Source organism: Xenopus tropicalis, chromosome 4 (assembly GCF_000004195.4).
Source record: "Xenopus tropicalis strain Nigerian chromosome 4, UCB_Xtro_10.0, whole genome shotgun sequence".
NCBI classification, from domain to species: Eukaryota; Metazoa; Chordata; class Amphibia; order Anura; family Pipidae; genus Xenopus; species Xenopus tropicalis.
In genome coordinates this window covers 122,720,655-122,850,067 of record NC_030680.2, presented here as the reverse complement: position 1 = coordinate 122,850,067, position 129,413 = coordinate 122,720,655, and the positions used below count along the sequence as shown (strand labels likewise).

At 40.2% G+C, this 129,413-nt stretch overlaps 5 protein-coding genes across 5 annotated transcripts in view; 4 read left to right on the top strand and 1 right to left on the bottom strand.

Annotated features, from left to right (window-relative positions):
• Positions 1–7,663: 7,663 nt before the first annotated feature.
• Positions 7,664–14,664, bottom strand: lgals2 (lectin, galactoside binding soluble 2). The gene is made up of 4 exons (NM_001123441.1): positions 14,635–14,664; positions 10,592–10,674; positions 10,122–10,281; positions 7,664–7,853 (listed from the first exon to the last, which is right to left on the bottom strand). Exons 1-4 carry the CDS (start codon positions 14,638–14,640, stop codon positions 7,707–7,709), a joined length of 396 nt encoding a protein of 131 aa, NP_001116913.1. The 5' UTR covers positions 14,641–14,664; the 3' UTR covers positions 7,664–7,706.
• An 8,912-nt stretch (positions 14,665–23,576) lies between these two features.
• On the top strand, positions 23,577–41,382 carry gga1 (golgi-associated, gamma adaptin ear containing, ARF binding protein 1). Its single transcript, NM_001016968.2, is given in 17 exon segments — positions 23,577–23,638; positions 25,125–25,209; positions 27,804–27,879; positions 30,353–30,451; positions 31,956–32,079; positions 32,183–32,283; positions 32,991–33,071; positions 33,410–33,547; positions 33,865–33,946; positions 34,780–34,887; positions 34,985–35,146; positions 36,125–36,186; positions 36,976–37,130; positions 39,050–39,228; positions 39,529–39,698; positions 40,568–40,678; positions 40,889–41,382. Coding segments are annotated over 17 exon segments (1,875 nt in total). The 5' UTR covers positions 23,577–23,607; the 3' UTR covers positions 41,000–41,382.
• Positions 41,383–56,735: 15,353 nt separating this feature from the next.
• Positions 56,736–97,542, top strand: sh3bp1 (SH3-domain binding protein 1). Its single transcript, XM_031901089.1, has 18 exons — positions 56,736–57,949; positions 66,633–66,675; positions 71,955–72,059; positions 72,243–72,319; positions 73,400–73,511; positions 73,797–73,873; positions 76,211–76,334; positions 77,120–77,188; positions 77,340–77,430; positions 77,545–77,684; positions 80,176–80,287; positions 83,068–83,149; positions 83,233–83,313; positions 84,732–84,845; positions 94,584–94,681; positions 95,362–95,503; positions 95,762–95,889; positions 96,783–97,542. The coding sequence occupies exons 1-18, from the start codon at positions 57,894–57,896 to the stop codon at positions 97,040–97,042; spliced, it is 1,911 nt and encodes a 636-aa protein (XP_031756949.1). The 5' UTR covers positions 56,736–57,893; the 3' UTR covers positions 97,043–97,542.
• Positions 97,543–103,986: 6,444 nt separating this feature from the next.
• Positions 103,987–111,375, top strand: lgals1.4 (lectin, galactoside-binding, soluble, 1, gene 4). Its single transcript, XM_018093661.2, has 4 exons — positions 103,987–104,371; positions 106,726–106,814; positions 107,983–108,154; positions 110,861–111,375. Exons 1-4 carry the CDS (start codon positions 104,357–104,359, stop codon positions 111,011–111,013), a joined length of 429 nt encoding a protein of 142 aa, XP_017949150.2. The 5' UTR covers positions 103,987–104,356; the 3' UTR covers positions 111,014–111,375.
• Positions 111,376–119,419: 8,044 nt separating this feature from the next.
• The window catches only part of lgals1.3 (lectin, galactoside-binding, soluble, 1, gene 3), a 14,246-nt gene continuing 4,252 nt past the window's right edge, over positions 119,420–129,413 (top strand). The window contains 3 exon segments of the mRNA NM_001142237.1: positions 119,420–119,444; positions 125,028–125,107; positions 128,067–128,238. Of these exon segments, the coding sequence (NP_001135709.1) occupies positions 119,430–119,444; positions 125,028–125,107; positions 128,067–128,238 (267 nt within the window). The 5' untranslated portion in view covers positions 119,420–119,429.

Here is a 129,413-nt window from a genome sequence, read left to right as displayed (position 1 = left end):
ACAGGGGCTTTGTGCGAATTCCATATCTCTGCAAATGGACAGTCAGTTCAATAGGTTCATCAAACATTTCAATCAGGCCACCAACTCTCCCTCATTCCCTGTACAGGACTCTCACCCGCCACATGTTACAAATATAGTCCATACATTATTCCCTCTGTACCTGACATTCTACTGGTACAAATATAAGTGAGGAGACACAAATGCAACCTTGTACCCTCTAAATATAGACACAAATTACACTGACAGCCTACATGGCTAATTAGCAATTAATTTAGATGCACGCTGCTCTGTGTATGCATTTAAATTAAAAGCTGATTAGCCATTTAATACGTGTCTGGTTTTAAATAGGCGAGGCGGCAACCCTGGATGTAGAGCAGCAGTGACTGAGCAGGGGTACAAAGGCCAGCATACAACAGCCTAAAATATATGATTAGCTTGTAGTCAGATATAAAACATATACAATCAAATGGAACTTTAATTTGGTAAATTTTTTATGCCTGCTAAATCTCCGATTTCTATGTTGTACTCCGAATCTAGAAACATCACTGAAATATTTAGCAATATAGATTGTTGTGCAAAGGCAGTTAGGTAAATTGGAATTATATACTAAACCTGATTAGGAGAATCCCCTGAGAGAACCTACTAGGAAACCTGAGCAATCAATGCAACAAGATATAAAAAGTGATATAAAGATGCCATCTGGTGGGGATTTTGGTCTCTGCAGGACAGAGAGATCTAATGATCACCAGCAGTTCTTGAATACATAGCACATATAGGGGCCGATTCACTAAAGGTCAATAATGCTTATCGCATGCTTTTTTGCATTAAAATGCATTATTCACAAACACATATGAAGCGTTAAACTCGCTAAATATCGCATTAGTCTGTGCGAATATTAACACTTACTTGGGGTAGGCAGTATTTAAAGAAAATTGTGGTTTGTGAGCTTTTGGCAACACAACATGGACTTTGCAGTGGGATTTTTTCAAGTATGTGTTGGCCCTAGAGTGATGCAGCCTCCAGTTTTCAGGGAAATGGTAATTTCAAGAACAGTAGTTTTCCGAAAGTAATGGTTACGTGCGTAATATTGTGCGCTAATATAGCAAGCGGCGAAATATATTGTGTGCAGCGGGAATTAACGCAAGAAAAACACTCATCACAAGTTAAATAACGCAAAGAACATTGCGTCTTAATTATGATGCCTGTACTTTTAGTAAATCGAGCATTAAGTCGCAAAAAATAAGAAGCAATAAAATGTTTAATACATGCTATAAATAGCGCTCGTTTTATAGCCCTTTAATGAATCGGCCCCATAGTTGTTGCTGTGTAAGAAATGTTAGGTGGCAATATAAATAAAAATGGAGGAAAAAGCAATGGCCCTAGTTATTCTTTGTTTCTAACAGTGTATATTTATATAGATTGTAAGCTCTACGGGGCAGGGACCTCCTTCCTCTTGTGTCCTCGACTCTTAACTTATTGCAGCTGTATTTATCTGTATTTATTGTTATACTTTGTATTTATCTATTATCTTATTAACACCCTGTTTGTATTAATGTATTCTACTGTACAGCGCTGCGTACATAAGTACCACTTTATAAATAAAGATATACATACATACATATACATACATACCTGTCCCATAGAGCTTACAGTTTAAACCTACCTTTCCTATATTATTGCAAAAGTTAATGGGCAGTTTCAGTCCTTATATGTAGTTCTCCTTCTGAGCTGATATGCGGAACGGGAAACCTTCTGCTAACCCAGCACACAGAGGGAAGGAACACTTTCTCTCCACTTTGGCACAACTTCTGAAGTACCTTAGTGAGCAAGTATTATATAATAAAGTCAGGGATCTGCCAAGAACTTGATTCTCAGGGTTATGACTTCTCTCCGGCAAAAAATATTTTTGGCCCACCCCCATGCACACAGTTGCAAGTCACTTACACAGGATCCCCCGGTAGGCACCAATGCCTTTCTCTGTGTCCCTGGGCTCCTCTGGGGCCTACCTCTCCCTAGCAGGACTGCCGTTCCCTGTCTCTTCACTGCCATAAAGGCCGCCTCCTCTCTACTTCCTGTTCATTTTATTCTATTCCTGTAAAGAAATAAACACTAGCATTAACATGTAAACAAAACAGATTTTAAGTCTGTTATCTCCCACTGCACTTGCATTGTAATTTCCAAGAGGAATGGGCATAGGTCTCCCACTTCTTACAACCTAAACAATGGGGAATGCGCAGGGAATGACATCTTGAAATCTATATACTCGAGTATAAGCACATTCAGCACATTTTTGGTGCTGAAACTCGGCTTATACTCGAGTATATACGGTAATTAATTTTGAAAGAGAATTAGGACTGAAATAGTTGAAGGGAAAGAGGAAGGGGAAAACCAGTAAAAGATAGCCACATAAGATTTCACATAAGATTTCTCAAAGACATTCTGGAGAAATACTATCCATATGGCCATAGGTCTTTTGGTGTCACAAAGGAATTAGCGAAACTACATAAGATTACCTTAGAACTGCACATAAACACTGTCCTCCTGTTCGACCTAAGATCATCTAGTATGGTAAACAGAGGTTATATGTCCATGGCAAATAGGGGAATATTTATAGATATGTTGTCTAACCCAGTTTCATTATGCTATTCCCAATGGACTTGCAGTTTATGCCCCCTTTTGGTTTGCTGTATTGGGATTGTAACACAATAGAAGGTAAAAATAATAAATTCATGTCTGAATATTAATACAATTAAGGTGGCCCTCAGGTAAAATGCAGGGACCACACAATTCAAACTGGGTTGTCGGTTATTCCATGACCAGCAAATAGGCACAGAATGCAATCGTAAATTGCTTAAAATGTTGATGGACTTTTATAAGTGTGAATGGCATTGCTTGCCTGAAAATAAATATTTCCTTTAGTCATTTGGTTCCACTTTTTTCTGTAATATAGTATTTATCTTCTCTGATCCATCATTGATGGAGGAAACAAGGTGATTGCTGGGGTTTTCCCTGTTTATATTCAATGTGGGAAACTTAAAAAGGTGCAACACTTACCTTAAAGGGGAAGTATTAAAACTACTCCCTGGTTGCTATGGTAATTAACCCCTAGCAAGCAGATAAAAGTTCATGAACTGTTAGACATAAAAGGCCAAATGTTTGGGTGGGCTGGAGGATCCAATGACACATAGGCATACAAAGAGCTTCCCTGGTATCCTGATGGGCCAGTCTGACACTGTTCTTCCTACAATAAACCAACATTTTTAAAGGAGAAGGAAAGGTAAAATCAAAGAGCAAATAGTATTTTTGGTCGCTGGGGTCAGTGACCCCCAACATTTAGACAGCATTTAAAATTGCAAACCCCCACCCCCCCAAACATTTCATTTCTGGCTTCATTTTCTGCCAGATCTACTTAACACTTAAGATCTTGTGCATGGATTCTTTAAAGCAGAAGGAAAGCTACAATCACGGGGGGTACCAAAATGTTAGGCACCCCCCAGTGATTGTAATTGCTTACCTTATATCCTGGGCTGATGCTCCTGTTAGCAGAAAACTGCACCGGCCGAGGGTAGCTGCGAGCAAGATCGATCCTCTTCCACCTGTCTTCCGAATCCCAGGGCAGGCGTAAGCGCAGTAAAGTGAAAGTGCAGCACAGAGACAGAAGAAGGAAGAGGACTGATCGTTCCCAGCTTCAGTACCCCGGGGTTTCATGTAAGTAATTACAATCACTGGGGGTGCCTAACATTTTGGCATTAGGGAGCTGCTGAACAAAAAGCCAATAATTCAAAAACCACAACATATAAAAAATAAAGACCAATTTGTCTTTTGCATACTAAATGTTTATCTACACAGTGAACTACCATTTAGGCCCCTTATTTGTTTTCCTTGCACTTAGATAATCTAATTAAATAAAACAGAAAGATACGCAATTCACTGATTGTTTTTAAAGGACAATGAAAGGTTAATATAAATTAAAAGTAAGTCTAAAGGCATTCTTTTTAAGTACTTACTGCATATCTAAATTCCCAGATCCCTGCTTGCTTCTCTGAGATATGGTGCTGGCAGCCTACAGCAGTGTGAAGCCTACAGTGACATCACTGAAATCTCTCTCCCCTTCCTGTAGGTGCCAGCGGCAGCCTTCCTATTCTCTGAGCATGTGTGTAACTTGATCCTGTCTCCTGTTCTGAGCTACACATGCCCACCAGCCAATCAGAAGCGGATCTGGCAGGGGGGGGGAGGGAATGAAACACATGTGCAGTATGAAGCAAGGAGGGAAAGGAAGGGAGAATAACTTTTAGAGATGGCTGCCTGTTCTAGAAAAAGTGAAGTAAATGTGACTGAGTAAATATTTGATTAGGGGAGCCAAAAGTGTGGCGTTTTTACTAAACATTAGAAGGACTATTGGGCAGTATGCTTTTTTACATTTTGACTTGCATTCTCCTTTAAGGGAAATTACAGCTGTGTTTTGGCAGTTTAGGGTTTGGAGTTCTTGAACAGGTTATGCCAGAGACAGGGTAATAGAGAGGCCACAGAGTAACATTCCTCTTATAGGCTGTGGGGTTGTTATTTTATTTAACTGTTATAGATTAGCAGGTCATGCTGGTAGTTAGGCAGCCTGCTCAAGAGATACTGGAATGTCAGGAAGGCAAGGCCCTGCGTCTATTTCCAAGGATAGATATTGTACTGCTCAGGTTATGCCTCACTGTTAGATATTCAAATACTAACAGAGTAAGGAATATAAGTAGGAATGGAGTCATTTTGGTGTATGTGTACTAGTCCATAAATAGCTATTGCACTAATTGCTATGGAAGCTGTTTCTTTTATACATAAGGAACCATCATTTAAGTTCAATCAATCCAGCCTTTTTTTGCTAACTAACTACAGGTATGGAATCTATTATCCGGAATGCTCGGGCCCTGGGCTTCTAAAAACATTAAATAAACCCAAAAGGGATTGTTGTGCCTCCAACAAGGATTCATTATATCTTAGCTGGGATCAAGTACAAGGTACTGTTTTATTATTACAGAGAAAAGGGAAATATTTTATTAAAAAGTGAATTATTTGCTTAAAATTGAGTCTCTAGGAGATGGCCTTCCCTTAATTCAGAGCTTTCTGGATAACAGGTTTCCAGATAACCGATCCTATACCTGTATATTGAAAACATTTTTTTATTTTGCATAGCCTATATCTATTTACCCAGTTTTTTACACTGACCAAGGGTTCTTTCCGTAATTTGGATCTCAATACCTTAAGTCTACTAAAAAAACAATAAAACATTAATAAAGCCCAATAGGATTGTTTTGCCCCAATAAGGACTAATTATATCTTAGTTGGGATCAATTACAAGGTACTGTTTTATTACTACAGAGAAAAAGGAAATCAGGTTTAAAATTCTGAATTATTTGATTAAAATGGAGTCTATTGGCTTTCTGTAATTCAGAGCTTTCTGAATAACGGGTTTCCTAGTAAGGGATCCCATACCTGTATTATAAATATTATATATTATTATTATTATTAACATTGATTTATAAAGCGCCAACATATTCCGCAGCGCTGTACAATAAGTGGGTTTCAAATATTGGGCATACAAAGTAACATATAAAGCAACCAATAACCAGTACAAGAGGTGAAGTGGGCCCTTCCCAAAAGAGCTTACAATCGACATATTATAAATATACATAGTATATATAGTATTTATACATAGAAAAAAACAGCAAAATTTAATATGTTGGCTGAGTATTATTTTGGCATAGTGAGCAGATAATTTGGGGACAACACAGAAGGCATATACTGGGGTAACAACCATTCCAGTGTGCCATTAGCCACATGCTTCCTACTGACCATAACAAAAAGAAATCAACTTCAGTTCCATGTTGGATTTTCTTAAAAGCCCAAAGAAAATGGCAGTAATTAAACTCCCCATTTATCTTTGCCAGGGCCAGAAGAGGCACGTGTCTAGGGTGCCACAAAAGGGGGACACAAAAGGCGTGTACCTTTTCCCTATCCCTAGTTCAGGCCCTTATCTCCCCACCTCGTGCATGTCCCCCCCCCACTGCCTGCATGGCCATATTACCTCCCTCCCCCATCTTCAGTGCGGGCACAGCATGCACACATGTGCAGGGAGGCCGGCTGAACTTTGCCCACTGGGTTGCTACTATACAATGGAAAAACTAACACCTTTTGAAAACCTTCATCAAGCAAAATAGTTTATAGATTAATGAGGTCATAAATGGTACTCATGTTTGTGCTACTGTATGGAGACTTCCTATTATGCGGCTTACTGAGTAACCATATTGTTAAACTTATGGATTTTTCATTATTTTTCTTCCATTATTCTTATCGGTTTAGTTACTTGTTACTTAGAGATCAATTATTTTCAACAAAAAATTCTGTAAAAGAAAATCATCTAAACTGATGAAACAAAGAGCTGGAAACAGATCAATGATAGAAATATTTAGGTTAATAGCACAAGGGGCAGACCAGGCATTTTGCCCTCAGCAGCTTTCTATAAGGGCTCATTTACTATGGATGGGTGTTTAAGTGCAAAGAGCACTAAGGTGTAAAAAACTATACCGCTTAAAGCCTATATACCAAACACATGTGCCCCTTCCCACAGCAATAGAGCCATCATGTATGCAGAGCCTGTTGGTGTTGCCTGCCCTGCACACACTTACAAGTGCAACCCTTTGTGTTCCATTTGCATCTGAGTATGTCAGCCACAACTTGGGAGTGGCAAGCTTCAATGTTGGCAAATTATGTGCTCCTTTACATCAGGTTTTGCACTTTGCACGTTGCACCCAAGTTAAATTGTGACTAAAAGTGGCTTAAAGGAACAGTAACACTAAAAAATAAAAATGTTTTAAAATAATTAACATATAATGTACTGTTGCCCTGCACTGGTAAAAGTTGCGTGTTTGCTTCAGAAAGACTACTCTAGTTAATAGAAATAGCTGCTGTGTAGCCATGGGGACAGCCATTTAAATTGAAAAAAGGAGAAAAGGCACAGGTTACATAAGAAGATACCAGATAAACTGTGTAGAATACAATGGGAATCTGCTACTTATCTGTTATCTGCTTAGTAACCTGTGCCTTTTCTCCTTTTTTCAATTTAAATGGCTGCCCCCATGGCTACACAGCAGGGTATTTATATAAACTGCAGTAGTGTTTATGAAGAAAACACACAACTTTTACCAGTGCAGAGCAATAGTACATAATATATTAATTATTTTTATACACTTTCATTTTTTGGTGTTACTGTTCCTTTAAAGTGGCTTTTGTATACCATAGGCCTCAGATGGCCTCCACAGGATTATAATCCATCATACGCTCTTGATCTCCTTTGTAATAGCCATTGCTTCTAGAACTTATTTTTGAACAACCTCATGCCACTTTTAAATGTATTATATTTCTAAGATGACATATTATATTCACTTTACTTTCATACACATGCATTTACTATTCTATACCAGGAGAGAGTCATGACCTGATAGACTGCACAATGGAAACACAAATGAAGTATCTGTGGTAAATATCTGTACTGCATAAAATAAATATGGGTGTTTTTATCTTCTAAAATGATCTTTCATCTGACTTGTGTATGATTCATGAGCTTTATCTCACTTTACTATAAAGTTATGGTGTGCAAGAAGACAACATAACATTAAAGTGGTGTTGATAATATTATTTTATTATTGGAGGTTTGGGACCTTTTACTCATATTTAAATGATTTGACTTTGAAGTCGCCTTTCACAGAGAGATAAGTCATTTTGTCATAGCCGTGGCGGTTTGGGAAAGTGATTTCATGTCCATCTGGGAGCTTCACTTCAAAATTATCTCCATTGAACTTGATGGATATCTGAAAAAAAGAAATTTTATCAGTTTTGATGGCAGACTGGGTAGTGAATGAAAGAGAAGAGCAAAATATATACATGTGGAAATCTGGATGTTCAGAAATATGGAGCTTGTAAAGGATTAAAAGGAAAACTATCTCCAAACCTCCAAACAATGTAGGTCTCTATAAAAATATATTGCATGAAACATATGTAAAACCCTGCTACATCTAAATAAACCTTCACGAATCTTCATGAATATATACTTTTTCTTATTATGTACCATTGGGTACGTCTAAATAGAAAATTGTTAATTTTAAGTACTAAAGGCCGCCCCTGGGATCATAGGATTCACTGTGTGTACAAACAAACCAAGGAAAGACACACATACATGTTAATTTACATCAGCCAATTAATGGATAAAGTTCTGCCATTTACTCCCACACTACAGCCCATCACAAAATGGTGGCTCAAGGGAAAAGATGTAAAAGGGCAACATTTACCAATATATATTATTCCAGTTTGGCAAGATTCTTTAATAGGCCAAATTAACTATGTAAAGAATAGGCCTCTTAATAGGATATTAACTACCTGTTGGTTAAGTATTCATTCTGGGTGTAAAGTTTTCCTTTAATTAAAATAATATAACAAACTAAGCAATAAATGCAATGTTATAGGAACAATAGCTCAAAAAAAAATAAAAGTCTATAAAAGTAATTCATATATTATGAACTATTTTCATTTGAAGCAGCACAGGTGGCAGTGAGGTTGTGGAATGCCCTTCTGAGTGATAGCAGGTTGTGTTAGTGCCTATAAGAGGGGCATGGATGAGTTCTTGAACAAGCATAGTATCCAAGGCTATTGTGATACTAAAATCTACAGTTAGTATTGATGTTGTATGGTTTATGTATGTGAGTGTATAGATAGGTCAGTATGGGTCTGTATGTGAGTGTATAGATAGGTCAGTATGGGTCTGTATGTGAGTGGACAGATAGGTCAGTATGGGTCTGTATGTGAGTGGATAGATAGGTCAGTGTGGGTCTGTATGTGAGTGGATAGATAGGTCAGTATGGGTCTGTATGTGAGTGGATAGATAGGTCAGTATGGGTCTGTATGTGAGTGTATAGATAGGTCAGTATGGGTCTGTATGTGAGTGGATAGATAGGTCAGTATGGGTCTGTATGTGAGTGGATAGATAGGTCAGTATGGGTCTGTATGTGAGTGTATAGATAGGTCAGTGTGGGTCTGTATGTGAGTGGATAGATAGGTCAGTGTGGGTCTGTATGTGAGTGGATAGATAGGTCAGTGTGGGTCTGTATGTGAGTGGATAGATAGGTCAGTATGGGTCTGTATGTGAGTGGACAGATAGGTCAGTATGGGTCTGTATGTGAGTGTATAGGTACGTCAGTATGGGTCTGTATGTGAGTGGATAGATAGGTCAGTATGGGTCTGTATGTGAGTGTATAGATAGGTCAGTATGGGTCTGTATGTGAGTGGATAGATAGGTCAGTATGGGTCTGTATGTGAGTGTATAGATAGGTCAGTATGGGTCTGTATGTGAGTGGATAGATAGGTCAGTATGCGTCTGTATGTGAGTGGATAGATAGGTCAGTGTGGGTCTGTATGTGAGTGTATAGATAGGTCAGTGTGGGTCAGTATGTGAGTGGATAGGTAGGTCAGTATGGGTCTGTATGTGAGTGGATAGATAGGTCAGTATGGGTCTGTATGCGAGTGGATAGATAGGTCAGTATGGGTCTGTATGTGAGTGTATAGATAGGTCAGTATGGGTCTGTATGTGAGTGGATAGATAGGTCAGTATGGGTCTGTATGTGAGTGGATAGATAGGTCAGTATGGGTCTGTATGTGAGTGTATAGATAGGTCAGTATGGGTCTGTATGTGAGTGGATAGATAGGTCAGTATAGGTTTGTGTGTGTTGGGTTCACTTGGAAGGGTTTAACTAAATGGACTTTGGTCTTTTTCGGGCCCAACTTAACTATGTAACTATTGCCGTGCACTCATAAATAGATTCCCATTGTATTCTACAGCGCATTTGTTATCTGCTATGTAACTTGTGCCTTTTCTCCAAATTGAAGGTCCACTAGCATTATTTCGACTGTACTAGCTTGGTAAATAGGGATTTAAATCATGGGACACATGCCCCACACCTTATGCACAGAGCCTTGGGTCTAATTATCTACCTGAAATTAAAATTTGTGTTGAGGTTTCCTGGGAGAACCCTACCTTACAAATATTAATACTAAATCACTGATGGTTTAATCCCTTTGGAACTCACCTTGGCCTCTGCTCCAGGTGTAAAGCACATGTGCCCTGACCTCTGTTCTGACTCCCAGTTGTTGCTGCGTTTGGAGTTGCACACAATTGTATTCTCATGTAGACGAGGGTTGAAATGTAACCCAATATCTGTTGCGCTCTTGCCTAAGTTGAAGGAGAAGCTGCAGGAAGTAAAAAAGTTGGGGCATAGTTAACAAACAAGCAAAATCTCAAAGTTACAAGTTCTGTTCCTGAATGTGTTTTTTTTCTTTATGAATAAACCATAGATGCTTTTTGTGTACTTAGTAGCAAACTTTTTGTGCCGAGTTTGTGATCCAGTAGGTAATGTGGAAACCCCTTGTTTTGTCATTACCACATAGGGCTCACATCTTACTGGATGAGCATACACACTGAGTTGTCCATCAGGACTCCGAAGGTAGTTTTATAAAAAGTTAAATGTGATATTATTACTATGATATGAAATAGACTCACTTCTTAGCATTGCCTGAGAGGGCTCCCTTAATCTTCAAAGACTCTCCACGCTTCAGTTCTAGGTTTACAAGCTCAAATTGCTCCTGTATGGATACAAAAGGTAAAAGAACTTTTTAAAAACAAAGGCTTTACCTGTACATTTGGCTGAAAATTCAGAATTTAATAAACAATTTCCTTATTCTTTGTAATAATAAAACAGAACCTTGTACTTGATCCCAACTAAGATATAATGAATCCTTATTGGAGGCAAAACAATCTTACTGGGTTTAATGAATGTTTTATTGATTTTTTTTAGTAGACTTAAAGTATGGAGATCCAAATTACAGAAAGATCCCTTATCCAGAATACCCTTGGTCCCAATCATTCTGGATAACAGGTCCCCTACTGTAGTTCCTTTTTTTTTACTCAAAAACATTGGTTACTGACATCTAAAAGGAGGGTCAACCTACTGGGGTCTGAGTTCTCCACTACAGCAGATCACAGTTACTGAATATTAAGCTCATTTACACAGAGAGAGATGAAAAGTTTACTAAGTAATTTTAGCGAAGAAAAGATGAATTCTTTCTCTTCCATTTTTGCCACCTCCTCCCTACCAGTATGTGTGCAAATAATGGAGAACAATTTGACAAGGAGTGACATAAAAACAATTGTTCTCAAGAAGGGAGCATGAAGATAATTATGTACTGAATGTATCCCACGTGCTCTCTGAGGCATGAAAGAATAGAGGGAGGCCATCATCTGCCAGCACAACCCTGCCACAGCCAGAGAGAGAAAAAGACTCAAGAACAAAAGAGAAACTACAAAGTCATATACTGTATGAGCAAGAACGTGTGGAGAATGTGTAGAAAGGGCCATAAAAGGTGTGGGGACAGGAGAGGGAATGAAGTGGGTCACTGTGTGTTCAGCACAAGTGGCTGAGAATGACATTGATGGGTACAGTTGTAGACTCACTAGCTGCCAGTCCCAGCAGATTATGTCAAGATTCATGTCAGAGATGGAGTTTTACCATTCTCTAAAAAGGTCACTCATTTACTGGAGTCTCTTTCTCTTAACAATGGCCATACTATAAATAAGGTTATCTGTAGGTTTCATTTTTGGTTTTGGGTGAATACAGAACCCTGATTAGCAGATTCAAATTTGAGGAGAGAATTCCGTGATTAAGAATCACGTGAATCTGAATCCTGCTGAATCCCAAGCCAAACTCTGGGTTTGGTGCCTCTGTACCAAAAAAAATAAAATAAGAGTAAGTCCTAAATGGAAAATTAATTGTTGTGTATAAAAATAATTTGAGATAATTTTTTTTGTATGTATGTATAACTTTATTTATAAAGTGCTACAAGGGTATGCAGCGCTGTACAATCTTACAATATACAAATTTACACACAGGGAGAGTGTTATAATAAATACAATAAATAAATACACAGTAAGTGCCATGTGGTATGAAACACAGTAGGAAGGAGGTCCCTGGCCGTAGAGCTTACAATCTAAGTAAGTAACTAAGACTCCTCCTGCTGTTTAATGTAAGGCTATAACAAGCCACTAATGATTTTCCTGAAGTTTTGATTTGAAAAAAAAAAAAAAATTTAGGGGCAGATTTATAAAAATGTGAGTTTAGGGCTTGATAACTAAAACTCACCCATGATGTATTCATTCCTATGGGATTTTCAGAAGCGTATTTATTAAATGGTGAGTTCTGATATTCAGCCATTGATAAATACGCTTCTAAAAATCCCATAGGAATGAATAGCAGGCAGGTAAGTTTTTATTTATTAAGCTCTAAATTCACATTTTGGAAAATCTTCCCCTAAATGTGTGACATTATTGTATGTTGATATTGCCACATGCTGCTTTATAGGGGCAATTTATGTTCTACATAGGTACAATAATTAGTAATTGTGTTGGAAATAATCCTGCCAGCTGTCCTTATTTAAACCATAGCTATAGCACAGAATAGTGAAACTAAACAGATAATTATTTTAATCTTGATCCCAGCTCCTCTGTTCTTCGGAGCTATTGTGGCAGGAGAATTAGGTATTGTATTGAGATTCTCCTTCCTGCACAACCAACTCCTTATCTGTAAGGCTGAGACACACGGAGCAATTATATGAAGGGAGGGATTCATTAAACAGGGCTCTTTATCAGTCTTTGAACTCTGCTGATTATGGGTTGGGGGGTTAATAAGAACAAATACAATGATGAATTAACCCAAGCCCATTTTTTATGGCTCAGTTGTATATTGATCTTTTAAAACTTAATTCAGCTGTATGATTAGTTTAAAGGGATTCTGTCATGATTTTTATGGTATATTTTTATAACTGAATTACATAGTGTACATTGCAAATAATATATTCTACCATTTAAAATTTTATTTTTGAACCAATAAATGTAAAATTTACATTTAATGTAATATTTTTTTAGCTGTAATATTGTTATGCTGTCAGCCATCTCAGTGCATTGTTCCTGATTCTGAGCTTTGAGAAAGAGCCGCCACTGGACTATGCAACTGCTTTCAGATAAGCTATTGTTTCTCATACTCTATGTAACTGGAGGAGTCATGGCCAGACTTGGGTGTTTTACTATTGAGTGATATTCTCATATCTACCACTAGGTGGGGCATGGGAGCATTTTGAGCAATGTAGGTGCCAGGGAGTTGTTATCTCCCCATTATTCTGCTGATCGGCAGATGGGAGCGGGGTGATATCACTCCAACTTACAGCACAGGAGTAAAGAGAGACTTAAGTCTTTCAGAGCACAAGTCACATGGCTGAGAGCACCCAGAAAACTAGCCCCACGTCAAATTTCAAAATTAATTATAAATAAAATCTGTTTGCTCTTTTGAAAAATAGATTTCAGTGCAGGATTGTGCTGAAGAAGTGCTATTAAAGGATGCATTATGTAACAAACATCCATTACAGATTCCCTTTAAAGGCAATGACACACAGATTGTACAAAATGTCTGATTATTCTGACTCTGTCTTGCTCAGAATCACATGGAATCCGTGATAAATAAACTTCTTCTACCCCAAACTTCCATAACAGAGCTCACTAGAAAATGAAACATTGTTGCATGAAAGCACTGTATTGCATTGAAATGAACAACACCATCCAGTTTAAAAGTCAGAAGAGCAAATGGAGATATATGGACAATATTAGGCTGCTCTAATTACATGGTTGGCAGTTTTAGACCTAGTGGTAAATCTTGATATGCCCCCTGACATACAGTATCTACTGTAGCAGAAATCTATACTGTTAAAATGTAAAAAGATGTCTACTTTCCATATAAAGGAACTGTATATGTGGATTAAACTTTCTGTGAAAAAGATAATTGTATGATTTGCGTAGACAAAAATAACATTTTGCAACTTGACATAGTAAACTATAAAATAACTTGGCAAACCTAAAAGGAATAACAAATAATGGAGGACACTCCCTTTAAACAAAATTAGTAAAGGGTGCAAGAGTAAAGGCTCTTATCCAAATAGAGCAAGAAAATAATGTAGAATAATAACTACAAAAGGTCATTCTGCACACCACATCATTCATACACACACTTAAGGTATGCAAAAATGTGATTTAATAAAGCATATTATTTCAACAATGTTTAATCACAAAATCATTAAAACATATCATTTAAAACATACCAATCACAGTGTCCCAGAAAAACCAGCAGCACTCAGGCTTACAAGGCAGATAAGTTGGTGGGTGGGAGAATACTTTTCTGGGACACTGTGTTTGGTAAGTACTAAATTATATGTTTTAATGATTTTGTAATTATATATTGTTGAAATGATATCCTTTATTAAATCACCTTTTTTACATGCCTTAGGGCTCTGGCACACGGGGAGATTAGTCGCCCGCAACAAATCTCCCTTGTCACGGGCGACTAATCTCCCCGAACTACCATCCCACCGGCGAAAATGTAAGTAGCCGGTGGGATGGCACACGCTGCGCAGGCGATTTCGGCAAATCTATAAGTGTCTGTATTAATGATGTGGTGTGCAGAGAAACATAAAACGAATAGCCATCAGCCATAAATTACTTACAGACATGGTGAAGAGTAGGTAGAAGCAGCCCCAGGATAAATGCTGTACAAATTACCACTACTGGTATATATATATATAGATAAATACCCCCACCTATGCATAACTTCCACATTATCTAAGTTACACATTAACTGCTATGGATCCTGGATGCTGTAAAACTCAGGACTTTGCACTGGTGATATCACCTGTCATTCTATGCAAATAGTATTTCCCCATAATGGGGATACTGTACCAGGACTGCACAGTGGATTATCAGACTACAATTGGTATGACTGGGTGTGGTTATTGCTATGGAATTGCACATACACTGCTAAGATGGCACTGTATATCTGAGCGCATTTGTGACAAAATGCTAAAACTGGTGCAAAACTGTGTACAAATTGACATTTACAAATGTACTTGCACTCATAAATGCTTCTAATAACTTGAGCAGTGCCAGCGCACTCACCCAGCCAGTTGTGATGAATTACACACAACTACATGTATTGACACAAGGGAACCCTGGAATTACCACCAGTTTGGTTGTATCAGTAATTCCTGGGTTCCATTAGCCAGTTGCATTAATATGTAATATTGACTTGTGCTAAGTAAATTAGTTGCTTGTGTCATTATTAACGCCACACACCAGAAGTGGTGCTATTCTATTAAAAATCTTGTGGAAATTGCCTTCCAATCAATATCAAGTTGTCGTTAGTCAAAGGGACATCCATGTTCATCCATATTGGTGCAACGTTTAGGTATTGATTGTTCAACATTAAAATCTGAGTTTTTTCCAGGCTTCCAGAGCTTGAACGTTTTGCATTTATTACAGGGATGATTTACTTTGATGTTAACTTTTAGTATGTTATAGAATGGCTAATTCTAAGCAACTTTTAAATTGGTCTTCATTTTTTCTTTTTAATCATTTTTGAATAATTTGTTTTCCTTGTTTGACTCTTTACAGCTGTCAAAAGGTAGCCAAAAAACTATTGTGATTTGAGGCTACAAATTCATTGTTATTGTTACATATTATTACTTATCTTACTATTCAGACCCACTCCTATTAGTATTCAAGTTTCACATTCAAACCACTGCCTGGTTGCTAGGGTAATTTGAACCCTGGCAACCACATAGCTGCTAAAATTCCAACCTGAAGAGTTGCTAAATAAAAAGCTACATAATTAAAAAAACAAAACCCTAATAATAGAAAATGAAGACAAATTGCAAATTGTTTTAGAATGGCGCTCTCTACAACATACTAGAAATTCTCTACTTAATATGAGACTAATTACATTATTAGCAAAGGAAACTTGCTTAATTTGTTACACTTTCATTTATCCAACTAATCAGGGATTCTGGCCCATTAGTTCTTCTATAGCACAGTGTTTATTCCAAAGTAAATTAAATCCCACTTCCCAAAGGTTGTCAGAACAACTTTACTATCTTTGCGACAGGGAGAGCAGTACTGTATGTAAATCAGCTTGTCATTACACAAGCTGCCTACCTATGTATGTAACGAAAGCACCGACTGCAGCAACCGCCAAGGAAAACGGTTGTGCCCAAAGCACCAAATAACTGCATAAAAATTTCAAACAATGAATGAAAAACAAGCAATTTTGACCAAGCCATATATTTGTCAATTTGGATTATGTCCCCTTTATCTAGGGCAGTTTAAAGATCACTGGCTGATCTTATCTTAACACTGCCTGGTACTCCCATGTACAACTGCGCGGGAAATACCTGGAGTGAAGGCACTGTGCCAAGTCCTGTAAAACAGCCTGCAATGCGTTGCCCTCTACACTTTCTATTTTGAGGCAATGCTTTAACAGACGCACGCGGGCTTATATATTTTTCCTGCTTATAAAGGCGTTAATAATATTTCATCTGGTTTTGATTAATGATGCAGAAAAAGCCCCCAAAACAATGCACTGTGATGGTAGTATTAGATGTTGGTAATATATCATATAGGATAGTCTTTTTTGTTTTAACTTCTAGGAGCATTCAGCAACTCTTGCCTATTAACACTATTAGCAATATTTTTAACTAACCTTGTGTGAAAGGGTAGGCCTAGTTCTAAACAGCTACAACAACTGTACCGACTGGGGAATAGGATGGGGTGTTAGTTACTGCGCCACACAACAAAGTTAAAGCTCCCTAAAGCATCCCTTGCCCTCCAAGCCATCTATTATATACAAATCCAGTGGGCTGTAAAATAAAAACATCAGATGAAGGAGAAGTGGTTAATCAGTGCCAAATCAGTAATCACCAGAGCTGCGTACAACAGAATAATGCATTTCACACTTTCTTACACTTAAGGCCCCCATACACGGGCCGATATCGGTCCCTTGGACCGACTCGGTAGCTTATCTGCCCGTGTAGGGGCAGAAACGAGCGGACAAATCGCCGAAAAAGCCTCGCGAGGCAGGTGATGTTAACTCGGAGAGGTTAGTCGCCCGCAAACAGGGAGTTTTGTCGCGGGCGACTAATCTCCCCGTGTGCCAGAGCCCTAAATGCCCTTGTTCCTTTGTCCGCATGACAAAGAGATATGTACAAAGTCAGAGGTTAAATACTAAAAAACAAAAATGTAAGAAAGAAAAAAAGATAAACATACTGTACAATGAACCAACAATATAACAGCTTTATACTGAGCCAAAAGGAGTAAAGCTGGCCATACACGCACCGATACCTCGTTTCGTACGATATTCGGTGCGTGTATGGCAAGTCGGCGAGTTGACCAATATCGCAGGAGGCTGCTATCAGTCGACTCGCCGATCGGCCAGGTTAAACGATTTTGAACGGGCTCCATAGGAGGCGCCTGAGCAAAATCTGCCGTCAGGGCTGAATCGGCAGAAGGAGGTAGAAATCCTATTGTTTCTACCTCCTTATCTGCCGTTTCAGCCCTGAAGGTTAGTGGCGGATTGTACGATCTTTCGTGCATGTCCCAACACAGACTAGAATTTTATATGGGGCCTTTGTTGGTTGGACTGGACAATATTACATCTTTCTTTCCATCAGGCAAACATATTTGGGTATATATGCCTCAAAGACTGTAAATAACATTTATTTTCTCTTTGTGATATGCCTTGAGCAGTTAAAATGATATTTACCTTCATATTAACATTTAGCTGTTATAGATTAGCCTATTTTAAGCAGAGTCAGGCCAAGTAGTATAGCTGCTCTAGGCATAAATACCTGTCTCAGTGCTCTGCCTGCCTAAACCATCGGATTGGTCAAACCACCCCTAAGCAAATAACAATACCCATGCCCTTGCAGTTACTCACTCCTTTACTATCTTCATTATTTACTTTTCGCCATATTTTCTTTTCAGCCTAAAAATGCTATCTGTTTTTTGGGGTCACTGACCCTGGCATCAAAGAAACAAATGGCTGTGCAGGTTCTGTCATGATTTTTATGATGTACTTTTTATTTCTAAATTACACTGTTTACATAGCAAATAATTCACTCTATCATTTAAAATTTTATTCTTGAACCAACAAATACATTTTTTTTTAGCTGTAATATTGGTGCGTAGGCGCCATCTCAGTGCATTGTGCCTGAGTCTGAGCTTTCAGAAAGAACCAGCATTACACATTAGAACTGCTTTCAGGTAACCTATTGTTTCTCGTGCATGTGCTGTAACTGGAGGAGTCCCAAGCCGGACTTGGAATTTTACTATTGAGTGCCATTTTTATATCTACCACTTTTAGCAAAACAGGTGTCAGCTATCCTGTTAACTTCCCAGGTTATGGAATGTGCTTTAAAAAAGTAGTGTTTTCTAAAAAAAAAAAAAAAAACACTATCCATCTGTTCCACTTCCTGTTGCCTCCTTTCCCAGGCTGTGCAGGGGAGTCAGCGGCACTCAGCACACTGCCCTGTAGGACAGGAACCAATCAGCATCTAGGCTGACCTGATAGGGAACTGAAGCCTGTCTTTGCTTGTGTGGCTGCAGGGCTGTGAATAGCTATCTCCCTTCTACTATGCTTCTAGGAGGGACTGTTAGGACACACCCACCCCCATTTGAAGCTCAGACAGGGACCACAGCAGATCTATAATTGCCTACAAGATTAGAGGGTTTTTTTTTTATTTATCCTACGTGTCTCTTGATGCGTTTCCCATAACTGTATTGCTTTAAATACTTATCTAACTTTTCAAGCGGTGTCCTATTGATCTTCTGTTTTGACTTCTGCTTGGTTGCTAGGGTAATTAAGCCACAAAAAAATAAGACCAATTATTTTTTTGTTGACTTGTTTTGAAATTCTGCTGTCTACATCTAAAGCTAATGGCCCAGGGGCAGTTAAATCTCATCTACCACGGGTGACTAATCTCCCGGAAATGCCTTCTCACCATGGGCCCCATGGGCCATTGCCCTAATTAACACTAAATTTTTAGGTAAACTACCCCTTTAGCCCATCTTTATTGGCCAGCCTCTTTTATCTTTTCCGGTGCCAAATACAGATAAAGGTGCAATTAACAGCAATTGCTGTTTGCAATGGGAGGGTTCCTAGGACAGCTGTTGTTTAAAATGATACTGGGAGGATAGTGAGGTGAGATAGCAGATAATAAAGTTCAGATGTTGAGTAGTTCATGAGTCCCTTTGCTTTTGTTCTTCCTTTCCTACTAATGCAGGCACCTGAAATTTCTGTTCTTCATGTGCTAAGTTAACAGTATTACAAGAATAAGCTTTGCTCCACAAAACTTTTTCACACCAGCTCAGCTTCAGCACCTACGTTGGAAAGCATCAGTTCCCATATTACAGAAAAAGAAACTGGGGTAGTGTAGCTGGAATATAAAGTTAGATAATGTTTTGTACAAAATAAACTGGGCATTATCGTAGTGCATCTATTGGAACCCATTGTGCATTAAGCAGTAATCAAACGAGCAACTCTAGTAAAAGGTGTTTGCGCACCTGATTGTCACACACACTGGGAGAAAACATAATCTATGGTCCGTATGCAACACAATTTTCCAACCTTCTTGGCTTTACACACAGGCAAATAGGCTGCCAATTTAGGGTGGACAAGTTGCCAATCACCATCAGCCTGTGTACAACACCAAAAAAAATGAATAGTCCTGCAGTCACCATCTATTTATCAACCTAGCAACTATACCTTTGCAGGAAATTCAAGGTGACTATTGTGTGAAAGAATACTGCAAGCATATGAATAGGGAATGTTATGAAGTATAGATTTGTCCTTCCATAACAGGTTCTTCAGATTTCTGAGCTTGGTTTGTAATCTTTAGAGAAAAGATGTCTTAAGAGGCTGATAAGGACCTGTATGCTGATTGGTTGGTAATGGCCCTTTTGCTCTGAAATCTAAAGGTCCCCATACACGGGCCGATTCTAGCTGCCGATATCGGTCCCTTAGACCAATTTGGCAGCTAATTGGCCCAAATGGGAGTATATTTCACACTAGAATACAATCCTACATTTAGATACACCATACTAAGTAAACATAGTAAAACTAAGCATGCGGACTAGTTCTGCATTGCACAAGAGGGTGATTTCTGAAAATGTGTTTTGCAATATTTACAAATATAGGTATTTGCACTTGAAAGGCAGGAGACAAGGGAGGGTGTAGAAACAAGTTTTATCAAAATGCATCAGTTAATAGAGCTTTTCCAGCAGAATCCTGTATTGAAATCCATTTTTCAAAAGCACAAACAAATATTTTTAGATTTAACTTTGAAATTTCACATGGGGCTAGCCATAGTCTTCATTTCCCAGGGTGCCACAGCCATGTGACCTGTGATACCCCCCCCCCCCTTTCCCCTCCCAACAGCCGATCAGCAGAACAATGGAGAGGGAGCAAGGAAGCAGCTCTCAGTAGGTATCAGAATAGCACTCAATAGTAAGAAATCCAAGTCCGGCTTGGGACTCCTACATTTACATGGGAGTAGAAGAAACAATAGGTTAGCTGAAAGCAGTTCTAATGTGTAGCGCTGGCTCCTTCTGAAAGCTCAGACTCAGGCACAATGCACTGAGATGGCGCCTACACACCAATGTTACAACAAAAAAAATACATTTGTTGGTTCAAGAATTTTAATGGTAGAGTGAATTATTTGATGTAAACAGTGTAGTTTACAAATAAAAAGTATACCATAAAAAATAATAAGAATCCATTTAACTAAAACAGGACTATAAGAGGCAACATGGATATAAAAGGGTTTCCAAAGTTAGAAGCATTTACACCCGATTAAAGCACTCACATTTACACTGCATATAGGAAGGCTTTGTTTACAACGGTAAGTAAAATGACACCATTAACCCCTCTTGTTTCCCAGTGATGGCTCAGTAAGTCAGACTGCGGCCTCTCTAAACTGTTACAAATTGGTACATTAATTTTGCATGAGTCAGCTAAATCCCCAGTGCCCTGCCAAACCTAAACTGAACTAGTAATTGAAATTGTAGATCACGTAAAAAACATTTTTAGTAGTATTTAGTGGGCAGCAGTAGTCTAATAAAAAATGCAGTTCTTCATTTGCATTTTTTTAAATTAAATTACTTGTTCTGCAACTTAAAAATGTAACAAAAAACTAGTCTTTTCTGTTGCAGGCTGGAAACAGTAAAGGAACATTACTGATTCACAAACGGTGTCAAATAAATTATAAAGACCAATCTAACATTTTGTTATACCCATCGCCACTTCTTTTTCCCCCCCAGCATACTGGAGCTTTTGAGTGTGGCTGTCAAGCCATCCATCTTTGTAGTTTCATCCCAGTATAGAAGATTGTCCCCACCAGGCCACTGTATATATTTGTTCCCTCTTTATATGTTTCTGTGTGCAGACTACAAAGTGGGCCACGAAGAAGTAAAAACTACTACAATCCTTTCACATAAAACTTTGAAGTTGGCACTTGAATAATGTTATGTGGGCATTAAAGGAACAGTAACACCAAAAAAATTTAAAGAGCTTTAAAGTAATAAAAATATAATGCACTGCTGCCCTGCACTGGTAAAACTGGTGTGTTTGCTACAGTAACACTACTATAATTTATATAATAAGCTGCTGTGTAGCCACGGGGGCAGCCATTCAAGCTGGAAAAAAGGCACAGGTTACATAGCAGATAACAGATAAGTTCTGTAGAATACAAAAGTGTTTTATCTGTTATCTGCTATGTGCCTGTGCCTTTTCTCCTTTGAATGGCTGCCCCCATGGCTACATAGCAGCTTATTTATATAATTTATAGTAGACTTTCTGAAGTAAACACACAACTTTTACCAGTGTAGGGCAGCAGCACATTATATTTTAGTTACTTTTATACACTTTCATTTTTTGGTGTTACTGTTCCTTTAAATGTGACTTCAGCGCTGCATTTATATGTTGCTGTGTGTATTTGTTAAACATCGATTGATACTTTTTCCTGCTTATTGCGCCAATGATAGATGCCACATTATCTTAACTGTGGTAGATCTCATGGAGGTGGCAAGAGTAGATCACAGGGTGACAAAGTCTGGGCACCCCTGCTCTAAACGTTCAAATAAAAGTAAACATTTCCTTTAATGCAATGTGCCTTTAAGAGACATTACACATTAAGGGTGAAGAGCTACTTAGTAGCAGCTACTTGTCATGGCTATGTAACCCTATTTTGGCTACGGTTGTACTTTTAACACGCAATCACCTGCGTGTGGCGCTACAGGAGCCCTGAGCCCCCGCTTATTATGGGGGACAGGTGTAATATAAATGAATGGCGTGCCTCCACCCAGGGTAGGTATAGGTAGAACTATATGTCTCCTCCCTGGGAAAACTCTATGAGGTCCTCCTTGGACCCGGACTCCCAGCAACTCCCGGTACCTTGCCCCTCCCTTGGGGTAGCTGCTTACCAGGCAGTAGAGGATCCTCAGTATATGAACCACCAAGACACTGGTTAAAATGGTGAACCAGATGAACTTGTTTATTGATGCAGGCAGAACACTTCAGAGGATGTCACACAGACGGCTCAAGTCACACTCTCTCTTTGGGCTACCCCCGGTACTCCCGCCGGATGCTTCCACCTAGGAACTCACCCCGGTCCACGCGTAGGGCCCCTTCACTGGGAACACTCCCAGGTGCTGACTTGGCTCCTCTTACTACACACTACAGGCCCTTAACTCCAGCCATGAGTGCTGGGGGGTCTTAACCCCTCTCTCTCCTGTCGGGGCTATCACTGCCCGTTCTCTCTAGCCTGCCTGTCACTCCTAGAGTGACCTGTTACAGTACCTCCTGTACTAGAACACAAGCCTGTTATACGCTTCTTTACAAGAAGCAGTCCCAGGACGAAGACCTGCTGAAACTGGGAGTCATTCCCTTTTATACTTTTAGCACAGCGACATCTAGTGGTGGCTGTTAACTTGCAGGGAAACTCCCTTTTCACACATAAACACCCAGGACCACCTTTAGGTGTCCAAATCTCATAAGGCCACCCTCATGGTGCCTGTCTAAAGGGGAACTAATCCTGGAGGGGCCCAATTCTTTGGGGTCCCTACAGCTACTAAACACCAGAAAATCCCCTGCCATAGACAATACTGAGAACTGCCTCTGCTAAAACACATGTAGAGACAATTATCAGTAAATGATCAGCATTGTCTATTTTAGTAGCCACAACAAGTAGCTGCTACTAGTAGCTCCGTGTGTCTTCACCCTTACGCGATGATTTTCCTTCTGGCAGTGCCTTTCTATTCTATGAGTGTTTGGCCACTTATGCACACACGGTCAAAGTCAAGAGTTCTAGAGTAACAACAGGTCTCGATTACACGTTGTACATTTCGAACCGCTCTCTTTCCCCAGCCCTTCCAGCAGCTCAGCCGCAATCAGATAATAAGCGCTAATCACAGCCAGTCTGGACGTTCCCTACAGCCCTGTATCTTTAGACTGCGGGCGCGGCTATTACCCGGGGGGCGTGGAAAGATAACGCAAGGTGCCATTCTGGCGGAAGTGAAGTACCAGCAGAATTCGAACCTGGCGGAAGTAGCGTTCAGAGAGCCGGAAGTAGTGGGTGCTCTTGTCAGTTCGGAGGATGGAGGAAGAGAGTCTGGAGGTCCGGATTAGTGAGTGTCGGGTCCATGGAAAAGAGAACGGGCTTTCGGGGGGTGTTAGTGCCTGTCAGCCGTGCGGTGCCGCTTGGCCGGCTCCTAAACCTACTTCCGCATCGCATGAGTGACGTCAAAAAGTCCTCTTCCTTTATATCGATAGTATTGACGTCACTTGTGTTGTCTAACTTAATGCGTTATCTTTTTTTTCTTGGCATGTGACAATTTTACCTCATGTTGGTGTGTATATACATTTGTCCTGGTCATAGCACCCGTTTGTTTTTGTAGGTTACATTTTGTGCCGTGTCACCGTAACTTCGCCTTTAAATCTACTTTGCCAGTTACTGATTATGTTCCCTCCAGCTTGTCACAGAACTTGCAGTGGAACCTGCTTCCTTCAGCACTCTGTGTAATGGCTGTCACATGGGCTCACATGACTTCTTGTGTTGAGCTTTTGTTGTCAGTAAAAAGATATAACTCTCCCTTTTTACAGAATTTATTAAGAAATACTCAGAGTAGAGGGTGGGGGCCCAGTCTGAAGGCAGTGAGGGTAAGATTTAGGAGAATGCCTATATGCTCCCCTGCTTCGCACTGGAAACCTGACATAAAGGTTAATTATGGTAAAATGTGAGGTGAACACATTTTAACCCCAGAAATACCGGGAAATGGAAAGGTTCTGATATTTTCTTATATCTGTCACATTGCTATAAGCCAGGGGGCGCCCTGACAAAATGTTGCACCTCAAGGTGGGACTTGAAAATAAAAAGGTCTGACATCATATACAGACCTAAGGTATAGGTGGGCAAGTTCTGAGTGATTGGTAGCACTAAGATCTGTCACTGACATGTTATGCCAAGAGTATGACCCGAAAATGCATTTGTTATTATGCATTGAATGTATTTAACATCACTAAACATGCACACTTAAAATGTATTTTTCCATAGTCAATCTAAATGCAGCTACTGTTCCTATATATGTTGCCTTTATTGCCAGCGTAATGCACTAAAAGGACAGCAAAAAGGAAAAAAAATAACAGGTTATTAAAAAACGTGATGCAGTTTGTTAGTGAATGCCAGAGTACATTATGGGTTTTAATGTATGGTCTGTTTACATTTCTGTGCTGCACCTCAAAGGCAAATAGAATGTACAGGAAGGCCTATGTGCACATAGGTATGAACAGAATGTCTACACACTTAAAGTCAGAAAGGCCTTCCAGTTGCATTTGACCTGCAACACCAAATATCCAGTGACAATTAGACTGCTGGACTGGTTTGTATTGTTGTTCAGGAACAGCCGGAGGACTACATGCTGGGCATGGTGCCTTGTGCATAATCTAACTTTACAACACTTTTTAGTTTTCTGCTGCCTCCTGTTACTACATATCAGTGCTCTAAATTGTGATTTCTAGAGGCCAGCCGGTGCTGTGTCCCCAGCATGTGATTTTCTTCCTGTTTCAGTGACTGACAGTGTCCTGGTGGTTTGACTGTGCTTCCTTCTCTTACAGACCGGGCCACAAACCCTCTTAATAAGGAACAGGATTGGGAAGGTGTTCAGGCCTTTTGTGATCAGCTGAACCAAGAGCTTGAAGGGTAAGAAAGTAGGAATAGTGCAGGCTGTTGTTAAATACACTTCAACATATTTTGTTGTTGAACAAATTAAGAACTTTATTTATATTCAAATGATCTCAAATTTATACATCACCTTGCTTTACGATTTCTATAATATCCGTTTAGATACATGCTGCAGACTTCTGTTTCTGTGCAGAATTTATTGACTAATCCGCTTCATAGAATATTTATTTTATATGTGTCCAGTGATGAAGGAATTGTATTTTCTCCGAAAAAGTACATCTTGCTATCCCACTCTAGTAAAAGTGGTAGCTCATATATTGCACCATAATAAGTACTGTCCAAATAAAATCGTTCACAACTATGTGGCTCACAGCAGTGCAACTCAGTTTTTCTAAACCAAAGTTCTATTGAGTTGTATACACACAGTCCCTCTAAAATGTATTCACCTCCTTGGAAATTGCCATGTTTTATTGCTATAGAACATTGAATTGGTAGATTGTTTTTACACTGATTAGCAGAAATAGACTCTTTAATGACAAAGTGAAAACAGATCTCTACATAGAGATTAAAACACAAAAGAACTGGTTATTGTTATTTGGCCCCAATTACAGTCATGAGTCTGTGTGGATATGTTTCTCTGCATATCTGGACACTGCTATTTTTTTCCCATTCCTCTTGCAAACCAAGCTGTTCAGTAAGGATGGTGTGATTTTGACGATGTTTAGTGTTTGGCTTATTCCAAACATGGCATTTAGTCTGATGGCCAAATATCTCTGTTTTGTCTTTTTACAACTGTCTCTTTTTACAGGAGTGCCATATTCTTTCCATTTCTTAATGACTGATTTAACTGTACCCTAAGTAGTATTCATTGACTTGGAAATGTTGTTGTACCCAAGAACTCAAATAACATGTAGTTGCTTGGGGTGTGCTTTTCGTCATCTTGTAGGTCAGTGCTGTCCAACTGGCGGCCCACAACCCCACTCTATGTGGCCCCCCACCTGTCTGGCTGCTTTGATGGCTTACCTTTGTGTAAGATTTAAATGGTCTCAGTACTGAGTTTAACTGGCCCCCTGCATGGTTCACCACCTCAGATTCAGGCTGTAATCCCCCTGTATTAAAAATGTAATCCCCTGTGTTGTTCACACCTTTTAATCCCTACATTGTTCACACCTTATGCTCAGACTGTAATCACCCACATTGTTCACCTGTTCACACCTCAAACAGACTGTAGGAACAGTAGAAACCCACAAATAAACCCTGCACACTATAAAAAGAACATATACTGAGGTGGTACTGCAATTAAAAAGTTTTTTTTAATATATAGTAATTTTGCAGACTATAAGAGAAGTCCCAGCATTGTGTCTGTGTGCCATACTCTGCCTGCCCTATGCTGCCTGTGTGTGCCATACACACAGGCAGGGTATGGCACACACAGGCAGGGTATGGCACACACAGGCAGGGTATGGCACACACAGGCAGGGTATGGCACACACAGGCAGGGTATGGCACACACAGGCAGGGTATGGCACACACAGGCAGGGTATGGCACACACAGGCAGAGTATGGGAAGGCAGAGTATGGGAAGGCAGAGTATGGGAAGGCAGAGTATGGGAAGGCAGAGTATGGGAAGGCAGAGTATGGGAAGGCAGAGTATGGGAAGGCAGAGTATGGGAAGGCAGAGTATGGGAAGGCAGAGTATGGGAAGGCAGAGTATGGGAAGGCAGAGTATGGGAGGATTTTGCTGTACTACCACCATTAATATGGGTACGGTCATGTTATAAGACAGGTGTGGTTTCAAGTAGGCTTAGTCCAAAAAAAGGGGAGTGGTTAACTGATTTCCATTATTGGCCCTCCATCATGCAGGCTGGCAAAATTCCGGCCCTTGGTACCACAGACTTTGGAGAGCACTTTTGTAGGTTATGCCATGATACTGACTCGCCAGAAGTTGGACCTTCCTAATATAGTCATATTTATACAGAATTGGCTGCACCAGCAATGATGAAGTTGTGTTCTTCTAAAAGGGGGATGCATACTTATGCAGTCAGTTATTTTGTGTTTTTTTTCATTGCAATTAATTTAAATCACTTTGGAAGAGATCTGTTTTCGTAGTTTAGTTTTGTTTTTTGATACTGATCAATAGAAATAATTTTATTAAATCCACTGTTATTCAATATGACAATAAAACATGAACGTCCAAGTTCTTTTTATTGGCACTGTACAACTAATTACTGCTAAACTAATCTAATTACAGCTAATTAGAATATTGATATGATTCGACTATATCACCAATTTTATGATACATTTTTGTCACACTGTAATCTGCTCTGCTCTGACTGGTCAAAAACACTGATAAGCTTACCCAGACTAGTCATTAAATCTTGAGGAAAGAAAAACATTCTCTTTCTATGTTTCATGCCCATTATGCTTGGCTGTTGATATGCTTCCTGCAGAAAATAATCATGCAACAATATATTTTGTAAATTCAGCAGCCATTTCTATGTTTGACCTTATTTTTAGGACTCATGGACTGTCTTGGTTCTTGCTTGCATTTCATCAGACATTTAAAATATTAGCCCTTCTGGCATAATTTCTTATCTTGACTTTTCCATCAGGCCACAGCTCGCTACTAGACTTTTAGCACACAAGATTCAGTCACCGCAAGAATGGGAGGCAATGCAAGCACTTACGGTAATCTGTCATTATGTAATCCTAGTGCCTCTCTGGTACCATTTTTTTCTGTACTTACAATGTGGGATTAACTGTACAAATATTATCTGTACTCTACCTCTGCAATCTCTCTATTCTTATATAAGTATCGTTTTTATGTCCATTTTGTTTATTTGTGTAATTGTTTGCCATGGCTGTGGTTTTAAATAAACTTTCCCTGTTTAGACTAATGACACATTGGTCGTTTTCTCCACTCTTTGTGTTCGCTGACAGGGTGATCCCGTACCTGTCTTAGCGCACACATACGAGGTATGGAAGGCAGTGGACCTGTAAGCCATTAGCTTTAGAGAAGATCCACAGATACACAGGCTACAGAGAACGTATTGTGTTTAAAGCAGTGATTTGCTTATGTCTGAATTTACCAGACTAGTTCAGACTAAGGCTTAGTAGGCAACCTTTATTCTCTGTGGGGCCCAGCTCCCATTTATACATTATAGCTGCAGTCAAGCTGTCATTGTGGAACCCTGCTGTTGCATTTCTGACTTTTATTGATTATAAGAGTAGTGCTAAGTGAGGCAGGACTTCCATGTGGCAGCTTTCACTATCAGAGCTGCTGCTCACCAGGGCCGTTATTAGAAATAAATGATGTAATGCACAACACCGATTTATTCATTGATTTCCCTGGTTGCAGCTGTGCTGCTAGGAAGACAGCATCTAAATTAAGACAGTGACTTATGTTCTACTAGCAAAGTCAATGCAGACAGGAATACAACTGCAGAGTCACTTTGTAAAATGATATAAAAAGAATCAGTGGCCTAAGAAGAACTTAAAGTGCACCCTATGCTTTATGCAAAATATATGAAATTGTTTACCCTGCTGCGTACAATCGGAACACTTAAATTCATGCTAAGTGCTTAATATTGCTCAGGTCAAGATTTTACATCACATTATACGAATGCATAAAACATTCATCTGATCAACAAAACACAAGTTTCTTGCTATAACATTAGCAAATTGTTATACTTTCCACATAAAACTCTATTCGAGGGGCTTGTGTTCTAATAATTCTATTTAGACCCCAGTGGGCAAGCACTTAAGTACACATTAAAATAAATAGAATAGCAGTGTTTTAAGACATCTTGGGACTGCAAAAACCTACAGTCCTATCTCTTAAGTTGCGTAAGCAATTAGCAAAATTTGCCATAGGGCTCTGGCACACGGGGAGATTAGTCGCCCGCGACAAATCTCCCCGAACTACCATCCCACGCTGCGCAGGCAATTTCGACAAATCGCCGAAAATGCCTCGCGAGGCAGTGTGTGCCATCCCACCGGCAACTTACATTTTCGCCGGTGGGATGGTAGTTCGGGGAGATTAGTCGCCCGTGACAAGGGAGATTTGTTGCGGGCGAATAATCTCCCCGTGTGCCAGAGCCCATATAGTTGAGGAAAAGCCTCTTGAACTGAGGCAAAATAACACAAAGTTAAGCTGGCCACACACAAGCCAGTAAAATCTACCACCTTAGCACCTCCTGACTAAGTCAGCAGCTTTTTTCCAATCGGCATGTGCAGACCAGGGAAGTGGATCCACTAGAAAAACCATTTTGGTTGGGGAAAGACATCCTGTTCTGTATGCAAAACAAAAGGAATCTGAAGGAAGTCCACGGTCACTTCTAAAGTTTCCATTTACATTAAATACCCTTAAGACTGAACCTCACCTACTGGATTTTAATGCACAACCAGGGCAGTATGTTAATTGAATTGCCAAGTGTAGACCATAATAATAAAAAAAAACACAAATACAAGAGTATTGTAAAAATGATACCTATATTGGCTAACAATAAAATTACATTGCAAGCTTTCTGAGCTCTAAGGTCTGATCAAGGGGCCTTAGAGCTCTGAAAACTTGCAATGTATTTTGATTGTTAGCCAATATAAGGGGCTCATCAGTACAATGCTGCGTTTTCGAATAAATATATAGATATATAGATAGATAGATAGATAGATAGATAGATAGATAGATAGATAGATAGAGCCAGGCAAGAGAATCCACTAGAAAAGCATTTTGGTTCTGTTTTGCATAAGAATAAGCATGCCTCTCCTCAACCAAAATGCTTTTCTAGTGAATCCACTTCCCTGGTGCTACATATGCTTATTACTAACCCTGCAATGCATTATTCCTGCATAATTCACCAAGCCAATGGTACATCATCCTGTCAGTTGGCACAGGAAGCATGTAGTAGAGCGAGTTGTCCACAGTCCAGTGTGAGTGACAGAACCTGTTCTTCATGCTCCAGTGTCAGGTGGATAAGTACCTTTGGGTGCTTTCCAGCCAGTTATAGGTATGTGTCAATTTCACGTTAGCGTATTTAAAGTTGTAAAAGTGGATTTTATGTTTCATAGGTGTTTTACCCATTTTTAGTGACCCATCACGCTTCTGGGGTAGTGTTCTGTATGCACTGTGCTAGACATTCCTCTTCTCTTTCATTTTACTCAGGTTCTGGAGGCATGTATGAAGAGCTGTGGCAAACGTTTTCACAGCGAGGTTGGAAAGTTCCGCTTTCTCAACGAGCTGATAAAAGTAGTTTCTCCTAAAGTAAGCTATAGAATGTAAAATCTCACTCTTTAAAACCATGTAGCTTCCTGTTGCATGTCTATGTACCACGCTTATTCATGAATAAAACATTTCTTCTTAACAATTCATATTAATATAAGATAGCTTTTCATTCTGTATGTGCAAAGAGAGTCACAAATTCCATTTTCACTCATATATATTATAAATACTAAAGCCAATTAGCATAGTAGCTTATTTATCTAAACTGTGAGTGAGCTTCTGAAGCATACACATATTGTTGCCAGGGCAAGGTAACAGTGCATTATATTTAAACATAAAGGCATATTTGCATATGTTATCATGCACTTATTTTTATAAGTCTTCAGAGTCCTGACTGAAGGAGCAAGTGTTGGGTCATAAACAAAATGTCAGACTCCTGTCTGTTTCAGTGGGGTCAGACAAGAATATGTAAAATGTGGCAAGAACAGCTGAACTGTGGTAACCTCTGTAATGTAGATGGGATTGGGTGATACACTACAGTATGTCAACAGCTTATTTAATGGAACTGGCAATGTAAGCCGCATCATCTTGCTGATACAGTGACATTCTTTACAATGCCACGCTATCCACATTTTGGGCGACCATTTAGGGAAGGTCATTTTCTGTTTTATTGTTATAAATAACCCCAAGCTCAAAGTAAGGCCCAGTAAAGTTCTTCCACTTCCATTGCTGAGATATTTGAGAAAGGAAAGAACTTGACTTGCCTGCATAGAGCCCTGACCCCCATGCCAGCTCGGCTCCTGTGTGATGCATTGGCATGCAGATGCTAGCTTTGCCTACTTAAGTGTATGAATGGAAGCAAATCCCACCAGCAGTGTTGAAACATCTAAAAAAAATCAGCATTTTTTGCAATATATATACTGCAGTTTTGTTTTCATATTCAGTGATGAGCATTTTTAAAGTGACATGGTGATTTTAGTACTTGATGAGCCACTCATTTTTTGGCCACTAAAACGATTAAATTGTCTAATATGTCCTTGGGAGGCCTGAGGACAGGTTTGAGAAGCTATGAATTAGTTAACTATGTTAAGTACTGATTTATTGTTCTGAGTCAGGATAAGAATTATGTTGCATCTTGGCCTGTATTCTGCAAGCTACAATAATGCCATTATCCCTTCTTTTTGCATAATACAATAGCCGATTAGGTTTGCGCCTAAGGAGTGCAGGTTTATTTTTTTTTTTTTCTAAATAAACAACATGTATCCCGGATCTATATTGCTGTTTTATCTGTAATGCTTGATGGTATTATATTATAGGTGTGTACATATGCAGTGCTTACAATTATTGTGTTGAGCATTGTTCCATTGTTATGCCCAATGTTTATAAACACATACATTCAAATTGATTGTTAAGTATACTTGTTTTTTTTTTAATTGGTCTTGTTGATTTAGGCCTACACATTGGTGCTGTTAGGTTCTCCCTATAAAGCCTAATTCATCCATACAGTTTCCAATAAATCCTTTCTTCTGCTTTTGTCCTTGAATAGTATCTAGGCAGTCGCTCACCAGAGAAAGTAAAGCTAAAGATTCTAGAGCTTCTATACAGCTGGACATTAGGACTTCCCGGTGAAGTTAAGATAGCTGAGGCTTATCAGATGTTGAAAAAGCAAGGTGAGCCAGTATAGTGTGGAAACAAAAGTATGCATTTGTTCTTGTTCTTCTGTGTTTAGAGAGGCCTTAAAGTTTGTTCTGTATCTAAATTGCTTTTTTGTAGGCATAATAAAGGAAGATCCAAAACTACCACCGGATGCTCTGATTCCACCACCCCCTCCACGGGCCAAGAATGCAATTTTTGACGATGATGAAAAATCAAAGGTGAAGCATGTTATAAGCAAATGTACTTGAATGACAGATTCAGCAGACCTGTATATGTTAAGGATAAACAATAACATATTCTGTATTACCTTGCTGTTTTCCCTTTATAAGATACATTTGGCCCGATTCACTAAAGTCCGAAATAAGGAGTGCTATTTATAGCGTAGTATATGCGTTAAAAATCTTATCACTTCTTATTTTTCGCTCGATTCACTAAAAGGACACTTGTCATAATTAAGAAGCGATGTTCTTGGCGTTATTTATCTTGCAACGACATATTTTCAAGCAATATATTACGCAGCGCACAACATATTACGCAGCACGCGATATTTTACGCAGAGCGCAAAATTTTCAGAACGGTAGTCTTCAGAAAGTAATGGTTACGTGGGTAATATATTGCGCTCTGTGTAAAATATCGCACGCTGCGTAATATGTTGTGCGCTGCGTAATATATTGCTTGAAAATATGTCGTCGCAAGATAAATAATGCCAAGAACATCGCTTCTTAATTATGACAAGTGTCCTTTTAGTGAATCGAGCGAAAAATAAGAAGTGATAAGATTTTTAACGCATGCTATAAATAGCACTCCTTATTTCGGACTTTAGTGAATCGGGCCCTTTGTCTTGCTATAATTATCAGAGTAACTTAACAAAAATGATATATTTTCTTGTTTATTTACTTCTGTATGCATTTCTCTGGAATCCTAGATGCTAGCTCGACTGTTAAAGAGTACTCACCCTGAAGACCTTCGAGCTGCTAACAAACTCATTAAGGAGATGGTCCAAGAGGTAAGAGATGGCATGGCTTTTTGGCAAGTTAGTTGAGAGGATGTCTGTGAAGAATTCATTATCAGCACCATCTGTGACATCTTAATGGGCAGTTGAAACCAAAAATATTCTGTTACCCTGTATTGGTAAAAACTGTATGTTGCCTTAAAAGGTTCTACTATAGCTGTAGATTCTATACACAGCTAGCTGGGAGATGGAGGTATTCAAAAGTTAATCCTCACATATTTGCATTATTCACAAGCCCTTCTTGACTTATTTCAACTTTGTTATCCTTCTTTCCCACTTTAACTTCCCCTTTTTTTGCTAGTCACTTACCCTTCTCATGACTTTTCTCAAAGGACCAGAAACGTATGGAGAAAATTTCCAAGCGTGTAAATGCCATAGAAGAAGTGAATAACAATGTGAGGCTCCTTGGTGACATGCTGAGCACATACAAAGCTGGGCAGACTTCAGAGGGAAGCGAGGACTTAATGAAGGTAAAAGTTAGACTGCAGCATCAGTGAAATTTGTTGGATGGAGCGAGGGTCATCTTTAGCACCGAGGAGTTGGTATTTGATTAACCTTTGGTGTGGAATCTCATGCTAAAGACCCTTGTTGAATTCATTGTGGCAACTGTTTGTGACCATTGGCATGTCACTTAATCTCCTGGTGCCCCTTTGTATTTAGTGCTCCTAATATGGCTTCTGTTATTTAAAGTATATCGAACTGGCAAAAAAGCTCTATATAAATAATTTTCCTTTTATCACTCTTTCTCTGTATTTAAATATGGAATTTTCCATTCTGGTCCCTACAGGAGCTGTATCAGCGATGTGAAAAAATGAGGCCCACTCTGTTCCGTCTTGCCAGTGACACGGAAGACAATGATGAAGCCTTAGGTACAGGAGGGGCCAAATGTTTCTATATATCAATAAAAACTTTTGCCTTCAGCTGCTCATGTTTCACCTTCAAGGTGTCACTTTGATGTGCGTAGGTGGTAGGGGGCTATCATGTTAGTGATGCAGTTTCAGACACTTTCAGTAATCGTTATAAGATATAAAGACATAAACTGCATGATCTAAGTGCGCTTAAATCAGAAACTTTGGAATGCTAATTTTATTTCTTAATGTACCAAGCTGTGGATTCAGTTGCATTTATATGATGAATTCATGCTTTAATGCTTTTTTTTTTTTTTTTTTTTAAGCTTTATGTTATGATAAAGTTTTAAACAAGATGGAAGTGATTTGTGATAAGGCTTGCAGTATTTTAAGCCTATGTATAGATACCCTAAGAATAGATTTAAACGCTGTTGATAAACTCTGTTGACAATTGTGTTCATAACCGTACCTATAAATAAAAGTAGCATCTTTAGCCATTTCTTTATATTTATTCGAAGGGCTACAAGTTTGCCGGAGAGAAGCATAATTGTAGAGTAATAAAACTTTATATATCTATATGTATACACACACATAACCTTCCTGTTATATTATTAGTGTTCTTGTACATTATTGATGGTTAAAATGATGTAACATACGTTGCTTCAAGTTATCTATATCTGGAACATGGAGGTTTTTTTCATATACTTACCAGAATGCACGGTCATGCAGTATATTATTATTGGTGCGTTGCCCCAGAAGCTGTTTCTTTTAATGTTTATTCCCCCCACCCTCCATGGTTGCTTCTGACCTGCCGTTTTGAACTAGCATAGAACATATTCTTTCCTCCCCTACAGCGGAAATCTTGCAGGCCAACGATAGTTTGACACAGGTCATCAACCAATACCGGCAGGTGGTAAAAGGAGAGGAGGTCAATGGTGAGGCTGCATCCTCCAGTTTGCCTGGTATGTAATGTCACCCACAACCCTGAAACTCTAAAACAGTTTGTATGTCTAATTTGTATCATGGATCATTTAATGTGATCTTTTTAATCCCATTTAGCCAGCTCATCGGCTTTGCTAGATCTCTCAGGGTTGGACATGATGGCGGCTGCAACGCCTTTGTACCCTTCAGCGCCAGCCCAGCCCTTGCAGTCCTCCTTTGGCCCTCCTGCACAGGCCACCAACTCCATGTCGCTGCTAGATGATGAACTTATGTCCCTGGGTGAGTGAATCGCCAGTCTGCATTATTGATGATATTTTATACATTAGTGTGCAGTAGTGACTTCTCATCTGCAAAGGCGCATTTATTCCAGAGTGTTAAATTATATAATCATAAGTGGGGCTTACATGTAGGCTTACAACTAGGAAAGGAGAAAGTAGTCTAGGAATGCTAATTTATAGAAGGACCCTGGGGTTAAAAGAACTGTGCCAGGAGCTGCAAGCTTAAAGGCGTTGCTTGAAATCTGTTATTGATTTCTCTGCCCATAGCTACAGCCACCCAATGGATATTTGGTAGACACAGTTTGCTGATAACAGTATAAGACATACTTGTAATTTACCATTTGTACAATGAGTGATTTGTTAGCTTTAAACTGGATACATTTGTTATATGCTAAAGTGGCATACTTTTTTTTTTTTTTGCAAAATTGTAAAAGGCACACATTGTGTAGTGCTTGAGTACAATGCATTGTGCCAAACTGCAGAGAAAGAAGATAACATACAACCGTAGGTAAATTGTTTCTGCCAGCTTTTTGACAAATACGGAATATCATATTGGTGCAATGCTTTTGAAAAGCAAATTGGCAACAATTAGGATGGTAATAGGATTCACACTTTTCTCACTCAACATAGGTGGTATAATAGCCATCTATTTGGGTACTGACATGTTTTGAAAAAACAGAACAAACATCATCCACAAAGGCCATTCCTTTTAAAAGGACAGTCATTAGAGTGGTTTAGTAGTGGCATCTTTCTATACATATTATTGCTATGCTATTCTATGTGGCTAACTCCCCCATTTTTCTCTTCTTGTCAAATTATCCCTTTTCTAGTGTTAAAGGTTTTTGCTTTCATATATATTTATAATTTTTGTTGGGACCAAAAAACATCAGTTTTGCTGTTAATGTTAAAGTACTATCCGGGAGGCTTATGCATAAGAAACAGAAGTTAGACTGATATCTGTCAACTGTTTTTCTTGCAGGTTTAAATGATCCAGTTGCCTCTGCACAGCCCTTAGAATCCTCTGCATGGAACAATTTCCAGGTCATTTACTTTCACTGGTGTCTTCAATACAAAGTTGCCATTAGAAATCATGGGGCCTCATAGAGCAAAATGATTCCCCTCCCCCCAAACACACAATATCACCAAAAACCTAATAGTAAAATAAAACATTGTTGACCTGGGGCCCTAACGGTTAAAAAAGGCACATTGGTGGCCAGGGCCCAAAAGGTTGAAAAACACACAGGGCCATAAATTGTTACAATTATTTTCAGTGGAAGTTACCTTTTAAAATTCAGCAGCAGCTTCTTCTTCAGTCCACAAAAATATTACGAGGTTGTGTCCTGTGCATACTGGCATCATACATACACATGGGAGGCAACCAGTAGGATGTGCACACTGGCAACCAATATATTTGACAGAATTTTAAGTCCGACTCTAGTATTTTACATTTAAAATTGAGCCTGAAGAAGAGACCATAATGATTTAGTAATATTTCTATATAAATAGTCATCAAAGGTATTATATTTATGCCATTCTACACAATGGCAAATTTACGTGTTTATTCTGTGGGTACATACTGACACCTGCTGGATGCCACTTATATTCCAATCGGACTGCTAGATTTAAACAAGTATTCTGGATACCTATACACTGATTTTTTTACATAATAGGCAGGAAGCAAATTGCACATACAAAAAGTAAATACAATTAATTCGACTTTCCATATCTTTGTAATGCAGTCACTTTCTAACTATGCAAGAAATTTTAACGTCATGTAAAATTTTCCTTTTTCTTCCCCCCCGCCAATTGGCTTTAACACCTACAATACAGTCCCCAGAAACCAACCCGCCTGTTTCAAATGAGAAAGTAGCTTCCTCCCACCCTCAGCCTGTCTCCCAGGGCAGCAAAGCCCTTGAAGACCTTGATCTCCTAGGAAAGACTCTTCTTCAGCAGTCTCTGCCACCCACTGCACAGCAAGTACGATGGTGAGGATTTTTTTTATTCTGGTCACTTGTCAACTGAAACCTCATTGCACCAAAATTTCAAATGGTCACCGTAATTAGTCACTGTAAAATACGTCATGAATAGTTCAGCCAACTTAAAATCCTTTTGCATTGGGGAGTGAAGTGCAAACTTCTTTTTTAACTGATGGTTCACTCATGGGTGTTTCCGTGCCCCTGCTTAACAAATGCAATATAGTTTGAGGATTATCTGGTCTGCTGTTGTATTATATTTTCCTTTTGATACTGTGGTGTAAACAATGGGATATATTCTTCTATTTATTTTCTGCCATTTATTACCCTTCATCAATATTACATTTGTCCATTTGCTTTTGTGACAGGAAGGAAACAATGACACATAAATGCCAGTTTTAATGAAACAGTGTACTATCATCATTTTAGGCTGAAGTAAGCTTTTTTTTAAATGCAAGCTGAACGTTTATATAGCAGAGTAGCAAGAGGTTGCTCTATTTAATGTTGGGCATGGGATAGCACATGAGCCTCTGCAGAATCAGTGTTTGCATGTAAGGCTGGCTCCTTCAGATTGGAACAGTGCTAGTTTGTCTGCCCCTCTTAAGGCTTGACCATGGGCCCATATCCAAACTCAAATGACCCTTCTGTTTCTTCGTAGTATTTGTTGATCAGTTCATGAATCTAGGCATTTAGGTCCATAAGCATATATTATTACACATGTGCTTTTCTGCACAGAGGGGCTTTGGTTCATTGTGGATGTGTCTATTCAGCAAACAGTTCTCAAACAGTTGTATTGTATGCCATGAACACTGCCACAGTGTAAATAGTAGTCTGGGCTATCACACATCGCTCAGTCCAGTGTGCCTGATGAATGTTAAGTCATGGTGACTGCACTTTCTCAGGACCACAGTGCACACATGAACTCATTTGTTAATCCATCTCATCCTGTATATTCATTTCTTAAATCTAGCTATATTAGAAAGGATAATTTAAAGGGGGGGTCCACATTTCATTTTAAAAATTAAAGAGATTTTACTTGATAATTGCAATTTGTTTTAATTAAAAAAAAAAAAAATCATAGCAGGGAGGACACTGATCTTTACTGTGCCGCCCCTTCATTGATTGAATTGAGTCGGCTAATCAGATGACAAATATGCAAATGAAGGGCGCATGTGCAGTAGTGATCAATGCCCGCGCTTCCTCCAGGCTGCTTGGAACATGAGAATGACGTAGGCAGGACCTTCGTCAGCCAGGGTGTCGCTGATTCCGCTGCTTTAGACAGAGATTATGCAGCGGGTAGATATTTTGAAAACAATCGATTTTTTTAATTGAACCAAATATAATGTGAGTGACTATCTCTTTATTTATTTTTTTTAAACCGTAATAAAGTTAAACCACCCCTTTAATCACTAACTCATTATGTTGTGTCATCAGTCCCAAAAATGCAAATATTTCTAGTATGAATGCACTTTGCTGGAGACATTTTTTTATATGCCAGTATTCTTGCCATCACATCTAGATACTAGATCTAGTTGCTAGGGAGAAAGAAGTTGGACATATTTCAAATGTGACCTGATTAATAGTGTTTGCCTACTGCGCTTAAAATACATTGTATTTGTTTGCATCTGCCAGTCGGCCAGAGAACCATCAGCTCTGCTCACTAGGGTGACATCCAGGCTGCAACCCCACAGTGTGCCATTGAGCTTTTGTATATGAATGAGGAACTTGTATATAGTGTTTTCTGTGTTTCTATTCCTTTGGTTTCTGCTTTTAGCTTCTACTTGATTTTTGCATTATTGATTATTACATTACATTTTAGTGCTAATAATTTCTACACTGATATTTTTGGATATTCTATGTTTTCACATTTTCACATTATGTGCAACTTACCTGTATGATCGTATGCATATTTTTTTTTTTTTTTTTTACAGGGAAAAACCCAATCAAAAGCCCACATTACGTGATCTCCAAACCAAAAACACCCATAGTTCACATGCCCCACAACCCATAGTTGGTCAGAGTGTTGGTGGGGAACAGCCGGCTCTGTCTCCTGAGAAAAAAGAAATCTCTCTTGCAAATATCAGTGTGCCCTTGGAGTCCATTAGACCAAGTGAGTGGGATATAATGAGTTGAGGAAGAGAGGGGAAAACAAAGTGCTCAGGAAAATGGCATAGCCATAATAACCACTAAGATGCCCAGAAGTATCTTTCACCTTCCCTGTCTGTTTTCACCTTACATAGTTACCTAGGGTTGAAAAAAGACCAGAGTCCATCAAGTTCAACCCTTTCAAGTGAACCCAGTACACAAAAATCTATACACCTTGTCTGTTTTCTTATTGTCTGTCTTGCATCTTTTGTAATAATCTCAAAGCATTACTTTTATATTATTGTGCTATGTTTCATCTTTGCAGGTTGTATCCTTCCTGTCATAGTGTACGACCAACGAAGTTTTCGGGTGTTGTTTCATTTCGCCAAAGATCCCCCTCCAGGGAGGCCGGATGTCCTTGTAGTTGTGATTTCAATGCTGAGTACTGCCCCCCTCCCTGTTACTGAAATCAGCTTCCAGGCTGCTGTGCCTAAGGTAACATCACTTCCCTTGCTGTTGTGATTCCCTGTTTATTTACAGGAGAAGGAAAGTTAGAATCACTAGGGGATGCAAAATATTAGGCATCCCCCAGTTAGTATAATCGCTGACCTGAGACCTCAGGATGGTGCTTCTGTTAGCTTATAACTGCATTAGCCCAGGGTACTTTTCTTCCCTGTAGCCCTCATGCCAGTGAAAAGCTGTCTTTTTTTCACTCTACTGCGCTTGTGCACCTGAACAGAGAGAAGATCTAGAAAGATGATGGCAGTGTCACGCTCCTGCAGTAGGACCCCAGGCCAATTGAGGTTTCAGCTAACAGGAGCACCAACCCAGGGTCTTAAATAAGTGGTTATAATCACTGGGGTGTGCTTCAGTGATTTTACCTTTCCTTCTCCTTTAAAAGTATTTACTGTTTGTCTGTATTACACACCATGCCACCTACCAGTTGAGGTTATAACTGGGATCTCTGCATTTGGTGTGGCTTTGATAGAAAAGTGAGCTGCAACTCCTAGCATGTCCTGATTGCTGAAGGTATTTGGGGAAAGCTGGGAGCTGTGCTTTGAATAAAAGCGGAAGAACTGGTATTACTGCTACAGGTCATTACATTTTAAAAAAATCATGATTTGTACATCATTGTCCCAACGTGTCCGGCTTCAGTTGCTTGGTGCTCAAAGCCTTAAATGTAATAGGCACAAAATAGTTTTAGAATGCATTTAAAGAAACAGAATACCAAATGTAGTGTATTGTTATAAATCTGTTAAAATAATACATTTGTAAAGCTAGTTGTGTCTGATCTGTAAATTTTTATGTTATGGTGCACTGTTTTTCTGGTATAATGCTTATGTTGTGTTTTTCACACCTTACAGACAATGAAAGTGAAGTTGCAGCCTGCATCAGGAAATGAGCTCCCTTCATTTAACCCCATCCTGCCTCCGTCTTCTGTCACTCAGGTGCTGCTGCTGGCCAACCCCACCCAGGTTAGATACTAAATAATAAGCAAGGCAATCCACAGAAATTGTGTAGGGAAAGTGGGATTCATGGGGCACAGGAACTAATACAGACTTATCTGCTACTTACTAAGGCATATATTGTGTTTTCATTTCCATTCTCTTACTTAGCACTCTGTTTCTTGCTTGGTCCTTCTCTCTTCTTATTTATTAATTTTCATCTTCGCCCCTCGCACACAGGAAAAGGTTCGCCTACGATACAAACTTACATATACCCAAGGGGACCAAACATTTGATGAAATGGGAGATGTCGAAGACTTCCCTCCTGTGGAGAAGTGGGGGGATCTCTAGGACATAAACAGAAGGCGGAATCAAAGTGGGGGCAAAAACTTACGGGTAAAGAGTGTGGTGACCTTTCTGCTATGTGGCAGCATTGTGGCAGAGGGGATGGCAATCAGAGGGCCTGGACTGCACTAGATACAAAATCCTAAATGCCGTGGCTGCTGTTTAGTGAGAGGTTTTAACCAAAGCCCCTTTACCCACTGCTGTATGGATCTTTCCGAAGGGTTAATGTGAGTTGGGCACCATTGTTATGGGAAGAGGACCCTTAAATCTCAGATGAGATTTTTATCCCTGTCTTTTTGTTTGTTTGTTTTTTCTAAAGCTCTGCTTAACTTTGTCTTTACTGAATGGGTCTAAATACATTGTGCTGAAGGAGGGGAGCATGAAGGTCATTTGTTCCTAGTGATTTTCTTTCACCCACTACAAAGAGATGCATATTTATGGGTTTGGTCAGAGGAAAATGGCTGCTTTTTTGCACATACATGTGATATTTTATTCTGTAGACTTTTTGGCTTCGAAACAGCACTTTCCCATAGTTACTAGATATATATAATGATAATTCTATAACATAATTGGCACAACCCACAGATGCACAGTTTCCCTCTCAGGCCAATCTGCTCAAGGTCACAGACAGTAGGCAGAATGTTCAATTCAGATACAAGGGACACACTCAGGATGCAGTTACTGTCATATGCTTACATTATACCCTTCCAAATATATCCAGAGCATGTGTAAAACTGGCACTTCTCAGTTCCATTTCCAGTAAACAAAAAAACTGTTTGGACGTGTTTAATTTTGAATTTTACGAATCTGAAGGTGCAAATGTCCATTTTTAATTATTCCTAACCATATTCATTTACTCCCACTAAGCAGACTGTCCTCCATTAATTACTGGGATATATATATATATATATATATATATATATATATATATATATATATATATACCCGCCACTAACCTTCAGGGCTGAAACGGCAGATAAGGAGGTAGAAACAATAGGATTTCTACCTTCTTCTGCCGATTCAGCCCTGATGGCAGATTTTGCTCAGGCGCCTTCTATGGTGCCCGATCAAAATCTTTTGACCTGGTCGATCAGCGAGTCGACCGTTATCAGCAGCTTCCTGCGATACCGGTTGACTCGCCGACTTGCCATACACGCACCAAATATCGTACGAAACGAGGTTTTGTACGATATTATCGGTGCGTGTATGGCCAGCTCTATTCCTATGTCTTTTGCAGTTGTGTGATAAGTATGAAATTTAGTGGTCACAGTAGCCTGCATTAAATGTTTCTTTTTTGCAGAAACACAAACCTATGCCTGGCAGGTTTCCCCACCACATACAACATCCTACACAAACCCAAGACCTGTCTGTATTGTGTTTGAAACCCATCATGCACTTATGTGCTGAGCACAGCTTCCGCCTATGCAAGCTTTACCCAGTACTAAAATAAGCCTTAACCCTACTGATGCCTGGGGGTATTAAACCTTACTTTCATTTTACACAACCAAATACACATCCTACTGAACTGTATGTAGATTTCATATGATACAAACAGCATCCTGTGTTAAACCCAACTTTCTTTAGCAATCCAGTAAAAAAACTGAAACCTGCTAAAAGATAATGACCACTTCCCTTTTCTCATAAGTCCTAGGTCTGCAGGCTCCTCCAGTATTTAGGAAACTCCATAGGCATTTTCACTGCTGTTCCTCCCTACTTGGCTGTGTCTGGCTATACCCAATGGCCTTAATCTGCATTAAAATAAATTAAGGGCCAATCATCTTAATATCTGATGATATTTTTTAATAAATTGGATTTGGCACAAACAAAAGAATGTGATTTTCTCCATGTTCTAATAATGGCCACCACTGTGAATATTCTATATAGAGATCGCGCCTCCTCTCTAGAATCATTAATGCCTGCTTATAAGGTAGGACTGCATTATTTTAAGGCTTGTGGAAGAAGTTTCACCTGCATTTAAAAGGAAAACTTTATGCTTGGTGTCTAGAATATATAAATTTGTTGATATTAGCCAGACTAATGTATTTAGTATTGAATTCTTGCCATTCTTATTGTAACTGCCAATAAAATGAAATGACGAAGGTTCAGAATGTGTAATTATGTATTGCACATTAGTGACATAACATGATCAGTAACGTGATTTCCCTGTTCCTGCAATAGACACGCAATGCCCTCCCTAAAGTGAAGGACTGGCTTAAAGTCTAGAAAAAAATAATAATTTGTAAGTTACAGTGATTGCTGACCTTAAAATCAACTCCTGTAGAGGTTGCAGTGGTCTTTGTTTTCATTTATAGGTGGTATTTAAACTATTTGCATTTTCAGTTGCTGGTTGGATACAGGCAAAATTGGGTATTTTTCAGATTAGCAACCCAGAAACTAGAAGGCATATTTGTTTTCCTTATTCCTATTAATGTTCTTATCATACGTCTTTTTAATCAGACTTCTCTGATTCACCTTGATGTCATGCAAAGCACTGTTTGGTTGCTATGGTAAGTGGGACCCTTACAACCAGATAGTTTAAATTCCAAACTGGGGAGCTTTAGAATAAATTGTTAATTAAAAAAAAAAAAAAAAAAAAGAAAACCTCTCCTGTTCACCGATCCTTATTATATTAAATGACGGCATCCTGTTGGGCATCTATGGAGTGGTGACAGGGGGACTCAGGTGAGCATTTTAGCTCTTAGGCTAGCCTGTCACGCCACTGTGTGGGTCCAATAGTCTACCACGTTACATATACTATAGTATCAGGAGCAGTGACAGGGGTCTGATTGTCTGAATGGCTTACATAATCCAGGTCAATAGAAAGTAATCAGACTTGTACACAAAATAAGGACATCTGTATCTAAGAAAAGTGCCACCTATTGACACACAGAGGAACAGAAAATTAAATAAGTGTAAATAGGAAATGATTTAGAATTCTTAGGCTTCAATAGGATGTGAGTGCCTTTTAACTTTTGTTACTATAGCAAAGCATTAGATTGTCTACGGAGCTTGGCCATCTATCAGAATAGCAGGACATTCAGAATGAACATTTTTGCAAAGCTTAATCCCAGCTCCAAAGGGACATCAGCAAAATATATGAAATGCACCAGTATTCATTCCACCACACTGAGTGACCCAAACACTTGCCAGATGCCTTACAGAAGTTGTATGAAAGTGCAGCATTTTGATTGGCTGTTGTCATTGAATACACTTAGGAGCTAATTTATTCATTATCATATATATTGTATATAGGTGTGTGTGTGTGTATATAGCTGGCCATACACGTGGCGATCTCACGATGTTTCGTACGACCGTCGGTCGCACGAAACATCGTCAGATCCGCCACACACCATTCAGGGCTGAATCGGCAGGTAAGGAGGTAGAAACAATAGGATTTCTACCTCCTTCTGCCGATTCAGCTCTGAAGGGAGAATTTTGGTCAGGCGCCTTCTATGGCGCCCGATCAAAATTTTCTAACTTGGCCGATCGGCGAGCCGACCGATTTCAGCAGCTTCCTGCGATATCGGTCGGCTCGCTGACATGCCATACACGCACCGATTATCGTACGAAACGAGGTTTCGTACGATAATATCGGTGCGTGTATGGCCACCTTTAGTGTATGTATGGGATTCGTTATCTTGAAAACTTTTAACCAGAAAGCTCCGAATTTTGGGAAGGCCATCTCACATAGACTTCATTATAATCAAATAATTCAATTTTTAATAATTGTTTTCCTTTTTCTCTGTAATAATAAAACAGTACCTTGTATTTGATCCCAACTAAGCTATAATTAATCCTTATTGGAGGCAGAACAATCCTATTGGGTTTATTTAATGTTTCAATTATTTTTTTTAAGTACAATTAAAGGACAAATCAACACAAAATATATTTTTTTGCATAATAAAAGAAAACAATATTTTATGCAACTTTGCAATATACATTCATTACAAATTTGTGTTATTTGTATGTACAGTATAATTGCTAATAAAAGCAGTGTTTGTCTGTTCTTTTCCCTGCCCTGGGGGCTCTGGTGTTTGAAACACTGTAACACAAGGCAGCAGACTGACAGACCTGACTTGCTGGAGGAGACTGACGTTTGCAACATTGTTTAAAAAGTAACAACCAGGAGTTCAGCAAGTGCTGCTTTCAATAGCAATTACATTTACAAATAACTTTTAAAGTACTAACATTATTAAATAAATTCATATTGGGAAGTTGCTTAAAATTATATTTTCTTTTATTAGGCAAAAAATTGTTTTTGGGGTTGACATGTCCTTTAAAATATGCTGTTCCAAATTACAGAAAGATCCACATGTGCGTGTGTATATGTATAAATACACATATATAAATATTTAATATACATTCACTGAGTTTTAACCAATTATCTGAGCTATACTGTCTAAATCAGTTATATAATAACAAATGAATATGTTCAAACATATTCGTTTATTATTTGACCAGCCTATAAAAATCACACATGGGCATTAGTCTGACATAGTGATGCAAACCTGAAAAACAACTGAACTGAACTGAATCCAGTTCCAGTTGATTTATGGTGTGTCTGTCAATTCTCTGCTAATACTGGGAGCGCTGCCGATACTGTGCTATGGGGCGCCTAATGGGCAAACCACGACATTTCCACTTTGCTTACCTCCCTAACCAAACTCTGCTATGGGAAACACCTGGCAACACAGATTGGGAAGTGTCCCTGTTAAAAGTGAAACTCTTCTGTTAACCCATAGTTAAAACTATGCCCTGCTGTTATGCTATTTATGTTCTTGGGCTCTGTAACATTAGGATGTAGGCAGTTTATTCAGCAGCCAAGGAAATCTTCCCTCGCCACCTCTGTCAATGAGCAAGAGTTTTAAAAAAAATGTTACAGCTTTTATCTTGCTTTTATTTCAAACTTAATTTAGGTGGTTGCTGGAACATAAGACAGATTTCTAAAAACAAATGATATATGCTTAGGATATATGCCGAAGTATCACTGTTGGCTTAAGATTTTTATCTATAGGGATACTGACAAGTGAACTTTCTGCTGTACCAAGAACCCAGAAGGCATTTCTGTTTCAGCAGTTGGAAATCCTAGACCTGCTTGCTACTCAAAACAGCATTTTTAATTTGATGACATCTATGAGGCAACAGCTAGACAGGGGTTAGTAGGTAATCTGGGCCATTCTAGCTAGGTGATCCATTTCTGAAATGTTGTTTGTAGTTTAAAGCTGGCTATACATGGGCTGATAAAAGGTGCCAACTCTGTTCCTCCTCCACCAGACTAGTATGTGGCTGACAATCATTCAGATGTCTATCAGACTGTCAGGCAAAGGCTACATTGACACGTTGATGCAGTCCTTCTCCAATTGTTTGGTGGCATGGCTGCATGAAATCACAGGTCACCTGGTGGCTTCCCCTGTGGGGGGGTTCCCCTTATGTGCTTACCACTCTTCAGCTGCAGTCTATCTAGATCTGCTGACAAGGAGGTTTTATGACTTAAGTTGTATATAGCCAGTGTGGTAGTGCTAAATGTCCCAAACTGTTGTGTTAGGGCTCTCGCATACGGGGAGATTAGTCGCCTGCGACAAATCTCCCTGTTCGCAGGCGACTAATCTCCCCGGATTGCCATCCCACCGGCGAAAATAAAGGTGGGATGGCAATCCGGGGAGATAAGTTGCCCGCGAACAGGGAGATTTGTCGCTGGCGACTAATCTCCCCATGTGCCAGAGCCCTTAGGAATGCAGACTTGGACCATGTATGATTTACAAAGCAGCCGACTTTAACAGTCGAATCATGTTAGTAGCTATTTCCTATGCTTCCCAGTTGATCAAAACTGCACCAATCCTAATCATACTGTTGTACCAGATCAAAGCTTTATCTTATCTGCTGTCAAAATACACACTTGTGCTTTTATTTTTATATTTAATAATCTTTAGTTAACATCTGTGTTTTAGAAGAACAATGAAATGGTCTTTCAACAGGAGAAATTTCATTATATTTTTCAAGGGTTTAATAAAGGTGTCCCCTTTTGCCTTCCTTCATTCTTTTCTTTTAATTCTACTCTTTTCTTTGTTCTACCAGCTATGTCAAAAAGCTGTTTTCCCCCTCTAACTCTTGTCTCTGATACAAATGTCATTTTGTGTGTGTGTGTCAGGTGCCGGGGCTGGTAGCACAATGAGTAGTGTAATTTAAGGAAAAATAAAAGCTTTATATCAGACTTTCATATGTGTGTAAATAATTTGCAATACTCCTTTTCCTAGGCTGGGACAGGAGGTAGGCTGCCCTGTCTCTTAATGGAGTCTCTCTAGTGCTTATTTGCATCACTCAGTATGGGGGGGGGGGCATTATTACATCACCTGATGATATTCTTGATGTTTGGACAATTCTGTCATCAAAACAATTTTTTTTCTTTTCTCTTTTTGTTTTCTTGCATTTTGTCCAGCCACTCTTGCACTCATGTTCTTTTACTGCAAGTTTTAGGGCCCCCTTTCCTGTCCAACACTACATATATATTCTTTCTTCCCTACCACATTTTCTTTTTACAAATGCATGTTCAAGAAGGTTGTGAATGACATGCTTTTAAGCCTATATTGATGGTTTGTTATTGTGACTAAAGCTTAACTAAAGAAGTAGGGCAGAAATGCTGGCCTAGCCAACCACAGCCCTCTAACAGGGAGGATCTGTGGCCCCCAAAATGGGTGGCTTACCTTTAACTTAACTTTTAGTATGTTATAGAATAGAACTCTGCAACATACAACCCCTTTAATGTAGTCTATCTGTGCTTGAATGGGATGATGTTAAGTTTACAAGTGCCTGAGAATGTGTATGGAAAGTCTTTATTAAAGGAGAACTATACCCCCGGGTGATAAAAGGCCCCTTAGCTATCACTGCCTTGGCCCCCCTCACCTCTCCCTTATCACATAGTTTCTAATTTTGAACACTGTCCCTATCTCTAACCCCAAGCTAAACCAGCAGAGTAGCGCAGCTCTGTACCTGGCCAATATCTTCTTTGCAACTGAACAGTCTTGGGGTATCTCCCCGATACGAACCCTGCTTGCACATGTGCAGTTGGAGGTAGCAGGAAATCTGCTTAAACTGTGCATGCCCAAGCAGGTTTGTATTGGCGGAGAGACCCAAAGACTGTTCAGTTGAAAAGAAGATGTCAGCCAGATACACAGCTGCGCTACTCTGCTGTTTTAGCTAGAGGTTAGCGATATGGACAGTGTTAAAACGTAGAAACTATGTGATAAGGGAGAGGTGAGGGGGGCCAAGGCAGTGATAGTTAAGGGGGCTTTTATAGCCCAGGGGTACAGTTCTCCTTTAAGAAGCTAGCTGCAACTCCTCTCACCTTTAATAAAAACCAACAATTGTCATGCATGCAGATCCAGGTGCTGCTGGAATAAGGAAATTACACTTCTCCCTCCAGAAACCGCTTTATTGCAACTTCTGCCAGAGGTGAAATGTGAGAGGATATGACCAGTAGTAAATGTGACAATATAGCAGTTGCCCAAAGAGATCACTTACAGATCGTCATTCTCTTATTCACACAACAAAAAGTTTGAAGCTTGGTTAAGGAATAAAGGAAAACTATACCCCCAAATAATGTAGGTCTCTATAAAAACATATTGCACAAACAAGCTCATATGTAAAACTCTGCTTCATCTAAATAAACCATTTTCATAAAATATACTTTTTTAGTAGTATGTGCTATTGGGTACTCCGAAATAGAAAATTGCCATTTTAAGAATTAAGGGCCGCCCCCTGGGATCATAGGATTCACAGTGCACACAAACAAGCCAAGGCACACACATACATGCTAGGCCCCATCAGCCAATTAATGGACAGAGGTTCTGCCTTTTACTCCCACACTTCATCCTGTTACAGTTAGAGCCGCATTATTTCCTGTCAGCTGATCTCTGAGGGAGCACCCAGCCCATCACTAAATGGTGGCTCAAGGGAAAGGATGTAAAAGGGCAATATTTACTGATATATACAGTGGTGTGAAAAACTATTTGCCCCTTTTGCATGTTTGTCACACTTAAATGTTTCTGCTCATCAAAAACCGTTAACTATTAGTCAAAGATAACATAATTGAACACAAAATGCAGTTTTTAAATGAAGGTTTACGTTATTAAGGGAGAAAAAAAACTCCAAATCTACATGGCCCTGTGTGAAAAAGTGATTGCCCCCCTTGTTAAAAAATAACTGTGGTTTATCACACCTGAGTTCAATTTCTGTAGTCACCCCCAGGCCTGATTACTGCCACACCTGTTTCAATCAAGAAATCACTTAAATAGGAGCTACCTGACACAGAGAAGTAGACCAAAAGCACCTCAAAAGCTAGACATCATGCCAAGATCCAAAGAAATTCAGGAACAAATGAGAACAAAAGTAATTGAGATCTATCAGTCTGGTAAAGGTTATAAAGCCATTTCTAAAGCTTTGGGACTCCAGCGAACCACAGTGAGAGCCATTATCCACAAATGGCAAAAGCATGGAACAGTGGTGAACCTTCCCAGGAGTGACCGGCCGACCAAAATTACCCCAAGAGCGCAGAGACAACTCATCCGAGAGGCCACAAAAGACCCCAGGACAACATCTAAAGAACTGCAGGCCTCACTTGCCTCAATTAAGGTCAGTGTTCACGACTCCACCATAAGAAAGAGACTGGGCAAAAACGGCCTGCATGGCAGATTTCCAAGGCGCAAACCACTTTTAAGCAAAAAGAACATTAAGGCTCGTCTCAATTTTGCTAAAAAACATCTCAATGATTGCCAAGACTTATGGGAAAATACCTTGTGGACCGACGAGACAAAAGTTGAACTTTTTGGAAGGTGCGTGTCCCGTTACATCTGGCGTAAAAGTAACACAGCATTTCAGAAAAAGAACATCATACCAACAGTAAAATATGGTGGTGGTAGTGTGATGGTCTGGGGTTGTTTTGCTGCTTCAGGACCTGGAAGGCTTGCTGTGATAGATGGAACCATGAATTCTACTGTCTACCAAAAAATCCTGAAGGAGAATGTCCGGCCATCTGTTCGTCAACTCAAGCTGAAGCGATCTTGGGTGCTGCAGCAGGACAATGACCCAAAACACACCAGCAAATCCACCTCTGAATGGCTGAAGAAAAACAAAATGAAGACTTTGGAGTGGCCTAGTCAAAGTCCTGACCTGAATCCTATTGAGATGTTGTGGCATGACCTTAAAAAGGCAGTTCATGCTAGAAAACCCTCAAATAAAGCTGAATTACAACAATTCTGCAAAGATGAGTGGGCCAAAATTCCTCCAGAGCGCTGTAAAAGACTCGTTGCAAGTTATCGCAAACGCTTGATTGCAGTTATTGCTGCTAAGGGTGGCCCAACCAGTTATTAGGTTCAGGGGGCAATTACTTTTTCAGACAGGGCCATGTAGGTTTGGATTTTTTTTCTCCCTGAATAATAAAAACCCTCATTTAAAAACTGCATTTTGTGTTTACTTGTGTTATCTTTGACTAATAGTTAAATGTGTTTGATGATCAGAAACATTTAAGTGTGACAAACATGCAAAAGAATAAGAAATCAGGAAGGGGGCAAATAGTTTTTCACACCACTGTATATTCCTGTTTGGCGAGATTCTTTAATAGATCACTTAACATAATAAAAACTATTTGTTGGTTAAGTATTCATTCTGGGGGTATAGTTTTCCTTTAAGTGGATGATACAAGTTAGTATAAAGTAGGCACAGGGCAATAGGAAAATAATCTACTGTGCATGAAGGAAACCATGGTCTGAATTACAACAAAAGAGCGAGTGACATTTGACTGCTTGAAATAGCATTGATTAAATATACTTTTATATTGCTGTTCCAGAGAGCACAGGAGGACTTTTGACTTTCAAGAACAGGGCAGATATTCCCCACAATTATCCTAGACATAGAGAGGGACTGAGAAGGAACACTTGCTATATTTGTTATTTTCCTCTCCCACAACTGATGATTAAACAGAAAAACAACACACAAGAGAGATTCAATACATATACATACTGCCTCTTGTTTATCAGCCTCCGCTGGAACGAAAGCCTTTACAAGCTCTTTCATTTATTACTGGTCCTATAATGGCCTGTGAGATTTTAAAGTACAGTTCTTTTTACCTGTGCCTCTAATTCATCATGTATCTAGCAATATCATCAGGAAAACTCAATTTAACCTATTAACTCAGCACAAGAAAACACCTGCAAAATGTTGGAAACTCCCAGTGCCTCCATAAGGTTCTGCATTCTTAACATGAAGTGAAAGTCTAGTTCTACTGGCTGCTCTTAAGGCCATACAATTTATAATTTGTATCCTTTAGGCACAAGCAGATTATAATATCATCCTAAATTGTGCTGATTTTTTCATTACAAGAGAATAAAATATAATTGTTATAATTAAGGTTGACATTAGCTAGCTTGTACGATATTCAACTGACTGACTGCCAAATGGTCATATGTTGTAGGTTTTGACTATCCATATGGATGACCAGATAGAATTGCTGTCTTAGTTTAGGAAGGCCAGATGGTCAGTCAGTATGGCTGAATTAGTCAAATTGCCCAACAGTATCTGGGCACGTATGGCTTGTTTTATGAGTCTGCCTCTCCCCTCCCCACCTCTTGGGAAATTAGACTTTGGAACAAAAATGCAGTATGTTGGTTCTAGTGTTGTTTCATTTCAGGGAGGAGTATAGTAGTTCTAAAGACCATTTTCATTTTACCTTTCTTTTCATATAATTTGCCACAAATGGCTCCTGCATGGCCATCCTGTGACAGCGCAATACCGTGCTTGTGTAAAGTGCAGATCTGTCATTTCCTTCCTGAATGCTGTGGTTGGAGAGTTCCTCGTGGCTCTGTAACCACAATGTTCCACTCTGCTCATTTTAGTCCTTTTACTGAATGCACGGTATGTATCAAGCTCAAAAAGCAACGCTCCTCGTTGTAAAAAAATAAATCCTAGATTTATTGTATTGATCGTAATAAAGTATCATAGGTGCAAGCTCAACTATGAGGACATACAGTGGCTTGCAAAAGTATTCGGCCCCCTTGAACTTTTCCACATTTTGTCACATTACAGCCACAAACATGAATCAATTTTATTGGAATTCCACGTGAAAGACCAATACAAAGTGGTGTACACGTGAGTATATACATGATTCCAAACATTTTTTACAAATAAATAACTGCAAAGTGGGGTGTGCGTAATTATTCAGCCCCCTGAGTCAATACTTTGTAGAACCACCTTTTGCTGCAATTACAGCTGCCAGTCTTTTAGGGTATGTCTCTACCAGCTTTGCACATCTAGAGACTGAAATCCTTGCCCATTCTTCTTTGCAAAACAGCTCCAGCTCAGTCAGATTAGATGGACAGCGTTTGTGAACAGCAGTTTTCAGATCTTGCCACAGATTCTCCATTGGATTTAGATCTGGACTTTGACTGGGCCATTCTAACACATGGATATGTTTTGTTTTAAACCATTCCATTGTTGCCCTGGCTTTATGTTTAGGGTCGTTGTCCTGCTGGAAGGTGAACCTCCGCCCCAGTCTCAAGTCTTTTGCAGACTCCAAGAGGTTTTCTTCCAAGATTGCCCTGTATTTGGCTCCATCCATCTTCCCATCAACTCTGACCAGCTTCCCTGTCCCTGCTGAAGAGAAGCACCCCCAGAGCATGATGCTGCCACCACCATATTTGACAGTGGGGATGGTGTGTTCAGAGTGATGTGCAGTGTTAGTTTTCCGCCACACATAGCGTTTTGCATTTTGGCCAAAAAGTTCCATTTTGGTCTCATCTGAGCAGAGCACCTTCTTCCACATGTTTGCTGTGTCCCCCACATGGCTTGTGGCAAACTGCAAACGGGACTTCTTATGGTTTTCTGTTAACAATGGCTTTCTTCTTGCCACTCTTCCATAAAGGCCAACTTTGTGCAGTGCACGACTAATAGTTGTCCTATGGACAGATTCCGCCACCTGAGCTGTAGATCTCTGCAGCTCCCCCAGAGTCACCATGGGCCTCTTGGCTGCATTTCTGATCAGCGCTCTCCTTGTTCGGCCTGTGAGTTTAGGGGGACGGCCTTGTCTTGGTAGGTTTACAGTTGTGCCATACTCCTTCCATTTCTGAATGATCGGTGGAACAGTGCTCCGTGGGATGTTCAAGGCTTTGGAAATCTTTTTGTAGCCTAAGCCTGCTTTAAATTTCTCAATAACTTTATCCCTGACCTGTCTGGTGTGTTCTTTGGACTTCATGGTGTTGTTGCTCCCAATATTCTCTTAGACAACCTCTGAGGCCGTCACAGAGCAGCTGTATTTGTACTGACATTAGATTACACACAGGGGCACTCTATTAAGTCATTGGCACTCATCAGGCAATGTCTATGGGCAACTGACTGCACTCAGACCAAAGGAGGCTGAATAATTACGCACACCCCACTTTGCAGTTATTTATTTGTAAAAAATGTTTGGAATCATGTATGATTTTCCTTCCACTTCTCACGTGTACACCACTTTGTATTGGTCTTTCACGTGGAATTCCAATAAAACTGATTCATGTTTGTGGCTGTAATGTGACAAAATGTGGAAAAGTTCAAGGGGGCCGAATACTTTTGCAAGCCACTGTAAGTGGAGACCCAAATTCACTGACATGTTTGACATCCGTAGTAAATTCAGCTACAGCTTATTTTGGCAGAAAAATACACAAGCGTGGGAAACTTTCTGCACTTGCAGGTCCACCTTAGGGACTACCGGGAAAGCCTGGTGAAATGGCAATGCTGTGCAGTTTTCCAGGTTTTCTTGCCCTTTAAAAGACTTGAGACTCATGGATTCCTTTACAGTGGAATAGGCTTGCTTTTTTAGTAAAATTATATTTTTCTAATAATGATCGAAGGTTGGCCTAAATCCAGTTGGTCTACCTATAAGTTGGCTGTGTTTCACCTAGGGGATTTAACCCCAGGCACAAATTTAACCCCAGGCCAAATATAAAGCAGAACCCCTCTCTGTTGGTGACCTGCTTCCACCATCCCCCTCTCCCTTTAGCTTATGTCTTTACATCAATAATATCCATGTAAGGAGCCCGCTTAATGGTCCAAATTCAATTACTATTTCTGTGAGCGAAATAGAAATCTCCATAGTCTCCAGGACTTTCACCTTTTCTTGTTCCTGTGTTGCACTTTATTACAACACACAGCACCTTCCTTTGTCATTTACTGGCCTGTAAATGACCAGTAATGGAAGCAATATTTACTGTGGTCTGAGACTATATAGAGTCCCTGGATTCTGTTTCATATTTAAAGCATTTAAGCACTTTACTTGCTTTGTAAGCTACGTCACCAATTTTATAACCTGGTCAATACATGTTCCAGTTATAAGGGTTGCGCCATAACAGACTAGTACAGCATAGAAAGCATGATCAGTAAGGGCTGAATATGTGGAATTAATGGACTACTTCACCTTTAAATTAATTTTAGTATGATGTAGACTGATATTCTGGGACAATTTGCACTTGATCTTTATTTTTTGAGTTTGCAGATTCAGTAGTGATTTGCTAGGGTCCAGTTTACCCTAGCAACTAGCCAGTGGTTTAAATTAGAGACCAGAATATGAATAGAAAGGGTCTAAATAGAAAGATAAGTAATAAAAAAAAAAAAAATTGTAGCTTCACAGAACAATAGTTGTTTGGCTGCCGGGATCAGTGACCCCCATTTGAAAGCAGAATCAAAGCAGAAGAAGAAGGCAAATACTTCAAAAACTATTATTAAAAAGAATAAAAAATAAAGACTGTATTGGGAAATTGTTAGGAAGTAGACTACGGCATTTCTAAAATACATTTTCATAAAATAGTAAAGGAAAAAAAATAGAGACCTTCCTCATCTGGTGAGTACTGTTTGAAGACGTAAAGCTTTCTAAAGATAAACTCCCCTGTTACACGAGCATTATGTTTATTTTGGCTTTCTTTCGTTTTTTTTGTTTTCTGGGATAAAACAACTTTTTCTGCCATTGTCTTGCATTGTGCCAAAAAAATAATGCAGCCCCTGAGCGTCTACAAAATAATGTGGTAAAATTTTGTAAAAGTGAAAGGTTAGCTTTGACTGAAAATGTGGAAAAAATAATAAGAGTCTTCAAAAAGTTCTTGGGCCGCATAAAGGAATAAGCAAGGTGAAGTTGTTGACTCAGTACAACACAAAAGAAAGTCTTTGGAGGGATGGAAACAAGCAATGCAACGTGTGCAGCCAGGCCATGCAAACGCAAGCTTATTATAACTGGGCCAGTTGCAGATATGAATAATTATATGATACACACAGCATGCTTGCTAGCCGGCTAGATAAAGGTTGTGATTATATTGCAACATTTTGATGTCTAAAAACAACGGAGACATAAGTGTTCATCCATTGGGATCTGTCAACATTTTGTTGTTTTACTGCTTGGAATTAAAATAGATTTCATTGGAATTTTATATCACTGAGATCATAACAAATCTCAGTCTACAATATCAAAGTGAAACAAAAATCTACATCATTTTTAAAATGATGTACAAATAAAATCCTTGGTTGCTTAAATTCTCTACCTCTTTGCTGTGAAATTCCAGAAGTCGCTGTGGTGCAACCAATTGCCCTTAAGTTAACTTTTAGTATGTTAAAGAATGACTGATTCTAAGCAATTTTGAAATTGGTATTAATTATTTATTTTTTCATTATTTTGTTGTTTTTGAATTACGTGCCTTCATACTTTTTACAGCTTTCAAAAGGGGGTCACTAACCCCCGGCAGCCAAAAACCTTGCTCTGTGAGGCTACAATCTTTATTGTTATTGTTAATTTTTATTATTTCTCTATTCAAGTCCTCTATTATAAATATATTAGTGTTTATATCACTCCCAGGTTGCTACGGTAATCTGAACCCTAGCAACCAGAAAAAAAAAGTGAAATAAAAAAACACAATAAAAAATGTAGACCAAATGCAAATTTTCTAAGAAAATTACTCTCTACATCAGGGATTCCCAAACTATGGCCTGCGGGCCAGATCCAGTCCCTCAAGGTAATTTACCCTGCCCTCGCTGCATCCTTACCCCTGGCTACTACCTGTCTGCAGATGCAGTGGGGAGCGAGTGAGCAGGGAGCCGGAGGGCGCAGCGGGGAACGAGTGAGCAGGGAGCCGGGGGGCGCAGCGGGGAGCGAGGGAGCCGGGGGGCGCAGCAGGGAGCGAGTGAGCAGGGAGCCGGGGGGCGCAGCAGGGAGCTAGTGAGCAGGGAGCCGGGGGGGCGCAGCGGGGAGAGAGGGAGCCGGGAGCCGGAGGGCGCAGCGGGGAACGAGTGAGCAGGGAGCCGGAGGGCGCAGCGGGGAGCGAGTGAGCAGGGAGCCGGGGGGCGCAGCGGGGAGCGAGTGAGCAGGGAGCCGGGGGGCGCAGCGGGGAGCGAGTGAGCAGGGAGCCGGAGGACAGAGCGGGGGAGCAGTAGTTTGAGGACGCAGGGGGGAGAGCTGCCTTGGGAAAACGTGTATTTTTCAAAACGTATCAGTTAATAGAGCTTCCACTGTATAGTAAGTTAGGAAAAAACGACATTCCCAGCATGCCATTCTCTCTGCAAGCTAATATATGTAGGGAGGGAGGGGGGTGCTTGGGGTTGTGGTTACGCAGCCGGTTTGGCATCACCAATCTGCCACTGTATAACAGCTTTTTAACCTGCAGATCTCAAGCTGGTGCTGCAGGCTGTTTACATAGTGATGTACATAAACAGTAGCTGGAGAACCAAGTTTTGTGTTTTCCAAATATTTGCAGTTGTCAGATTCTCTTTAGGCAATCTGTAGCTTCAACATTACAGGGAGGAACAGAACTTACAGAAGGTTTCACCAAAATGACATTCACAAGGCAGTGTCACTATGACTGGTGAGTTCCTGGTGCAGTACCAGCCGCCCATACTGGGCACCTACAGGAAGAGCAAGAGACTGCCTAGGGGAAACACTGCACAGCACTGGGGATCGGTCTGCATAAATCAAACGGGAAAAGAACCTGCTCTAAGTAAAAAGTTACAGACTGCACATTCCTATACAGACTTTTCTATGTTACATCTCAGAAAAATATAGACCGTATATTCCTAGACATTATTCTGTAAAAAAATACTAAAGGCGCAGCACTAAACTAAACAAGGGAAAGGTTTAACAATATAAAGAGCTTATGAGACTGCTCCACAGTGATATGGCACATACCTAAACAAGAGACTGCTTTAGACACATACGGGAACAGCACAGCCTGCAGAAGATTGAATAAGAGACTGCTCCAGAGTGATAAGGCACATAGCTAAACAAGAGACTGCTTTAGACACATACGGGAACAGCACAGCCTGCAGAAGATTGAATAAGAGACTGCTCCAGAGTGATAAGGCACATAGCTAAACAAGAGACTGCTTTAGACACATACGGGAACAGCACAGCCTGTAAAAGATTGAATAAGAGACTGCTCCAGAGTGATAAGGCACAGAGCTAAACTAGAGACTGATTTAAACACATACAGGAACAGCACAACCTGCATAACATTGAATGCTGACAGGCAAACATAAGGAAACTGCACAGGGCTGAAAAGGAAAGTTGCATAATTAGTGCTGCCAAAATCAGAATAAGATTTCATTCTGTGAAAGGAAAAGTAAACTGCAGCAAAAAGACTATAGAAATCTGCACCAAAGACTTCATAAAGCACCTGAAGTGAATAGAGACAGACAGCTTCAGTGTGAGTGACTGCTACACACACAAGCACCAAAATACATGCATGCCTAATAAAAGACATTGAGAAAACAGATTTCAAAAGAGACTGAGGAAAAGCAGTCCTTCCGCTGACCTGAGAGGAGGAGGAGACAGCCTCACCCACACGCAGAGAGTGTTCAGAGGAGAGGCAAAGAGCACAGGGAGACAAGCACCTGCAAAATGATTCAGAGACAGCTGCATAGAATGAGACAGCTGGCCAACCATGGCCCAGGCAGGTAAGAATGACACTCTCCGGGACAACAGTGATACTAACCAGCAGCCACCTGTCACTTGGTCAGCAAGTTGAATGTGACAGCCCTGCTGGACCACTGACTCTTGGATCTCTTGTGTTCAGTGAATGCTTTTACCTACGTTACCTGCCCTGCTGGTTTGCAGTTTCACCACCCAGTTTATAATTGGCACAGATATGATCTCATACAGTATTTACTCTATTGTGACCTTTGTGGTACAACTTATCTCTTTATTCATCTGTCCGTTGTGTGCACTAACGGTACAGCCCAACAGAACCCTGCTAGGACCCATGGGCTTCATAACATAACACTTGTTGCCCCATATCTCTCCTGTTTCTTTACATTTTATGGATTACTTTACATTTATGGATTACTGCCCATTCCCTAAAATTCTTCAAACCACTTTTGTTTTTCCTCATCGACTCTTCTCTGTTTCTTATTGCTAAATATTATTATTATACAGTTACTATGCCAAAGGTGGAAGACTATAGACTTTATCCCATATGTTTTATAAGGAACAAGAGAGCATATACTATTCCCACCAATATTGTACAGATCACTAACACATACCTATTACTAATAAATATTGTATTAACAAACAGCAGCTGACCCAGCTGGGGGCATAACTATAAATGGCCCAGTGGGGTTTTCACACATGACTATTCAATATACACCTGTGAAACATGTTTGCAAAGTTTTGATTGCTCTTAAAAAAATGTTTGCTCTCTAGCCCTGTAACTTGTTACGTCATTTAGATTGTAAGTTCTACGGGGCAGGGACCCACCATCCTCTTGTCTCTTTGGCACTTAACTCTGTGGAATCCTTGATGCAGCTGTACTTTGTATTTATCTGTATTTATTATCAGACTTTGAATGTATTTGTTTTTGCAATGGCCCCGTTTGTCATATTAATTTAGTGTTCTGCTGTACAGTGCTGCGTACATAGGTAGTGTTTTATAAATAAAAATATACATACATACATACATACATAAAAGTACAAAATGTTGTGAGATATTATGTAGCTACTGAAAGATCTGACTTCTCATCTAAAGGAAAAAGGAGGCGCATTGTAGTTTCTGCCTTGCATTACTGATACCCAGAGCCTCTGCTTATTAATCAGGACATTTCACAGTGGGCAAGAATACAGGGTTTGTGCATCCCAGCTAAGGAACGACAGGTGAACCCACTCCTTTTTCCATGTACAACCCTTAGGAATACTGGGGTTGTGCATCCCAGCTAAGGAATGACAGGTGAACACACTCCTTTTTCCATCTACAACCCTTAGCCATTTGTCAACAATTGTGCTGAAGGTCAAGGTACACAGATATCCACCTCTATTAGCCTAATGTGCATTCCTGACACACACGAACAAGCACTTGCTGACATATTTGCACTAACTTTGTGATTTACAAACAGATGAAGACATTTGCTTGAATGAACACAAACACACATATGTGTACATACTGACGCACACACGCTCATTTTTGTTTCCTTACAAGTAAAGAAACCAATAGTTTTAGCCACTGCAACACCTTCTTAAATGCTGCTCAAATATAGATATTTAATACAGTCTGGAAGGGCCATGGCAGACAGGGAGATTAGTCGCCGCGCAACAAATCTCCCTGATATTCCATCCCACCGGCTAGAATGTAAATCTCCGGTGGGATGGCATATGTGGCGCCGAAATCACCTCCTCTGAAGGCAACTTCGCCGATTTTGGCAAACCGCCGCACCGCGTATGCCATCCCACCGGCGATTTACATTCTAGCCGGTGGGATGGCATTTCGGGCAGATTAGTTGCCGCAACAAGGGAGATTTGTCGCGGGCGACTAATCTCCCCGTCTGTAACGGCCCTAAATGTTAACTGCCAAGGATGATAAGTGTTCCATTCATTATCAGTATTCTGCATCAGTCCATGAGAGGTCTTGGTTCCTATATAAGTTGTACACAGAGACATTCTGCTTGATTGGCGAGGAAGACAATTATCTGCTCCCCATGAAGCCTTTGCAAGGACATGCAGCATTGCACAACAGGGAGAGGGTTGTGTGCATGCCAAGTATGCTTGGGGTGTGTTATGAATGTGATTATGTTTGTTGGTATGGAAGTAAACTTTATTGGCACCAATCTCTTCCTAGCAAGATTTCATTTCCTTTCCAACCAGCAAAGCATGCATTAAACATTTAAAGGGGAACTCCAGCTTCCACACCAAAATTAAAGAACCCCATACAACGTAGAAATCCCTAATATTCATATTAGTTCCTTCAAAAAGTATAAATAAATACCATTTTTATATGCTGACATCCAGCTGCAAAACTGTTCTGATTTTTCTGCATCATTTGAATCCTGGCATGGGAGGAGGGACTTAAACACTGATGTAACAAATTGTAACAACTTTTTCACAGTTTACAGAAAGCATGCAGGAACTACATATCCCACAATGCATTGCACTGTGATGCTCCTTTCCTTAGTGACATCATCTGTGCAGGGAATTGTGGGATTTGGAGAAGGCAGGCAACTACTGTTTTTTTTTTTTGAGTCTCAAAGTAGCCAGTCAGATCAGCAGGGGAACAGGGGGCGGGGCTTAGGTAACTGTACCAAACCATAATAACCATAATATTACATTAAACATCATGAAAAAGCTGCCTGTTGAAATGATTACTTTTAAAAAAGTTTTAATTGTGTTTGGGTGGAATTCCCCATTAAAAAACACTGTAATTTTGGGTAACTAGTGATATTAGAGTTGCAGCCTCCCTGGCATCACGTTCAGGGGCCATGATTAGCTGCTGTCTTTTTCTGGATTTGATAATTGTGCTTTAACAGAAGCATTTTGTTCTCCATGTATATTCTTCTTGGAAAGGTCTATTCTGCAACCCATTAGTTTAAAGGTTCCCCAACAATAGGGCTGCCCCCACACCAAGAATCTTCATACTATGGATATAGGGGTCCAGCCAGAAGGGAGGAATGTAGAGCTGCCCTGGCCCCTCCATAAATGTAGCAGGCTCACTGTAATGATGTGTTTTCATGGAGGTATATCTGTAACCTTGTTATGTGTGGGTGGGATTGATAAAATAGTGCACTCAAATAGGATCTGAACCCAAAAAGTATAAAAACCCAGTGCCGAGACTACATAAATGTTCAGTGTTTCTATATTCTGTGTAGTAAAAGGTTAGGGTCCTAATGAGCCCAAACCAATGACTTTGGATAGAAATGTGGGTTAAAGAACAGAAAGGGACATAAAGTAGAGATCTCTGACACTCCAACAGAAAGGGGGAAGTAATACTAGGAATAGATACCTAAAAGAGTCAACAGATACTTGTAGAATATGTAACAGGGAACGATTCTGTGATGAGTGGATGGGCCTGACGTCAGGCTGCATAGAGTAGGAAGTTGTTGGAGAGATGCTTAGCGAGGCATTTGTAGACAATATGGTATGTTCAAACAGTTTAGAGTCAAAAAAAGAAGGACTTGAACAGAACTTGGAAGATGAGTAAATTGAAAAGAGAACAACAGAAATAAAAGGGTTTTTTTTAAAAAGATGGAAATGTGCACAATGTGGACAACTTGATATGGAAATAAAAGAAAAGAGTGAAGGAAACCACAGGGATAGGCTCAAATGAGCTGGACGTGGGGCTTGCACTAGTGACACGTGTACATGCTTTAATATTGCTGATAGCACTAATGTGTAATATAATGTTGTACCAGATGTTGTTATTATATTTCTTAAAGCAGCAGTATCCTGGGCAGTAAGAGCAGTCGTTAGGCAGTAAGTAGGTTTGCCACATTTTCTTTCTATATTTTTAAGCATTTCCCCTATTAATAACATAAGCATCACGTATCATATTTACCGGCCAGGCCAGTAAAATACCTGTCAGGTGGCAATATTAGCAGTAAGAGTAGTCATTAAAAGGTTAAAAATAGCAATCAAGAAATAGGGGCTAAATAAATGAGTCTGAGAGTTGATTATAGATGGTGTAGCAAGCTATAGCTTTGGTGTAGCATTATTTTCTGGTGTTAAAGTCAAGATCAAATTGTCTCGCCAGCCATTTGCGTAGAGCAAACCAGTATAATGACAGGGAAAGGTTGATGCAGTATGGATGGGACTTCTGTGAATGGGTAGTGGCTGGCAGTGAGCAAACTTTTCCCTTTTCACTTCACCCAAAAATTCTGAAACTGTGGAAAATTTGTAAAACCACAAAAAACTTTGCAAAACTGCAAACTTTTGCCAAAATGGGAAGGTTAACATTACAGCCAAGCCCCCATATGTAATAAAAGGCACTACATTTGCCCAGTAGCAGTAACCCATAGTAACAAATAAGATTTTTGCTTTTAAACAGATGGCCAGTTCTACCTGCTGATTGGTAGCTACAGGCTACTGTACCTTGTGCCTTTTAATACCCAACCCTAAAGGTGTTTTTGGTGGCCAATCCAGATGGTGTGCCAGGTTTAGCTCAGGCTTCCTGCTCCCTGTGACTGATACATGGCAGATGGCAACTAAGCGCTCACATTGGACATGCTAATCTTGACGCAGAGATGTGGCAGGCAAATCAATCTTGATACATTCTGTTTTTTTCTGGAGAAAAATGGGCACAGGATGAAATATTAGTGCCAGATTCGCTGCTGAAGAAGTTTCGCTACAGATCTTCACCAGACACAAAGTTTGTTCTTGCCTAGTAGTATAGATCAATCTATAGGGGTAGGTTGCAAGATAACTAGCTGTCATGGGAAAGTGCTAATTCCAGAGTATCTAGTGATTTTATACAGCCACCTTTTGCAGCAATAACAGGATTAGGTACTGTACTCTTACATGTATTTCTATTCTATCATCTTGCCCACTGTAAAGTGCCTGGGGCTCTTGGAATAGAGATTTGGTTCTTGGGAAGCCATTTCCCCTAAAGCTGCATCTCACTGGCTGTAGGAAGCTGCCTCTTCTAGTATATTATTAAGAAAGGATACATTTTGTGAAGGTGAATTATCCCTTCAAGAAAATGTTGTTGCTGCTATCTTGCTTTAAACAGAGTGGTACCTTGAGCTGCATGCCCAGTGGCATCGCTTGATTGTCTTCTTCACAATGTATAGAAATGTGTTTCATAGTCCCAAAGGCTTTCTTGGGTGTAGCAAATCAAAGCTGGTGCGGGCAACATTTGGAAAAGAGCAAAGTTTTCTTGCTACGGCAAGCTCAAAATATTGTCATGTCTACAAGAGGAGTCCTATGTAAGGGTATAAGAAGCACATAATGAGCAGGCACTCAATGAGCAGTCTATCAAGGCAGAAATGTAAAATACAAAGTAAGAAAAAGCAAAAAATGATTGGTACCAACAGCAGAGGCAGCCTTATGTGTTTTGTGTTATGACAGCACTTATTCACAGGCTGCCTATATGTGTGCAAGCGTCTTGAGACCTTGGTGAGTTGTGGACATGTTTTATATTTTGAATAAGGAGCCAGCCAGCCTGCCAATTAGACAAGAGGGCTCATTTAGGGCAGTGGCACACGGGGAGATTAGTCTCCGTCTTCGTTGTCACGGGCGACTAATCTTCCTGCAATGCAATCCCACCAGTTAGAATGTAAATCGCTGGTGGGATGGCATACGCATTGCTTTGGGCGACTTCGGGACATCGCAGAGATCCCACCGGCAATTTACATTCTAGCCAGTGGGATGGCATTGCAGGGAGATTAGGGCAACTTATCTCCCCATGTGCCACTGCCCTTACAGTTGTGACTGCAATTGCAGTCATGCAAAAGTGGCGTAGCCTTAATGTGAATTGACACCATTCCTTTAGCAAAGCCACTGCTTGTAATTCCTACATAGTTGTGCTCAAGGTCACAGCAATACTCCACAGTCCTCAGCAGAGCGCTCGTGTAGTGGCAGAAAATCACAATCTCGCTGCATAGATTGGCGCAAGGTCTGGACTGGGATACAAAATAGGCCCTGGCAATTCATCAACATTTATTTATATAGCACCAGCAAATTATGCTTTAGTTTAGACCAATCGAGATACATTGAAAATGTTTCCCTTAACAGATGGGTCTTTAGGGAGCATTTGGAAGGAAGGGTATAGTCTTGTGGGTCGAGGCATAAAGTTCCAGAGGCCGGCAGAAGCCCGGGAGAAGTCTTGCAGTCGGGAATGGGATGAAGTGCTAAGAGGAGAAGGGAGGAAAAGGGAGGCAAAGTCAGAAGAAAAGCATAGGTTGTGTGAAGGAGTGTATTTTGAGATCAGAGCTGAAATATAGGGAGGGGCTTCATTGATAAGGGGCTTTTATGTGAGTGATTTGACTCTAAAGGAGATTTGTAGCCAGTGAAGAGATATGCGTAGGGGAGCAGCTGATGTGGAACTGTGAGATAGGTGAATGAGTCTAGTAGCAGTGTTTAGTACAGATTGGAGTTGTGAAAGGCTATGTGTTGGAATGCCTGCAAGAAGTAAAGGTGGCCACACACGTGGCGATCTGACGATGTCGCACGAAAGATCGTCAGATCCGCCACTAACCTTCAGGGCTGAAACAGGCAGATAAGGAGGTAGAAACAATAGGAATTCTACCTCCTTCTGCTGATTCAGCTCTGAAGGCAGATTTTGGTCAGGCGCCTTCTATGGTGCCCAATCAAAATCTTTTAACTGGCCCGATCGGCGAGTCGACCGATATCAGCAGCTATCGGTCGACTCGCCGACTTGCCATACACGCACCGAATATCGTACGAAACGAGGTTTCGTACTATATTATCGGTGCGTGTATGGCCAGCTTAAGTTACAGTACTCAGGGCAGAAAATGATAAGACACTTACACAGAGGCCCAAACAGCCCCCACCAGCCCAATAAATAGTGACTATGGTACCTTACAGCAGCCCCTCTGGCATTTGCCAGAACCCATGGATTGCCAGTCTGTGTCTGCATCCAGGCCTGATTGACACATCAGAACACATAACCTTTGGCTTCTGTTAAAGCTAAACAATATACAACAAATGGAAGCTGGGGCACAAATTACAAAAAGCGGAGTTACCCGGAAATTGGTTAAAGTTAAAAACAAACATTTAGTCCAGTCTTATTTACTCAAATTCTGCATCAGTTTGTTATATAGAAAGGACAATTAATTGCAATTCTATTCCACCTCTTTATTGTCATGCGTCACAGTTGCAGGTGTGCAGGTTGCATGTAGAGCTGCAAGTCTATATAACTAATAGCAACCAACTTTGCTGCCATATTGCATCTTATATTTTCTTTGTGAGGCACACTGGGAGCTGTAGCTGGGAGTCCTTACTGTAGTTCTTGCTACCTGTGTCCTACTGAGACTAAGGTCTGACCCGCCTCCCCATTCTTTCCCCTCACTGCCCTTGGCTCCTTCATTATTTATCACTCCTGTTTCCGTATTGTTTTTACTTTTCTTTCACCCCTTCCCTCCCATCCCTTTGCTTGCTGTATTTTGACATTCTGCTCCTCCCTCTGGGTTTTTTTTTTTTCAAATACCTCTTTATTTAGCTTTTTTATTCTTCAGCACATCCTCAGACAATATTTCCTCATTCCCCACATTCTCTCTCCTATATACTGTAATACCCTCCATGTGCAGTTATACACACCATATCAATTGTGGCTAATTTGCACATTTCCAGTTAAACTACATCTCCCAGCATGCTGTGAGTAATTGTTTAGCAACTACTGGAATGTATCAGGTCGTCGGCATATCAGTAGTATTATAATTCCCAGCATCCTCTATTTCTCCATCCTTACAGGAAGTTTCCACTCTTTATCCTTTCTCATTTTCTGCTCTGTAATATAGTGCGCAGTGTATGCCTTACTGTCAGTGGCGTGTATATTATATATATTCCATGACCAAACAGGACTCAAGTCAACTGCATTAATATAGGACACAGAATTCCAAAGTAACGTAATATCCTATAACATATATTAGGTTTTCAGTAGTTGTTAAAATACATTATTTTTTATTTTGGAAACTATAAAAATAATAATACCTAGTCTAAGAATGTTGCCAGGCGGTAGCTCCAGGGTTCCCTCAGAGCCTGGTGTCAATAGATGCAGCACTCTTGTGGCTAAAGTGTTGGGCACAGACACCATTGGAACGTCAAACGCCAGAAATTATGCAGGAAGACTGGAAAAATATATGGTGCATCTGCGTCTGATTTGTAACAAAGCTCATGTGCAGTTGCATCCATTTTGATGCTGGGTGCGCCAGGTGCGGCACAGTTGCGCCCCCAATGGGAAAGAACAGTGCATTGTTGGGAAAATGTGACGATTGTGTCCAAAATTGCACGGTGCTTTCTTTGTCTTAGTAAGTCATTGTGGGAACACTGGGTGTGTTTGCACAGATAAAAAGGGTAATAAAAGGGTAATAACCACTTAATGTTAAAAGCCAAAGATATTTTTATTGCTTTGTTAACAAAGGGTCAGATTACAACACACACAGAGGATGTGGCCAAGAAATTTGACAAAAAAACATGGCTGCCTTTTAGAAAGATATGGCAAAACTTGATCTTGTTGCAAACATGGCCTAAAAGAAAAACTGCGGCCCCACATTTTTGGCTTCCGGAATATGGCAAAATATGTAATTATGTATTATATTAATATTATATAATAAAATATAATAATGTTCTCACAATGGCTCAGCAAATGTGTTTTTATCTTTTCCTTTACCTTATAAATTCCTCCTTTTTTCCCACCCACCAGATCTCAGGATGTTACAGATATACTGACGGAGGATTTGCTGCTGGTGAGATTTTTGATTTATTATTTTTTCTGGATCAGTAAGACAAACACCTGTATCTGTATGTCTTGCCATATGTTGTGTCAATGCTAGTGGATTTGTTAGTTGATCTTGTGCTTTTCTCTGCATTAGTACCCACCAAGGCAGAGATTAGGGGGGGGTCTATTCACTAAAGGTGGCTCGAGTCTGAGATAAATTTATAAATGTGGTCCTAATTCTGTTGTTGAAGTTGAAGTTGCTGAAGTGCTGAGCGAGCAGGGAGTCTCATTATGTGCAGGCACGCTACATAAAATTTTGGCACTCCCCCAGTGATTAGGCCTTTCCTTCTACTTTAATATCACATCTGTGTTAAAATGTATGGTATCACCAAAATTAAAAGTGAGTGATCAACAGAGACCCATATCAGCATTCTCCTCCTCATTGTCAGGGCCGGATTTCTCTTCGGTGCGCCCCGAGGCCGCCCCTGTGGGAGTCCCCCATGCGCATGCGCGAACGCGCACCCCAGTGCGCATGCGCGAACGCGCCCCCAGTGCGCATGCGCAAAGCGCCCCCAGTGCGCATGCGCAAAGCGCCAGCTCCCCATTGCGCATGCGCAAAGCGCCAGCGCATGCGCGAACGCTCTTTTTAACTCCCATACGGAGCAGTGGGGAGAGGTCCCGACTGCTCCGTATGGGAGCAAAATTAAAAAATGTTCTTGCGGCGGGGCGGCATGCCGCCCCTAAACTTCTGCCGCCCTAGGCCCGGGCCTTTGTGGCCTCTCCACAAATCCGGGCCTGCTCATTGTTTAACAAAACTTCATTTCACACCTCCATTAGTTGCATTTTTTAGTAGTAAAACTTTATTAACCCCTACTGCATGCTTTCAGGGCTAGAATGTAGGTGCTTGCTGGAGGCTATCACTGTCAATGTAGCAGGACAGGTTTATCTAGCCCAGTTTCCAGAAATCAGTGGGAACCAGAACATCTGCTGGGATTTCTCACATTAAAGTGGCAATTTGAAAAATGAAAAAATGTCAAGTTTTACTCAGTGTATAAGTAATTTGTTCTTGTTGATTTCCATGATATTTTACCTTTAATAATCAGGAAAGAGTCCCAGCTCCCATGCACTGGTTAGCACCATGGTAGGTTAAATAGTTACTCACAATATTTGGTTAATATCTAACCATTATGAGATCATTGCGAGAGGCAGTGGATTTGAATGACTTTCAAAATGTGATGGCGCAGATTCTGTACTAAGATTCAAAGCAATCTGTAACTATGTAATCACAAAATACAAGGAGGTTGCCACTCTGCAGTCACTGCCAAGGTACAGTTAAATATCCTTCATGGCTTCTGATAAATCACAGAGTGACAAGAATATTAAGGAAATTACAGAATATGTTCTTTTTAGTAAGATATGCATTGTAATAACATATATAATAGGAATGACCTTCTTGTATAAGGAACACCACACTTGGCTGCCCAAGGTTGAGAGTACTTGAGCTGTTATATACAGGTATGGGATCCCTTATCCGGAAACCCATTATCCAGAAAGCTCCGAATTATGGAAAGCCTGTCTCCCATAGACTCCATTTTAATCAAATAATTCAGAATTTTAAAACTGATTTCCTTTTTCTCTGTAATAATAAAACAGTACCTTGCACTTGATCCCAACTAAGATATAATTAATCCTTATTGGATGCAAAACAATCCTATTGGGTTTAATTCATTTTTTATCGATTTTTTAGTAGACTTAAGGTATGGAGATCCAAATTAAGGAAAGACCCCTTATCTGGAATACCCTTGGTCCCGAGCATTCTGGATAATGGGTCCTATACCTGTACAGATTCAGGTCTTTTTACAAGGGCTTATCTCTAGTTGATCCATACCTCCCAGAGAGACTGAAAGCGCAACCATAACTTATTACTAGTTGTTGAACTGCATTAAAGGGGTTAACTTTTAGTATGTTAGAGAATGGCCTATTCCTAGCAACTTTTCTATTAGTCTTCATTTTTTATTCTGTTTAGTTTTTTAATTATTTGCCTTTTTCTTCGGACTTTTAAACTGACAACAAAAAAAACTATCGCTATTGTTACTTTGTATTGCTTCTCTTTCTATTCAGGCCCTCTCCTATTCATATTCCAGTCTCTCATTCAAACCAAACTGGAGAGTTGAACAAGAAGCTAAATAATTTAAAAACCACAAATAATAAAAAACATGACAGACAATTGTAAATTACCAAGGAATCTCACTCTGTACAACATAGTAAAAGTTAATTTTAAGGTGTTAGTCCTGAATGCACCCTTTATCTAGTCTTGTATGTAAAAATCTATCCAAAGCAACATGTAATGCATGTGTCAATCAACGGGATAAACCCCAAAATATTGCAATTTAATGCCAAGAAATATTCCCTGCACAATTTGATAATTCAAAGGCTTATTCACTATTTTTGGCAGTTACTATCATCTTAGCTTATACTAGCACTGGGGTGAAGTAGAGACAGAAAAAGACTGGGGCAAATGTGTGTCCACATCATTATTGAAGACCTATTTTAAACTAAATAGTCAAGGCTCTAGATCAGAGTATGCGTTTGTATGTACTGTATCTTAGTTGTTTGCTGTGTCCCTCCTAATAACTTCTGTAAATGAGGATCTCCTAATATCTAATATATAAATACACCATGGGGCAGATTTATCAAAGTACGAGTTTGAATCCCGAAATGGGAAAAATTCGGATTAAATATGATAGTTTCTAATGATCGGAAATGTCACGAAAATGCTTAGTCACGATAATATCGTAATGGCGTTCTGAAAGTGACAACATTTTCGTATCCGAACAATTGTAAACGGCCCAAGGAAAGTCTCCCATAGGACTCAATGGCACTCTGCAGCTCCAACCCGGCCCAAGGAAAGTCTCCCATAGCGCTCAATGGCACTCTGCAGCTCCAACCTGGCCCAAGGAAAGTCTCCCATAGTGCTCAATGGCACTCTGCAGCTCCAACCCGGCCCAAGGAAAGTCTCCCATAGGGCTCAATGGCACTCTGCAGCTCCAACCTGGCCCAAGGAAAGTCTCCCATAGGGCTCAATGGCACTCTGCAGCTCCAACCCGGCCCAAGGAAAGTCTCCCATAGGGCTCAATGGCACTCTGCAGCTCCAACCCGGCCCAAGGAAAGTCTCCCATAGGGCTCAATGGCACTCTGCAGCTCCAACCTGGCCCAAGGAAAGTCTCCCATAGGGCTCAATGGCACTCTGCAGCTCCAACCCGGCCCAAGGAAAGTCTCCCATACAGGGCCGCCATCAGAAATCACGGGGCCCCTCACAAGAAAATTTTCTGGGCCCCCCTCCCACCAGTACAAAAGGACTCACAGCCAGCAGGGCCCCCCTAATACATGGTAGCCAGCAGTGCCCCCCCCAGTACATTGGTAGTCAGCAGGGCCCCCCCCCCGTACATTGGTAGCTAGCAGTGCCCCCTAGTACATTGGTAGCCAGCAGTGCCCCCCCTAGTACATTGGTAGCCAGCAATGCCCCCCCTAGTACATTGGTAGCCAGCAGTGCCCCCTAGTACATTGGTAGCTAGCAGTGCCCCCCCTAGTACATTGGTAGCCAGCAGTGCCCCCCCTAGTACATTGGTAGCCAGCAGTGCCCCCCCTAGTACATTGGTAGCCAGCAGTGCCCCCCCAGTACATTGGTAGCCAGCAGTGCCCCCCTAGTACATTGGTAGCTAGCAGTGCCCCCCCTAGTACATTGGTAGCCAGCAGTGCCCCCCCTAGTACATTGGTAGCCAGCAGTGCCCCCCCTAGTACATTGGTAGCCAGCAGTGCCCCCCTAGTACATTGGTAGCTAGCAGTGCCCCCCCTAGTACATTGGTAGCCAGCAGTGCCCCCCCAGTACATTGGTAGCCAGCAGTGCCCCCCTAGTACATTGGTAGCCAGCAGTGCCCCCCTAGTTCATTGGTAGCCAGCAGTGCCCCCCTAGTACATTGGTAGCCAGCAGTGCCCCCCCTAGTACATTGGTAGGTAGCAGTGCCCCCCTAGTACATTGGTAGCTAGCAGTGCCCCCCCATAGTACATTGGTAGCCAGCAGTGCCCCCCCCCAGTACATTGGTAGCCAGCAGTGCCCCCCCTAGTACATTGGTAGCCAGCAATGCCCCCCCCAGTACATTGGTAGCCAGCAGTGCCCCCCCTAGTACATTGGTAGCCAGCAGTGCCCCCCCTAGTACATTGGTAGCCAGCTGGGCCCCCCTATTACATTGGTAACCAGCAGTGCCCCCCCTAGTACATTGGTAGCCAGCAGGCCCCCCCCCCAGTACATTGGTAGCCAGCAGCCCCCCCCCCAGTACATTGGTAGCCAGCAGGGCCCCCCACCCCAGTACATTGGTAGCCAGCAGGGCCCCCACCCCAGTACATTGGTAGCCAGCAGGGCCCCCACCCCAGTACATTGGTAGCCAGCACAGCACGGAACAGCACAGCACGGAACAGCACAGCACAGCCCCCGGCCTCTTGCCGTCTTCAGCGGCAGCTTCCCGCTCCTCCGGCGAGGTAGTTCCTCGACGACGCCTCTGCACTTCTGAGTGCCGGCAGACGACAGGCCCTTTTATAAGGTTGCGCCCCGTGCGTACTGGCGTGCATGTACGCACGGGGCGCAACCAATAGGATCACCCGCTGACCACCAATGACAGGGCCCGGAATTGATTTAAGGGGGCCCGAGCTATTAAGAAAACTGTAGCACAGCCGGGCCCCCTTTTAAGGTTAAAATTGTCCGGGCCCGGGACGAATGTACCCCCTGTGCCCCCCTGATGGCGGCCCTGCTCCCATAGGGCTCAATGGCACTCTGCAGCTCCAACCTGGCCCAAGGAAAGTCTCCCATAGGACTCAATGGCACTCTGCAGCTCCAACCTGGCCCAAGGAAAGTCTCCCATAGGGCTCAGTGGCACTCTGCAGCTCCAACCTGGCCCAAGGAAAGTCTCCCATAGGGCTCAATGGCACTCTGCAGCTCCAACCCGGCCCAAGGAAAGTCTCCCATAGGGCTCAATGGCACTCTGCAGCTCCAATCTGGCCGAAGGAAAGTCACGATACCGAAGCTTGAATGAATCCGAAACTTTTATACTCGTTGTGACAAATAAGATTTTGGCGGACAAATTGTCGCAAAGTATGAAAAAGTTGCACAAATTAATGAAAAAGTTGCAAAAAATAAGCACAGTATGAAAACTTAGAAAAAATACAAATTTTTTGTATTCGTAAACAATCGTACTTTGATGTATGCACCCACTTGTTGTTGTGTTATGTGTTATTTCCCTTTGTCTCTTCCAGGCAGATCAGCAGGTAGAACCAGTAAAGAAGCTGGCTCACCTAGTTGGAAAACGTCTGGTCAGTTGTTTGCAGGCTCCTGCAGGCTCTGATAGGGAAAAGAAATTGGTGAGTATGGACCTTAGGCCATCCTTTATGCTTTATAAAATAGACATTTTCCATATTATTCTATATGGGATGACTTATAAATAAGGAGTACTGCCACTTTTATAGCTCTCACCCCATAGTGTGTTGGGCAGGTTACTTTACCCTGCTCTACAGGACTGATATCGACCAATAATATCTTTGCAGAAGAAGCTGGCTCTTTCATCACTTTCATGGACAATGGCAGAATGTCTCAAGGAAATTGACAGCGAATCAAGGATGAGGTGAGACACAGTATGTCAAGAGCTGTATCATACTTTTAGTATGTTATAGAATGGCCACTTCTTAGCAACTTTTTAATTCATTTTTTTTTTTTTTACTTTTTAAAAAGCTAAACAATTCAAAAACCACAAATAGTAAAAAATAAAGATCAACTGCAAATTTTTTTAGAATAGCACTCTCTACAACATTCTAAGTTAATCTAAAGAAAGGTGAAAAACCCCTTTAAAGGAGAAGGAAAGGCTAATAAAGAGGTAATCTCAAGCTGCAGGCATACCTTCAGTTGTCTTCAAGTCTCTCCATATTTCTCCTGTTCAGAAAATCAGAAGCCAAACGAAGAAAAAAATGCTGAGCTGTGTAAAGAAAGTTCCCATAATGCCTCACTCCTGCACAGTGTACATGCTCAGTTAGTTAGACTATGAGTCAGCTTCCTGCTGATTTGCTCAGATCCACATTCCTAAGGTGGTGGAGTGAGTTCTTAGCTTGAGGGAGGGGGGAGCAGGAGAGAGCAGAGAGCAGAGAGCTGTGTGTCTCTGGCACAGGAATTACAGACACAACTAATCATTTGACAGGGAACTCAGTGCAGCGTTTCTGTGAGTTCTTATGGCTGTATTTACATAGACCTTTCTGATAAAGCTTACTTAGTTTTTACCTTACTTTCTCTTTAATGAAAATATTGTACCTTTTAGCCATAAACAATGCATGAACAATACTGTTTAACCCAAAATTAACTCACTGGCCTAGTAACCCAGTACTTATGTCATTAGACCCATCTCATGAATCTAAAACACTGTTGCTTTGTGATTAACCCAATTATCATGGAAATCCTAGCAGGCATCCAATGAAAGGGTTATTTTTCTAAACTTCTAAACACTGCTGATGTGGGAATAAACGCTGATTTACTTGCAGAGAGCATGTGTAGGCCTGTACCTCTTTGTCTGGATTCTATGTCGTTACAAATGTTGTTACAAATCCCTGCCCTAACTGCACGGAAAGGATTCTAGAATAAGCTGAAAGGTGTCCTAGGTGAGTGTATGAGGATCCTGGAAAAAACCCAGAACTGTACCCTCTTTCTTTCTTCTCAGGAGGACCGTGGAGATGGGCTGCTGTGTAGAGGGAATTCTGTCACAAGACCTAGCAGATTTTGAAATCAGCCTTGAGAGGGACGTGTTACAGCCACTCGCCAAACTGAGTGAGGTAAGGCAGTCCTATTGGCCCATTCCCTTTATCAACTCGAACCTATCACATTGTCATCATCTTTCCGTCATTTACAGGGGTCTCATACAACCTGTCTTTACTATTTCCATATCTTTCGGCTATTGTTCCTTTCCAGAATATTGGTTACTATAATGAATATGTCTCTTGGTCTTTACACCAAGTATACTTATATAGCTTCTTAGTATTTGCACTAAATCTTCATTTTGCTCATTTTTACACAATTATTTTCCTCGGCAGTGTAAATGACTAAATATATCCCCACAGGAAGATCTGCCAACCATCCTGAAGCACAGAAAACAGCTCCAGAAACTGATTACAGACTGGAACACTGCCAAGAGCAGGTGAGATGTGCCTCAAGTTGGTGTTTCTGTAATATATTATCCATTATATCCATTATAATTGTTACTCTTCACTTCTATGGGTTACTCTCACCTCTATCACTCTCCTCCAAACCCTTACCTTTTTGGACCCATATATTAGCAGAGATTGTATATTGCAGTAGGGCAGTTTCCCTATAGAAACCAGTCTGCAGTAGTTTGGATCTGACTTTCACAAGTTAAAACATGAAAGCAATTTAACATTTTCCATTCCTACTCTTTGTATCTTAAATATGGCTCTCACTCTTTAAAGTATTATAACCTTGAACACCCTGCTTGTACAAGAGTACTCAGGAAAACTGCCAACACAAACTCCTTCCCTAGAAGGTTATATAACTTAGAGGCTTATTTATCAAAAAAGTTTTCCTTTTCAATTCAAACAAACTCGAAATTTCATCAAACTTGAATGTTTGCTTATTCTTAGAAATTTAAATCTGAAAAACTTGCAAAAAACTCAATTGCATCATAATTGTATTTTCCCCATTTTCAATGGGTATACAAACTTTTTCTCCTTTGAAAACTAGGAAAAAGTCAAATTAAAAAGAATCACTTACATTTGCCCTAGGGCAACTCCCATTGACTTCTACATAAACTCACAAGCTTCATTAGAGTTTTTCGGATTTTTTGTGCTTAATGAACATTCAAGTTTTGGAAGTCCTAATCTGTGAGTTTTAGCTCCAAATAATTTAAAACCAAATCAGCTCCTTACTGTTCTTGCAGTGAACAGTCCTTAATGTGAATATGACTTGAGTTCTTCTACATTGGTGGGAATAAATGAGACTAATGAGTCAAAAAGGAAACAAATTTATAAGCAAACATAGTGCAGCCTGTACATCAGGAACAGGGATATCAATACCGTGTCAAGAAGCAGGAAAACAAACACCCATGTGGGTGAGGTGGCTACTCACAAGACACAGTATGGGCTAACAGAAATATGATATCACTCCAACTTGCAGCTCAGCAGTAAAGTGTGACTGAAGTTTATCAGAGCACAGGTCACATGGCTGTGGCACCCTGGGAAATGAAGAATATGGCTAGCCCCATGTGAAATTTAAAAAAAAAACAGATTTCAATGCAGGATTCTGCTGGAAAAGCTCTATTAACTGATGCATTTTGAAAAAAAAATCACTTTTATATGATGTACAACAATCAAAAACTGAAAAAATACAGCATGCATTGTCCTAAATTGTGCATAGGACATTACAAAATTGTTTGCAGGACCAAGCAGGCAGCTATCACAGTTTTTCTCTCTTCAACTAGACAATATTGCTTGAAATGGTCGTTTTCGCTGATGGACAAATCATACTGTCAAGTGATCATTTCATGATATAAATGGTCATTGAATAAAATCTTTTACAAATCTGCACATGTAGATATGTCTGTACCTATTATACTGTAATTACTGTAACTATGCCTTTGGGATAAAGCGCGCTGCTGAAAATTTGGGCTTAGCCTATCAGGAGAGCCGGCTAATATCACTGGGCATGCACACAGGCCTCATGGGGAGTTGACAGCTCTGTTGTGATGTCTGTAGTCAAATAGCCCTGATATATGAAGTTTTCTCAACGTGTTATGCCAGTAAACTCCCACCTATTTGCAACTCCAGCAATTGAAAATGCCCTGGAATCCCTTGATAAGCAATACAGTACATGAACACTGCTCTAGAGACAGCGCTGCCTGACAGATGTACCCAAGCAAAACTTAAGGGTATGTAGTCTGTTGCTGGTGTACACTGGTATACTGGTTCCACACATATTATCAGTACACTCCCTGCCTTGTGTGTTTGGGTATAAACATGCACATTACTGCAAGATTTGTGCATTTGATGAGACCTTTTTCACATGTAAATGGCTTCATTTTGACAGTGTCACTATAATATTATGAATGTTTACACCACCCCCTCTTCATACCATCCTCTCTCTCTTAACGCCCAGATGATATCTTTTCTGCTATAGTTGTATATACACGGATATTTGCTCAATATATCATGCTGATATCATGTTATTTAGAGATATCACAGAGGCTGCGCCCATGGGGCTACATTTTAATTAAAAAAAATAAAAACCTACTCTATATTCTGTTACCGTATAGGCCTATGTATACTATACTATACACATTAGTATACAATTTACTCAGTGGTATACATGCTATATAGGGCATGGTATGGACACATAAATAATCTTGGCATAAAAACAATATAATTCATGTTCATTCATTCTGTGTTTGTTCTGAGTGATATATTCAGTGCATGGTAATAGAATCTAAGCTCATACTTCCAAACCTATTTCTGTTCCACAACAGGCTGTCTCAGATCCAGAAGAATATAAATGCCGGGCAAGGAGGGGGCAGCACAGGAACAGCAGCAAAACTGGAGAGTCTCAAGGAGGAGGAGGACGAGCTAAGGAGGAAACTAGAACAGAGCAAGGTGTGCACATGTAGCCATAACAGTCAGCCTTCCAGAAAATACTTCACCTTGAATTTAAATATTTCTATCTATCTCTTTCACCTTTCTCACTCCGTACTTGTGCCACCACTCTATCCACTTCCCTAGCAGGTATTCAAGTCTTTCCTGATCTTTATTTAACCATGCGCCAAGTGGTGACAAACTTTAGCATTAATATGTGCATTACCCCTTTATGTTGGAAATATGAATTCATGATTGGTATATGATACATTTCCCAAAGCATTGCTGTATGTGGAAAATGACAGTTACTGGTAGCAGAAATCATTGGCTATCCCTATACAATTAGTGGTATTTCCCATGAATGAATGAACTATACATCCAAAATGCAGAACTGCAAACTAAGGCCATTAGGAAATCTGTACATTTCTTATACACTGGTTTGTTCTATATAAGTTTTTTTATATACAGGTACAGTATTTGTTTATTAGTGGAACCCTCTTTATAATGTTTGTGTGCAGCATGTGTTTGTTTGCTAGTATGTGTAGAGCAGCCAGGCACACAGTGCAGAGTATCGCAATTTAGAGCATCATGCCTTAGCTTTTGCATTGGTTGTTGGGAAACCATTATGTTGTGGATAACCCTGTAATCAAACAACCTTGATCTAGAGGATATATTGGATCATTGGCTACTTTAGAAATGAATGGATGTACATTTTACAACAGACTGGTTATGTTGTTTTTGTCTGGTCATTTAATTGTTGTAGAAAAATGTAAAAAAAAAATTGAAATGCTGTTCTTTTGCTGTAGGATGAGTACATCGCTGATCTGTATAACTACACCACCAAGGAGAAAGAGTGTGAGAGATATTTTATTCAGGTAAGTTTCACACTGTTATCTATAGATGCACAATACACCGTTTGACTCAGAAACACAAAATATGTAGCAACATTTTATAAACACATCTTTGTGGCACATACACACAACAAGGCACATAACCTACTCACTAAAGTTTTTGTCTGTATTTTAGCTACTGGAATTACAGGCTGAATATCATAAGAAGTCGCTGAGTCACCTGACAGATGCCCTGGAGGAACTAAAAGACCTTCAGAAAGAAACAGGTTAGAAAAACAGTGAAACATTCTGAGCAGAGTTGAAAGAGACAGAACAACAACAGAAAGAACATCTGAAATATCCAAAGCTATAATGATCACATCTCCCTTTCTTTCCCGTAGTCCAGGATTCAATAGAGCAGGCATCTGCAGAGGTGTATGGAGTCCCCCTGGAGACCCATCTGGCCAAGTTTGAGTGTGAAATTGCTGTGCCCATATCTGCCTGTGTAAGGATGCTGCTTGCCCAAGGAATGCAGGAAGAGGTTCGTTTATAACATGAAAACACAGGTGTCGTCTCAGGCTTGTTTGGTAGATTTTTTTTGTGTGCTGCTGTTATGCAAGCTAGTAAACATACTGTATAGTGAAACATTGTGGCCACATACCTAAAATACTATAAGTAATACACTGGCTATAAGAAATTGCACAGCTTATTAGCAGCAATGATCCAAACTTGTCACGGGGGTCACCACCTTGGAAAGTGTCTGTGACACTCAGTGGGCTCTGAGCAGCTGCTGAGAAATTCAATTGTAGCAATTTATCAAGCAGAAAATGAGGTTTGTCTGTCATATAAGCTGATGCTACAGGGCTGATTATTAAAGTCTGATGCTGATTGCATTACTAATCAGCCCTATATTGTGACATTTATATTCTATACATACAGAATATTGTGAGTGGGTCCCTAAACTCAGTAAGTGACAGCAGCACAGAGCATGTGCAGGGAATCAGCAGATAAGAAGATTGGGGGCTACTGGGGGTATATTTGGGGGCACAGATCTTCCCTGCTAAAGGGCTGTGGTTGCCTTGGGCTGGTACAGAAGCCCAAAACATAATGTACAATATTTCTGCACTACCTTTTTAGTTAGGCTTCAGTTCTTCTTTAAGACTGTAAGTAACTAATGTAGTCTTCTTTGTACGTAGCAAGATAGTGTCCATCACAGTCAAGGGAATGCTTTGACCAGCAAGATTCTTCCATTCATAAGGTCATCAGTGCCAAGGATTCTAGATTCTGATGTGCTAGTGTACTATAAGTGTTCTTAGGATGATTGACTGGCAACCTAGCCCACATCTAGTAGGGCAGAAAATAGGATCATGTATATATAATAGCCATGTATATCCTGTAAATTATATCATTATAAAAAGGTGCTTAGTTATGCCATCCCGTATAATTGGTGCTTACATGACTGAAACGTGTGTATTATAATAAATAATGTACCCACTGTCACCTTAGAGTTCCATGCATACATACATGGAAATATAAACATATACATTCATACATGTCATACCTAAAGTCAGAAACACCAGCTACAGCAATATAAAAGAACTGTGCCACTGACCCTGCATGTAATGCCTTTGCCCTGCCACAAAAAGCCATCAGGTAAGAGCAACACTTGAGATTTTAAAAGAAGCAAAACAGAGCTTTACTCATTTAAAATACTGACTGGATACACAAAGATACACAAAGGGCCAAACAGCCCCCCCCCCCCCCCAGCCCAATAAATAAACTGTTTATGGCATCTTACAGCAGCCCCTCTAGCAGTTGTCAGAATCCACAGATTGCCAGTTCAGACCTGCTAGGAAGGGGAGTCACCCCAGGTGCGCTGCCTCGCTTATTTAACCCATAGCTTGCCATATACCATATACCCCGCCAAACACATCAGACTCACCAACATATAATAATCCACCCTCTCTCAGTTATATTACTGTTTATATGTGCATGTGCTTCTTTCTGCCTTGGGCATCACCTTATTTTGTCAACCATAATAGCTCTGATCAGTCTCATAGTCTGCATATTCCAACCTACCTCGAAATGAAATACAACCTCTGTCTCTTTTATCCCTTAATACATTCATCTGCACGTTACTCCCCAATTGACACATAACACATTACCAGGTACCAAATCACTTGAAAAATCAGCGACACTTCTAATGAATGCACAAGAATGTCTGCCTGCCTGATTGCAGAATGCATCTAAATGAAATACAATCAGCACAGCCCTTTTAGCTGTATTTTTTTATATGATCTGTTTTTCACCAATCTGCATCTGACACCAAATATTAGCACCACCAAATATTAGCAGCTGAAACACTTGCTTTACCTGGTAAAACTCACTCTTGTTTTGTCCAATTGCTACATCTGCCCATTTCCTGTAGCTCCCACAATACAGCCTGTCCTCCCCTTCCACCCCTCACAGCTTCTACCTTTCTCTCTCCCTCCCTCTCAGTACATTGCCCGATACATTACTATTATTACTGCCCATACATTTCAAAAATGTTGGGGAACTTACCATAACCCGCATTTTCCTTCCCGTGAAGCAGGTACTGCTGGCTGTCCTTTCCACAAAGTCACATATAATTACAAATTCAAAATGAAAGCACCACCAGCATTGGAACGCACTGTTGTGTCTTATTAAACATACTGTATCTATACCCATAATGAAAGTCAGCAATAGTATAGCAAATGCAACACTGTGCTATTTTTGTTTTGTGGTCAAGTATATATATATATATATATATATATATCATGAAGTCCCAGCTTTGCCAGTCAGTTTATAGTGTGCTTTACAAATAAAAGGCATGAACAGGTCTTATTTTCTTATTTAGCTGAAAGGTGTGTCCTATATATTAATACCTCAGTAATAATGCACACATTCATTGCACCCGCTTCTTCAACCAATAGGAAATATGTAATGGATCACAATATCTTTCTGTCGCTCCTTTCACAAAAGGTACATGCCAGTAAACCTGTACTCTATAGGGTCTCTTTCGATTGGCTGCTGGGGCCTCAGTACTGAAGAAGCTGAAGGCCTGTTTGAGAGCTGGAGCCAGTGACCTGAGCAACTTTATGTCTGAGCCACATGCAGTAGCAGGTACATTTCTATCTTCTGTTCTATAGTACTGAGTTTCTTTTTCTAATCTGCATGCTGTTTAAAAGGTTGGTTCACCTTTAAGTTATCTTTTAAGATGATATAGAATGGCCAATTTCTAGAAACTTTGCAAATGGCCTTTAATATTTATTTTTTATAGGTTTTTTTTTAATTACTTGCCTCCTCTTCTACATCTTTCCAGCTTTCAAATGGGGGTCACTAACCCCAGCAGCTAAAAAATTCTATTGCTCTGTGAGCTTATCATTTTATTTTTATTGTTACATTTTATTCCTTATCATTCTATTTTAGTCCCTTCCTATTCATATTCCAGTCTCTCATTCAAACCACTGCCTGGTTGATAAGGTAAACAAGACCCTAGCAACCAGATAGCTGCTTAAATTTCAAACAGAAAAACTACTGAACAAAGAGCTAAATAACTGAAAAACCACAAATGATGAAATAAAAACCATTTGCAAATTTTCCCAGAATATTAATGTATATCATGCTAAAAGATAATTTAAAGGAGAACTACCCATTTAAACCTTTCTATTCTCTAGCTTATAGTTGTAGCATATAAAGACAGTCCTATACTTACCTCCTGGTCAGTGCAGCTGTTAGATACAGGGCTCTTTTCCAAAACCCTTTTTCTCCTTGTTTGTACATTGCATTCAGTGCCACAGATCCATGAAGATATGTTTCACTCCTCCATTTTTCTCATGCTGCTCTAGCTGCTGGTTTTACTGATTCAATCACATGTGTCCTATGCTATACAATCATGGTTAGTTCTTCTCCTTTTACACCTATTCTCCTAAATGGTACTACGAAAAAATTGGTCATTGTAAAGTCACAGCTGTCTCAGTTTTTAGGATTGTTCTTCAGAACACTGTTTGTAGCCAAAGTAACCCCACCTAGACCAGGCTAAGACTAAAGGTCCCCATAAACTATAAGATCCGCTCGTTTGGCGATGTCGCCAAGCGAAGCGGATCTTCACCCGATATCCCCACCTACGGGTGGGCGATATCGGCGGGCCAAACGATCGAATTCTAAACGCGGCAATGGGGCAGTCGGTTAGGGGACCGCATCAACGATCCGACTGGATTTTCTAACCTGGCCGATCGATATCTGGCCAATTTCAGGCCAGATATCAGTTGGGCAGGCCCCTCGGTTCTGCCCCTACACGGGCAGATAAGCTGCCGAATTGGTCCAAGGGACGGATATCGCCAGCTATTATGTGCCCGTGTATGGGGACCTTAAGATTGAAAATAGGCCCTGGCATTTCAACTACACAGAGGCACAAAGAGCCCCCAGCAGCCCATTAAAATAGTGACTATGGCATTTTACAGCAGCCTCTCTGGCATTGGCCAGAATCTACAGATTGCCAGTCTGGGCCTGACCTGACTATGGGGGCAACATAGCAAAACATTGCTATCTGTTTGCAGCAGATAACAAACATATTGGCTTAAGGAGCTTACAAATAAATCATTACATTTAGTTACAATCCAGGAAGAAACAAATCATAACCACTATTTGTGGAACAGATTTATTGTACTTGTACTATAGTTTAATTGATTTATTTATTGTAATAAATGTTCCTTTTTTCAGGATACCAGACATGATAGCAACAGGCGAGTAGATAGCTAGTGAAGGTTATGAGTCCAGTAAACTTTAGGCAGCCCACAGCCTGCCATTTACAGCCCAATTACAACAGAAAGGCATGTTCTTTCTGGGTCCACAATCAATCAGCTATAGCACATACTGTGTGAAGGGTAGTTACTTCTGCAAAATGGTGACCTGTTTCCTTTTTCCTTCTGCTGAAAGTACTTCTGAAACAAAGATCCAAAGATCTACTTCCTTCCTAGATAGCGGTGTGCCATTGTTATCTTTAGTTCTTGTTCCCAGTATTTGGTTTCCACCAGAACACCTGCCGTTTGTTTCCCAAAAATGTTACTGGTTTAGTTCCACCCCATCATGCAACAGCTTTTCTAAGCACAGGCATACCCTATCAGTCTATCAGTCACAAATATTTATGGCATTATTTGTTATCCAGCAAAAAAACTACTGATATGTAAGCTGATTGCCTGTTTGCATAATACTAAATATTATGGCTGTGACTGTACTACCCTTAAAGGAGAACTAAACCCTAAACATGAATATGGATAGAAGTGCCATATTTTATATATATACTGACCTTATTGAACCAGCCTAAAGATTCAGCATCTCTATAGTCGTAATGAACCAGTTGTCATAGGGGGTCAACATACCGGAATATATTAGAAGTGTCAGTGACACTGCACATGCTCAGTGTACTCTAGGCAGTCATCGAGAAGCTACTCTTAGGGGTAGAAGCAAATTATCAGGCAGAAAATGAGGTCTGTCTGTCATAGAGGATGATGCCACAGGGCTGATTAATTTCTGATGCAAACTGCACTGGTTTCAGAGTTGCCATGTACTAATAATTTGTATTATTTACTAATCAGCCTTTTATTGTGACATTATATTCTATATATGCAGTATATTGTGTGTCAGTCCCCAAGCTAAGTTAAGTGAAGCAGCACAGCACATGTGCAGGGAATCAGCAGAAAAGAAGATGGGGGGGGCTACTGGGGCATCTTTGGGGGCACAGATCTTCCCTGCTAAAGTGCTGTGGTTGCCTTGGGTTGGTACAGAATCCCAAAATATTTCTAGCCTGCTTCTTTGCTAATGTTGCCTAGGTCTGGGTGGAACGAAACAGATAATGGTCCCATTTGCTTGTTACTAGCCATAATGCAGTGCTTCCATTCTAGGCGCTCTGAAATCATACCTTAGAGAACTTCCTGAACCTCTTATGACCTATGAACTGTTTGATGACTGGATGACTTGTGCCAGGTAAATCAGTCAGACATATGTTTATATTCTATCCTTGTGTTGTGTTAGTGCTGTAACTCCTCTCCTTTTGCATAAACTTTAAGCACCAAAGACCCAGAGAAACGTTTGGAATGTTATCGGGATGCGTGCAAGAAGCTTCCAGCAGCCAACTACAACAACCTCAGGTATGGATATTTTGTATTATGTCTTTACTGTTGTATCCTGCTCTGCCTGGAAAAGAGGAGAGTATAAGTAATTATTAACTAATAATTTATGTCATATGTCAAGTTTTCCGGAAAAGGGGTCATCCGGAAAAGGGGTCTTTCCGTAATTCGGATCTCCTACCTTAAGTCTGCTGATAAAATGATTTTGTTTTTAGCAGTAATTAAACCCAATAGGACTGTTTTGGGATAAAGTACAAGCTACTGTTTTATTATTAGAAAAAAGGAAACCATTTTTAAAAATGTGAATTATTTGATTAATATAGAGAGTCTATGGGAGATGGCCTTTCCATAATTCGTAACTTTCTGGAAAATGGGTTTCCAGATAAGGGGTCCCATACCTGTATACCTATACATTCTATTTTTCTCGTTCCATTTGTCTGATGAAAATATTAAGAGCTAAATGTTATTTTTACAATTGACTTCTGTCAGTGTTTTACTGGAACAGCATGTACTTTCAGCTTTGCCTAACTCTTCATTATTCTGAGGCTGGCTGGCTGCAGCCCTCCCTACAACCTGTCTTGGCCTTGCTGCAGTAGCAGTGGGTAAGGCTTAGCAGGCCAGAGAAAGCAGAACGTCATTGAGACAACAGCTTAAGATGACTGGTAAAGGAATACTCCAGGCATCGTACAGAGTGGGAGCAGAAACAACCCCCTGAATTTGCTCATAGCCTTTAACAAAAACACTTAAAAAAAAAACAAAAAAAAACCCCTTACTGCTTCTAAATGGTGTCAGACACCTTTTTTTTTTACCAATATATGCCCAGATTACATTATGTAACTTGATAAACTGTAAATCTATACTGGCTGTAGGGTGACAGCTTAAAAGCTTGCTAAGTTTTGTATTAAGGTCCCATTGCACTAAAAGCCTTTAAAGGGGTGGTTCACCTTTAAGTAAATAAGTATATATAAATGTAGTATGTTATAGAATGGTCAGTTCTTAGCATCTTTTAAATTGGTCTTCATTATTTTTTTAACGCTTTGCAGCTTTCAAATGGGAGTCACTGACCCCAGCAGCCAAAAACTGTTGCTCTGTGAGGCTACAATTCTATTGTTAGTGTTACTTTTATAACTTCGTTTTCTATTCAGGTCCTCTCCTTTGCATATACCAGCCTCTCATTCGAACCACTCCCTGGTTGCTAAGGTAATTTGGACCCTAGCAACCAGATAGCTGCTGAAACTAAAAACTGCTGAACAAATGTAAAATAACTAATAAAAAATGAAGACCAATTGAAAATTATCTCAGAATATTACTCTCTTCATCATACTTAAAGTTAATTCAAATGTGACCAACCTCTTTAAAACTAATGGCAGTCTATCAAAATGTATCAGTGTAAAGTTTGCTAAAACTGCTTCTATATTTCCTCCTATTCTGTCTTGAAGGTACCTCATTAAGTTTATGGCAAAGCTGGCAGAGCACCAAGAGGTGAACAAGATGACTCCCAGCAACATTGCCATTGTGCTTGGTCCCAACCTTCTGTGGGCTAAAAGTGATGGGTATGTATTTATTTGCACGTCTGAGACAGTCCATATACTGTATCATGCTAAACAGATTTTGTGTTGCTATAGTTACCAGGGAAGCACTCGTTTCATCATTTTTGGTTTAGTTTAAAACATTAACTTGTGCAATATATTTGCCTTAATACCAGCATAAATACTAAGAATTGAGATAATCAGTCATTTTGTTGATTGGACAGGTTAGAAAATTTCAGTCTGATAACGATAAAATCTGTATTGTGTATCAAGTCACTTTCGTACAATGGTGTCTGCTAATTATTTTATATTCAGAACTTCCTCCGATTTGTTATTTTTTGTACTTTGTCCTAAAATTTCAATGTGAATGTTACTTTTAAATCATTGCATTGAAACGTGCGATCAAGATCCGAACGTTTATCTGAGCATGGATAGGCAGCTTAAGAGGGTAGCGCTTAATAATTTGCCAGCAACAAAAGCTGAAAATTAGTGGGTAGTCATAAACCAGCTTCAGCATTATGCACAAAGCCAGAGAGACAGGTGTTATTTCTTGTTGCTTTTGTGTTTGTTGTCCCTGGTATTGCTTTTGCAGTACAACTCTGCACTAGTTACTCTACGTGGCTCAATGGATATGGTCTCCCAGGCATGCTGGGTAAAGCACCCGGACAGATAAATGTTTAGTATGTTACTAACAGACAGCACCGACAGGACAATATCTTCTTTAAAAGCCTTTATGGGAATATGGGTTCTGACCCAAATCATCCCAAGTCAGAAACCCTATTTCAATAAATGCTTTTTAAAGAAGATATTGTCCTGCCAGTGCTGTAACATATTGGATTTGCTGATGGATGTGGCCATCATGTGACTCACACTAAATCAAAGATTTGTGCTCTGAGTGCGCTGACAAGAGATCATTTGGATAAATGTTTAGTATGTAGCATGGCATTCTTTAAATGGAGCAATTTACACTCCACTCATAACCAAGTCCCTCTGCGTAGAGATGTATACTCCCCAACATTGTATTTGAATACATTTTAACATATACCTGCATTTTCAAACATACTTTTTAGGGTTCCACAAGGAAAGGCTGGGGAGGGTGTGATGTACAGACGCTTGGATCCCACTCATTGGTGGTGAGGTCTCTAGAGAAGCCAGGGAAGTGGTCTCTATAATGAAGACCAAGCAGTGCAGGATTAGATCCTAAGTTAAGATGTAACAGTACATGTTAGTCGGGGCTAGAAAACTGAGCAGCCTGTTGTATCAAGGAATGATATTGAAGTCAGTACCGCCAGTACAGCGTTACAAGATTTATATTTAGGGGTGAATGTTTTCAGGAGCACCCCCCACAGCCTGGCATTTTGACCTTGTGCTTAGGTTAGAACCCTGTTTCCAAAAAAGTGTAAAATATAATGAGAAACAGGATGAGATAATTTGCAAATCATTTAAACCCTATAATTGCAAAAGTACAATTACAACATATCAAATGTTGATAATTTATTGTTTTCTGAAAAATATATGTTTGTTTTGAATTTGATGCCTGCAACATGTTTAAAAAAAGACTGGAAAAGTTGTGTAATGCTAAAAACAACAGCCGGTGGAACATCTCACCAATTGGCAACAGGTCTGTAACATGATTGGTTATTGAAAGAGTTGATCCCAGAGAGGCTGGGTCTCTCACATTCGGGGATATTATCATCTACAGTAGATAATATCATTAAAAGATTCAGATAATCCATAAAAATCTCTATGCAAGGAAAAAGGCCAATAGCCAATAATGGATGACCATGATCTTTGGACCCTCAGGTGGCACTGCATTAACAGACACGATTCTATAGTAGAAATCACTGAATCAGGAATACTTCCCAAAACCATTGTCTGGGAACACAGTTCTTCACTGCACCCACAAATGCAAGTTAAAACTCTGTTGTGCAAAGAAGAAACCATATTTAAAGGTGATCCAGAAACACCGGCACCTTTGTGGAGCCCAAGTGAAGTGGAACATTGTCCTGTGATCTGACCAATTCATATTTGAAATTCTTTTTTGAAATTATGGTCTCTGCATCCTCCAGGCTAAAGAGGAAAAGGACCATTCACTTGTTATCAGCACACAGTACAAAAGCCAGTATCAGTGATGGTGTGGGGATACATTAGTGCACGTGGCATGGGGAGCTTGCACAGCTGGGAGGGCACCATCAATGCGAACAATATATAATGGGTTTGGAGCAAAATATAGCACCATCCAGATGACATCTTTTTCAGAGAACATTTGGTACAATATGACATCAAAAAAACAACAAAGGAGACCCCAGAAGTGTTGAGCCGCTGGAATTTTATATCAAGAAAAAATGGAACTGGATTTCACTTTCAAAACTCCAGAGTTAGAAGCGGTGATACATCACAGTGGGAAACCCCTATGGCCCTTGGCCACCTTTTTTGAAACATGTTGCTGGCATCAAATTAAAATAAGCACATATTTTTCAAAACATTTCTCAGTTTCAACATTTGATATGTTGTCTTTGTACTGCTTGCAATTAAGTACAGGTATGGGATCTGTTATTATTATTAAAAATCTTAAAAATAATTGCAAATATTGAAAAAGAATTTCCTTTTTCTCTGTAATAACAAAACAGTACCTGTATTTGACCCCAACTAAGGTATAATTATACTTATTGGTGGCAAAACAATCCTATTGGATTTATTTAATGATTTACATGATTTTTTTTATAGACTAAGGGGTCTATTCATTAACCCTTTTACTGCCAGCCATTTTGGTCAAAGCGGAACTTGTATTGCCAGACAGTTTTTGAACATTTTGCACTGTTTCACTTTAGGGGCCTTTCCTCGGGGGGACTTTTAGTTTACCAAGGAAAACAATATATCGTTTTTTTCAGAACAACCTAAGCTTTCAAAATATGGTAGAATTTTTGTGTAATTCCAATTCTGTAACAATATATAGGCTTCTAAATGTCTAAAAATGCAAAAAAAATCAAATTTTCCATAATATAATCACACATACTAGAAACAAAAATTATTTTATGCACGAATATACAACTGATTTGGAAAGTCCCATGTCTCCTGAACGTGCCAATACCAAATATATATAGTTTTATGGAGATTTCTCACTTGTATAGGTCAAAAACTCCCAGCAGTACACTACCAAATTCCCAAAGCACTGCTCCAAAAAAACTGCATACTTTGGATTTCAAGGCCAAAATTCCACTAACAGAAGGTTTATCCCAGAAAATTGTACATTTTTGGAAAGAACAGATTCTGGGGAATACAGAATAGGCACAACTGTCTGTCTACTCCAAACTATCAAGTCGCAATGCTTTCCTAAAGTTATTGGTTTTTATCAAAATTTGTGATTTTTTTTAAAAATCGCTTCAAAGCTTCTAGTCTATAGTATCTTATCTCCTACAGGTCATAAAGTAACCAAATAAAACACCCTAAATATGAATGCCTGGGGTCCACTGAACAGTTTGATGCCCAATATGTATAGGTTTACCTAAGTATGTGGCATGTAGGGGCCCCAATGTGAACATACCCCCATATGAACTGTCATTTCTGTCATTTCAGCTTCTGCAAAATCAACACATTTACATCATTATATGTGGGATGAAGCTAGTAAAAAGTACGCTCACCCCAGAAAGTCATATATTTTTGGAAAGTACACATTCCCCCGAATCTAAAATGGGTACCCATGTCTTTCTACTCCAAAGTACCAAGCCGCACAGCTTTTCTAAAGTTAGCAATTTTGATGACATTTCCAAAAATCCCCTCAAAGCTTCCACTTTGAAGCATCTTATCTCCCACATAGCATTAGGTACCAAGATAAAACACCCTGAATTTGAACGCCAGGGGTCCACTGAACAGTTTGATGCCCAATATGTATAGGTTTACCTAAGTATGTGGCATGTAGGGGCCCCAATGTGAACATACCCCCATATGAACTGTCATTTCTGTCATTTCAGCTCCTGCAAAATCAACACATTTACATTATTATATGTGGGATAAAGCTACAAAAAAGTACGCTCACCCCAGAAAGTCGTATATTTTTGGAAAGTACACATTCCCCCGAATCTAAAATGGGTACCCATGTCTTTCTACTCCAAAGTACCAAGCCGCACAGCTTTTCTAAAGTTAGCAATTTTGATGACATTTCCAAAAATCCCCTCAAAGCTTCCACTTTGAAGCATCTTATCTCCCACATAGCATTAGGTACCAAGATAAAACACCCTGAATTTGAACACCAGGGGTCCACTGAACAGTTTGATGCCCAATATGTATAGGTTTACCCAAGTATGTGGCATGTAGGGGCCCGAATGTGAACATACCCCCATATATACTGTCATTTCTGTCATTTCAGCTCCTGCAAAATCAACACATTTACATCATTATATGTGAGATAAAGCTACAAAAAAGTACGCTCACCCCAGAAAGCCATATATTTTTGGAAAGTACACATTCCCCCGAATCTAAAATGGGTACCCATGTCTTTCTACTCCAAAGTACCAAGCCGCACAGCTTTTCTAAAGTTAGCAATTTTGATGACATTTCCAAAAATCCCCTCAAAGCTTCCATTTTGAAGCATCTTATCTCCCACATAGCATTAGGTACCAAGATAAAACACCCTGAATTTGAACGCCAGGGGTCCACTGAACAGTTTGATGCCCAATATGTATAGGTTTACCTAAGTATGTGGCATGTAGGGGCCCCAATGTGAACATACCCCCATATATACTGTCATTTCTGTCATTTCAGCTCATGCAAAATCAACACATTTACATCATTATATGTGGGATAAAGCTACAAAAAAGTACGCTCACCCCAGAAAGTCATATATTTTTGGAAAGTACACATTCCCCCGAATCTAAAATGGGTACCCATGTCTTTCTACTCCAAAGTACCAAGCCGCACAGCTTTTCTAAAGTTAGCAATTTTGATGACATTTCCAAAAATCCCCTCAAAGCTTCCACTTTGCAGCATCTTATCTCCCACATAGTGTTAGGTACCAAGATAAAACACCCTAAATTTGAACGCCAGGGGTCCACTGAACAGTTTGATGCCCAATATGTATAGGTTTACCTAAGTATGTGGCATGTAGGGGCCCCAATGGGAACATACCCCCATATGATCTATCATTTCAGCTCCTGCAAAATCAACACATTTACATCCTTTATGTGGGATAATGCTACAAAAAAAGTACATTCACCCCAGAAAGCCATATATTTTTGTAAAATACACATCCCCCCGAATCTATAATGGGTAAATATTTCTTATTGCTACAAAGTACCAAGCTGTAAAGCTTTCCTAAGTTTGCAGATTTATATGACATTTTCGAAAATCGCATAAAAATGTTGCAATTTGCCGCATTTATCTCTCACAATTTCTTGATAAAGATCAGATAAAGACAAATCACCCCAAAAAGGAACACCAGAGGTCTACTGAACAGTTTGATGCCCAATATGCATAGATATACCAAAGTCTGCGGTATGTACTGAACCCAAAATGAAAATAGCGCATAAGGATTTCTCGCCTGCCAGCTCAGCTTTTGCACACAGAGCCCCCTGTCAGTGTATTATGTGCCAAAACTTCCCCTAACCATACAGTGACCCCCACAAAACCATATATTTTTGGAAAGTACACATTCTGACAAATCCAACAAGGGTAAAGAGTCCTTTCTACACCAAAGTACCAATCTGCAGAGCTTTCCTAAAGTTATTGGTTTTTATGACATTTCAGAAAATTGCCTAAAAATGTTGCAATTTGTCACATTTATCTCACACAATTTCTTGCGTACAAAGGCAAATCACCCCCAATAGGAACACCAGAGGCCTACTGAACAGTTTGATGCCCAATATGCATAGATATACCAAAGTCTGCGGTATGTACTGAACCCTAAATGAAAATAGCGCATAAGGATTTCTCGCCTGCCAGCTCAGCTTTTGCACACAGAGCCCCCTGTCAGTGTATTATGTGCCAAAACTTCCCCTAACTATACAGATCCCCCACAAAACCATATATTTTTGGAAAGTACACATTCTGACAAATCCAACAAGGGTAAAGAGTCCTTTCTACACCAAAGTACCAATCTGCAGAGCTTTCCTAAAGTTATTGGTTTTTATGACATTTCAGAAAATTGCCTAAAAATGTTGCAATTTGTCGCATTTATCTCACACAATTTCTTGCGTACAAAGTCAAGTCACCCCAAATAGGAACACCAGAGGCCTACTGAACAGTTTGATGCCCAATATGCATAGATATACCAAAGTCTGCGGTATGTACTGAACCCAAAATGAAAATAGCGCATAAGGATTTCTCGCCTGCCAGCTCAGCTTTTGCACACAGAGCCCCCTGTCAGTGTATTATGTGCAGTAACCCCCCCTAACTATACAGTGACCCCCACAAAACCATATATTTTTGGAAAGTACACATTCTGATGAATTCAAAATAGGTAAAGTTATTTTTGTACACCAAAGTTACACCTGGCAAAGCTACGCTAAAAACAGATCAGGAATACTTATATAGGGATAAAATGTGATAAAACCACAAAAATTGTGCAAATCAGTGAAACAACAAAATAAGTTACATGACAGTGTAATTAGTGGCCAGAATATCTGATCCAATAGTTACGCTGTCAAAATAAACAGTTTTTAGGTAAAAGAAAATAAAAACAAAGTGGTAAAATGAAAAAAAAAAAAAAAAAAAAGCAAAACAAAAAAAAACCAAAGTGTTTGTGTATACATGTGTGTACATGTGTAAAAGTTGTGTGATAGTGTGTAAGTGTGTATATGAGTGTAAATAAGTGTATAAAAGTGTGAAAAATGAAAAAAATAAATAAATAAATAAATAAAAAAATGCTAAAATGTGTGCTGTAAGTGTGTGTAAATGTATGTAAGTGTGTATAAATGTATGTAAATGTGTGTATAAGTGTGTAAAAGTGTGTAAATGCAATAAAAAAAAAAGTCCTTACCTGTTCCTGAAGACCGATCGCCTCCTTCGTCATTTGGGCCGGCGCTGGGGGAGAGGGAGGAAGCAGGAAGCAGCAGATGCGATGCGATCGCATCTGCTGCTTCCTGGAGGGTCCTGCGAGCGATCGGCTCGCAGGACCCTGATGACAGCCCCCCTGGCACATTGCCCAGGGGGGCTGTCATTGTTAGAAGCCCTCTGCAGCGGCGGCACATGCCGCCGCTGCAGAGGGCAGCGCTTAAACGCCAACGACGTATGAGACACGTCGTTGGCGTTTAAGCCCTTTTACTGCCAGCACGTATGCCATACGTGCTTGGCAGTAAAAGAGTTAAAGTACGAGTTTAAATCCCGAAATGGAAAAAATTTGGATTAACGATAATTTCTAATGATTGCAAATATCACGAAAATGCTTACGAAAAAATCGTATTAGTCATGATAATATCGTATTGGCGATCCGAAAGTCACAAAATTTTCGTATCTGAACAATCGTAAATGGCGGGAAAACCCAGGGAACCCCAGGCCTCGATCATTCTGGATAACAGGTCCTATACCTGTATATCTAAATGATTTGCAAATCTTCCTTTTCCCTTTTATTTACATTTTATACAGTGTCCCAACTTTTTTGGAAAAGGGGTTGCAGTAAAAGATGCAGATGTCATAACATGCACAACCAGCCCATGTACCAGTGCCCTAAGTATGTTGTACTGTTTGTACAGTCAATGTCCCAGACATCCATTAATCACACAAGTGAAACAAGCACAACATGGTTTCCTCCCTCGCGTGCAGTATTAGGTTCACCTCTGCTTCCTGTTTCTCCTGTCTCTGTGTAGGTTGGGTGCAAATTGAATCTGGTCAGTAAAATGCTGCAAAGGGCTGTGCTATTCAGGCCTGGAAATCCCTATGGGGCTTCATACTGAGTAGAGTATTTATACAGGAAGCCACTTTACCGCACCAGCTGTATGCAGATTTGAATGTGCGCAACAGAAAACCACAACAGTTACAATGTGAAATAAATATAGATAGCTCAGTATAACATATAAGCAATCGGCATGAACACTGCCTTGCAAATACTCACATCAAAATTCGTTTTTTAATGTGACATTATTTAAAGCTAGATGAAATCTTCACAAAAAGTTAACAAAAAAACTGAACTTTGTTTTTGCACAATTATTCAGATTTTAATATTCTGTAGAGTTTTTTTTCTAGCAATAACAGCATTGGGTCTTTTGGGGTAGGAATGTACCAAGTGCATTGTTCCAGATATATTTGCCCCTATTGCTCAGGTTAGTCAGATGGTGTTAAAATGTTATACTTGCGCAGCTCCACTGTTACTACTGCTTACCACCCATTCTTCTTTTTAACAAGATGCCCAGTCCTTGATGATGTAAAGCAGCCCAACAGCATGAAGCCTCCACCACCACACTTCCCTGTAGCTATGGCTCACATATTGCGTGACTGGCCCAATAGAATGATGTCTACTAAAAAAATATCTTGGGCAAACGTATATAAGAAGAACAGTAATACCAAACACTAGGCCACAAGCAACATTGGAGTGGTCAAAGGATAAAAAGGCAAATGACCTACAATAACTTAGGCAAAGCCCGGGGAACTTGATTTCTAGCATAGGGGCTACCTTTCTATTTCTAATAGCAACTAGTCAGGAATTAGCTTTAAACAGTCAGCTACAAGTTAAAAAATTAAGGCAAAGCTCCTGGGGTTAGTAAATGATCCCCCAGGAGTGCACCCTGCTTTCTTTTCCTATATATGTATTAACTGCACAACTGTCATGCAACTAACCCCAATCTACTTCAAAAGAATATTGCATACTTACCCTGTAATTGCTGTAAAAGTTGGCTCTGTGTGTGTGTGGGAGGATTATATATTTATACAACAAGCATAAATACTTACATTTTTTTGAGTTTCAGTACTTTGAAATTCACAGAGAACAAATACCAGTGTACAATATGCTGAAAAAAAGGCAGAAAGAATTGGTTATCAATGTAAAGGCTTTACAAGGCACTGTATGCTGTATGTACACCCCAATATTTGCAAATCTAACATGCTCAAATTTGTTTTTCCATATATAGTATTGTTTGTATTTATTTATATAGATATAGATATATATATACTGTATATACTCGAGTATAAGCCTAGTTTTTCAGCACCCAAAATGTGCTGAAAAAGTCACCCTCGGATTATACTCGAGTTGGGTGCCATGGGTCCCTCCAGACTAGCACCCTCTGTCCTTTGTGTGCAAATTTGGCCACCTGCAACCAGACCCTCCAGTGCCCTGGCCTAGGCTCCCACTAGCAATACTTCTTTCCCCTTACATCCCTCCGGGACAAGGTCTGCTGCCAGTTTGCCAGTGTGCAATGAGTGTGGGGTAGTACTCATATTGTTTTTGTTGACCCTCTTCTCCGCTTAAATAAATATTGAAAAACATATACCCCACTGATGCCTCAATTAATGTAATTTTATTGGTATTTATTTTGATTATTGAAACTGCAGTAGCTGCTGCATTTCCCACCCTATAGGCTTATACTCGAGTCAATAAGTTTTTCCAGTTTTCTTAGGTAAAATTAGGTAACTCGGCTTATACTCGAGTATATACGGGTATATATATATATATATATATTTTTTTTTTTTTCCCCTCAATTTATTTTATGTGGTGACACAGTTGGACTAGAATCAAATCTCCCAATATTGGCCTAGGAATGCATCCTGCATCCAAGCTACAGTATCTGATGCTACTGAAGCCATATGAAAACCACTGATTCTAATTTCTTCTTTCAGAGAGACATCCCTGTTGGACATGGCCTCAGCTTCCCCTATAATAGTAGTCAGTGTGGTTGAAGGATTACTAAACTGTGCTGCAAACATTTTCCCAGAAGGTGAGATTGTGCACCAGTCTATAAGACAACATGTGGGGCTATAGGGAAATATACTCTAGGCAAGTTTGTCTGAGAGCAAAGAAAAAAAAAACCTAGGTCTTATTTACAAACACTGTGATGTGCAATTTTTGGTTGCAATTCGCCATATTTTTTACTCAGTGAAGCGCTTTTCTCAGAATTCCAGTGTAAATTTCATAGTAGGCACCCGGCTCTTGCACTTTGCAGCAGATGTTTTTATTACTGCATTGTGTGTAAATGGTGTAATTTCTGGCAGTAAGGTTCAATTATGACGCTGGAAGTGCATTCACTTAGGAAAAAGGTATTTGTATCTATGGACGCAAGCCACTAAGAGCATTCTGGAATTACCAGCAGATCCAGTCTAGGGATAATTCCATGTCCATAACTAACTGATAATCTTCCAGGCAATCTACCATGTACCATTCACATTGATATCCTTTCAAGCCTTCCTTGAAAATATCAGCTGTATCTTCCATTACAGCCTCCTTCAGGGAGACATTCCAGTTACTTTCCCCTTGTAAAAACACTTAAAAGACTGTAGCTGAAACCTCCTTTATTCTGATTACAAGGTATTATGGGGAATAGAATTATGTTTAGGGACAGTAACATTAAGATTTTTTTATTATACCTCAGCATTACTAGAGATCATATTTATTTTGCAGATGTAGATTTTGGGGTTTCTGAGGCTTACCATGAAACGTCCTCTGTCCTGCCAGCACAATGCTCAGGAATTAAGAATCAGGAATGGCCAAAAGCAGAAGAGACTGCACTTCCACCATCCAATGTGTCTGAAAACACAGAAAGGTAAGAAGCAACCCAATAGGACCCTTTAATTACAGTCTGCTGTATGGCAGGAGGTAAAATCATGGCTACACTGTGCCCACCAACACTACATGTCTTGCCATTTTTTTTTGGTTTGAGGTGTGAAGCTCAGCCAGATCACAGATGCAAGTTCTTTTTAAATGACCACTCCATGTGGCCCTTAGTGCTCTTGTACTTGTATCTTTGTTGTCTATAGACCCTGTTCTAGCACATCCATGTACCTGTTTACTTGTCTTTCAGTGTCTCTGAAAGTTTGACTGAATGGGAAGAGCTGATAAAGTTCTCCACTTCAAAGGCACTTCCTCCTATTGAAGAGAGTTATTCCACAATCCAAAAATCAGAAGGAAGTCCCACCACTGTGCGTAAAGGTAAGAGTGCAAGGCAACACTAAAGATATATTGTCATATCCCTGCCTAGATGTCCTCTGGTAGCGAGCGACCCTATCTTGTGTACAGTAGTCTCTTGGTGATCATAGGCAAGAGTAGTGGGGCTGCAGTAGTCTGAAATCTTTCTAAGACTAAAGATGTGGAATAAACTGAACTATTTGCTTCTATAGTTTGTGGCACCAATACCAACCCCTCTTTGCAGGGCAATAGAATTTGCAGACTTTCCCAAAATGAGAAATATGTAGTCTGTGTGTGTAGAAAAATGAACATTCTGATGAAACTGGTAAATTAAGCTCCATAGTTGTGGGCATGGTCCTGCACCTGCAGTTGGATGTTCATGCATAAAAGGGAGATCTACAAGGGTGTTTTTGCCATAAGGACATGTAAGAAACTTGTTCCAGGCTCCCCTCTATCAGGGCGGCTCCTGCAGTTTGCAGTGCTGAAGAAAATAATGTTTTCATTGTGTATGGTGAGACTACTTACTGGTACAGGTGTGGGATCCTGTCTGGTTTCCTGTGTATCCAAAATGCATTGGGGGTCCACAACCTGCTTCCAAATCTGGAGAAACCTGTTCAAAAGCTATGATTTTGAAGAGTTGATTGTAGTCACCCTCTTACCTTCCATCTGATGTGGAAGTGATGGTAGGAGGATGCAGAGCTGGTGGGAATTTTAACCCTAAATATTCTACCTGACAGTCTACTAGATCAGTGGTACATTAAATTATATTTTGGTGCAGTGCTTGGGATTTTAATAGAACCCCTTTTCCAGCCAAATTTAAGATCCCACAGACTTTTTATTAGGGACCCCACACCTGTACACAAGTAAAAGCTAAAACTGAAGTAACTACATATGTTGGTATTTTTTTGCTGTTTCAGTGAAGAGACCAGCACCTCAGCGTCCCAACATCCCTCCTCCTGTTCAACCTCGGGCTAATCCGGAAACAGCAGAGAGTCATAGTAGCCCAAAACCAATCCCCCGCAGAAGTATGAGCGGCAGTCTAAAGGTCCCAAATAAGCCCCCACCACACCCACCTCAAATAACCAAAAGCTTGGGGGAAGGTGACATTGAACCACCAACAAAGAGTCCACCTCCAAGACCACTTCCAAGGAATCGAATTCAGTCGGCAGAAAACTAAAGCCTTTTACTTACAGACCTACTGTAGAAACTGCTTATGTCACATCATGCCCAGTTAATGTACAGTATATGCCAAGATGATACTGTTTTCTTGTGTTGCGTGTAAATGAAGCTACTTGTTGCCATATGGACGCAGAGGTTCATATAACAACTGAGGCCATCATTTTGAGTTTAGTTAAATATAGATTGCCCCATAAATTAATAGATAATTGTTCCAAACACTGTTGTCATATTTAGATTTGAACATAATCAGCACAACTGCATTCTGTGTGAACCAAAGTTTAACAACACCTGTATTGTCCAACACTTCCCATGGCAGGGATGCTGATACCAGGTTGTAGTGTTTTTAAAAAAAAGTAGGTCAGTGCCACCCCCAGGACCCTGAAAAAATTATATATTTTTTGTTTAAAACTTAGCATTTTTATGGCTATAAGCAAGTGCTTAAACGATTACTATAACCTATTGTTCAACATAAATGCAACGAATAGCACTTGTGCTGAACATACTTTTTGTCTATTGGTTTATTTAAAGGAGAAGGAAAGGCAAAGTCACTTGGGGGTGCCAAAATGTTAGGCACCCCCAAGTAACTTGAATCGCTTACCTTGTACCCCGGGCTGGTGCCCCTGTTAGGAGAAAACAGCACCAGCCCGGGGTACCTGTAGCTCTTCCTCCTTCTGGCTTCGTTTTGCAACGACTAAACGACAGGCGCATGCGCAGTATTTAACAGAGAAGTCGGCTTTTCACTCTACTGCGCATGCGCCTATTGTGTTAGTCTTAGCGAAACGAAGCCAGAAGGAGGAAGCGCATTGCTCCAGGTACCCCGGGCTGGTGCTGTTTTCTCCTAACAGGGGCACCAGCCCGGGGTACAAGGTAAGCGATTAAAGTCACTTGGGGGTGCCTAACATTTTAGCACCCCCCCAAGTGACTTAGCCTTTCCTTGCCCTTTAAGATTTTAGTTATTTCTTGAGTTACACAAGGGAACACAGGGAAACTAAAGCTGCTCCATGTTTGTTCCTTGTGAGGTAGAAAATTAGTATTTGTATACAGGTAATATAATTATGTTTAGCACAAGCCCTATTCATAGGGGATGTACTGCCTCTGTAAGGAGTACTTTAGGCTATATGAGATAAAGAACAGCAAGCTCACTTGAGGTTTTCCACCCTAGACAACGGACCTAGATGCGCCCTAGGTTGTGTCACACGTACGTGTGTGTGACATCATGTCCTCTGGGAACCAGCAATCTTTCAGAACCCTCATCCCTCCTAGCTCCGCTGCTGAATTTGGCCAGGTACATCTGGCACTGCTGGGGAGGGTTTCCAATTTTAAAAACTTTAAAAAGTTATCAATTATATAGGCACCCAAGAGCAACCCCCCTAATGCTGCCGCCCTAGGCACAGGCCTTTGGGTGCCCATAAATAAATATGGTCTTGACTGCTGGATGTAGATGTATAAACAAAAGACACCCCCGACTTTATCTAAGATCAACCCACAAAATCTGATCAAAATCTCTTATAGTTAAGCCCTAAAGCACTGTTGACTGCTTTGGCCCCAAAAATGCTCAGCCTTGAAAAGTGTCATCCATGGGATGTCAGGTTGTGGGGGTGGCATCGCTGCTTTATATTTAAAAAAACCACAAACTGATGACAGTATTACTTTATATATCCTATCATATCCTGTTTACAGCATCCGACTGGGCCCACCAGAAATCCTGACACTTGGAGATTCTCTGGTAGGTCAGTCTGACCCTGCCTGTGAATACTGGGGATTAAGCAAAGGAGTAGTTGGAGGTGTATTCCTAAAATTATTATTATTTAGTGCTGGGAGACCCTTAACTGTCATAGTAATGAAAGATAGATTAATTTTAGCAATGTTATTCGTTAAATCCCACAGTCATATATTCATTTGATAGAGCATAGAAACAGATGTCCATGTCATTATCCATGATCATACTGCTTGTTTGTGACTGGTGTGTCTTTGCTTGTCACTACTGAAATGTGTGAGGTAATACTGGGCAGCCATCTTGCCTAGGGGCAGCCACCTTGCCTAGGAGCAGCCACCTTGCCTAGGAGCAGCATGGGTGGCTGTGATATTGTCACGCATTACATAAGTAACATTGTATTTAAGTGTAATTAATCTCTAAACAAACATGGGACTGGTGCCTGTGTCAAGCACAGTTTACTTCTCACAGAATGGCTTTTAGAAATTATATGCCACACAGCTAACGGTACAGTAGGGATAACACATAATATATGAATATATGGAGCATTTAGAATGGGAGTCTTTTCCACTGACTGTGACATAGATATTTCAACTTGAGACACTAACCTATAATAGGATAGTGATGGGCTGTGACACGGAAGCTTTAATATCCCAGTACAATCAGGGAGAAGAAATGTTGCTATAAATAAAAACAAACACAGTAATATTAACTTATGTTATTTTACATAAGGCGGAAGAAAAAGCGCTTAAAAAAACTACACCGATTTTACGCCGGTTTTAACATGGTGAAGCCTGGCGATGTGTGGTAAATTTTCTTGCCGTTTGTTATACAGCGTAATAAATATGCCCCTAAGTGTTAAGAGACACAAAAGCAAGGAGGTCCCTGCTCCCAAACAACTTACCTTTATCTATTCAGGAATCTCTGACATTGGTGATTGTTATCTAACAGAGGAAAAAACACCTGCTAATGTGCATCATTCTTAGGCACAAGCAGCAGGACGTGCAGCCTGCAATGGGGCCCTGTACTTACGACTGAGCTGCGCTCTTCACTAAGCACCTGATTTTTATCCAATGCTCAGTGCAGATTGTAGGAAAGTGCTTAGGAAATTAGCTGTGCTACTCTTCCACTTCGCCTACCCAGGGGAATTAAATTACCCCTAATGCCACACTCAGTTTTTCTCTGCCGGCAGAGAAATTGCTTATTTGGCCCCCTACTATCTTGATATTATGTGCAGTGACCGGAATGTGCCTGTATATACACACACACCAGGATGGTCTAAGGCCAAAACTGCTGAGTGTGCTATAAGCCATAAGGTTATAAACTGCAGTAGGCGCTTATGATCCCTATATAGACTGCCCCCCCCCATAGCGTTGCCACCTTTCTGAAGAAAAACACCAGCCTTCCTATATTTTTATGGCTTTTCCCTATTACCTGTAATAACATTGGCACCAAGCAACATTCATACTGACCAGACCGGTAAAAACACCAGCCAGGTGACCGGTAAGCCTACCCTCTTATGACAGACACAAATACTGAGTGTGCAAGCATCTTCCTATATGCCTATATTCCTATATTAATTGTCCAGTAGTAATTAAATCTGTATAATCTAAATTGTAGAATATTTTCTATGTGAGTCTGTTAAGCTCATTCTCTGCTCCCTGCAGGCCTGTTGAGCAGTGAAAGGGTAAGACAAAGGTGTGCAAAGCCTTGTTTGTATACTTTTTGTATTTTTATTCACAATAAAACAAATTTGGATACAGAATATAACCATTGTCTGCTCTTTGGAAAAGATTGGTAATTAAAAGTCAGTACAGGTATGGGATCCCTTATCCGGAAACCCATTATCCAGAAAGCCCAGAATTACGGAAAGCCCGTCTCCCTTAGACTCCAAAAAGTTATGTGTAAATGTAATTGCTATAGAAAGCAGCATTCGCTGAACTCCTGGTTATTAATTTTTAAACAATGTTGCAATAGTCAGTCTCCTCCAGCGAGTCAGGTCTGTCAGGCTGCTGCCCTGTGTTACAGTGTTTCAACGGTCAGAGTCACCAGGGCAGGTAATAGAATAATACATTATACATTATTATACATTATTGCTAATTATATACACAAATAACTTAAAAACCATTACAAAATTGTAATGAATGTATATTGCAAAGTTGCTTAGAGTTATATTTTCTTTTCAGTTTGTTTTTCTAAATCGAATAAACCTCCATATCGAATGCCCGTTTATTTATTAATCCTATTAAACCTGTACGATTAAAAAAATTATCATACCTCAAATTTTCGAGTTTACAACCTCAAATAAAACTCAGAAACTTGAGAATCTCAAACTGAAAATAAGGCTTGCCAAACACAACTCCCATTGATTTCTATAGAAACTTGCAAGCTTTTAGATGGGGAGTTTTTGCATGTAAGTTTTGGGGATTTTTGCACTGATATTCAAGTTTTTGAACCATAACTTGAATTCAAGTTTTTTATTGCAAAAACTTTGAACTTTAAATAAATCTCCCTCTTAGGCTAATTTACAAGAGGGCAGAAAGTTCAAAGGGCAAAAAGAAGAGCCAGGCAACCAGTCCTTTACCCACAATTCACCTTGTTACACCAAAAGTAAAGGCAAACAGTTAAGCTTCTCTGTATGTGGAGCTGTCTGAGCTTGGCAGTGCTGCATGCAGGAGGGATGAGACATGGCTGGCACTGCACCCCACCTTTGTGCCCAGCTGTCTTCTTATATCTGCTTCTCCTCACATCCCCGTGACAGTAACATTCACAGAAACACAGGATAATGTACTAAAGGTTGCAAAATTGGTCCTGTAACCGAAAGCAACCAATCAGATATTTGCATTTGAACAGGTGCAAAACTATAAGTTCCATGCAGGATGCTGCCACTTTGCAGAGCAATTTGACTAAACTGGAAAACTGGGCAGCAAACTGGAAAATGAGGTTCAATGTTGATAAATGCAAAGTTATGCACTTTGGTAGAACTAATATAAATGTTAGTTGAATGAGTTATACACAAAAATGGTGTGTTGGGGGGATCCTTAACCTTAACTCATTTCGTGGCTACTAAAGCAAATAAAGTGCTGTCTTGTATAAAAAAGGGCATTGACTCAAGGGATGAGAACATAATTTTGCCCCTTTATAGGTCCCTGGTAAGGCCTCACCCTGAGTATGCAGTGCAGTTTTGGGCTCCAGTCCTTAAGAAGGATATTAATGAGCTGGAGAGAGTGCAGAGACTGCAACTAAACTGGTAAAGGGGATGGAAGATTTAAACTATGAGGTGAGACTGTCAGGGTTGGGGTTGTTTTCTCTGGAAAAAAGGCACTTGCGAGGGAACATGCAAAACCAATAGATATCTTTAGATTAATAAATAGCCATTATCTCTTTACAATAGAATCCCTATTGATTGGGCATATATTGTGTCTATTATCCCTTTTAAAGAGAAGTATAAAGGTGAAAAATAAATAGTAGTAAGCTGTTTACTATTAACTAGTCTAAAGCTAATCAAACACTAAACCCATAACAAACAGATATATGTAACTTTCTCAGCCAAGACAGCAGGAAGATTTGTATGTGTATTTGAGGTTTTTTGCTTGGTTTATTAAATTTGGTATCTGAAATATATTTCTGTAGGCTGGGAAAGTTACACAACTGATTTGTTCTGTGGAAGTAAGAATGGGAAATGTGCAAATATACACATTTTGGGTGCTTTATTTGCTATTCATGCCTAGTGTAACATTCAGGTGCTTAAAAATTGTTCATTATAGGGGGGGTTGTTTTGTGGGCTTTCAATAGCAGGTTTGCCCCACCTTCCCCATAGAAAAGCTAAGCCTAAATAAATGTATGTCTCTTCTCATAAAAATTCTTCCCTGTGGCCATTGCCACAGCCAAACAGTTAGGAAATGATCAGGACTATATTTATACTGTGCATAGGGACCCAAGGGCCTGTGCCTAGGCTGGCAGATTTTGGGGTGGCTATATAATAGATTTGCACAATATCAGTCCCTTCTCCTCTTTAGTGCCCCCTACCTATTCCCTCACAGCCATGAGGGATTGAATCTTCAAATGCCAGGTGGGCCAGAAACTTCCCTGTGCAATGGGTCAGTGCCACCACTAGGGAAGGCAGTAGCAGATAACAAATAGGAATCTATTCAATAAAGGCTGTTAAAGTTGTTTATGTTATTAAACACACATTAGGGTTGATTCACTAAAGTGCGATAAATTGTATTGCACGTTTTTTTGCGTTAAAAAAGACGCGACAGTTAGCACGCGATTCGCTACAGTATTACTGCGTGCGTTAAGTCGCATATCGCATGTGTTCATGCATATCGCATGCGTCGCATGCAAACGCATGATTCACAAACACTTAGGCGTGCCAAATATCGCATTAGGCTATGCAAAAAATAACACCTACTTGAGGCAGGCGATAATTATAGAAAAGTACAGTAAATGATTTTTTGCAATAAAATATGGACTTAGAAGTGTTATTTATTCAAGTCTGTGTTTCCCCTAGAGTGATGCAGCTGCCAGTTTGCAGGGAAATAGTCATTTTTAATACAGTAATTTTACTAAAGTATTGGCATGTATGGCTAACATGGCGTGCGTTTATTCGCACGACTATTTATATGCGGCTACAAGTGATGAAATGTTTCGGCAGGCATGGATTCGCGGCGAGTTTTTGAACGTGCAGTGAATTTTTCCGCAGCGAATTTTTTCATGTGTTTCACAATCTGCCAATGGCAAAACGTATGAAAATATTTGCAGCGGAAAAATTCGCCGCACGTCCAAAACTTGTCACAGGCGTCAAAAAATTATAGTCGCGGGCAACAATTTTTTTGGCTGCACGACATTTTTGCCATTTTGCGAACGGAACAGATTCGCTCATCACTAGCGGCTACTATTTATAAGCAGCTACTAATTATATGCTACTATTTATATGCTACCATTTATATGATACTAATTATATGCTACCATTTATATGCTACCATTTATATGTGACGACAATTCATATGCGGTGACTGCGTTAATTAGCGCATGTACCGTCAAATACCGAACGAAAATAGTCTTCGCGGGTTAAATAACGCATGCAATATCGCACGTAAATTAACGCAAGTATGTTTAAAGTGAATTGTGCATTAAGTCGCGAAAATTTAGACGCGATAAAAATTTTAATGCACGCTATAAATAGCGCACGTTTTACCGCACTTTGATTGCTATTTTACTCCAGATTTCACATGGTTTTCTTGATTATAAGTCTCTCCAATAAAATGCACTCCCCTGTTTCTAAAACCAATGTATGGATAATGCTTCCTCCACACTGTACACGACATGGAGAGTACCTTTGGGCATAAATGACAAATAAAGCACCCAAAATGTATATATTTACACATTCCCCAATCTTAGATCAGCAGAGCCAATCTTCATCAGATGTTTAACTTTCTCAGCCTAGAGAAATATATCTAAGATGCCAAATTTGGGCACACCTTTTTCCTGCAAATTTCCCCCTAATGAACGAAGGTGTGCCTCAGCAAGCAGATACTGTATAAAGTATGAAGTCAACACTACAGCCACAGAGAGGGGAAAGAGAACTTTGCAGAGATGGATAAGCAACCAGTAAGTCGCAAAGCCCTGCTGTAGTGGGTGAAGGGAGGGATAGTATTGGCTTATTCCCATGGTTTGCATGTTAGCGGGAAATGCTGTTTTTACTAAAGATGCCTATTTGAATGGTTATTTCAGTTGTTTTAACAGGTACTTTTGATACTCAACCATGTGTGCATAAAATGCCACTTATTGCACCTTCTTATATGAAACTAATATATACAGTATATATTTAATTTGTCAGATTTCCTGCATTTTGTTCATAGACACTTTTAATTAGGGATGTAGCGAACTTCAAAAAAAAAGTTTGCGAACCCGTTCGCAAACTTCCACCAAAAAGTGCAAAAGTTCGCAAACTTTGCGAACCCCATAGACTTCAATGGGAAGGCGAACTTTAAAACCTAGAAAAGCCATTTCTGGCCAGAAAACTGATTTTAAAGTTGTTTAAAGGGTGCCACGACCTGGACAGTGACATGCAGGAGGGGGATCAAGGGCAAAAATTTCTCTGAAAAATACGTTGTTGACACAGCGTTGCGTAAAAACGCAAGCTATTCCTATGTATACGCAAAGGCAGCTGGCAGACCTAGCGGAAATATTGCAGCGTTTTTTGCCATTTCGCACTATTAGCACCATGGAAACGGGATTTGCTTACGTCACCAGTACTAGGCTGAAAAATGCCATGTGTGGCTTGTGCAGCGTTTTTAGGCCGAGAAAAAACGCAGCGGAAAAACGCCACGTGTGGCAGCTTAAAGCGGACCTGTCACCCTAAGAAATAAGTCCAAATTATTTTCTATTTTGTTAGTTGAGCAAAATAAACTTAACTTACTCTATATAAATAATATAAATCTTGTTTCCTTCCGTCTTGGAATTACTCAATCAAAGCAAGCAGGCAGGCACCATTTTGTGGACACTGTTATTAAGGCAAGCTTTGTATCATGCCAAAATCTTGTTTATGTGATAGAATGGGGGGCCTGATGCCCATGCACTGGCTACATAATTAGATGAGGAGGAGGGAGGGGAGAAGTGAGATGTGCAGAGACATCCAGGAAGTGCTGAATGGAAAGCTAAAGTTATTGTCTGCCCCGCCTCTATGCCTAAGGCATAGAGGCGGGGCAAGCAATATATGATTGACAGCTGTGATTTTTAAATGCCTTTATAATGGGTTTAGATGTGTTAATATAAAAATGAATTTGGGTTTCATGTTTAATTTGAACAGGACTTTTATTATACAGATTTTCATGTCTGGGTGACAGGTCCACTTTAAGGCGAACCCAAATTGCGAACATGCGCGAAAAGTTTGCGAACTTGCGAACGCCCGAAGTTCGCGAACTTGCAAACGCCCGATGTTCGCGCAAATTAGTTTGCCGGCGAACAGTTTGCTACATCTCTACTTTTAATGTCTTTTTAATGTCATTTATCTTTTTATCTTCTGTACTGAAGGCTAGGCCCATATCATTTAAAAGGAACAGATAGAGGTATAGTAGGTGCTAGTGCCAGCAGGCAAATCGTTTTAGCCCTTGTGCTTCTTGCATGTACTTTGTTACTTCATTTCTACAGGGCATAAATATGGCAAACTGAGAATTTATGGTACAATTTGAATTATAGGTATGGGGTCCATTATCTGGAATGCTTGGGATCTGGGTGATTTCCAGATAAGGGGTCTTTCCATTGTTTGGATCTTCATACCTTAAGTCTGCTATATACATTTAAATAAGCCCAATGGGTTGTCTTCCACCAAAAAAAGGAAATCAACATCTTAACATAACAGATTTTTTTTAGTTATAACATCCGTATCTTTCTTAATATCAGATTTCTAACTAAGAGATCCCATAGCTGTATAAGCAATGTAATATAATATAATTTAATAAAATGTAATATAATTTAAAAAAAGTAAATATTGCTCCCATGACAAATACTTGATTGGACAATGGCTTATTTGTGGCTACATGAATAGACCAGAAGTAGAAAATCCTGAGAGGGTAGAATACACGTAATGGACTCCTACAAAACCTGCAGCTAGCACTATTGATAGGGCAAACTTCAGTCCCCATATGTAAAATATTTTATTATCTGTTATTTATATGGCACTGCCCAGCGGAGCTGACAATCTAAGGTCCGTGTCGCTCACTAGGGCCAGTTTTACTGGGAGCCAATAAACCTGCCTGTATGTTTTTGGAGTGCGGGAGAAAATATAGTCACAGGGAGCTCATACAGATTTGCAAATAGTAACTAAGCCAGTACTGAACTCAGAACCCCAATGCTGTGAGGCAGAAGTGCTACCCAATTAGCCACCATCCAGTAATGGTTGTCTTTCCTTTTCCCATTTTACTGTATCAGTTTCTTATCCCGCTTGCCTGTGTGTTTCTCAGCTTGCACAGAATGCAGTCATATACAAACTCAACATGACTAAGGGTTACACTCTAGAAGTTCGAGGTGTTATTGACCAAGGTGCTAATAGGTAAGTATAATCTAATCATTGCACAAACTGCCTCCTGAATATGTCAATACTGATTGGTCCAGTTTAAACTGCACTTCTGCATCAGGAAACTACTAATCAGTTCCTACCCCGATACAGATGCAGACAGATCTCTGTAACTCAGAAACTAGGAAGGAGGATTGTGCACCATACTCACATTTTAATGGGCCACAATGAGAGACGTGCATCTTTAAATCAATACTAAAAGATAGATAGGGAATGAGTATTAAGCTCACTAAGGTGCAAATTGGGCAGTCCTTATACAAGTCCGGATCCTTACACAGATTTAAAAATGTGGTTAAAATTATAAAAAGTTAGGGTCTATTGTCAAAGGAAGCCTGTTTGGCATGCTGGAGGGATGGTGCAATGAAACTGAGATCTTTGTGACTACCTGCTCTCTTTATTTTGAGATCTCTGTAACTGTAAGGGTTTCAGTCTTCTAATGATGGCCTTAAATGAGAAGGAAAGGTAAAAAACTGAGTAAGCTTTATCAGAAAGGTCTATGTAAATACAGCCATAAGCACTCACAGAAACGCTGCACTGAGCCCTCTATCAAAAGAAACACAGGATTTATCGTCTTCTTTTGTGTAAATATGTTCTTCTGTATCAGACTTCCTCTGTCATATAAATTCTTCATTCCAGGGGTCAGAGTCTGCACAGCTCTCTCCTTCCCCTGCTCCCCCCCTCCCATAAGACTTCATAAAAATTCACTCCCCCTCCCATCAGAATGTGTAATCTGAGCTATAACGGCTAGAGCTGCAGCAGGAAGCTACTGGGACCAAGCAAAAATGGCAGCTGCTATCTTAAACAAACAGAGGGAGCTACTAGGGCTGTTTAATCAGGTATGGTAAAGCTTTCTGCAGAATAAATATAGCATTGTAGGTGGCACTAATGTGTTGAATCTATTGGCAGTAAAATGCCAAAATGCCTTTTCTTCTCCTTTAATACCACTACTTTAAATAATATAAAATAACTTTAAAATACGTTCCACCCTGATGCAGCTGCCAGCCTTAGCTTGTATGTAACATGGGATAATGAGGCTAATATGTGGCATTTCCAACCATTTTATTTCAAGTTTGTGAGAAGATCCCTTCTGTTCTGTTTCTTGAGAAAATTCCAACTGTCTCTTTTATTTTTGTTTATTTTTCAGGTTTGCAATTGACATGGGAAAGGATGCCGACAATTTAGTCATCCATTTTAACCCTCGATTTGACTTCTCCGATGATAAAAATATTATAGTCTGCAATTCAACGCAGAACAACGTGTGGGGGAGTGAGCAGAGGGAGCCAGCGTTCCCCTTTCAGAAGGGCACAGAGACCATGGTGAGATGTAGGGGGGATCCAGAAAAAGCAACAGAATACAGTGATAAGTATCACTTGTGGTAACACAGGCATGGTGCAGGCCAATTGGGAGGATGTTTTATCTTGTGCTCTCACAGTTACTTTGTCTGCTATTATTAATAGTGATCCAACAGTACATGATTATGGGGATCAAAATGAATGGTAAGCCACACACCTTATAGGGGATCAAAACCATAAGAATGAATTGACATAAATTTACCTCTGAGCACTTTGTAGACAGCTAATATCTTAGTTGCAGACTGCTAATATCTTAGTTGCAGACGGCTAATATCTTAGTTGCAGACTGCTAATATCTTAGTTGCAGACGGCTAATACCTTAGTTGCAGACTGCTAATATCTTAGTTGCAGACTGCTAATATCTTAGTTGCAGACGGCTAATATCTTAGTTGCAGACTGCTAATATCTTAGTTGCAGACTGCTAATATCTTAGTTGCAGACTGCTAATATCTTAGTTGCAGACGGCTAATATCTTAGTTGCAGACTGCTAATATCTTAGTTGCAGACTGCTAATATCTTAGTTGCAGACGGCTAATATCTTAGTTGCAGACGGCTAATATCTTAGTTGCAGACGGCTAATATCTTAGTTGCAGACGGCTAATATCTTAGTTGCAGACGGCTAATATCTTAGTTGCAGACTGCTAATATCTTAGTTGCAGACTGCTAATATCTTAGTTGCAGACTGCTAATATCTTAGTTGCAGACGGCTAATATCTTAGTTGCAGACTGCTAATATCTTAGTTGCAGACGGCTAATATCTTAGTTGCAGACTGCTAATATCTTAGTTGCAGACGGCTAATATCTTAGTTGCAGACGGCTAATATCTTAGTTGCAGACTGCTAATATCTTAGTTGCAGACTGCTAATACCAGGCTGTCGGCTCAACAGCTCTCTTTGATTCCCCTTGTGCCCATGAAAAGTCCCATAACTAATAAGGTGGTATTTCACATTATCAGATTCATTATTACATATTGTATGTAATGCCTAATGCCTATAAAGATTCCCATTCATGTGTGTTATGATATAGAGTTTCTAGTAGAATTAAGCAGTGGGACTTTCTGAGTTATCTTAAAAACATTTCACCACCTATGCGAGCACTCAGGTAAGTAGGGAAACCTTTTTGAAAAAAAAAAAAAAAAAGTCCAGTTGCTGTAGACTTATTTCTATTGCATATAATGATGGTTTCCTGTTAAAATATGTAGAGTAGATAACATTCTTTTTATAAAGAACAGACTGACTATATGTTGTACAAAAAATGTGTAGAAAAATAATACCTTTCAATGTTCCTGATTTAAATATCAGGAAATTTTAGGCAGCATCCTGATCTACTGATATCATATGCAGTTACACCTTACGTCCTTGGCCAAACTGAACTCCACCCACTTTTTTTTGTAAGTGCCAGCTCTTATTGAGTCTGTAAAACTTGGGTGTGAAGTAAGTAAGTGATTAAGTAACTTGTTATAATACATCCATTGTAAAATATGGAAAACAGTAGCAAAGAATAAGAGAGAACATGGGAAGAGAGGGGGGAGTAAAGTCATAGGCATGAAAAGCACTATATGATTTGCACAATTAAGAGAAGATTGTAGTTGAAGTTCAATTGCATCTTGCAATAACCTACTTTCAAAACAACATATGTGTCTGGGATCTGGGCAACCCTATCAGGCCTCAAGTATGATGTGGCCATTGTGTTGTAAAGAAGAAAGTAAGGGGACTATAAAGAGGTACAAAGTTATATGAGAAGAACAAAGGAGAGCTAATAATTATAGGAGCAGAGCAGTGAGGTATCAGTATATTATTGGCAAACTGATGTCGTCTCTCATAGGACTAATAGTCAGATTATATTTTTATTGTGTGTTTATTTGATAATGTTAGTGGTAATGTATACATTAGGACATTTAGAATCCCAGTCTGACACAAACATTTTTTCCATTTCATTTTAAGTAATTTTGGTCTCAAAATATCTAAGTAGTTTAGGTAGTAGCTGTCAGCTTTACATTTTTCTCATAATCCTCCAGGGACATAAGACTCTCACCCCACAGTAAGTCACTCATGGATTTGGATAAATAAATTGCTCAAACTGAGCCTGGTCCCAAAGCTTCCCCTGGGCCTTATTAGAACCATTTAGGTCCAATCAGGATATTAACTATGATAGCTTTATTTGAGGTATACATGAATACATCATATTCAGTGCCAAGTATTAAATAATAGCTCATGCATTGTGAAAGCTATACACGATGCTGGGGGAACATTTCCAGCACAACATGCTTTTGTTTAACCATTTCTTCCTCCATAATGCAGATTCAATACAGTTTAATGAAACTTTACATAACTGCTCCTGTTAAGGAAAAGACTGACTCGGCTCAAGCTTTAGCATTAGTTACTGTACCAGACAGATCAACCTTTAACCGAAGACCAAAAATTTTGCTTCAAAAGCCCCTGTTCTATAAACTTTGTTCTTTCATAATATCTAATGTATAGTTTTAAATAGCTAAAATCTATAGCGCTTAGCCCTTTTCTTCACAACACACTGGGTTAGATATCCAATGGCAACTGAATACACACCTACAGCGCCATCATACCTTAGTCAAATAACCCTGTATCTGATGGGTCTAAGTTCAGTTTATTAAACATTATTTTCTTTAAGTGACACTGTCTCTCTTTCTTACAGATTGCCTTTAAATTTGAAAATGATATACGGGTTAAGCTGCCGGATGGCCGTCAGTTCGCGTTCCCTATTCGAGTGCCTACGGATGGCATTCAGTACCTGGCTCTGTACAACTTTCATCTTCGGTCAATTTCTATCAATTTTTCATTTCTATAATCTCCTTTGCTGGCAAGTGCAGCCACATCAGCATCGTTACATATAAATCACAAGGTGCTGCCAGGCTTCAAATCAAAAGCTGTCTTATCTGCTTTGCCCTATATACCTTGCTCTTTATCTAATGTCATAATGCTTACATTATAATTACATTATTTTTTATAATAATATGTTTATCATGTTTAACTCTTCAAAGACAAGATTACCCAAGGAAGGCAAACTGGCCTGTAGCAAGTATATAGACAAATCAGCTTCACAGACCTGGGAGCAATATAATTGCTCTGACTGATCATTTACCAAATCATTATTGTGTATGTCCTTTTAACTCCATTCTTAAATTCCTTTCAATAAATCATTCATTACAACCTTTGTTGCCTAGAAATTTCTTACCTGACTAAGGGCTCTGGGCACACGGGGAGATTAGTTGCCCGCAACAAATCTCCCTGTTTGTGGGCAACTAATCTCCCCGAAATCCCACCGGCGAAAATGTAAATCGCCGGTAGGATGGCATACGCGACGGTGCGATTTCAGTGAAATCATGGAAGTTGCCTTGAGTGGGATGGCATTTCGGAGAGATTAGTCGCCAGAGCCCTAAGGCCTACTGATTTAAGATAAGATATAGCACCAGATAATGGTTCCTGCTTGCTGGAAATGCAGTATGTGTATGCCCTGGAACTTAAGGCTTGCTGAGGTGGCTGTTCCACATTCCTCTCTATGTCCTTCCAAACCGGCTTTTTGTATAGGTGGCGGACGGGGCACATAGAAATACTGGTTGTGGTGCGGTGTCTAATGATTTTTCTGAAAATATTTTGTTCGTTTTTTTTTTAAGATGGATCATTTGGATTCTGCTACCACATTACATTGCATGTATATATATATATATATATATATATATATATATATATATATATATGTATGTATTTATGTAGTTATGTATAAATGTGTATATTCTAAGCATGATTTAAATTTAAATCTTTAATTTTTAAATTTAAAAAAAAAACCTTTCTGGCTGAGTGCCAGTCACTGCTCAGCGGAAGGTAATAATTACCCAGCTACCCGAAGAGCCTTGCCCCACACTATGGGGGGAATTTACAAAAGTGGAGAAATCCACCAAATTTCCAACTCAACCATCACTTTTCAGTTTTTGGTGAAAGAAAGACAGTTTACAGACACTTTTGTGAATTTGTCTTTTAAACAACATTTTACTGACCTTTTTCCCATCATTCTTTCCAGACATTTTTAAAATGGAGTAAAGCTCAGGTCAGTTCTCAGCTTTGTTTCCCCCAGTCTCCATTTTATACCTCTTGTAGGGCCCCATTGGGGGCTCATTAACATATTAATTGGGAATAGCATTCTATTGTCAGGGGACAAGTCTCTGTCTAACCCTAGAACAAAAGGCCCAGAAAGCCTTATTTACACATTTATAAACAAGTAAAACACTGATTAGACATAAATGCGAATAGTAATAAGGCACTAAGTTTGCCCAGGAGCAGTAACCCATAGCAACCAATCAGCAGGAAGCATTTACTGGTCACCTGGTTTAAAAGAAACATCTTATTGGTTGCTATAGGTTACTGCTCCTGGGCAAATTTATTGCAGTTTATTACATATGGAGGTAAGTGTAATTTATACAGTCTTATATATAAAATGTTTTTACCTCACATTTCTTTGAAAAAAAAAAAACCCCCATTTGCACAAATCGAGCTATTTGGATGAAGAGGCGGGACAGTGATGTCCCTGGGCGGGGCTATCGCAGATCGCCGTGTCAATCTCAGTGAGTCCTGCCCTGTTTTCCTAATTTGGAAAACCAGCAAGAGGTTTTGACCCAGACAGCCCTTCCCAAAACCGGGCTGCGCAGGTCAAGACCGGACAGGTGGCAACACTAATATTCGAGTGTATATAAAAATACATATATTGGTACATGTACTAAACTAACTGTAGATCCTAAGACCATTTTCATGAAAAATCAGTAGTTGTGTATCTCATACCTCCCAACATTTTATTAAGAGAAAGAGGGACAAAAATATGTGACGCAGGTAGTGCGGCCACGCCTGCTTTGTGACCACGCCCCCACATGCCACACCCACTTTACATGCCCCAGATGTGCCAGTATAATCACTTAATAAAAAGAATAAAGGACATATTAACTTCAAACGTGCCAGTATGACTACATTAAATTGATAAAGGGCATATTAACCCCAGACATGCCAGTAAAATTACTAAATGAAACTGATAAAGGACATCAACTTCAGACATGCCGACAGTTCTTTGCATTTTCCAAAGTTATAAACAGGGCCAATTCCAGTGGTACATAAATCTATGTTATTTCCTTCCATTCTTAATCAATTGAAAGCAATACAATATTAATGTACCACTAGAATTTCTAGCCATATTAACAAGGCCAGCCTAAGGTTCCCAGACTTATAAGGGCCCCTTTTAAATGTCTGCCATATTTTATGAACGGATCAGAGATACCTCTGTCTTTTCCTGCATGCTGTGCTCTGCCAGAGATTCCCAGGAGAGCACACCCTCAGCCCCTGACCCGGTGAGCAGAATCAAGGAGAGGAATGCAAGCCAATGCCGATAGTTGACCCTTGCCTGTCAAATGCCTGACAAATTCTCCTCCCAGGACAATTAAACATCAAGGTAAACCTGTAAACTTGAGGTAGCAGGGGAGATTCAAGAATTAAGGGGGCGGGCTTTATTCCCCGGAGCAGAGCAGGCACAGCAATCAAATGGCAATGCTGAGAAGCGGGACATCTAACAATGAATCAGGGACAGCAGGCAGTGCTATAAATATCGGGACTGTTCCGCTGAAAGCGGGATGGTTGGGAGGTATGGTATCTGTAAGGAAGTAAAATATATATTTCAATGTACTGTTAGTAGTTTGGGCAATGTTTGGTTACTCCAGCAGGTGGCACCAAACCCTAAAGATGGCCCTTAAAGGATTATCCCTGGAATCTGCTAGAATGGGGAAGACTCAGATGATACCAGTTTTAATCTAAAGGCAGGACTGACAGACATGCAGAACACAGAAGACACATATAATGTATAATTAGTTTTAAAAAAGAAATCAAGTAACCATACATTTTCTGAACGGTACGGAAGGTGAGCTAACATTTTTGAGATTTTTCAGTTAGGTACTAGGATACCTAGGGGCATATATATATCAGCTGTCACCTAGTGGTTCCTGCCCAAACATTCTCCCATGGTAACAGCCAGTTTACAAACAAATCACAAGCTGTATGGCACAATATTGGCAATTTCCACTTGCTGAAAATGCCTTAATAGAATTGTGCCATGACCCTTAGAGTGTCTGGTTGCGCTGTTTTTATACAAACTGGATTTACATGATTTTAATTTATATTTATATATAGGTTACAGAATTTTAGCAGTATCTGCAAATACTGGAAACTGAATTTACAGACAGTGTGTGTATCTCTCTCCAACACTCTGTCTCTCTCTAGAAACTCTCTCCCCTAAAATATATTTCACTCCAGAGCAGTACAATCCCTTTAAAGCTGATATCTTCCCAGTTTGGCGCACTACTGTTTGCCTGCTCAGAATTTGTAGAGTTCTGTTTTCAGTGAAAATACTGTAAAACTCAAGACTACTGCGTCCAGTATATTATACAGAAAAGAAGAGGCGGGTATTCGCAGTGCTTTGGCGTACAAGCACAGTTTCCTTGTGGGGGGTGCGATTCTATGGGTCATTGTCCCCACCGCGTAATGACAAGCGGAGGGGGCAATGACAAAGGAGAATGGACTAGGGGTAGGCAGGAGAGGTTACTGACTGGCGCCCCCCAATCAATGCACCCTAGGCAGCTGCCTACCCCTAGTTCCGGCCCTGTGTATTCTTAATCCCCTTTTATTTCTTTGCTACAAACAAAACATGATATTGGGATTTGTGCAGAAAGCTCCAAATTATAGGAGTTGCATGATACTTTTGTAATCCTTTCAAAGTAACTCCACAGCATTCACACCTCTGTGAGTTTCAGATGTCACCTTTCTGAAGAGTTACATAGTGCCATTGTGATTGGATTAGTGGAAGAGTATATAAGATGAGGACTTCCCATACCAGTCAGTTGAACTGAAGAAGCTGCTCGGATGAGTAGTGAAACGTCTTCAATGATTACTAAACAAGTCCAGTTGCTTCAAATTTATTTATACTAGATATACCATGACCTGGATGAATGAAAATCTTCATAGACATATGACCTATCTATACACTCACATACAGACCCATACTGACCTATCTATCCACTCACATACAGACCCATACTGGCCTATCTATCCACTCACATACAGACCCATACTGACCTATCTATACACTCACATACAGACCCATACTGACCTATCTATCCACTCACATACAGACCCATACTGACCTATCTATACACTCACATACAGACCCATACTGACCTATCTATCCACTCACATACAGACCCACACTGACCTATCTATCCACTCACATACAGACCCATACTGACCTATCTATCCACTCACATACAGACCCATACTGACCTATCTATCCACTCACATACAGACCCATACTGACCTATCTATACACTCACATACAGACCCATACTGACCTATCTATCCACTCACATACAGACCCATACTGACCTATCTATCCACTCACATACAGACCCATACTGACCTATCTATCCACTCACATACAGACCCATACTGACCTATCTATCCACTCACATACAGACCCATACTGACCTATCTATACACTCACATACAGACCCATACTGACCTATCTATACACTCACATACAGACCCATACTGACCTATCTATCCACTCACATACAGACCCATACTGACCTATCAATCCACTCACATACAGACCCACACTGACCTATCTATACACTCACATACAGACCCATACTGACCTATCTATCCACTCACATACAGACCCATACTGACCTATCTATCCACTCACATACAGACCCATACTGACCTATCTATCCACTCACATACAGACCCACACTGACCTATCTATACACTCACATACAGACCCATACTGACCTATCTATCCACTCACATACAGACCCATACTGACCTATCTATCCACTCACATACAGACCCACACTGACCTATCTATACACTCACATACAGACCCATACTGACCTATCTATCCACTCACATACAGACCCATACTGACCTATCTATCCACTCACATACAGACCCATACTGACCTATCTATCCACTCACATACAGACCCATACTGACCTATCTATACACTCACATACAGACCCATACTGACCTATCTATACACTCACATACAGACCCATACTGACCTATCTATCCACTCACATACAGACCCATACTGACCTATCTATACACTCACATACAGACCCATACTGACCTATCTATACACTCACATACATAAACCCTATAGACCAACATCAATACTAACTGTAGATATTAGTGTCACAATAGCCTTGGATACTATGCTTGTTCAAGAACTCATCCAGGCCCCTCTTAAAGGCATTAAGCTCTATGGGGCAGGGACCTCCATCCTCTTGCATCTTTGACTCTTAACTTATTCCAACTGTATTTATCTTGTATTTATTGTTATACTTTATATTTATCTATTATTATCTTAATAATCCCCTGTTTGTATTAATGTATTCTACTGTACAGCGATGCGTACATAAGTAGTGCTTTAAAAATAAAGATATACATACATACATTAACTGAATCTGCCATTACAACATCTCTAGGATGCCCTCACCATGAAAAACCACCTACGCTGCTACAAATGGAAGCTCCGTTCCTCTAATCTAAAGGGGGGGCCTCTGGTGCGTTGATTGTTATTATGGGAAAAAAGAACATCCCCCATCTGCCTATAATCCCCTCTAATGTACTTGTACAGAGTAATTATGTCCCCTCGCAAGTGCCTTTTTTCCAGAGAAAACAACCCCAACCCTGACAGCCTAACCTCATAGTTTAACCCTTCCATCCCCTTAACCAGTTTAGTTGCAGTCTCTGCACTTTCTCCAGCTCATTAATATCCTTCTTAAGGACTGGAGCCCAAAACTGCCCCCCATACTCAAGGTGAGGCCTTACCAGGGACCTATAAAGGGGCAAAATTATGTTCTCATCCCTTGAGTCAATGCCCTTTTTTATACAAGACAGCACTTTATTTGCTTTAGTAGCCGCAGAATGACACTGCCTGGAATTAGACAACTTGTTATCTACAAAAACCCCTAGATCCTTCTCCATTAAGGAAACCCCCAACACACTACCATTTAGTAGACATTTGGCATGCAGACAACCTTCATTGTATATATATATATATATATACATATACACAAAGTCCTGCGAGTGCAATACATTTTTCTTCTATCTATGTATTTTTATTAGCACCCAGGCAGTCAATTTGTCTTACACTCGAGTGCTTCTCTTGGCTGAAATATATATATAAAACCATGGAGGAGCACTACCTGAATGTATATAGCAACCTGCGTAAATAGCATGACATAGTACTGCTATGCCATGCTGACAGGAATACTTGTGAAAAATCAAAATTTATTGAAAAAGTTTTCAAGTAATTTCAATAAATTTAGATGTTTTTACAGGTATTCCTGTCAAGTGCAGTACTATGTCATTCTCTCTCTAGTGCAAGAACATGCACAATGAAAAGGGGCAGCTGCAAGAATATGTTTGTCACTGTTTTAGGGTCTGACAGTTTTTCATCTTTATCTTGGGCGGCAAAAGCAAATGTTTTCCAGTGCTAGGCAATATCTACCAATCAGTTTATAAATTAAATACAATTATATACTCTGGGCTGCTTCCTAAAACAGTAGTCTAGAAATATTTGTGATCAAAGACAAAATCAGTGCAGTCTTTCATTAGCAATAGCAGACTAAATGTTGGAAGTATACAGTAAGCTGTATGGGGGCAAAGCATGCAAAAAATAAAAAAATTACACATTTATTATCTATATCATTGACTGTATGATAGCGTGGCACCAGGGGTGTTCAGTTCTTAAAATAAAAGGCTTGCTGTGTGCCTTATCTCATGGCTGAAATGCCATCTAAATCATGAAGTCAAATAAACAACAAACATCAGATGCTGTATGTGATCATCAGCCAGCAATGTTCCTGTGTTTGCACAGAAGCTTCTCTGCAGAATGCCAAGCTGTATGTTGCTGTCAGGAGGGCAACTTGTGCTGTGTGTCTGGGAAAAGCAAACAGACGCTTAATCTCAATACCACGTGATTAGGGTGACCTGGCTTATTATCCTCTGCAGACTGGCCCAGACTGAAGGATTTAAATGGGCTGTTCACCTCTAAATTATAGTTACAGTTTTCTAAGAATCTTCATTATATTATATATATATATATATATATATATAATATTTGAATTAAAATTATTAGCTTTTCTATGCCTACTTCCTGAAGCAACTGAAAATGCTGTCTATAGAAGGCGCCTGACCAAAATCTGCCGTCAGGGCTGAATCGGCAGAAGGAGGTAGAAATCCTATTGTTTCTACCTCCTTATCTGCTGTTTCAGCCCTGACTGTGTGTGGCAGATCTGACGATGTTTCGTGCGACCGATGGTCGCACAAAACATCGTCAGATCGCCACGTGTATGGCCAGCTTTAGGCCAGTGATTGTATGGATCCCAGGGGGTGGGACCTCTGAAATCAGAATGAAGTGGTGTGGTCGGATCTGTGATCCGATCACATAGCATCTACATACTTCATATTTGACAGTTTCTGGGACCATGCCCCTGACAATTGCATTATCAGCCCTTTAAGATAAACACTGGATTCAGATCCACTCATGGTAAGATTGAACCAAGCAGAAAAATTGAAATCCTCCAGTATGTGTGCATCTATCATTGGTTTTACAGGCTATAATAGTCCTGCTGACCTATTATATTATCACCCTGTACCTTTTAATTCCTTAGCTTAAAAAAATTAGAAAAGAAAAATAGAAAATATTTTTTTAGTAGCTGTAGGGTCTACAAAGAGGGTCCATAATCTCCATACATTATCACTTGGAGAGGATTGCCTCATTTTTCATCAGGATAAAGTGGTGGTAAGGTCTTAATTGTTTGTTTTTGTGCCTATCTTATTAATAACACTTCCAGTGTGTTGCTGAAAATAATAAACAGTTTAGGGCAGGGTGAGCTAAAATATCTTAAATGTATTTCAATTGCAGGTAAATGTAGAACACAGAAATAGAAAATTAATGTTTGACTGATTGCACATACGAACAACTGTTTGTGTGAAACATCACATGAATTATCTCTCTCCTATGCTATGTTTGAGGTAGGTGGAGTCTAGGAAAGCATACTCCTCTCTGTACTTGCATCTAGTTGGTTAAGGCATCATCCAGCTTCAAGATATAAAGCCAGAGCCCAGTTATAGAACCAACGGGCAGGAATCTTCAGCTTGCAAAGATGGCCATGCAACCAGTAAGTAGGGGGAAAGTTGTAGTCGTATTAGTGACAGGGCATGGATATTAGACACAGGGCAGGGGTAAATTGTTATTATTAAATGCATCACTCATGAGCAGTTTGCGGGATTAATATTAGGAATTGTGAAGCTGATATATATATAGTCATTAGATACTGCTGTTAATGTCTTTTCTCATATGGCTCCTGATCGTGATCCTCCTCCTCTAGTTTTTAGTCACTTCTCATTTCTTTTGTTTATGTCCTTCTTGTGTTTTGGGGTCAGTCAATCACCTTTTGCCATTTAAATGACACCTCATCGAGATATAAAGTCACTTTTATTATAGTGTCAGAGTAAAGCAATATGGCTATAAAATAGCAGACTATTATATCAAATCACTAACCAAACACTGGTTTACAGAAGATTGTGGGTAAATTAGCCCATACAGCAGCTAACATGGGGGAAAAAACTGCACTTAATTTGAATGGTGCCTTAAAAACCGGGCTCAGTGAGCATTAGCAGATGAGTGAATGGTAGCACCAGAGGAATGGCAGGAAGAGGAAAAAGTAAAACAAAAACAAAAAAAAACAGAAACTAAAGAAATCAAATTTAAGCCGAAATGATCTTTGTTAGAAATCAAAAAAGCAACAATCATAGACCTCCTTAGGTTTCAGCATTTCCATAAAACTATATAAGAATTAAAGAATCTGGGTATAGGAAAGTTCATCAAGTCCAGGGGAAGGTAATTGTCCTGAGGCTGTGGATTCATTTCATTTCTTGTTGGAGTAAAAGTCTCTCCTCCTGGCACTCTACATCTTATGCTGGATGAATTATGGGAATTCTGAAGAAAATGTTTAGCCATTAAATTATCTACTTAGCCTGAGGCCAGAGCTCCTCGTATGTTTCTCCATTCTGTCCCTAGTTAGTGGAAGCTTTACCAATATAAATAAGTCCACAGGGGCATTTTATAAAATAGATCAGTGGTACAGGTAACACAATGTTTAATCCAGACAGTTTTACTTGTGTGTGGATGGTTAAATGAGGGTCATGTTATCATTTGGCAGCAAGTAGGACAGTCTGTGCACTTATAGCAGCCTAATTTTGGCTTTCTGAGCCATGTCTGTTGTGGTTCAATATTGTAATATTTTAACTAAACAGACTCTTAAATTCTGCCCCCTCTTGTATGCTACCTTTGGGATTTCCCTGAACTCAGGGAGAAGTAGTACTGACCAATGGTTCTTCAGTACCCCGCCGCAATGGTCAGATTCTGCTGTATAGGTACACAAAAATGTCAACTTATTGCATACCTCCCAACATGTGAAAAATGAAAAGAGGGACACTAATTTTTTTGACCACGCCCACTTTTTTTGGCCATGCCCCAATTACCACACCCCATCAATTTTTTTATTTATTTTTTCAAAAAATTTCTCCTTTTATATAGTTGAAATGGTGGGATCAGACGCAAAATGTGCTATACTCTCATACTGTACTACCTAAGGAAAACAATATAGCAACTCCTATATATAAAATACAAATATAGAGAGAAGGCAGTCAGTTATAAGTGAGTTATAACAATGTATCAGTTTTGTCCCCCATACACAGTGCCCCCAATGGCCCAATAGACAGTACCCCCCCATAGAAAGTGCCCCCAATTGCCCCCAGACAGTACCCCCCATAGAAATTGCCCCCATATACAGTACCCCCCATAGAAAGTGCCCCCAACTGCCCCCATACAAAGTATCCCCCATACACAATGCCCCCATAGAAAGTGCCCCCAATTGCACCCATAGACAGTACCCCCTATAGACAGTGCCCCCATAGAAAGTGCCCCCATAGAAAGTGCCCCCATAGACAGTACCCCCCGTAGAAAGTGCCCCTAATTGCCCCCATAGACAATCCCCCATACACAGTGCCCCCATAGAAAATACTACCCCATACACAATGCCCCCAATAGAAAGTGTGCCCAATTGCACCCATAGACAGTACCCCCCATACATTCAGCTTCGTCTTCAGCATAATCTATTACGGAAATGCGGGACATTCATGGAACTATCCGGGACAGCGGGATGCGCTGTTAAAACCGTGACTGTCCCGTGGAAAGCGGGACAGTTGGGGGGTATGTTATTGGTTGATTTTTTTAGCTAAAGATGAAAATGATTTTAACAGAAGTGAGTCTTGTATTAACTGTAACACATGTTACAGTAATGTAAATTGCTGGTAGGAAAGCATTCAGAGGAGATTAGTAGATTAGTCACCACTGATAGTGGAGATTACTTAGCGACTAATCACTGTGTGTTACTGGCCTTAGTATGCAATGCCCTGGAAAAGCAAGCTAGCTATTTACAATACACGTACAGTTGTGTAAGATTCTCCTTGTTATTTATCAAGCAGCATTTCCTATAAAGGTATTATATCATGTTAATGTATGACTTTACCCCACACACTCCCTACACATATGGACATTTTTTTTTCTTTTCTTTCTGCAGACATATGTTCTTTAACTTCAAAGATATATTTTCCTTCACAGGGTACACCAGGCATACAGTACATACATACAATCATGTATGTTTTGGACCACATAGAACAGCGTTCCCCAACCAGTAGCTTGTGAGCAACATGTTGCTTCCCAACCCCTTGGATGTTGCTCCCAGGGGCCTCAAATCAGGTGCTCATTTTTTTGAATCTTTGGCTTGGAGGCAAGTTTTGGTTGCATAAAAGCCAAACAGAGCCTTCTGTAGGCTGCCAGTCCACATAGGGGCTACCAAATAGCCAATCATAGCCCTTATTTGGCACCCCAGTTACCTTTTTCATACTTGTGCTGCTCCCCAACTCTTTTTACATTTGAATGTTGCTCACAGGATCCCTGACGGAGTAACTCCATCTTCCCTTCAGTTAGCTTTGCACTATTCTTCAGCTCCACTAGCTTTAGGATCACTATCCCCACCTGTTCCCAGTAATCCAACACTTTATAATTGGCCAAAAGTGACATAAAAGTGCCCCTTTGTTCTTCCAGAACAGGACTTTTCTCCTGGTCTGATTCTGACCTGATGCTTCAACCCCCCCCCCCCCCCCCCTTCCAATATTCCTGTACTGTCACTTTTGTTTCCTATTTGTTTCACAATAGTATCCAAGGCTTTTGTGATACTAATATCTGCAGTTAGTACTAGTGGTTGTATATATAGTTTTTGTATGTGAGTATATAGATAGGTAAGTATAGGTTTTGTGTGCTGGGTTTACTTGGAGGGGTTGAACTTGATGGACTCTGGTCTTTTTTCAACCCTATGTAACTATGTAACTGATGATATATCCATCTGAAGACTCTTCTCTCCTATTTGGCACACTGAGCTGCCAATTTTGACTTCCTTTCTTATTCTGTGCACCTAGTGCTCACTCACACTTGATCTATCCTGTTGTAACTATGCCTGTTACCTCTAATTAACAGAGCTGGGTCTGCCTCTCCTTCAACAGGCTGGTGTTAGCTCTGCCATGCCCTCCCAGTCGGGACAGCCACTGGTATGAATTACACCATATTATACATGTAGGGATCCATAGGGTTAAGCTCCCTATGGCTTTAAACCCTACCTCTTCACACCTTTATTGTTATTGGGTAAAGCTCCTGTACTCAGGTTACAGTTCTAAAGCTATTCCCTATTGGTTTAGTCAGGTAGTACACTCCCCCTGCAGACTGATATAGTGTCTAGCAGGAGGGTGTGACTTCCTCTTTGGCTGCAGTCTGCCTTCCAAGCAAAGCTCCATTGAGCCTGGGAGCAGACATTAGGCCCCTGAAGCCATTGTTCCCCAGAGGATACCATACCGCTGGAGAAAGTCGGGGACAGGGCCCCGTGAATGAGGTATCAGATAGCACAGCAGATTTGTAATAGCACTTTCTGGGAAAGTGAAAGTAGTTAGCTCTAGTAAGCAAGGGCAGTCTTAATAGCCCCATCAAGGAGAGTTTTAGATCTGGGAGTATTTCTCCTATGCGGCAATGTTGCCTCAGTGTAGGGCCGCAGAGTAGAGATAGAGACAGGCATAGAATAAACCCTGATCCCTACTCACCCGGAGGACTCATATACTAGGGATTATCAACCTGAAGGAGCAGATATCTACCCAGTTTACCTCCAAAGGGGTATTGGCTGAAAGGTGTACTTCCCTGCCCAGACTCTACCAAGAGGTGGGATAAACCTGTGTACACCCTCTTTTCTTCCTCAGTGTGTACTTTATATACCATCTGCATCTGCTTGTGTGTGAGTATTGATAACCCTGCTTAACATCATTGTCTTGGAAAATAAACGTGATCATAGTTCAACACCTTTCTGGTGTCCATTCTTACCAACTGCACTACACAGCCTCAGTAAGTTGTAGTACAACTACAACCTCATCTCCTGTAAGGTCTCTTCCACCTAAGCGAAGGCCCATCCGTCGCATGTAACACATTCTCTCATATCACTACTAGCAAGGTTACCCATTCCATAGCCAAAATAGTGTTACATACACTACTGCCATCTAGTAGTCTTGTTAACAAATGACAACCTTTAACATGAATGTTCTATCAAGACATACATGCCATCACAAAGTATTCCCCCTCTTTGAACACTGCTACTATGAAGGATGGTGAGAACCTTGCCTCAAGCAACAACTTGAGCAAAATTGTGCCCCTGATAACTTTAAGAGCCTAAATTCTAGTTTTACTATCTTGGCCCCCTCCTCAACCCACACTGAAGCCCCTGGGGGTAAGCGGGGGGGGAGGTAAGGGGGATTGGCTTAGGAAAGGCTGCCTCAGTGTGGTCAGGTGCCTAGAAATGCCCCTGAATTCAACCTGTATTTTATCACATCTAATCAGGTTTATAGTATATAATCTATATAGTATAATATCTATAATCTGCACCGGGTTGGGACCAAAAGCTTGTTAACCAATCGATTGGTTAAGTGTTCATTCTGGGGGTATAGTTTTCCTTTAAGTAGGGGGTGGCCCACTAAAAAAAGACCAAATAACCTCTTTAGAGATGAATAAAGCATGAATAAACTTTATAACAAGTAGAAGTCTTGCCCTAGGGAACCCGTGTGGTCTATCCACTCCTGGCACAGTCTCTCAAGGTGCCACAGTCCCACACTCTGATCCGAGCTCTTTAGTCCCCCCAGGTAGCACTACCTGCCCCAGAGTCACACAGGGGGGACACACTGGAGACTCACATGGAGGTAAAGGCATCCACCAGCAACTAAGCAGCTGTCTCTTTTTATAGTGTGGAGCTCGATGCAAAGCAGAGCACACTCAGCTGCTTACTCACTCCTCATCTGGCTGTCTCTGGCTGGCACTGCAGCAGGGCTTCCTTTACTGTATAACCTGCTGGCCCCACCCATGGTTTTGGCTCCAAATCTACGCACTCCCTGGATCCTCCTTTTTTTGCCAGAAGTGCACTGGGGCTCTCAGCCAATCGAATTTCTCTCCGGTCTCTCTGATCCCCTACACACCATTAGGGTGTACTTATCATTTTATCACTTTATATATTATTGATTTTTTTTCACAATATATATTTTAATACATTGCGATTCACTTATATATCCATGGCCGAAACCATTGACCTTTTTCTTCATTTCTGACACAGGATGTTACGATAACCAACCTCTCTCTGCATAAAGGACACCGTGTGGAAGTAAGAGGACGTATTTTAAAAGACACTAAGAGGTATGTTGCACCATTTCAGAAAGATTCAGTTATGCTCCAGTCCTTAAGAAGGATATTAATGAGCTGGAGAGAGTGCAGAGACTGCAACTAAACTGGTAAAGGGGATGGAAGGGTTAAACTATGAGGTTAGACTGTCAGGGTTGGGTGTTTTTTTCTGAAAAAAAGTCGCTTGCAAGGGGACATGATTACTCTGTACAAGTACATTAGAGGGGATCATAGGCAGATGGGGGATGTTCTTTTTTCCCATAAAAACAATCAGTGCACCAGTGGCCCCCCCTTTAGATTAGAGGAACGGAGCTTCCATTTGAAGCAGTGTAGGGAGTTTTTATGGTGAGGGGAGTGAGATTGGGGAATGGCCTTCTGGGTGATATTCTGATGACAGATTCTGTTATTATCCAAGGCTATTTTTGATACTAAAATCTACAGTTAGTATTGATGTTGGTATATATATGGTTTATGTATGTGAGTGTATAGATAGGGCAGTATGGGTCTGTATGTGAGTGGATAGATAGGTCAGTGTGGGTCTGTATGTGAGTGGATAGATAGGGCAGTATGGGTCTGTATGTGAGTGGATAGATAGGTCAGTATGGGTCTGTATGTGAGTGGATAGATAGGTCAGTATGGGTCTGTATGTGAGTGGATAGAAAGGTCAGTGTGGGTCTGTATGTGAGTGTATAGATAGGTCAGTATGGGTCTGTATGTGAGTGTATAGATAGGTCAGTATGGGTCTGTATGTGAGTGTATAGATAGGTCAGTATGGGTCTGTATGTGAGTGTATAGATAGGTCAGTATGGGTCTGTATGTGAGTGGATAGATAGGGCAGTATGGGTCTGTATGTGAGTGGATAGATAGGTCAGTATGGGTCTGTATGTGAGTGGATAGAAAGGTCAGTGTGGGTCTGTATGTGAGTGTATAGATAGGTCAGTGTGGGTCTGTATGTGAGTGTATAGATAGGTCAGTATGGGTCTGTATGTGAGTGTATAGATAGGTCAGTATGGGTCTGTATGTGAGTGTATAGATAGGTCAGTATGGGTCTGTATGTGAGTGGATAGATAGGTCAGTATGGGTCTGTATGTGAGTGGATAGATAGGTCAGTATGGGTCTGTATGTGAGTGTATAGATAGGTCAGTATGGGTCTGTATGTGAGTGGATAGATAGGTCAGTATGGGTCTGTATGTGAGTGTATAGATAGGTCAGTATGGGTCTGTATGTGAGTGGATAGATAGGTCAGTATGGGTCTGTATGTGAGTGTATAGATAGGTCAGTATGGGTCTGTATGTGAGTGGATAGATAGGTCAGTATGGGTCTGTATGTGAGTGGATAGAAAGGTCAGTATGGGTCTGTATGTGAGTGGATAGAAAGGTCAGTATGGGTCTGTATGTGAGTGTATAGATAGGTCAGTATGGGTCTGTATGTGAGTGGATAGAAAGGTCAGTGTGGGTCTGTATGTGAGTGGATAGATAGGTCAGTGTGAGTCTGTATGTGAGTGTATAGATAGGTCAGTATGGGTCTGTATGTGAGTGTATAGATAGGTCAGTATGGGTCTGTATGTGAGTGGATAGATAGGTCAGTGTGGGTCTGTATGTGAGTGGATAGATAGGTCAGTATGGGTCTGTATGTGAGTGGATAGATAGGTCAGTGTGAGTCTGTATGTGAGTGTATAGATAGGTCAGTATGGGTCTGTATGTGAGTGGATAGATAGGTCAGTATGGGTCTGTATGTGAGTGTATAGATAGGTAGGTATGGGTCTGTTGGTATGTGTGTGCACTGGGGATTGCATGGAATGGTTGAACTTGATGGACTTTTGGACTTGATGGTCTTTTTTCAACCCAACTTAACTATGTAACTATGTATGCTCACGTCACTCCTGCAGAAAAAAAAAATTGGAAAAAAAAGTAAATGTAAGAATTGTGAGTAAGGCACAAATGTCTCAATGTCTTTTTAGCTGCCTAATAATCTGGAACTGCTAATTATATGAAGAAGTAAAGCCCAGCAAGGATTTAGGCAAGCAATCATGTACATTATTTATTGTGAGGATGTAAACATTATAGGAAAAATGGCGGTGAAATGGTGGATGGGGGGGGGGTGTAATAAATGACAGGGAAGTTATGTATACACAATATAAAAACTGGCACTAGTATTAATGTACAGTTTGTTTACTAATGCAAGAAGCCGGGCTGGTAAAATGGTAGAGCAAGAGCTAAAAGACAAGTGTTATTCACTGGGGGGGGTGGCAATTTGTTAGGCACTCCCAGGTGAATATAAAAGATATGTGCCATATTCTGCCTGCCGAACCCTGCCTGTGTGTGCCATACTCTGCCTGCCTTATGCCCCCTGTGTGTACTATACTCTGCCTGCCCTATGCTGCCTGTGTGCCTACTCTGCCCACCCTATGCTGCCTGTGTGTGTCATACTCTGCCTGCCATTACCTGCCTGTGTGTGCCATACTCTGCCTGCCCTATGCTTCACGTGTGTGCCATACTTTGCCTGCCCTATGCTGCCCATGTGTGCCATCCTCTGCCCACCCTATGCTGCCTGTGTGTGCCATACTCTGCCTGCCCTATGCTGCCTGTGTGTTCCATACTCTGCCTGCCCTATGCTGCTTGTGTGTGCCATACTCTGCCTGCCCTATGCTGCATGTGTGTTCCATACTCTGCCTGCCCTATGCTGCCTGTGTGTGCCATACTCCGCCTGCCCTATGTAGCCTGTGGAAAGTGGACCTTGCACGGGTTTGTTCTGGGATTTTGTTAGCATTTTAAAATAGTTGTTAGGGAGTTTGTAAGGTGTGTAATTATATGCTGGGGGTTGTTGTGCTATCCACTTCCATTCTTGTCAAAAGATATAATTCATTCATTCAAAATAGAACTGAAATAATAACCCCTGCAAACGTTAACTTTGCTGAGTAGCCCTTTGCAAATATGCAGCAAAATGAACAACCAAACTTTTTTTTTCAATTAAGATTTGCTGTTGATATGGGAGCAGACGCTGAGAATTTGATCATGCACTGCAACCCTCGATTTGAATTTTCTGTGGATAAAAACACCATCATTTTTAACTCAAAGCAAAACGGTGTCTGGGGGACCGAACAGAAGGAAACAGCGTTCCCATTCCAGGCAGGTTCAGAAACCATGGTAAGTACATTCTCCAGTTAGATAGCTGGCCACTAATACAGTTAGTTGGTAGCAGTGACAATGCTATTTTCTATTTATTTACATGTACAGTATATATATATTTTTTAACTTCACATTTAAATATAATAATGGATGCAAACAAGTGTCGAAGAAAAGTAAATGGCAGTGTGAAAGGAACCAGGTGCACCTGTAATGTGCTTATTATTTCCTGACACAGCAGAGATGTTTGGAATACATATACACTGTATTTAAAATGGTAAAATGGACAGAAGATAAGGACACGTGCCTGTCCAACATGTCATTTTCAAACCAAGGTTTGAAATTGTGAGATTAATATGATGTTTGTCCTTTCTTTGCTGCTATAACAGCCTCTACTTCTCTGGGAAGATTTGTGGACATTGTTGGTTGGATTTGTTTCCAGGAACAATAGGATTAGTGAGGTGACGGCTCCCAGTGAAGTTCTTCCACTCTCATCCCATGTACTGACCTTGCTTAATACATAATGCATTATGGGTATTATTGTGCTGAAACAGGAAGTAGCCTTTTCCATAAAGTTGCAAAGCAGAAAACACAGAATTGTCCATAATATAATTATATGCTTTTGAAAGAACCAGGGGCCCCAGCTCCAACCATGGAAAACAGCCCCAGAGCATTATTCTTCCCCCACTAAACTTTACCCTTGGCATTATTCATTCAGGCAGCTTGTCCTGTCCTGGCATATGCCAGACTTTTCCCATCGGACCGCCATTTATCTCTCCCGAGGTTGTGTTTCCACTGCTCCAAAATCCAGTGCTACTGACCTTTACACCTCTCCAGCTGACAGCTAGCAGCATTTAAATGGGAAACAAATCTTCCATCCAACCGCAGGCACTCTCCAAGGCCTTTTTCCCTGCACTAATGTGATGTTATTCCCTTTAGGAACCAGTAGGGAGTCAGAACAAGTAGGAATTTGCCCAGTACCTTGATCTCCCTATGGCAGAGATGAGCTATGAGTTACCTTTAAATCTGAAGTCAAGATTTGGAAAGTGGTGGTTTATAGCGCTGTCTTTTTGGCCACATCAGGCAATCATTAAGCAATACACTACAAAAACTACTAAACTAGAGCACAGATTAACAGTTTGTAGCAAGAAAATTCCTGCAAATGAACAGCTAATCAATGAAAACAAAATGGGGCT

Bases quoted from the DNA above. Each gene is read 5' to 3' on its own strand.
- sh3bp1 (XM_031901089.1), top strand. From the start codon at position 57,894: ATGATTCAGAGACAGCTGCATAGAATGAGACAGCTGGCCAACCATGGC. The intron at 77,431-77,544 runs GTTAGAAAAACA...TCTTTCCCGTAG, and splicing joins AGACCTTCAGAAAGAAACAG to TCCAGGATTCAATAGAGCAG. The intron at 84,846-94,583 runs GTATGTATTTAT...TTCTTCTTTCAG, and splicing joins CTGTGGGCTAAAAGTGATGG to AGAGACATCCCTGTTGGACA.
- lgals2 (NM_001123441.1), bottom strand. The intron at 10,282-10,591 runs GTGAGTCTATTT...TACTTCCTGCAG, and splicing joins CTCTCAGGCAATGCTAAGAA to CTTCTCCTTCAACTTAGGCA. The intron at 7,854-10,121 runs GTGAGTTCCAAA...TCTTTTTTTCAG, and splicing joins CACCTGGAGCAGAGGCCAAG to ATATCCATCAAGTTCAATGG.
- lgals1.4 (XM_018093661.2), top strand. The intron at 106,815-107,982 runs GTAAGTATAATC...TTTATTTTTCAG, and splicing joins ATTGACCAAGGTGCTAATAG to GTTTGCAATTGACATGGGAA. The intron at 108,155-110,860 runs GTGAGATGTAGG...TCTTTCTTACAG, and splicing joins AGAAGGGCACAGAGACCATG to ATTGCCTTTAAATTTGAAAA.